The following is a 121,896-nucleotide window of genomic DNA, read 5'->3' as shown; positions in this document are numbered from 1 at the left end:
AAATTTGCTAGTTGTTCAAGACATTTTATAGATAAAAGGACAAGTAGCGTATAGTTTTATAAATATGTGCATGCTTTTCTCCTTCGAGAAAACAGCTGATTCAAGGGGACATGGCGGATTTTAAAACACTTCTGCACTAGAAGCCGAAAGGATACTCTTGTGTATCCTCTGCTGAAGTAGGTAATCGAGGAGGTGAGCAGACTCCTCTGTTCACCTACTAACTATTAAATTGAGGAGAGGATGTACTCTTTTCCCATGAGAATCTCCCTATGGCTTTCCCTCAGCTGGAAAATTAACCACCATTTCTACCAGGTGGAGTTGCATTCTCTGTCAAACATGCAACCAATCACAGCACACAAACAATTAATTCAAACCGGCCAATAACCTCACATTTCCAAATCACATGATTAACATAATTCACTGTAAGTCGCTCTGGATAAGAGCGTCTGCTAAATGACTAAAATGTAAAATGTAAAATGTAGAAATTGGACTATCATTTCTAACAGCGGAGGCTGGTGGTAGGACCAATAGGAGGACGAGCTCATTGTAATAGCTAGAATGGTATATTGGAACGGAGTCAAACGTGGTTTCCATACGTTTGATGTATTTGATACCGTTCCATTTATACCATTCCAGCTATTACAATGAGCCTGTCCTCCTATAGCTCCTCCCACCAGCCTCCACTGATTTCTAATATATAATAAATAATATATGCCATTTAGCAGACCAATTTATCCTAAGTGACTTACAGTCATGAGTGCATACATTTTTAGATATGGTTGGCCCCATGAAGCGAACCCACTATCCTGGCATTGCAAGTGCGATGCTCTACCAACTGAGCTACGGAGGATCACATTACTGTACTGTAGGCCCTAAATATTTTCTCAAACAGAGATTGTCTATTCCCATCTTGTGGCAAAGGATTTGTTTTAACATCTAAGCAAGGACTGGAGGACTGAACTGTGTTTGCTATATTGGATATATTACTACAGGGGACATTATTCAACATAGGCCTATAATCACAAACAGACTTCTTGTAAGTTGATATTTATAGGGGCTTTAATGGCCAATTCTGGCTTAAAAATGAAAGACATAGCTACATTCTTAAAAAAGAAAAGACACATGCATACATTGTCTATATTTATATTTTATAATTCAATGCAACCTCAAGATACAGCCAGCAACAGACCCAAGTGGGCAGACCCCCCTGCACTTCACCATACATTGGCGTGCTCCACTGCATGCGCTGCGCAGTTTACCGCGTAATTGTTTGCCTAGTAACAATCCGTAGAACAGAAAAAGACCATCGAAAACGATGGTCTTACAACATCCAAGCCGTTCCTGAATATCATTCCGCCAAGTACTACATTGATGAGGATCGTTGTAGAAACCTAAATAGACATCACATTACGATATTATTTATGTATATATAAAAAATATGTTTCAAAGGAATGCATGAATATAATTATTATCCTAGTATAGTGCAAAAGTGTATATATATCAGGCTGGTTCTCGACGACCGGAAGTCACAGAGGTACCATTTCCTGTCTGTGCTAGTTGGTTAGTTTAAATGGGATGCTTTTTTCCCCAATTACTTTCCTTGAAATATACTGTATATTTTGCTTTGCTTGCTCATTTTGGGATGATGAAGTCGTTAACTAGCGAATGCGTTCATAAAAAGTTAAAAATATATTTATTTTGTCCGCATACTAGCTAGACGGGGATGCAAGGGGTTAGCGCGAGCGGTTTCTTTCTCTTTGGGAAGCTAGCTAGCCTGGTTACTAAACCACAGAGTTTGTCTTTGAATAAACCATCTAATATGGTCGCTTTCTAAGTTGTATTTAATGTGTGTAGTTTATAGCAGTAATTATGTGAGGATTATCCGCGTTAGATATAGCCATATCTTACTGTTGATCTATTTATTTTGTATTTCATTCTACCACTTGCATGCTAGCTAGCATGCTATTGATTATGTCATCTTTGTGCGTCTGACTTGAACCAGAGGCATGATGCTAGTATGTTATGCTAGCTAATTGAATGCTAGATCGCTGTGGTGGAATCATATACATTTGGGTAAATTCAATTAAATCGTACGCGTTTGCTCACTGACCATAGTACTGGTAATGGGCATAAGGAGAATACATTTGTAATTTTATGAGTTTACAAAGACTGCGCGGTTCCTTGCTGTCATACAGTAGAGAGTTTGCCTGACAGATAATTCTTGACACGTTCAATTCAGACTTGTTTTGTATGTTAGTTACTGCAAATCAAATGTCGTATCGTTACTGATTTCTTCCATATTCTCACACGCAGCGCACATTCATTCTCTGTGAGATAGGCGCAGACTCGTGTCTGCTCTACCCCATCGTAACCCTGTCTCTCCCGGCGGGAACCATGGCCTTCGTGCCGACCCCCAGCCCAACGGTGGTGGACCAGACCACACTCATGAAGAAGTACCTGCAGTTCGTGGCAGCACTCACGGACAACAACACCCGTAAGTGAATGAGAAACTGATAATTTAGTGTGCCGTAGTCTGAGAGTCAGCATGAGCCTGAGAATTCTCCTGTGCCCAGAAACATAATTTTTGCTTGATTTGATGTATACTGTGCCGCTATTGGATGAGTTGTGGGCATAGTTATTCAGTAATCTATGGAAGGTGTGGTTTAGGTATAATCTCTACAGCAGGGGCAATGTGATGAGAGCGATATGCTTTAGTCCAGAATTAGGTACAGTGTATTTGTGATGGTGAGTGACTGAGTGAGTGCGAGTGTGTCTGATAAATGTACCTTAAAACAATCTGGGCGCTGAAAGTAAAACTGATAAGATCTGAGTGTCCCTGTCTGCTAAGAGATGAGAAGGATATGGTGACTCAATGTGTCATATGAACTGTTTAATATTTTTACTGTATCCTCCAACACTCAGCTGATGAAACAAAGTTGAAGATGATGCAGGAGGTCAGCGAGAACTTTGAGGTGAGTTTATACCATAGAAATAGAATAACAAGAATGGGTATACCCATTATGTCTGTGTTTCTACTACAGCTGCACGTTCCAACACTGTTCACGTATATCCTCTCCATAATGAAAACTGGTCTTATGTTAGTGTTGACGTCTTATTCTTTTTCAGAATGTGACATCATCACCACAGTACTCCACCTTCCTGGAACACATCATCCCTCGCTTCCTTACCTTCCTCCAGGACGGAGAGGTGCAGTTCCTGCAGGAGAAGCCCACACAGGTAAGAGGACATAAAATATTGAAATTATTTAATTTGCTTAGGGACAGATACAATTTAAACATGCAGGCATTGAATGCACAAGAATCAGATTCACCTTGTATTACTCTAAAACAGCAACTGAGGAAGCTGGTGCTGGAGATCATCCACCGGATCCCTACTAATGAACACCTGAGACCTCACACCAAGAACATTCTGTCTGTCATGTTTCGCTTCCTGGAGGTAAGCTGTCACCCACGTCTATGATTGACATGATTTACGTTGCATATCATCTTTTCAGCAGAGGCGATGTGATGAGAGCGATATGCTTTAGTCCAGAATAAGGTACAGTGTATTTGTGATGGTGAGTGACTGAGTGAGTGCGAGTGTGTCTGATAAATGTACCTTAAAACAATCTGGGCGCTGAAAGTAAAACTGATAAGATCTGAGAACGCCTGTTTGCTGAGAGATGGGAACTGTGTGGTGGTGAAATGTGCCATAGGAACCACTAGATTTCTGAAACTATCAGAAAGGTATTGTCCACCACACACATGCCCTGAGTGTACAAAACATTAGGAACACCTTCCTAATATTGAGTTGCACCCCCTTTTGCCCTCAGAACAACCTCAATTCGTCGGGGCATGGACTCTACAAGGTGTCAAAAGCATTCCACAGGGATGCTGGCCCATGTTGACGCCAATGCTTCCCACGGTTGTGTCAAGTTAGCTGGATGTCCTTTGGGTGGTGGACCATTCTTGACACATACGGGGAACTGTTGAGCGTGAAAAACCCAGCAACGTTTCAGTTCTTGACACACTCAAACTGGTGCGCCTGGCACCTACTACCATACCCCGTTCAGAGGAACTTAAATAACCCGTCTCCTCCCGTTCATCTACATTGATTGAAGTGGATTTAACAAGTGACATCAATAAGAGATCATAGCTTTCACCTGGATTCACCTGGTCAGTCTATGTCATGGAAGGTGTTCTTAATGTTTTGTACACTCAGTGTATTTAGTCCAGTAAGTAATTCTGTCCCTAACCAGAACGGATTGACTGAGTGTTTGCGTTGCATTGCTCGTTGTTTGTTTTCAGATTGAGAGCGAGGAGAACGTGCTGATATGCCTGCGGATCATCATTGAACTGCACAAGCAGTTCCGTCCACAGATCTCTCAAGAGGTGAGAACTAAGACCTTACTATTCTCCAATCTCACTTTGTTGATGATGAACAGAAGACCTGCCTCCAGCGTCTTGCCATGGCTCTATCTCAATTCCTCTTTCCATGATTCCTCGCATCTCCTTGTCTTCTTAACCGTATTGGATCAGACCTTTTCCAATGTGTTTTGAGAATAAAGCAAGGAAAAAGGATGTGAGGAATCAAGCAAAGATGAATTGAAATGGAGCCCATGTCTTGATGCTGAACAGTGCTCCTCTGATCAAGGTATTAACTGTCTTCTGTAATCCTTTATTCAGATTCATCACTTTCTGGACTTTGTGAAGCAGATCTATAAGGAGCTGCCTAAAGTAGTGGTAAGACAACAGAACAGCAGGTGGATTATTGAGCTGTGTGGGAGCTGGGAAATGTTTGGGTCTCTGAGGATGTATGAATTATGTTTTCACTCCTCACTTTTGCTCTCTTCTTCCCTCTTGTCTTTTCTCCCTGTCTCTGTATCTCTGTTCTTGTCCCCGCTCTCTCTCCCTCTCTCAGGCTCGGTACTTTGAGAACCCCCAGGTGATAGCTGAGAACACAGTGCCTTCTCCTGAGATGGTGGGCATGATCACCTCGGTGTTGGTGAAGACCGCCCCCGAGAGGGAGGACAGTGAAACACGCACAGTGAGTAGACCTGTCCTAGATACTTCCATAATCTCTCTGTAACTCCTCTTATTACCACTTGGTGGTGTAGAAGCACTGGCAAAGCATCTCAGACCAGGGCTCGTTTTCCCAGGTAGGAATGTAAGGCAGAGAGCTGATGTGATTCATCATAGAAATATACTGTGCAGAACAGACATGATTCTATCTGAATGTTCCTGAATATAGGAAGGCATTGCCCTTGCCTGACTGTCTTCTCCTGTTTGTTTGTTTCTCCAGCACACCATCATCCCCCGGGGGTCCCTGTCCCTGAAGGTGCTGGCTGAGCTGCCTATCATAGTGGTGCTCATGTACCAGCTGTACAAACTGAACATCCATAACGTGGTGTCTGAGTTTGTCCCCCTCATCATGAACACTATCATGCTGCAGGTTTCTCCTCAGGCCAGGTAAGACGTCTGTGTGTGTGCGTTTGAGTTTGTGTGTTGATTCCCTCCTGTAGACAATCAAAATGGCTATTTTTTCTAAACAACCACAATAAATGGTATTAAAGCATAAATCATTATTACATGTACAGTGAAATAGTTTGCTGTGTGTGTGTGTGTGTATATATGTTATTCTAAACCCTAACATTGAACTTTCAGGCAACACAAGCTGTATAACAAGGAGCTGTACGCTGACTTTATCGCTGCTCAGATCAAGACCCTGTCCTTCCTGGCCTACATCATCCGCATCTACCAGGTACATATACCCATGTTGTGCTTTTCTGTCCATGTGCCTGTGTTTCAATTTCTCATTTCGTTTTCTGTCTTGTATTGTATTTACCTGGCACACAGGATCATTAATGAAATGTAGAACAACTAAGTTTTCATGAAATCACATTTTCGAAACTATATTTCAATATTGTGTGTGTGTCTCCCTCTGACCAGGACCTGGTAGGGAAGTACTCCCAGCAGATGGTGAAGGGCATGTTGCAGCTGCTGACCAACTGTCCCTCTGAGACGGCCCATCTACGCAAGGAACTGCTCATCGCTGCCAAACACATCCTCACCACAGACCTGCGCAGCCGTACGCATTGACACACTGATGGACACATACAGGCATGCACATACGAATGCAAACTCACTCAGACTAATTCTGACACTTTATTTTCATTCTGTGTTGCAGAGTTCATCCCTTGCATGGACAAACTTTTTGACGAGTCCATACTGATCGGGTCTGGCTACACGGCCCGGGAGACTCTGAGGTAAGACCTTCCTCCTCTCGTCATCCTCCTCCCTGTGCTGCCAACCTGCCCCTCTCATCAAAACACCAGCCTTCATCTTTCATTAGTCGTCATGTGAAACAAGCCGTAGCTATCAGACCTGGCACATCTCTCTTGATGGTGGAGTATATTAAAGGAAATGGGTGTCTTCAAATGCTCTTAAAAGCTCAGGTACCCTCAATGCACTGATTTTATAAGTCACTCTGGATAAAAGCCTTTAGTGTCTGCTAAATGACTGAGATGTTACGTAAAATGTAAAAACCTTCCATTTGATAGTTGTGAACTCTTCTATCCTCTCTTCTGTCACCAGACCACTGGCCTACATGGTTGTTAGTGATCTAACTGTTAACCCTTTATCCCCTCCAGACAATGTAATGGAAATGTAACCTTCCGTTTGATAGTGGTAAACTTTTGCAACTCCCTAACCTCTCCCATCCCCTCTCTCCCCCAGACCCCTGGCCTACAGCACGCTGGCAGACCTGGTGCACCACGTGCGTCAGAACCTGCCTCTCACAGACCTGTCTCTGGCCGTGCAACTGTTTGCCAAGAACATAGACGACGAGTCTCTCCCCAGCAGTATTCAGACCATGTCCTGCAAACTGCTGCTTAACCTGGTCGACTGCATCCGCTCCAAGAGTGAACAGGAGAACGGCAACGGACGGGACATACTGATGAGAATGCTGGAAGTAAGTCAAGCGAGATGGGAAAGGACAGGCTGAATTATAAGAAAAGGGCAATGTTGTGCCCAATCACAAATCGACCCTGCGCCTCTATACTACCTCTAGGTTCCCCATGTAAGAAGATTAGTTCCTTTTATGATTATCAAGACATTGACTTCAATAAATCTTCAATCTCTCTAATTCTTCTTCAAGGTGTTTGTGCTGAAGTTCCACACCATCGCTCGCTACCAGCTCGCCACCATCTTCAAGAAGTGCAAGCCCCAGTCAGAGATTGGTGTGGTCGAACCTCAAGGGGTGCTACCTGGGGTCCCCACAACTCCTGCCCTCCCAGCCACGCCTGTCCTCCCTGCCCTGCCTCCCCTTGCGCCCCCCAACCCCGTCACCCCCGCCCCTCCCGCCCCCGCCACCTCCTTCGACCGGCTGGGGGAGAAGGAGGACAAGCAGACATTCCAGGTGTCGGACTGTCGCAGCCTGGTGAAGACGCTGGTCTGTGGGGTGAAGACCATCACCTGGGGAATCACCTCCTGCAAGGCTCCTGGAGGTGAGAGGAGCCAGAAAAATGGCCCTTATGTTACACAGAGGAGAAATTGACACTTTTGAGTTACGCTGTCAAGATTCACCCTGTTTTTTCCATTGGTTTACATCCACACGTCTACTTCATTTTAATGAAAAGATAACTCAGGATAAACTAACCTCACGGATTGCTTATGACTCCTGTTGTGTGTGTTGCAGAGGCCCAGTTCATTCCTAACAAGCAGCTTCAGCCCAAGGAGACTCAGATCTACATTAAGCTGGTGAAATACGCCATGCAGGCCTTGGACATATACCAGGTATGACTGCCAGTGTACCAGTAGGGCTTTGTCTTATGGAGAAATGATTATATAGTCATTAGCCATACATTATACATGTATACATTACACTGTGTATAAGAGAGCTCCACTGCCCTCTTAGCTAGCTACAGATTGGTCAGGATATAACCAAATAGAAAACTCTGGGTCATACCAATATATATTGTACATGTGTATACCCAATGTAGAAACTCCGGGTTGTACCACTATCAAGTCCAGGGTGTAACAAGAGCCATACAGTGTATATACATGTGAATATCAGCGCCCCATCCGTCCTCGGCTAGATGCAGATTAAGCAGGGTTACCGTAATAACCATAATATAACAGCACCCCATCCCCCTCTCGCGGCTAGGTACAGGGTACAGATTGATCAGGTTTACCGTAATAACATAGTATAACAGCTCCCCATCCCCCTCTCCTGGCTAGGTACAGATTGCCAACAACCAGCAGACGTACATCAGGGTGGCCAACTGTCAGACGGTGCGTATGAAGGAGGAGAAGGAGGTGCTGGAGCACTTTGCTGGGGTCTTCACCATGATGAACCCCCTCACTTTCAAGGAGATCTTCCAGACCACCGTCCCCTACATGGTGGAGAGGATCTCCAAGAACTACGCCCTGCAGGTAACCACACTCTCTGTGGCTGCGTCCAAAATGGCACCTTGTTCGCTATGTAGTGCATTACTTTTGTCCAGGGCCCTAAGAGCAATTTCAGATCTGGGTTTAACGTAACATTTCGGGCAGGTTGCCTGGACCCATATTAAGCCTAGTCCTAGACTAAAGATAACTTTTAATTAAGAATATATATTTTTTTAAAGGCTTGGTTTTGTTTGTGGACTAATGGGTAAACCCTCCCCATCTCCTTTCTCCAGATTGTGGCTAACTCGTTCCTTGCCAACCTGTCTACGTCAGTCCTGTTTGCCACCATCCTAGTGGAATACCTTCTGGAGAGACTACCTGAGATGGGCTCCAACGTAGAGCTGTCCAACCTTTACCTCAAGCTATTCAAACTGGTCTTCGGATCTGTCTCACTGTTTGCTGCTGAGAACGAACAGATGCTCAAGGTTAGGGTGATGTTTATTTTCATAAACCGTGTTGCATAGTTTCGATGCCTCTTCGTCTTGTAAACCCTGTCCCAAATTGACAATGGTTTTTGAGATAACTATCCTGACTGAATTTAAATGCGGAGGAACCAACATTAGTCTTGTCTGAAGGCTAAATTGTGATGTTCACCATACTTTCAAAACCAAATGTATTGATGTCAAACACCAAAATCATGTCTCTTCTATCCCCCAGCCTCACCTCCACAAGATAGTGAACAGCTCCATGGAACTCGCCCAGTCTGCTAAGGAACCATACAACTACTTCCTGCTTCTCAGGGCTCTCTTCCGTTCCATTGGTGGAGGCAGCCATGACCTGCTCTACCAGGAGTTCCTGCCCCTCCTACCCAACCTGCTGCAGGGTAGGTTGCGCCACACACAAAAAGGAAATATTGTTTTGTAGCTTTTTAAGGTTTGTAGCATGTCCCTTCATATGCACTGATCTGAAGACACAGGATAGATGGGTAAAAAAAAAACATGGTGGATGCCAACCAGGAATTTGCTTTACAGCACGTCTTCAGTCCTCTCTCCTCACTTTCCCCTTCACTCTCCTTCCCTTCTACCTCCACCAGGCCTCAACATGCTCCAGAGTGGTCTCCACAAGCAGCACATGAAGGATCTGTTTGTGGAGCTGTGTCTGACCGTGCCTGTGAGGCTGAGCTCCCTGCTGCCCTACCTGCCCATGCTGATGGACCCGCTGGTCTCTGCCCTGAATGGCTCCCAGACGCTTGTCAGCCAGGGCCTCCGCACCCTGGAGCTCTGTGTGGACAACCTGCAGCCAGACTTCCTCTACGATCATATACAGCCCGTCAGAGCAGAGCTTATGCAGGTGAGGACGCCTGCACAGATGCAGGCACAAATGCAAGCAAACACAACAGAAGCGTGCACACACATCATACACACACAATCCCACCCCCATCCCAACCCCCACATTCAATTTAGACACACATCCAAGTCTCTGCTCTCACTTACTAACCTTTGACCCCTCATTCCCCCTTCTCCAGGCATTGTGGCGGACGCTGCGTAACCCAGCGGAGACCATCAGCCACGTGGCGTACAGAGTGCTGGGGAAGTTTGGCGGCAGCAACAGGAAGATGCTGAAGGAATCCCAGAGACTGCAGTACGTGGTGACTGAGGTCCAGGGACCCAGCATCAAGGCAGAGTTCACTGACTGCAAGGCTTCTATACAGCTGCCCATGGAGAAGGTATGTCACTAGTCGGCCATTACGGGTGTGAATGGGGGATTGGTGTGGTAGCCATTTTGGATCAAAATGGTGGTTAAGGCATTCGATTGTACTGTGATGGGCATTAAGTCACAGTAGCAGGGTATTGTAGTATGTTCTCAAAGCAAAACTCTAGTGAGGAACATTTTAAAATCTAGACAAGAGACCACTTCAAAACCACTCTAAATTAATTCCACTTATCCACCCCTTTTCTACTTTTCTATTTCAATGTGATTACAAAGCAGAGACAGTAGCTAGAGAACAGTGGAAGTAGCGAGAATAAGGGTGATCGTTCCTCTGAGGGGTAATGAACCCTTGTCAGAGTTGAGCTTCTCTCTGTGAAAGAAGACGGTCTTCCCCATGTAATTAAAGACCTCATTGGGCCTTACGAGCTCCTCATCTCTGCTCCAGGCCTGAATAATCAATCTACAGAACACTGGATGACGACCGCACTATTTACTTTCTAATGACTCTTTATCTCTGTCTGCTAATAGTGAAAACACACACATGCACACTGTCATTTCTGTAATTGAGTTGACGCTCCAAAGATGGATGCCACAGATGGCGTTCTCTCTCTCGTGCTCTCTCTCTGGAAGTACGTAGCTTAATGGTATTTGCATCATGTGTCTTATCCTGACATTTGTTTGGATGGTAATCCTCTATCTCTGGTTCGTTCAGCCATACCTATGGGGGAAATTAATGGGGTTTTGGGATAAACGGCAAAAATAAGGTCTGATGTTAACACAGGCTTAGGAGATCTTATACGTTTTGTTCTATGAGATATCAGTCAGTTAACATTACCTTTTATGAATTATGCCTATGTGCTTGTTTTGATTACATATATGCTCAAATTCACAGTGACGTTGGCTGATGAAGATTATCTCATATAAATAAAAAAATGTGTACGTCTCCTAAGCCTGTTTACCACAAACCTTATTTTCGGCGTTTATCCAAATAAACTCCCAAAGAGCCATGGTGGAGTTAGTGCCTTCAAAAAAACCATTACTTAATACTCTCTATTCTCCCTCATTTCTCCCTCTATCCCCTTCTTTTCCTGCTCTCTCTTTTCCCACCCTCTCCCCTGCCCTCTTTGTCTCTGCTGGCCCCCTCCCCTTCCTCCTCCTTTTGAAGTGAGACACTCAGTCTATTTAAAGCCTCTGAGTCTCTCTTTATTCAAAACGCTTTCTAATGTCTTTATCTTTATATCTATGTACTTTGTTGAGATGGGATGAGTGCATGTCAGCCAGTAGCAGTGTAGCCCTAATGTGCTGACAGGGCTAAGCTAGTAGAATTCAATTATGCACTCTCCTCCTCTTCTCCTTCCTTTTCCACCAGACAGACCAGCCCTCTCGCTCTTTCTTTCTCTCTCCTCTCTCTGAGTGGCGTTAATTAGTTTATCTTCTGCCTCTTTAAGTGTCCAGCCGCATTGGCTTGTCAGCTCATAATCTGGCAGTTGAACTGGCCTCTGCTCAGCCCGGGCCCCGCACCGTGTTTAGAGGTTCTCTCTCCATGACAGGTTATGCAAAGCGCCGGTTTCAGTCATGAGTTAAACACACTGCCTGAGTGCAGCAGGGTAGTTATTCTACACAGGGTACAGGGCTCCAGACTGCGACCATTTTGTTGCATTTTGTGACCCTTTTACTTGTCTGTGCGAGTTAGTGTTAGATAAAATGCTAAAATTCTCCCAGACGTGACTCATTTATGTGTACAGTGAATATATGCAAATAAATATATCTCTCACTAATTGATTGTACAATGTACACACAAATGTTATGATTTAAGTTTGTGTGTGTGATATGGGAGTTGAATACATTTATTTCGACATTATAAAGAAAACCTTTTATAAACAAAATCAACACTGCCATGTTGATCTGAGCCTTGCTGTTGGAAAACCACATTAGCGTCCTACTTTCGGCTGTCGCAGATGCACCTCCCCTGACCTCGATCCTCGACTTTCGTCTAAGGTTGGTTGCTTTAGCCTTACCATTTTTAAATGCACCAAATATATGCGGTGCTGCTCGTGGCAATGTTAGCTCGCTGAATTTGACTTGATAATTTAAAGGTAATCTCAATGTGACCCGCCAGATTCAGACGCTTGAAAACCCCATTAGAAAAGCTTGAAAACACCATTCAATTTTTTATTTTAGTTAGTTTGGAGCCAAAGTTAATAGTTTCAGTATAGGTTTTATGTTTTCAAATGGGTTTGTTCAGTCTTTTATTTCAGTTTACTAAAGTGTTTTTTTTCTTTATTTAGTTTGTGTTTATTATAATAACCTTGGCTCAAAGCACACTATTTTACAATCAAGTTATCTGATATGGCTTTGAAATGCGGAGTGCATGGGAAATTGCGTATCGGCCATCGCAAGTGCACTAGGGCTCATTGCAAAGTTTATTTTAGGACATTACATTTACTGTTCGATTAATACGTGCCTACTAGAAGTAGGTGTTATATTTAGAGTTAGTGATCTACAGTCGTGGTCAAAAGTTTTGAGATTGTCACAAGTATTGGTCTTCACAAAGTTCTCTGCTTCAGTGTTATGAGATATTTTTGTCAGATGTTACTATGGTATACTGAAGTATAATTACAAGCATTCCATAAGTGTCAAAGGCTTTTATTGACAATTACATTAAGTTTATGCAAAGAGTCAATATTTGCAGTGTTGACCCTTCTTTTTCAAGACCTCTGCAATCCGCCCTGGCATGCTGTCAATTAACTTCTGGGCCACATCCTGACTGATGGCAGCCCATTCTTGCATAGTCAATGCTTGGAGTTGGTCAGAATTTGTGGGTTTTTGTTTGTCCACCCGCCTCTTGAGGATCGACCACAAGTTCTCAATGGGATTAAGGTCTGGGGAGTTTCCTGGCCATGGACCCAAGATGTCGATGTTTTGTTCCCCGAGCCACTTAGTTATGGCAAGGTGCTCCATCATGCTGGAAAAGGCATGGGTCGTCACCAAACTGTTCTTGGATGGTTGGGAGAAGTTGTTCTCGGAGGATGTGTTGGTACCATTCTTTATTCATGGCTGTGTTCTTAGGCAACATTTTGAGTGAGCCCACTCCCTTGGCTGAGAAGCAACCCCACACATGAATGGTCTCTGGATGCTTTACTGTTGGCATGACACAGGACTGATGGTAGTGCTCACCTTGTCTTCTCCGGACAAGGTTTTTTCCGGATGCCCCAAACAATCGTAAAGGGGATTCATCAGAGAAAATGACTTTACCCCAGTCCTCAGCAGTCCAATCCCTGTACCTTTTGCAGAATATCAGTCTGTCCCTGATGTTTTTCCTGGAGAGAAGTGGCTTCCTCGCTGCCCTTCTTGACACCAGGCCATCCTCCAAACGCCTTCGCCTCACTGTGCGTGCAGATGCACTCACACCTGCCTGCTGCCATTTCTGAGCAAGCGCTGCACTGGTGGTGCACCGATCCCGCAGCTGAATCAACTTTAGGAGACGGTCCTGGCGCTTGCTGGACTTTCTTGGGCACCCTGAAGCCTTCTTCACAACAATTGAACCTCTCTCCTTGAAGTTCTTGATGATCTGATAAATGGTTGATTTAGGTGCAATCTTACTAGCAGCAATATCCTTCCCTGTGAAGCCCTTTTTGTGCAAAGCAATGATGACGGCACGTGTTTCCTTGCAGGTAACCATGGTTAACAGAGGAAGAACAATGATTTCAAGCACCACCCTCCTTTTAAAGCTTCCAGTCTGTTATTCTAACTCAAATCAGCATGACAGTGATCTCCAGCCTTGTCCTCGTCAACACTCTCACCTTTGTAAACGAGAGAATCACTGACATGATGGCAGCTGGTCCTTTTGTGGCAGGGCTGAAATGCAGTGGAAATGTTTTTTTTGGGATGGCAAAGAGGGACTTTGCAATTCATCTGATCACTCTTCATGACATTCTGGAGTATATGCAAATTGCCATAATCAAAACTGAGGCAGCAGACTTTGTGTAAATCAGTATTTGTGTCATTCTCAAAACTTTTGACCACTACTGTAGATCATGTGTTTTGAGTTTCCCCTTCCTCTGGGTGAATTATCACCTATTTAATTAGGCCTATACAGTATATAATACTGTATTAGTGCACATAAAGATTAAGGCAAAAAAATCTGAAGTCTTGAGCCCTATTTTGACAGTAAAATATAACAAAAATAATCTCTGGATATACCAAAAACAATGACTGGATTAGGTTGCATATCAAAATATTTTGAATCATTCATTCCTGCTTTGACATGGTATTCAATAAATACAATTGTTACATCTAACATCTCAGTAGTAGATTACCCTTCTTAATAAGGCATTGTGAATGATTTTATATCACTTTATAAGATGACTGAAATGGATTCTATTGACGCAGATTATATAGTTAGTGCCACCAGGGGAAACGTTAGTCTCGAGGCCTGGGGTATTTATTGCTCTACACTGATTATTTTTCACATTAAAAACGACCCTTTGAACCAAGTTAACAACTTAATATAATCCATTTAAAGTGTAGTGCTGAGTGATTAACTGAAATGTTAGTTATATTTCGGTTTTTAAACAACTAATTGATGAACATCTGTTCAATTATTTGAATTCCATTTCCTTCTGGGTTTTTCTGTAAACTCAGTGCGCACATTGCGTAGTTTCTCTAGAGATAAATCAGATCAGCCTGAACTGTGCGATGTACTAGGGAGTTGAAGTTTTCAACAGGACAAAATGCTACGTAGTTTAGTGCAGAAAACCTGGGTATTAACTACAATGACCATAATCCGATGCGTGCCGGTCTTTCTTTTACGCCTGTAATGTTAGTGTCAGGCAGACACTGAGAGAACAGACAGAAGAATGCTCAATCTGAAAAGACATGATCTAAGTGGTTGTTATTCAGCAGTCACAAAGGTATGCCTTATTTACTTTGAATAACTATTAAAATAGTGATTTTTGTCAAGACAGCAGAGGCAGCAGCTCTATGGAGATGAGATTATGACTTGGAATGAAATAATAATGTCATTAAATATACACAACAACTGAAATATTATATTAAAATAGACCCTAAGTAATGTGAATAAATGATGGTTAATAAGTGATAAGCAGTAATGGGCAGTCACTACCATCATGGGACTTTTATTAATTGTTTAATCTGTTTTACAGCATTCAGCCCACAGTGCATTTAATGTAAAAAAACAAACAATCGAAAACTGGATTTTTAAAAAAATAATCAAACCGAAACTGAACCGACCTCAAAAAGCACTAATCGCTCAGCACTAGTGTTGAACATTTACATTTGTTTTTACTGCGTGCCATGTGACCTTTAAGTCGACAAGAACCAGCTCTTTCATCTTATAATGAATCCACCATGGTCAATTAAATTATTTACTGTAGGATCTTGTTTTGAAGTCTTGTCTGTATGGATGTTGGAAGGTAAATGTCTCTCTCTGACTCTGTGTGTTTCCCCTGCAGGCTATAGAGACAGCTCTGGATTGTCTGAAGAGCGCCAACACAGAGCCGTACTACAGACGGCAGGCCTGGGAGGTCATCAAGTGTTTCCTGGTCGCCATGACCAGCCTGGACGACAACAAACACGCCCTGTACCAGCTACTGGCTCACCCCAAGTAAGACTATACACACACACACACACTACTTAACCCCATATGACTTCAGGTCTTTCCCTCTGCCTTAATTCATCTCCATATATCCCCCTCTCTCCATCCCTCCCTTCCACTTTCCCCCTCCCCTCTCATAATATCTTCCATCACGTGTTAAGCTGTCTCATCAGCGCTGTCTGAAGTGTTACAGCTGCTGATTACTGATAGATGCTTAGGCAGAGAGATGGGGAGGGAAGAGAGATGGAGGGGAGAGTGGGTCGCATTACTATCATTGATCCCCGACCAGGGGCTAATTGACTTTCCCCTCTCTGTTTACACTCCTCCCTACACACACACACACACACACACACACACACAGTCCCCCCCCCACCTCTGTCAGATGTCTTGATTCATGACGTCCGTTCTCTCTCTCTCTTGCTCCCTCCATTCTCTCGGTCTTGCCGGTTGGTCACCGTGAAAAGGTCCTTTCAGTGAAAAGCATCAGAGCTTTTCTTAATATCACCAAATGCCAAGAAGTGAGAATGGAGCTCCATCGGAGTGGCAGGGGCTGTAAATGAACGGAAATTGATCTGGCAGTCCGTCTAACTGCCCCCCGCCACTCAATCCCTCCCTCCTCCTCTTCTCCCCTCTCGGCCTCTCCCTCTCCTAAAGCAAAAGTATTTTAAAAGGCGGTAATGAATTGGAGCAATCCATCAGGGGTAGCCATGGCATCTGGCATTATAAAACACAAGCTCAAGCATGGAGAAAACGGCCTCTCAATCAAACCAAACTGTCCCCTTCAGCAGGGCTAAATAACACAGCCTTGGGAGCGAGTCGGGGGGGCAGATACCAACCAGTCAGGCACAAAGACTGTCTGTCGGTCCTCAGGGTTATTAGGCACTGGCAGAGACAACAGATTATTCACCCAGAGACATTTACCACAGAATAAAAACATGCTGTGACAGGCCGTGTAAATGATGAATTACAGTTTTAATGACATATGATGCAGTGTTTCCCATATATGCATTTAGCAGCTGCGCACCGCTGTTGCTAAATCGTGGCTGCCACTAACTCTGCCCTCCGCTGCTGAAAAAAATCCTAGGGGAAACACTGATGAAAATGTTCATATTTGAGTGTTTTGTCGTTTGCTTTTGTCTATTGAATGTCCTATGGCGGCATGTTAATTTAGTGTGTGGTTTGCGGTTTGTGTGTGTCCAGTTTCACAGAGAAGTGGATCCCTAGTGTGATCATCTCCCACCGCTACAAGGCCCAGGACACGCCGGCCCGCAGGACATTTGAACAGGCACTGACCGGGGCATTCATGTCTGCTGTCATTAAGGACCTCCGCCCCAGCGCTCTGCCCTTCGTGGCCAGCCTCATCAGACACTACACCATGGTGGCTGTCGCTCAGCAGTGTGGTGAGAGAATGCATCTTTCGCTCTCTGCTATCGCCCTGTGTTTTTGTCCCACTTGGACTTCGGACTTGACCGTCTCTCCACCTTTCTCTTCTTTTCTCTCATTTGGCTGGATGCTCTCCAGCTCTTTGTCTCTCTCCTTTGGTATCTCATTCTCACACCTTTTTCTATTCTCCTCCTTTTCTATGCTCCTCATGGTTGTTGTGTTTTTGTCCCCCCCCCCAGGTCCATTCTTGCTGCAGTGCTACCAGTTAGGCAGCCAGCCCAACACAGCAATGTTCCACAGTGAGGAGAATGGTTCTAAGGGCATGGATCCGCTGGTTCTGATCGACGCTATCGCCATCTGCATGGCCTACGAGGAAAAGGAGCTGTGTAAAATAGGAGAGGTGGCTCTGGCTGTTATCTTCGACGTAGCCTCCATCATCCTGGGGTCCAAGGAGAGGGTGAGCGAGAGAGCGGGCTTGGGGGTTTACCAGTTGGATTGCATCACTTTTTAATGCGTGTTGGTGTTGATTTATAAAATGAATATGTTTTGAATAGGATGTGAAGTATTGATTGTAAGTGTTTTCAATTTTGTCTGTGAAAAGAAGTGCTTGCTATTAGCTCATTCTGCTAATCTTTCTATTCCCCCTCATCTCCCCCCTCTCCCTTCTTCCCTTCTTGTCTCCATCCCCAGGCGTGCCAGCTGCCTCTGTTCTCCTACATCGTGGAGCGTCTGTGTGCGTGCTGCTATGAGCAGGCCTGGTACGCCAAGCTGGGCGGGGTTGTGTCCATTAAGTTCCTGATGGAGAGACTACCTCTCATCTGGGTCTTGCAGAACCAACTCACCTTCCTCAAGGCTCTGCTCTTCGTCATGATGGACCTCACTGGAGAGGTACGGTTATTTGTGGTAACTAACTGTTGCAGACACTAGTCTGACTTGTGTTGACACACAGACTTTAACTATACAGGGTTAAAATAATCAAATCAAATGTTATTTGCTATTGCAAGATGGCCCCTGCCCCCTAAAGACTTTTCTTTAGATTTTTAAGGCGGGGGGGTAAAAACAATAGTTGAATATGTAAAGTTTCACCTCTAGGTGTCTAATGGTGCAGTAGCCATGGCTAAGACCACTCTGGAGCAGCTCCTGGTGCGTTGTGCCACCCCTCTGAAGGACGAGGAGAAGACTGAGGAGCTGTTGGCTGCTCAGGACAAGTCCTTCCACATGGTCACCCATGATCTGGTGAGAGAGGTCACCTCCCCCAACTCCACAGTCAGGAAGCAGGCCATGCACTCCCTGCAGGTGCTAGCCCAGGTCACCGGGAAGAGTGTCACCATCATCATGGAGCCACACAAAGAGGTGGGTCTGAGACGCTGTACCAGAGTTTTGTGGCACATAGAAATTGAACGGGTAATGCAGGATTTTTCATAGCATACTTGGTGACTGCTAGGCAGTGGTAGATCTGGTCATTGCGCTACACATTCTACAGATATTAGAAAGAAAATCTTAGTGATCATTACCAACTGGCCATATGAGAATGGAATCACAGATGCAATTTAAAATACACTACACACACTAACCTTGTGTGTAACCCCCCCGACTGTAACCAGTTATAACCCCTCCCACCCACAGGTGTTACAGGACATGATCCCCCCTAAGAAACACCTGCTGCGCCACCAGCCGGCCAACGCCCAAATCGGCCTGATGGAGGGCAATACATTCTGCACCACCCTGCAGCCACGCCTCTTCACCATGGACCTCAATGTCATGGAGCACAAGGTCTTCTACACAGAGGTGAGATGTCAAGGAATAGTTTATCACAAAGTAAAACGTTTTTCATAGGTTTTGTTTTCATACCTTAAAAGTGGTCTAGTCCATAATTGTCACAAACTGGTGAATTTTTTTTGCCCTATAGAGTTCACAATGTATTGAGTTGACTCTGTATTTTGATCCTCCATTGATCCGTATTGATTCCATTCCTCTTTCTCCAGCTGTTGAACCTGTGTGAGGCTGAGGACGCTGCTCTGATGAAACTGCCCTGCTATAAGAGCCTGCCCTCTCTGGTGCCCCTGCGCATCGCTGCCCTCAGTGAGTACATGATAGGAGTCGTAGTCCTTACTTCACTGAAGGACTACAAATAATTCAGCCATTCAACATGTAGAACAAACACCTACATCACAATCAACTTTGTTCTTAATCTACTATTCTACAACAACATCTCAAAACAAATGTGTTAATCCAACATTTTGTCTTTTATCAATCAGAAATAAATCAGTAAATTGACCATTGTTGTTCCCTGTCTGTCTGCATAGATGCCCTGGCAGCGTGTAACTACCTGCCCCAGTCCAGAGAGAAGATCATTGCTGCCCTGTTCAAAGCCCTCAACTCCACCAACTCTGAACTGCAGGAGGCAGGAGAGGCCTGTATGAGGAAGGTTAGTAAATTACACACCTCCCAGGTAGCCTAGCGGTTAAGAGTGTTGGGCCAGTAACTGAAAGGTCGCTGGTTCAAATCCCTAAGCCGGCAAGGTGGGGAAAACTGCCGTTCTGCCCTTGAGCAAGGCACTTAACCCCAACAACTGCTCCCGGGCCGACGTCGATTAAGGCAGCCCCCCGTACCTCTCTGATTCAGAGGAGTTGTGTTAAATGCAGAGGACACATTTGGGTTGAATGCATTCAGTTGTACAACTGACTAGGTATCGCCCTTTCCTTTCCCTTCTCTTCTTTCTCCCTTTCTTCTCTTGTCTTTTATCCTCTCACCTCATTTATTCATCCCTTTCCTATTTCTCTTCTTTGATCCCCTCATTGCACACCTTTTCTCTTTCCCTCCATCTCATCAATGATCTTGTACGTCTTCTACATTTGCCTCTTCCTCAATGCAACACTGACATCCAGCCTTCCTACCCTCAATCTACCTATCAACACCTTCATCCATCCATCCATCCATAATTTCTCCCTCCATTCTCTTCTCTCCTGCTCTCATTCTCGTCTCCTCTCATCCTGTCTTCCCTGGCCTAACACTAACGAGTGTTGCCAGGGAGCGGTCGATACAGGATGGAGTGTTTGTTCTGAGCAAAGAGAGGAGAATTAATGTGGCTGCCATGCATCATCCCTGTGCGTGTGTGTGACTGGCCCTGGCCTTATTGTTGTGGCCTTTCTCTCATGCACTGGATCATCCAGAGCTGTTTTACAGGGCTCTTGGGTTGAGAGATAATATACGTCGGTGAAAATAAACCATGATTCGTGCTGAAAATGTCTTGAATTGAAAAATTATTATGCTTAAAGAAATGTTTTATCTTTGTTCTGTCTCCCAGTTCCTGGAAGGGGCCACCATCGAGGTGGACCAGATCCATACTCACATGCGCCCTCTATTGATGATGCTGGGGGACTACCGCAGTCTGACCCTCAACGTGGTCAACCGCCTCACCTCGGTCACACGCCTCTTCCCCAACTCCTTCAACGACAAGTTCTGTGACCAGATGATGGTAAAGAAGGAAGGCTGCTGAGTTTGGGCTAAACATTTTTTTGAAGTCTCTATTAACTCGTCATGGTAGTAGTCACTGTTTGAATAAATGAATTACTATATATCTGATTAATCTCTTTCTCTCTCTCAGCAACACCTGAGGAAGTGGATGGAGGTGGTGGTGATAACCCACAAGGGAGGCCAGCGCAGCGATGGCAGTGTGAGTATGAACACATAGGAAGAGGCCTTAACACACACCCTGACAGCTCCTCAGTGAGGCCTGCTGTAGATGAGAAGTGAGTGGCCATATTACAATCAATGATTAATTAGGCGCCAACCAGAGAGCAGAGCCAGCAGCTCAGCCAGCATCTCTCCGCTCGTTATCTCTGACAGATAACCTTGTAAAGGGGAAGAAGAGGTGACGCGGGGGGGAGAGATGCACCGTCCACCGTCAGCCCCCTCACCCTCTGCAGAAATAGCATCCATTATTTCCTGCTTTTCTTTTCTCTTCCTCTCTCTGCGTTACCGCTGGTAATGAGATGTAAATTGGCCCTCTGTTCGCCTGCCACTGCTCTTCTCTTTGAAGGCTGCCACTGACAATGAGGCCGGGCCACCAGGTCAACCACACAGGAGAACAGGGAGAGAGGCGACAGGGATGAGGAGGAAGAGGACGTAGGGAGGGATGAGGGGAAAGAGGGATGACGAGGAGAGTGAGGGGGATGAGGAGGGACAGAGAGGTAGATACTGAATGGAGGGATAAGGAAGGAAGCACAATTATACCAGTTTGTTTAACCAATTTTCCTGTTTTTTTCCCCCCATGTTTATTCTAAAAATGTTTGAGATCTCTCAGATCTTTGCCACAGTCTGAATATTTGCTCACAGTCAGTCATTCCACTCCATGCCATCCTTCATGCTCCCCCCACACACACACACACACACACACACACTGCTTTGCTGACTCTTTCCATTCTCTCCCATTCCGTTCCGGCACAGCCTGCATTGGAGGGCGTTGAGGTGAGACTGGGTCCAATGTTGCCCCACCCCCCTATAGTTGAACTGTTGTGGTGATGGTAGTGCTGGTGGATTGTATTGTCTGTGTTGTGTTTGGTTGCTGAACCTTAACCTAACCTTACCTGGTGCTATACCCTATCAAAATGTTCTGTGACATTTTAAACCAACTCAGTTTATCCCCCCATTTCATTTTAACATCCTATAAAAGTCACTAATAGTAAAGTCATAGAAATCAATCATCATAGAAGTCATCAAGTTGTAGATGGTACTCTCAAACCCGCTTGTCTATATTCCAAAACAACCAATCACCACTCCGCTACTAGTGACATCACTTCCTCATCCCCTGAGCTGTTTTACCTTAGAAACGCCCTGTCGCGCAGTTCCAAATCGACCCCTAGCCCCTACTCCCTAGGTATTCGTGGAGATCTAGCCAAAAATATCTCAAAAAGTGTCTAGGGATTAGGCCGGACTAAGGGGTCCATTTGGTATTGGGCTAGTGTATCTCAACAGTTACTGCAAAATCAAGATGTCTGTCCAAGACGTGGGTAAAGATTTCTTAATACTAACTCTATTTTATTTGCTCACCTCCACCTTCCCTCTTGTCCTCTCCCTCCCCCTCTCTAGGAGATGAAGATATGTTCGGCTATTATCAACCTGTTCCACCTGATCCCAGCAGCTCCTCAGACTTTGGTCAAACCTCTGCTGGAGGTGGTCATGAAGACAGAGCGTGCCATGCTCATAGAGGTACTAGGCACCTCAATTATCTCCATCCCTCCACTCCCCTCTGTCTTTTTCTCTCCCTCCTCTAATCTCCTCATCCCACCTCTCCATCTACCTCTGAATTATAGTTCCCCTACACTTCCTTTTCAGTCTCTCCGTCTATTTTTTTTATATTGTCAACCCATCAGTGTGTGTCATGGACATGGTTAACTGATTGCCCCCCCTCTTCCAGGCTGGCAGTCCATTCAGGGAGCCCCTGATCAAGTTCCTGACGCGTCACCCGTCCCAGACCGTAGAGCTGTTCATGATGGAGGCCACACTCAATGACCCACAATGGAGCCGCATGTTCATGGTGAGACAAATGCCCTCCTGCCAAGAGCCTCGGGCACATTACGTCTCACTACCGAGTTTTAACTGTGTCAAGAGGAATCCCTGTGTGTTGCCAAATACAAGTGCAGTTTTGGCTGCTAACATTTTGCTCTGGTTGTTCTCATTCAGCTGGTTTGCTCTATGGATCTCTAAGAAATTCATTCCATATTTCCCATTCTCTTAATCCCCTTTCCACTATTGTGCTCCAGAGTTTCCTGAAGCATAAAGAAGCCAAGCCCCTGAGGGACGTGCTGGCCTCCAACCCGAGCCGCTTCGCCCCCCTGCTGGTCCCTGCTGGTACCGCAGCCACCGCTAGACCTGGGTCCCCCTCCACGAACACAGCCAGGCTTGACTTGCAGTTCCAGGCCATCAAGGTGAGGGAGGATGCTCACGGATGCACAGCTATGGACACACGCGTGCACTCCATTACACACACACACACACACACACACACACTGAAGCACACACACACACACTACACACATGCACCCTCCCTTACATTTACATTTACCCCATGACACTTAATGCAAATCTACCGCTGACAGGCTAGTTTCCGCCATATTGCTTACACCTATCAAAGATTTTCCAACAGAGTTTGTTATACCTTCTCACACCTTCGAGTCTACCACTTTCTCTCCTCTTCTCAGATCATCAGTATCATAGTGAAGAACGAGGAGGGCTGGTTGGCGGGGCAGCACTCTCTTGTCAGCCAGCTCAGACGGGTCTGGGTCAGCGAGGCCTTCCAGGAACGACACCGCAAAGACAACATGGCCGCCATCAACTGGAAGGAGCCCAAGCTGCTGGCCTACTGCCTGCTCAGCTACTGCAAGTATGTACCACACACACACCATGATAGTGTTGGCTTACTGCCTGCTCAGCTGCTGCAAATATGCATCAGTTGCACTACCACTTGTCAATACTTCTTAGCTCAAGAGGCTTGAGAGAGATGTATCCTTGACTGTGCAACCTCGATCTTTCATGTAAATCTTCAAAGACATTGATGTATGACTTATACAAAAGTCTGAAAGGATTTGTACTGAGCACTCACCCTCTCTCCTTGTCCCTCCTCCCCTCCAGACGTAACTTCAATGAGATTGAGCTGCTGTTCCAGCTGCTGAGGGCGTTTACGGGTCGTTTCCTGTGCAACATGACCTTCCTAAAGGACTATATGGAGGAGGAGATCCCTAAGAACTACAGCATCGCTCACAAACGAGCCCTCTTCTTCCGCTTCGTAGAGTTCAACGACCCACACTTCAACGACGAGCTCAAAGCCAAGGTAACCAACCCATCTCTCTCTCTCTCTCTCACACACACACACACACACACACACACACACACACACACACACACACACACACACACACACACATACACACACACACACACACACACACACACAGATATGGATGTATGGGAACACAGCATCCCCTGAAATGTATTCACACACACAAAGATATGTCGAAAGACCGTTATATTAAAAACACAAAATCGGTAAATAAATGGCAATATTCTTCACAAACTCGTAAGTGACTGTTCCCTGCTGAACTGCAGCATTTTGATTTCAACGGTGCAGCGCCAGTTTACCCCCTGATGAATTCTGCTGCTCATATAGTCATCCTCTTAATTGTTCTCCTCTTGCGAAGAGCAGATGCTGTCCGTGTGTGTGTGATAGTGCTTGATTGTGTGTTCTTGTATGAGTTAGAGATGGGACGATAACCCGAAGAATTATCAACACTGACCATAACGATGACTTATCGCAGGCATTTTGCTGATATCGTTCATTACAACAAGTAGCCTATACTAGAGAAATGTGTTTGAAATGAAACAAGTTTGCTAATATGGATGATTGTTAATGGTACAATTGCTATCTAGTAGGAGTAGTTGAAAGGATAATAAAAAAAACTGATGCACATTGTTAAAATTATCTCCCGAGTGGCGCAGTGGTCTAAGGCACTGCATCGCAGTGCAAGCTGTGCCACTAGAGATCCTGGTTCGAATCCAGGCTCTGTCGTAGCCGGCCGCGACCGGGAGACCCATGGGGCGGCGCGCAATTGGCCCAGCGTCGTCCAGGGTAGGGGAGGGAATGGCCGGCAGGGATGTAGCTCAGTTGATAGAGCATGGCGTTTGCAACGCCAGGGTTGTGGGTTTGATTCCCACAGGGGGTATGAAAAAAAAATAATGTATGCACTAACTGTAAGTCGCTCTGGATAAGAGCGTCTGCTAAATGACTAAAATGTAAATGTAAATGTTAAAATGTATCGTTCTATTTGTCGTTATTTAATTTATGGCTCTACTGTGTGTGCCCATATGTGCATTACCTCCACTGACATTTTAAATATTAGTCTTAAGCATTTGGCACCCTATTCCCTTTATAGCACAATAATTTTAAACAGGGCCCATAGGGCTCTGGTCAAAAGTAGTGCACTTTATAGGGAATAGGGTGCTATTTGGGGTACAGAAACAGAGGCCTATTCACATATGGTGAAATAATAGGCCCAATGTTACTAACAAAGGGGTGTTCTTTGTAGTAGCCCTCCTCCCAAGAGATGTTTTCCCCCTAGCCTAACATCTGGGCGATTTTAACATAATGCATATTTCTCTCTCGCCCGCTCTCTCTGGTTCAGCCACAGGCACTTCCTCTGCTGTAATAGATAATGCTAATGCCTCCGCTAGACACACACACACACACACACGCTGTAGAAGGAGGACACTAATCATCTAATGGCACTAAAGTAATGTTGGGCGACGTCTGTATGATTGATATCACAGAAACTCTAAATTAATGGGAACATATGAGACCAAATAAGAGTGCGTCGCGCTATGCATTTCCTCTCCCTCTTATCTGTGCCTGTTCGTGTGTGTGTGTGTGTGTGTGTGTGTGTGTGTGTGTGTGTGTGTGTGTGTGTGTGTGTGTGTGTGTGTGTGTGTGTGTGTGTGTGTGTGTGTGTGTGTGTGTGTGTGTGTGTGTGTGTGTGTGTGTGTGTGTGTGTGTGTGTGTGTGTGTGTGTGTGTGTGTGTGTGTGTGTGTTAATGGCAGTGTTAGAGCATATGCTGCCACATGATGCTTCTATTAAAATATGTCCTGCCTAGAGGATGATGTATAGTGTGGAGACTAGTTCATTAGGGGAGAGTACCTATAAATGCACTCATTAGCTCCGTTATTCTGCTACTGACTGCTTAATCATTCCTTTGTCTTGAATGTCTACCATTGATATATGCTCTTTTTTATTGATTTATTTTGTATATGCTCATGTTACTGTGAGGAGTTTACATTAGTAAGTTGAGAGAGATTTGACTAAGTCGCTGTGGATCAGTGTCTGCTAAATGTAAACAACGTGGAATTTTATTTGACTGACATTCCTGCCCTTTTATCTCGTCTTTAGACCTTTTAAAAAAGACTACACCCATTAGTGAAGTTAGAGAAGAGAAGTTATCAGGTGTGTATCTGTTATTACAACCTGTCTCTTCCTGTCCCAGGTGTTGCAGCACATCCTGAACCCAGCGTTCCTGTACAGCTTTGAGAAGGGGGAGGGGGAGCAGCTTCTGGGACCGCCCAATCCTGAGGGAGACAACTCGGAGAGCATCACCAGTGTCTTCATCACCAAGGTTAAAAAACAAACAAACCAACGCCTCGCCCTCAAGACTCTTCATGGATGGCCTATCCTTTCTCTACACCCCTGTCCTTCTCTCCTCTTTTCATCCCTTTCTCCCTCTTAATTTGTTACATCCATCTCTACCTCTTTTTCCTTTTATTCTGATCCTCTTCTCCCTCTCTCCTCTCATCCCTATCTTCCCTTGCCCATCTTGCCCCCTCTTCCTGCTCTCATCCTATTGTCCTCTCTCCTCTCTTCCCTTGCCCATCTTGCCCCCTCTTCCTGCTCTCATCCTATTGTCCTCTCTCATCACTCTGTCCATCCATCAGAGCAGTGTGTAATGTCCTGGCCTGCCTGGCAGTACTGTCACCGTGGCAACAGTAAAGGTCACTGTTTTGTTTGTCTTGAACACGATCTAATCATCGTCTCTGACTCACTATCTGACTAACACCAGACCTAGTATGGATCTGATCATCTGGTTGGGTTTTAAACTCATTTCCTCTCGCCTCCTTTCTACATGACAAATTATGCATTTTAAGTCTTTGGAAAATGCCACTGCCAAAAACAACTATTCCCCCACCCTCCCCAAATCGAATTATATTGTATTTATTTATTGAATTATATAAATTGCTTTGTTTAAAAAGACCTATAGAATGTACATCAAATGTGATGACAAGGTATTGATGCTCTTCTCCTTGCCCTTCTCTCTGTGGAAAGAAATGTATTGAAGAACAAGTAATATAATACATCCATCTCTCCCCTATAGGTCCTGGATCCAGAAAAGCAGGCAGACTTACTAGATTCCCTCCGTATCTACCTGCTCCAGTTCTCTACTCTCCTGGTGGAGCACGCCCCCCACCACATCCACGACAACAACAAGTCCCGCAACAGCAAGCTGCGGCGCCTCATGACCTTCGCCTGGCCGTGCCTGCTGCCCAAGGCCTGTGTTGACCCTGCCTGCAAGTACAGCGGCCACCTGCTCCTGGCACACATCATCGCCAAGTTCGCCATCCACAAGAAGATCGTACTGCAGGTTACTTTCCTTTTTTAAAATATAGTCTGCATTTTCTGTGAAATAGCTTGAAATTATTATATTGTGGCAGGCTGTTGCCATTGATCAACTCTTTTGTCTTGTCCACATTGATGTGGAGGGCACTTGACCAGCATCATTCTTGGAGGTTGCTGGTCTGTTTTTAGGCTACATAATTCAATTTAGAAAGGATATCCGCTCACAGATTTATGCCCCCAAAAGTAACGTTTTACGTTTGGCATGGATCATATTTCTTCCACTTGTGCGTGTATCTAGGTGTTCCACAGCCTGCTGAAGGCCCACACCATGGAGGCCAGGGCTATAGTCCGCCAGGCTATGGCCATCCTGACCCCGGCCGTGCCAGCCCGCATGGAGGACGGACACCAGATGCTGACCCACTGGACACGCAAGATCATCGTGGAGGAGGGACACACCGTCCCTCAACTGGTCCATATACTGCACCTTATCGTCCAGCACTTCAGAGTGAGTGACACACACACGCGCACACACATATACACACACATACATGGATGCAGGAAGACACACGCAGTTAGACACACGCACACACATTCTAGCACGCAGGGTGGATTTGTCTGTATAATTATACTTTATAAAACCACTAATTCTATGGGTCTTGTACTTCCTATACCCTTCATCATTATGATCCCAGCCAGTAGATAGCTGTTTAGAACTAAACTGACGCCCGGTGAAGTTCATTCTAGATTGCTCTGTGACACACTGCTCTCTGACCGAGACCACTCATCTCATCATCATTACCCTGGAGAGATGAGTCTGTCATGATGGACATGTGTGTGTGTAGAGAGTTAAGTGTGTATGTCTCCATCTCTGACAATGTAGATGGCACTCATCTCACACTCTCTTTGCAGTGTGTGTGTGTGTGTGTTTCCATGTAGACAGGGCTTAGCTGTGCTTTCTGTCTGGGGTTGAGAAGTCCCTGTCAGCCATCAGAGATAATCACTCCATCTGAACCGCTCTAATCATCTCTGACAATGCTGACAGCACTCCAATAGGATAGCAGTGTCATAGAAGCACTCTTTTCAGAGTATTTGTGTATGTTTGTCTCTGTGCGCTTGACCCTTTGGGGTTTGATTGTGTGAGTGGGCATTCTGGCTAAGTATAGGACTAATAAGTGTGTGGGCCTTAAATCAGTGGTGTCTAGAGCATACCTGTGTAGCCTAGATGAACACACACAAGGTATTTCCCCTGTCCCGCCGTTTTCTCCCACGTGGTGTCTAACCACGTACCCCCTTCCTCCTTGTCCCCAGGTGTACTACCCGGTGCGTCACCACCTGGTGCAGCACATGATCAGTGCCATGCAGCGTCTGGGCTTCACCCCCAGTGTGACTATTGAACAGAGGAAGCTGGCTGTGGACCTGGCCGAGGTCGTCATCAAGTGGGAACTACAGAGGATCAAAGACGCACTGGTACACACGCGCACACACATTTTATGACATTAATAATTATTTGTTTGAGGAAAGAACACGTTAATTGTTTCTCATATGGTACTCTTCATTTTACAACTGTAGAAAGTTGATTTTGGTGGTATTTGATTCCTTTTTCTTAGCCGGAGGTGGAGGGGGCCGACCCAGGTGGGAGTGGTGAGGGGACCAGTGCAGGGGGTACCGGGGGGGTAAAAAGAGGCCTCTCCATGGACTCTGCTGCCGGACAGGACGTGAAGAGGTTCCGTACTGCCACCGGAGCTGTCGCCGCGGTAACACCGCCCAGCACAAGTGTACGTATCAGGAGGGAATATATTATTTTCTCTGGTCACTTGGTCAGGAAAACCGAATGGGTCTATGTAACAGCTCCACAGTGCCTTCTGATTGGCTAGGTTAAATTTGCGTGTGTTTGTTTGGGCTCACCCTGTCCCCTGTGTGTGTGTAGGTGTTTGGCCGCAGTACATCCATGCCGGTAACAGAGACCCTCCTCACCAAGCCAGTGGAGAAACAACACACAGACACCGTGGTCAACTTCCTCATCCGCATCGCATGCCAGGTAAAACACTCCTTTCTCATGATCACAGGTACCCCCCGGTCACTGCATCACAGTCAGCATGCCTTGGTAGCAGCAGCAGATGTTCAGCCCTGGACTTTCATTGAGGGACATGTCCTTGGTTCTGGATCTGTGGGCTTTACCTGAAATAGAACCGGGAAAGAATGTCACCTTCTCCTCTGGGCACCATTGTACATCCTTGCCATGTGAATGTGCTTCGTTTTACTTAGGTTACTTGCATTACAACTGTCTGACACTGAAACAGCTGCTGCTTTTACTCCGTTTTGTTTCACAAGACCTGTGGATTAATTAACCTTTGTCTATTTTCAATGGAAGATGATAATGATAATTGTTTTTCTTGGGGAACATAACAATGTCGCTCAAACAGAAGGGGAACTAACAAAATCACTGACAACAAACAAAGTGGGGTTTTAGGAGGGGTTCTGAAAGACACTGAAAGTTGATTAGCAACAACAACTGGGACCTAAAAGACACCCACAGTGAGCGCCTACTAAATTTCCCCACTACGAGGCAAACAAAAGAAAAAGCTACACTAAACTTAAAGACAGGAAGCATTGTCTTTCTAGAAATCAAATAGGGACAGCCAACCAAAGGTGTTGACCCTCCACATCTCTCAAGGCAACTGGAGGGCTGGGCCAGCCGCTCTTAATTAGCACCTTCCCATTAACAAGATGGCAACCAGCACAGGTGCAACACATACTGACTAACAAGGTGACACCAATCGGTGCGCCCTACATGCTAACGTGCTAAAGTCTAACCTCTAAACATAAATGGAAAAACCTGTAACATGATGATGATTATGATGTCTCCTCCCTCCCTCCAGGTCAATGACAGTGCCAATGTGGCGGGGTCTCCAGGTGAGCTCCTGTCCCGTCGCTGTGTCAGCCTGATGAAGACTGCCCTCCGCCCTGACATGTGGCCCAGAGCTGAGCTCAAACTACAGTGGTTTGACAAACTCCTCATGACTGTGGTAAGGCTTCACAGAAATCTCAGCTTCTAGCATTCTAGTTGTTTATTTTGTGTTCACATTGAGGTTTTGCTTACTTCTGGGCAAAATTGCTTTATCATGCCTCTAGAAATGATTTGTAAATCTCACATCAACTTACAACATACAACCATCAACTCAAATCCACCATGTATAGCTGTGTTTTCAATGAGTGAGTAACTGAAGTATGTTCTTGCAGAGTTTCCTCCTGGGATTTGGCCTTCAGTCAGTTGTTTTCCTCAGCTCCTAAGTTTCAGTCTGTCTTCCTATTTTAATTCCTTTGTCCCTTATCAGTTCCCTGTCATTATTTAGTCATTATTTGAAGCCGCAGCCTCACTCAGTGTAGGAGAGATAACTAAAGTAAATCCACCCGGACTGCCTTGACTGTCCTCCCCTCCTCCACCCTATTCATAAGCTTCCTAGGACAAGGTTATCTGAGTGCAACCCCAAATGTCTGACAATGATTGTTTTTCTCTCTGTGGATCACTGCAGCCCCCCCTCAAACCGAGCCCCAACCTTACCTGGGGGGGCTGAACAGTACATGCCCAGCAGTCTTATCCAGACCAACGCTTTAAATCAGATTACCTTTTATCTCATTGTACTGCCATGTCAGTCATTAAAGTTACAGCGGGAGAGGGCATAACACACACACACACACACACACACACACACACCTGTCTGAAACACACCAGAGACTAGGCGTTATTCTGTTCCTACAGCACTGAATCAAAACCTTTTAACTTAGACCAGAGCCTTATCAACCGAGCCACCTTGTTCATTATTACACATTAGACCAAATGGTCCGCTCCAAATCCTCTATCTATCTCCATCTTCTCTCCTCCCTCTCGCTCTACTAAATAGAGAGTGAAATTGACAGCACTCCAAAAGGATAATCTTAGATAATTGATGTATTACCCTGCACTCACATTATTTTTCTCTCCACCTCCAGGAGCAGCCGGCCCAGGCTAACTTCTCTAACATCTGTACTGGTCTGGAGATCCTGTGCTTCTTGCTGACGGTGCTCCAGTCCCCAGCCATCCTAACCCACTTCAAGCCCCTCCAGAGGGGCATCGCTGCCTGCATGACCTGCGGCAACACCAAGGTCCTGCGGGCCGTCCACTCTTTGCTCTCCAGACTCATGAGCGTCTTCCCCACCGAGCCCAGTGAGTCCCAGCTGTATTAGTAGATCCCAGACTGGTGTCTGCTGTGACATACTTTTAGGAGTTCTCCTGTGACCCGTTGACTCAGAAAGAATCAGCTGCTGACACGCTATTGGGGGAACTGCCTTTTGAGTCGATAAGCCAAACTTCATTCTACTATGATCAAATGTGTTACCTTTTCCTCTCCCAGGCACGTCAACTGTAGCGTCTAAGTATGAGGAGTTGGAGTGTCTGTATGCAGCGGTGGGGAAAGTCATCTACGAGGGCCTCACCAACTATGAGAAGGCCACCAGCAGTGCTAACTCAACACAGCTGTTTGGTAAGACACCTACCAGTACCAATGCGCACTCTCTGTTACTTTCTCTGTCGGCCTCTTTCTCCCTTGCACTCAATCATTCCTGCTCGTTCGCTCTCTCTCAGGCGCGCCTGCACACACTATCTCTCTATCCAGCAATTAGAGGTGTAGGTGTGTTTTAAATCTAAGGCAATGGTCTGTGCAGGGTGGGTTAACAGCTCGTCTGGTTAAATGAACGGTGCAGCACAGGTCAGTCAGTCTGTAGGGGTAAAGACCGATTTTTCTCTTTCACTACTTCTAATATCAGTTTTATACCAGATGTCAGAAGTTTTTCTGAAAAGCTTATTTTTAATGCATGAGAATAAAGTCTCAATTTACACGGAGGTGGCATTATTTATTTAAGTAAGTGGCACAAAGTGACAAATGGCTATTGGAGAACACTCTAAAGGTAACGCTATTTGATACCTTTTCCCGAAATGGCAACAGTGGTCAATAACTGCCTTCATACCCTGTCCTCTCCTTGAGGGGTTGTGTTACACACACACACACACCGCTGGTATGATGCATGTCTCGCCGACGGTGACATTTTAACATTCGTCTCCCCTCCACAGGAGACCGATGATTTTTCTCCACTCTGTAAATTGGTTAGATTTCCTCCAAAAACGACCTTGTAGTGTGTGTGTGGGAGATGGTGACATTGTCTCAAATGTATTTTTCTCTCTCTCTCTTTTTTTTTTCTTTCTCTCTCTCTCTCCCAGGTACGTTGATGATTCTGAAGTCTGCCTGTAGTTACAACTCCAGCTACATCGACAGGCTCATCTCTGTGTTCATGCGCTCGCTGCAGAAGATGGTCCGAGAACACCTCAGTCCCCAGCAGGCCACCCCCGGGCCCACCGAGGCCAGCACAGGTTGGGAATACACAAACAAACAGACTCACACGCATTCAGAGACACACACACACACACACACACACACACACACGCACATACAGGTTTCCAGACTCACTTTTTCCCCTGGTGGAACTGGTGCTACTTAGTTTTTCAGTTGGTGGCACCAGCCCATCATTTGGTCACACCTACATTTTGCCGTAATCCTCTTATAAAGTTATTCACGGTGCAAAAAAATATGTTCCATCTAACATGTCCAACCTAAAGCAGTGATTGTCATGGATTTGTTGGTTGACAATTAGGCTATTGTTGCTATACACTGAGTGTACAAAACATTAGGAACACCTGCTCTTTCCATGAGACTGACCAGGTGAAAGCTATGATCCCTTATTGATGTCACTTGTTAAATCCACTTCAATCAGTGTAGATGAAGTAGAGGAGACGGGTTCAATAAGGATTTTTAAGCCTAGAGAACATTTGAGACATGGATTCTGTGTGTGCTATTCAGAGGTTGAATGGGCAAGACAAAATATTTAAGTGCCTTCGAACGGGGTATGGTACTAGGAGCCAGGCACACCGGTTTGAGTGTGTCAAGAACTGCAATGCTGCTGGGTTTTTCACGAATTGAGGCTGTTCTGAGGGCAAAAAGGAGTGCGCATCTCAATATTAGGAAGGTGTTCCTAATGTTCTGTACACTGAGTTTATTTTACAGTCAAAATAGGGCTGAATTTTTTTTCTTCTCAATAGATTCATTTGCCTACATATTTTTTGTCCACTAATATCACATGCTGTAGGCCAGGGTTCTCCAACTGGCAGCCCGCGGGTGATTTTATTTATATTTGGACATAAAATACTAAAAACACCAGCAAATCAGCTCCAAGTGGTTTTAATTTAGGAAATTCCCACGCATAATAGAGACACAGTGCCTTCAGAAAGTATTCACACCCCTTGACTTTTTCCACATTTTTTTGTTACACAGTGGGATTTAATTGGGCCTCCCGAGTGGCGCAGCGGTCACTATAGATCCGGGTTCAATCCCGGGCTGTGTCGCAACCGGGAGACCCATGAGGTGGCGCACAATTGGCACAGCGTCGTCTGGGTTAGGGGAGGGTTTGGCCGGCTGGGATGTCCTTGTCCCATCGCACTCTAGCGACTCCTTGTGCCGGGCGCATGCACGCTGACTTCGGTTGTCAGCTGTATGGTGTTTCCTCCGACACATTGGTGCGGCTGGCTTCCGGGTTAAGCGAGCAGTGTGTCAAGAAGCAGTGCGGCTTGGCGGGGTCGTGTTTCGGGGGACGCATGGCTCTCGACCTTTGCCTCTACCGAGTCCATACGGGAGTTGCAGTGATGGGACAAGACCGTAACTACCCATTGGATATATCAAAATTGGGGAGAAAAAGGGGTGACAAGTACCCCCCCAAAAAATGTATTTAATTGTCATTGTCTGTCAACGATCTACACAAAGTACCCTGTAATGTCAAAGTGGAAGAAAAATTCTAACATTTTGAAAATAAAAATATGGGTAAAAAACACTAATATATCCTTGATTAGATAAGTATTCAAACCACTGAGTCAATACATGTTAGAATCACCTTTGGCAGCGATTACAGCTGTGGGTCTTTCTGGGTAAGCCTCCAAGAGCTTTGCACACCTGGATTGTACAATATTTGCACATTATTCTTTTTAAAACTCTTCAAGCTCTGTCAAGTTGGTTGTTGATCATTGCTAGACAGCCATTTTCAAGTCTTGCCATAGATTTTCAAGCCGATTTACGTCAAAACTGTAACTAGGCCACTCCGGAACATTCAATGTCGTCTTGTTAAGCAGACTGAACTAGGTTTTCCTTTAGGATTTTGCCTGTGCTTAGCTCTATTCTGTGTCTTTTTTTTATCATGAACTCCCTAGTCCTTGCCGATGACAAGCATACCCTTAGCATGATGGAGCCAACACCATGCTTGAAAATATGAAGTGGTACTCAGTGATGTGTTGTTGGATTTGCCCCAAACATAATGCTTTGTATTCAGGACATAAAGTTAATTTCATTGCCACTTTTTCTGGCAGTTTTACTTTAGTGCCTTGTTGCAAACAGGATGCATGTTTTGGAATATTTGTATTCTGTACAGGCTTCCTCTTTTTCACTCTTGTCAATTAGGTTAGCATTGTGGAGTAACTACAATGTTGTTGATCCATCCTCAGTTCTCCTTTCACAGCCATTCAACTCTGTAACTGTTTTTTAAAGTCATCATTGGCCTCATGGTAAAATCCCTGAGCGGTTTCCTTCCTCTCTGGAAACTGAGTTAGGAAGGACGCCTGTATCTTTGTAGTGACTGGGTGTATTGATACCATCCATAACATTACCATGCTCAAAATGATATTCAATGTCTGCTTTTTTATTTTTACCCATCTACTAATAGATTCCCTTTGCGAGACATTGGAAAACCTCCCTGGGCGTTGTGGTTGAATCTGTTTGAAATTCACTGCTCAACTGAGGGTACAGAGATGAGGTAGTCATTCAAAAATCATGTTAAACATTATTGCACATAGTGAGTCCATGCAACTTATTATGTGACTTGTTAAGCATATTTTTACTCCTGAACTTATTTAGGCTTGCCATAACAAAGGGGTTGAACACTTATTGACTCAAGACATCTCAGCTTTTCATTTTTAATTAATTTGTAGAAATTTCAAAAAACATAATTCCACTTTGAAATTATGGGGTATTGTGTGTAGGCCATTGACAAAAAAATCTACTTTTAATCCATTTTAAATTCACTCGAACCAGGGTTTGGAACCAACAATTATTTTCAAATCATTTTGTTCTGAACAGAAACATATTTTTTTCTCGTTCCGTTCCACTGTTCTGAACCAAAAAAATACAAAAAGTAACTGTTTATCGTTCCTTTTTAAACTTCTGACATTAAATTACTTCACAAATGGATAAAGTAGCTTGCTAAGGAGTGGGCAAGCTATGTACATGCATTGGACGGACAAGTCTAGTGTAGGGTGCGACATTTGACTGAAATTTAGCATGTGAGGAGAGCGCTGGGCATGAAGTGCTGGGCGTCTTGTTGTTATGACATGCATTATCTGAATTAGGCCAGATAATTATACCTACGGAGGAGCGGCTTCTAAGAAGGAACTTTGAATGTTTTTGAACTTTTTGGCTTAGTGTTGGACCAGAGCTAGCCCTTGATCATGACTCTCAGTTCCGTTAAATTACACAATGCTGTCTAGAGTTTTTGAGAGCTAGACCAGAGCTAGCTAACAAGCTTGTGTGTACAGAGCGGCAGCAGATTTTAAATATAAACTTGTGTTCTGAATCACGCCAGTAAACTTGTCTTGCCTTTTTGTACTTAATAAATCCAATGTGAAACGTGATTACTATAGTATCCTTAACTAGCATTGAAAAAGTGAATCCATTCTTCTCTAATTAAAAATCGCTCTCCCTAATTTCTGAATCTCGCCTGTAACTTCAGTAGCTAGTGTAGACTATGCATGCTTCGGAAGGGCAGGTAGTCTACACACACACTGGCAAAGATTTTCAGCTGGCAGGCATGCAGACGATGGAATACGTTTCTGAGTGACCGTAAGGGCTTTGAATAGGCACTTTCTTGTGGGACATTTATTTTCTTTTTTTCTGAACGTAAAATAACATGAACTGGTTCCCATGCTTTTAAAATAACTTATTTTCGGGAACAGTGTAGATAACTTTCGTTCTACTTCTGTTCCTCGGAAAAGTACATAATTTTTCGGTTCTTTTCCCTGAACCGGTTCCAACCCCTGGCTGTAACACAACAACATGTGGAAAAAGAAAGGGGTGTGTGAACTTTCTGAAGGCACTTTATATGTGATCTATACAAATGTAAGCAGGTTTGAAATGATGTTTTAGCCAAATATTCTATCTGTTTTGACTTCTTGCGTTCAATTTTCAGTCCACAAATTATTTGCTATTACGTTTCGGTCCCCTGATCATCCTCTCCAGAAAAAGTTGTCCCGCGGCTGAATCTAGATGATGATCCCTGCTGTAGGCTAATTCATTTTGGACTAATTCACCTCTTAAGGAAGTGGAAATTCAAACACATTAGCTAGATTACTAAATAAATATAATATGGCTGCTAGTTAGCTGTGTAATTGATTTAATATTAATTGTCTCAACAACAAAAAAACGTTGTCTACCCAATGACTTATATAGGCCTACGGGTATGCACTGACTCACCACGAAACACTGCGGTATGCACTCGCTCGCGCTCTCTATCTTGAAGCCGTAACCTACCAGAAACGTTTGTTTTAAACCGGTGCCAATCACTCAATATTGAGAAATAAATGTTATACCTACAGCAAGCTGTGATCCTCTATCCAACAGAAACAACAGTATGTGCTTTCAAACAATGTTTTCCCCGCTATTACAGTTTGAAATGTTGCGCAATCAGAACACATCTTTCTCTCCCTCTAGAGCGCACAGGAGGGAGAGGGAGTGAGAGTGGCTCGCTCATCACAGCAGCCGCCAGCGAAACAGGTACAGGGGCAGATCAGACCCGTTCATTGTAGGAATCAGGATAACGCATTTTACTGTTTGACCAAATCAGGATTTTGAAAAATAGGGAGTTTTGAATGAGATGACCAGCTAGAATTTGCAGCTTGCACCGATGCGACCATTTCAACATTTAACTGGCATAGCCAAGTTAAAGGGACTTTAAATGGGTCACACTCTGGAACCTTAACACACGCATACACACCTATTACCTTGGACCTCCCACATACTCAGGCCCACCAAACACAGTTCTCCCAGTAGATGTGTTACCTAGCCCCAGCAGCCCAGGTTGGATGGCATCAGGTTACTTCTAACACTGCCCGGCTCTCTGCTCCATTTCCTCCAGTCATCGGCCATTAGTGCTCTCCCAGTTCTATAATACAGTCTTCCTAAATTAGACTTTATCAAACGGGTGAAATTTCAGCTGGCTGACCTTAGCACCCCCTGCAACCAGTTGGAATTTCCCTAATCTGTGTGATACTGAGATGAGAGGGTGTAGCAGTCAAATCACAATGTGTGTGTTCCGGGCACCTCCAGAAACCCCTCAGGACCCAGATCTCAGATATCCCCGTATCTCGGGTCTGTTTGGCCTATACAGAAGCCCCTGTATCAGTGTGAATGGCTGTAAGGTCCGGAAGATCCCCTGGGCTGATAGAGGTCTCACTGGGAATGTACTACGGCTCTGATTCCCTTCCTGGGTTGTAGATGCAGTGAGATGCCTCTGGCTGAGACAAAGAGCCTTTTACCTTGCACTGTTTCTCCAAAGGTTAGGTGGTCCTCCTGTTTAGTGTAGTACGTTTTCTGCAAGTTAAGTCTTGCGGCATTAGTGTGGCCAATGGGTGCTGCTGCAGTGAGACTGCATTTAGTGTTTACTGTTGGCCATAGCTAATGAGCCCAATCCAAGCACCTCTATCCCTGCTCTTCCAAAGCCTGGTAATGATATTGAGATGCTATCAGGCCTTTAAATGGCTCTCAAATGACCTGTATGTTCACTGTCAAGGAACACAAACACACTCCGTTACACTCACTGTGTAGTGAATGCAGTTAAGTGAATTTACATTGTATGTCTTGACCTAACCTTTCCCCACAGTGACTAGCGAACTAGTGATGCTGTCTCTGGACCTGGTGAAGACGCGTCTGTCCGTCATGACCTCTAACCTCTCCCTACAGTGACCAGTGAGTTGGTGATGCTGTCTCGGGACCTGGTGAAGACACGTCTGTCCGTCATGACCTCTAACCTCTAACTTCTCCCTACAGTGACTAGCGAACTAGTGATGCTATCTCTGGACCTGGTGAAGAGTCGTCTGTCCGTCATGTCCATTGAGATGAGGAAGAACTTCATCCAAGTCATCCTCACGTCGCTCATCGAGAAGTCTCCCGACGCCAAGATCCTCCGCGCCATCGTCAAGATCGTGGAGGAGTGGGTGAAGAACAACTCCCCCATGGCAGCAAACCAGGTGAGAGGACCATTTTTCATCACGTTTCCCTGTTGGCCATTTAGCAAACACTGTGGACATACGCTGCTAATGATCTGTGTAAGAACAACTAGCCAGCAAAGCAATCTGGGAACCAGGAAACACAAACCTACACAGGTGTCTTTGCTCTGAGTCCAGCAGAGGGACAGAATGAGGAGGGAGCGAGAACCAAAGGTTCTTCACACTCCCCCCTTCAGATGTACTAAAGATAAATGAACTGAATCAATCTGCTCTCTCTCCTCCATGTCTCTCGCTCCCTCCATCCCTCTCTCCATCCACAGATGCCCAATCTTCGTGAGAAGTCCATTCTGCTGGTGAAGATGATGACCTATATTGAGAAGCGTTTCCCTGATGACCTTGAGTTAAACGCCCAGTTCCTGGACCTCGTTAATTACGTCTACAGGTAATTACCCCCATTAATCACCTGGACGAGTATGCAGGGCAAATATACTGAGCGCTGCTACGCTTCTTCATCCATCGAGGCGGAGGAGAAGAGGAGGGGATGGGCGTAGAGAGAAGGAAGGGGGGGGCAGGGAGAGAGGGGTGTATGCCAGGTCACCGCCACAAACCATTCATCCATTGAGCGGGAGATGGAGGGATGGGAGTGGGGTGGAGAGAGCAAGGGAGTATGCCACCAAACCACCACCACTCTATCTATTGAGAGGGAGGAAGAGAAAGAGAGGTGGGGATAGGTTAGACAGAATGATGGGGGTTGGGTTTGAGAGTCTTCCAGTGACAGGACACATGGTGTGAGGGAGAGATGGGAGGGTGGCTGAGGGGTGAGAAGGGAGTCAGAGAGGTGAGGCAGCCAAGCGAAAGGTGACGGACTCCTCAGCCCACTGCTATTCATCCTGGCTGGCCCTCTAACCACACACAAACACCACTCCCCCGTCCCTCTCCTCCAGTCCTCAGAACTTGCCCCATCCCTTTTCCCATTCTGCCTGTTCACAGACGATCGGCTCTGTAAGTCACATAACTTTGAACAAGCTGTAAAACTATGATTGACTCATCACCGTCCACATCACATAAAGATAACAGAAGGACATAGCATCTGCTCCACGACGATGTCTCTGAATAAGTAGCTGGTTTAGTAGCTTTAGTATAATACACTTACTGCTGAGACATTACTCCTCCTCTCTTTTAAATACTCTAGAGGCCCGTTCACCAGGGCTGTGGGATGTTAACCGTTTTACTATTCCGCTAGGATTATCATTAAAGATAAATGCTCCATTTTTAAACATTTAGTTAAAGTAACCGTCTGCATCCTCCACTGTTTCACTCCAATGACCTTCATTGCTTCTTGTCCTCCACTCATTACCATGATGCTTTTAGCTACTTTGGTATCTTAATTCTTATGAAGGAGCTTGCTCCGAAACGCATTAGCATGAGTTACTGTATAGGAGAATTAAGTTGCAGTCGTCAACCTTTTTTCATTAGATATAAAGAATGGTGACACAAATACATTTCAACCCTCTTTGTACAAACAGGGACGAGAGTCTCTCAGGAAGTGACATCACGTCGAAGTTGGAGCCGGCCTTCCTGTCTGGGCTACGTTGCGCCCAGCCTCTGATCAGGGCTAAGTTCTTTGAGGTGTTTGACCTCTCCATGAAGAGACGTGTCTACGAGAGGCTTCTCTACATCTGCTGCTCTCAGAACTGGGAGGCAATGAGCAGCCACTTCTGGATCAAACAATGCATAGAGGTATGGAGACGTGCTAGGACGAGGGGTCGAATCATGACTATTTTGGATGTCAGTTGAGACATTTGAGATTTCGAGAGCTTGGGACTATAAGGTTATCTGCATTTTTTTCAAAATTGAGTTGACATAGCTTTGTTCTTTTCAATGTTCTCTACCTATGTTTTCAATGTACTCCAAATACCCCCAATTCATGTTAAGGTCAAAAGAATACAATAAAAAAAATTGCTCACACCATTTAAAGCAATGAGGTTTCGGAACTTTAAAGCCAATTATCTCAATCATCTTTTTGCAGATAGAACCTTGTAGTCCCAAACTCTCCATTTTTTTTGCAGTCCTTTGAAAAGAGGTTGCTGATTTGAGCTTTGAAATCTAACTATGTCCTGTTTTAGCACAAATAATTATTTGATACTGTGGTATGTGATTTAGCTTGTCCGTGATGCCTTTTTGTGAAGTGTCTACATAATGCTTCAGACCCCCTAGAAACTGTTAACCTGGCTTTCTGTGATCTCTTTTCTGTGTGACTCTCTGCCTCTGTGTTAGCTGCTGCTGGCAGTGTGTGAGCGTAACAGCATCATCGGGACCAGCTGCCAGGGCTCCATGCTCCCATCCATCACCAACGTCATCAATCTGGCCGACAGCCACGACCGCGCCGCCTTCGCCATGGCAACCCACATCAAGCAGGAGCCCCGAGAGAGGGAGAACAGCGAGACCAAGGAGGAGGTGAGGACGCCACGCATCAGGAGTCAGAGGGTCACACGGACACATACACACACACACACTGAGACATGTTGACACACACACAAAGACCCATTATCCCATCATGTGTATTTGTTATAGGAGAGGAATAACATCTCTATTTCTCCCTATTTGTTAACCTGTAGTTTCTGCTGCAACAAACTGTTCCCCACAGATGCAGTATTTATATAACAGTCAATATTTTCAGTTTACCTTTCCTCTCCCATCTCATCATGATGTTCATCTCTCCAAGGGGAAAGACTAAGTGCTTTTGCATATATTACAATAAATGACTAAATGCATCTCCCTCTCTCCTCTTCTTCCCTTTCCTTTCCTCGATCTCCTCCACTCCTTCTACTCTCTCCCCCATCCTTTCCTCTCCCTCCCCCCTCTCTCTCCTCCAGGATGTGGAGATAGACATAGAGCTAGCCCCAGGGGACCAGACAGCCATCCCCAAGACCAAGGAGCAGGCAGAGAAAGACACAGGCAACCAGCTGCACATGCTCACCAACCGCCACGACAAGTTCCTCGATTCCCTTAGAGAGGTCAAGGTGAGTTATGACACCAACCCTCGCCCTTTTGGTTAAAATCTTATTATTTTCCTCTGCAACCCTCCCCGCCCTCACTGTCAAGTTCATCAACGCTTTTAGCACTTAAGACTTTGGCTTTGAGCACACATTCTACATTTGATAGATTATATGGATGAAGCTTAAGGAAATATATTTGGAATGTCATAAATTGACCCTTGAACCTTAATCCTTCAGGTTGTTCTGCAGGAAAGTACCACAAAATATCCTGTGGAATTTCCTGCGTAACTTTTCTGTGGGATTTTTGCTGAAGGATTCCTGTAGGGATGTTTTGTAAAGGCGAGACGTTAACCCCTTATTGTCATTGTGTCAGATGCTGACCTGTGGTTGTTGTCATTGTGTGTGTCAGACGGGGGCGCTGCTGAACGCCCTGGTCCAGCTGTGTCACATCTCCACCCCGCTGGCTGAGAAGACCTGGGTACAGCTGTTCCCTCGCCTCTGGAAGATCCTGTCTGACCGGCAGCAACATGTAAGTACTGCCAGGTCAATGAGCAGTAACATGTCTTGTACTTCCAGGTCAAAAAGTTGGCACTAGATGGCCAGGCTACAATGTATGGTAAATGCAGTGTGCTCACAACTGTATTGGGGCCTGTTCAAAAGGGGGCAACATTCCAGAACGTTTAGGCTGAAGGAATCATGTCAGCTCCATAGAAATAGAATGAATATTGTAATAGTAATTATTTTCCAATGTCTATTCATGGTGTTTCTATCTGAAACGTTGAGATTAGCTATTTATACCTTCTATACAAGTTTACAGGTCAAAACCCTGGTTGTCATGCCGTGATAGAGGTCAAAGGCTATGGCATGACTCATTGTCTGTGTCATCATTATTCACCTGGACAGGGCCGACACGGGTCACAGGCTCTGCTCTGACCTGACTGGTCAGCACCACACTCACACACAGACCCTCTGAGACACACATACTGAGACCAACGCACACCTCAGCTCAGTGACGTTGGTTAGCAGACAGTCAGCCTGACCTTGACTCTCCCATTTCTACCTTAAAACATGCAATTTCCTCTTAATGAGGAACCATTCATTTATGCAAAATATGGAAGAAGAAAACACATACTGAGTTTAATGAACCAGATGGCTCCAGTATTAAGAGGCCCATTTAAGGGCTCCTGATTTGAAGTGATTGAGCTATTAACTTTCTGAGACGCTGGAAATAGAACTAGACGTCTTTTAATGATGTTTGTCACTCAAAGACGGACGTGGATAAATACTTAAATAGGTTGCATATTTATGCTGATAATTATCTGGTTATAAATATCTTAATTTGGTTTTAGGGTACTGACTGCTGGAGGAAAAATCTATTCAAGGCATTTAAATAGAGTGATTATTTTTGCTGAGGCTGTCTCTTAGATGATTATGCTGTGGTAGCTAATATGGTGGCTTCCAATTAGTTCTAGCTTGGTTTCAGTTGTGCATCATATTGCATGCTTTTGGCCATAGAAACACATTCTGTCTGTCCTCTTAACCTTAACTCTCCTTTCATCTCTCTCCACTTTCTTCTCTCCCAAACCTCCCTCTCCTCCCGCGTCACCTCCCTCCCCCTCTCCTCCCAGGCCCTGTCAGGTGAGATGAGTCCTTTCCTGTGCAGTGGGAGCCACCAGGCTCAGAGGGACTGCCAGCCCAGTGCCCTCAACTGCTTTGTGGAGGCCATGTCCCAGTGTGTTCCCCCTATCCCCATCAGGCCCTGTGTGTTGAAGTACCTGGGGAAGACTCACAATCTGTGGCTGCGCTCCACTCTGATGCTGGAACAGCAGGCCTTTGAGAAGGGCCTCAGCCTGCACAGCAAGCCCAAGCAGAGCACCACCGAGTTCCACGAACAGGAGAGCATCACTCCACCACAACAGGTACGGGTTTACAGACGACATCTTGTTCACTTTCAGTTCTATTAGATGAGTACATAGTGGATAACAGTGAGCTTGTTAACTTTTCTTCAGACATTGCCTTTGTACTTACTGTACAGTCCATTCATTAAATAGGTATGGCTGCTTGACAGGCACTGCATCCTAACTAGGAATGTAACGATTCCAGTTCAACTGTTTAAGATGTGTGTGCATCGGTCCACAGGACTCCAAACCGATCCAAATGTAGCGTGAATCAGTCAGAAAATGTATTCAAACATTATGAACTGCCGGTTCACTAACCTTTCACCATTAAAATGCTTGTAAGATGACTTGTGCAATAGTCAATCATAGGCTTTATTAGTTGGGAGACAACCCAACGGTGCCCACTGTAAACTCTTGTTGCGCATACTAGAAAGCACAACTTTGGGTATATCGTTGATTTAAGGTTATAGGGAAACTGACACTATCAGGACTACTTAAAAAAAAAAAAATCAACAGTCAAGTCTCCATTGAATGGGTTGATTTTAATCAAGTTACTACAATTTAGGCGATACATTTTGAATTTCAACAGTATCCCCCTTCAACATTCCAAACTGAACTTTACCTGCTGTGATCTTTGTGGCATAACAATGCAGCTGATTGACTGAAGATTATACCTACAGTAACATTATATATGCTTCTTTTGATTGATTGATTTGTTTTCTTAACATTAAGGAGTGGATGATTTTCTTGTTGTTGCTATGTATAAAAGAAACTGCAACCAATTAAACAACCTAGGTGTATTCATTAGTCGCACACTGTAGCGAAACGCTTTGCACAGTTTAACATGTCAACCTTCCAAACTGACCTTTGTCTGCCCTGACCTTTGTTGCATAAGAATGCAGGTGATTATCTAAGAATGAAACCTGCAGTGACATTATGCTGGAAAGAACATTAGATTGATTCATGATGATATTTGCCCAATATTTAGTAGGGGAGGGGAAAAAATTGACTTGAAATATGCACATTTTCATAAAGAACAACATGTATTTCAATTATTTTAGCTTTATGGTATGAGAATCGGTTTAACTTGAAGGTTAGTGTTAGACGTAGCTCTGTCATTTTATAGCATGACCAGATAGTATAAACTGGCAACCATTCCCATAGACACTTCCTTCTATTTATGCTTGTGCTACATTTTAGATTCTATTTTTATTCCATCAAGCTTCTATTTTGATTACTTTATTACTTAGTTTTTTATACTCTTATTGTTGTCGCATATCGAGATGTGAACCTGCAAGTAAGCATTTCATTGTACTGTTTACAACATGTATCCTGTGCATATGACAAATAAATTTGACTTGACACAGATCAGAGAAGTCAGCTCAGACCGATCCAGCTCAGAGAGGCCCAGCTCCTGAGCGCCATCAGCAGCAGCTTTTCATTTGGAATGGAAAATGAATGTCTTCATGCAACAACTGTTAGTGCATCAAATCCAATTGTATTGAACCGAATTGCATCGATTTATTCCTCTTATCAAACCGAATCACGCCGAATCGTTTCAAACTAAAACATATCGTTCCTGTATCGGAGCCCATGTATCTAGATGTGTGTCGAATCGTCTTTGAAAGGGAAGATGCACACCTCTGATCCTAACTCTTTGTGTGGTCCAATAGGAGATCCTGGACTCCCTGGCAGAGCTGTACTCTCTACTGCAGGAGGAGGATATGTGGGCGGGGCTGTGGCAGAAACGCTGCAAGTTCCCAGAGACTTCCACGGCTATCGCCTACGAGCAGCACGGCTTCTTCGAACAGGTGAGGCTTTGTTGGCTAATTTTATAGTGTTGAAAACATTGTACAATTATTTAGACTGCAAAGCCTACAGCTGGGTAGGTAGCTTTGCACGAGCCTTGGCTTGTGTGAGCGGGAACAGCTCATAGGTTCTTGCTCCTATCTCCTGTTTATGTAGCGTGAGGCAGCTTGATTTACAATACCCCCTGGACAGGGCGCTAGTCTATTGCAAGGCCTTGCCCCCAGTCTATCTCCTTAATGCCGAGTGCTAGGCAGACACGCACCGGGTCCCATCTTTACAGTATTTGGTATGACTCGGCTTCTAATCTCAGGGCGGACACTTAATCCACAAGTCCATGGAGTTGGTCACAGCTGAGTAGTACTGACTATTTACTATTTTTACTATTTTACCTTCAACAGGCCCAGGAGAGCTATGAGAAGGCCATGGAAAAAGCCAGGAAGGAACACGAGAGGAGCAACGCCTCTCCTGCCATCCTACCTGAGTACCAGCTCTGGGAGGACCACTGGATACGGTAAATAACTGATGTATTTCAAATCAAATCAAATCAAATTTTATTGGTCACATGCGCCGAATACAACAGGTGCAGACATTACAGTGAAATGCTTACTTACAGCCCTTAACCAACAGTGCATTTATTTTAAACAAAAAAGTAAGAGTAAAACAACAAAAAAGTGTTGAGAAAAAAAGAGCAGAAGTAAAAATAAAGTGACAGTAGGGAGGCTATATATACAATAGAATAAAGTGACAGTAGGGAGGCTATATATACAGGGGGGTACCGTTGCATAGTCAATGTGCGGGGGCACCGGCTAGTTGAGGTAGTTGAGGTAATATGTACATGTGGGTAGAGTTAAAGTGACTATGCATAAATACTTAACAGAGTAGCAGCAGCGTAAAAAGTATGGGGTGGGGGGCAGTGCAAATAGTCCGGGTAGCCATGATTAGCTGTTCAGGAGTCTTATGGCTTGGGGGTAGAAGCTGTTGAGAAGTCTTTTGGACCTAGACTTGGCACTCCGGTACCGCTTGCCGTGCGGTAGCAGAGAGAACAGTCTATGACTAGGGTGACTGGAGTCTTTGACAATTTTGAGGGCCTTCCTCTGACACCGCCTGGTATAGAGGTCCTGGATGGCAGGGAGCTTTGCCCCTGTGATGTACTGGGCCGTACGCACTACCCTCTGTAGTGCCTTGCGGTCAGAGGCCAAGCAGTTGCCATACCAGGCGGTGATGCAACCAGTCAGGATGCTCTCGATGGTGCAGCTGTAGAATTTTTTGAGGATCTGAGGACCCATGCCAAATCTTTTTAGTCTCCTGAGGGGGAATAGGCTTTTACTGGTGTAGTTGGTACTTTATGCTAGGTGTAATAACTACATAATTACTGTCATAACTATGTAGTTGCTATGTAATATCTGTATTTTCCATGTAATTAATGGTGTATAAAGTAACATTCAGTGTAACTACATGTTCCTTCCATGACAGACTGACCAGGTGAATCCAGGTGAAAGCTATGATCCCTTATTGATGGCACTTGTTAAATCCACTTCAATCAGTGTAGATGAAGGGCAGGAGACAGGTTCAAGAAGGATTTTTAAGCCTTGAGACATGGAATGTGTACAGTACCAGTCAACTTTGGACATACCAATTCATTCAAGGGTTTATCTTTGTTTTTACAATTTTCTACATTGTAGAATAATAGTGAAGACATCAAAACTATGAAATAACACATATGGATTCATGTAGTAACCAAAAAAGTGTTAAACAAATCAAAATATATGCTTTTCCAACTGTCTTGAAGGAGTTCCCACATACGCTGAGCACTTGTTGGCTGCTTTTCCTTCACTCTGCGGTCTAACTCATCCCAAACCATCTCAATTGGGTTGAGGTCGGGAGATTGTGGAGGCCAGGTCATCTGATGCAGCACTCCATCACTCTTCTTATTGGTCAAATGTTGGGTCATTGTCCTGTTGAAAAACAAATGATAGTCCCGCTAAGCACAAACAAGATGGGATGGCGTATCACTGCAGAATGCTGTGGTAGCCATGCTGGTTAAGTGTGCCTTGAATTCTAAATAAGTCACAGTGTCACCAGCAAAGCACCCCCACACATCACACCTCCTCCTCCATGCTTCACGGTGGGAACCACACAAGCGCAAATCATCCGTTCACCTAATCTGCGTCTCACAAAGACACGGCGGTTGGAACCAAAACTCTCCAATTTGGACTCCAGACCAAAGGACAGATTTCCACCAGTCTAATGTCCGTTGTTTGTGTTTCTTGGCCCAAGCAAGCCTCTTCTTCTTATTGGTGTCCTTTTTAGTAGTGGTTTCTTGCCTCAATTTGACCATGAAGGCCTGATTCACGCAGTCTCCTCTGAACAGTTGATGTTGAGATGTGTCGGTTACTTGAACTCTGTGAAGCATTTATTTGGGCTGCAATTTCTGTGGCTGGTAACGCTAATTAACTTATCCTCTGTAGCAGAGGTAACTCTGGGTCTTCCTTTCCTGTGGCGGTCCTCATGAGAGCCAGTTTCATCATAGTGCTTGATGGTTTTTGCGACTGCACTTGAAACTTTCAAAGTTCTTGACATTTTCCAGATTGACTGACCTTCACGTCTTAAAGAATGATGGACTATCGTTTCTCTTTGCTTATTTGAGCTGTTCTTGCCATAATATGGACTTACCCCTATTTGGTAAAAGACCATCTTCTGTATACCCTCCATACCTTGTCACAACACAACTGATTGGCTCAAACGCATTAAGGAGGAAATAAAATCCACAAATTTAACTTTTAACAAGGCACACCTGTTAATTTAAATGCATTCCAGATGACTACCTCATGAAGCTGGTTGAGAGAATGCCAAGAGTGTGCAAAGCTGTCATTAAGGCAAAGGGTGGCTACTTTGAAGAATCTCAAATATAAAATATATTTTGATTTAACACTTTTTTGGTTACTACATGATTCCATATGTGTTATTTCATAGTTTTGATGTCTTCATCATTATTCTACAATGTAGAAAATAGTAAAAATAAAGAAAAACCCTTGAATGAGTAGGTGTTCTAAAACATTTGACTGGTACTGTATCTGTGCCATTCAGACGGTGAATTGGCAAGACAAAAGATTTAAGTGCCTTTGAACGGGGTATAGTAGTAGGTGCCAGGCGCTCCGGTTTGAGTGTGTCAAGAACTGCAACGCTGCTGGGTTTTTCTCGCTCAACAGTTTCCCGTGTGTATCAAGAATGGTCCACCACCCAAAGGACATCCAGCCAACTTGACACAACTGTGGGAAGTATTGGTGTCAACATGGGCCAGCATCCCTTTGGACACGTTCAACATCTTGTAGAGTCCATTCCCTGACGAAATGAGGCTGTTCTGAGGGCAACAGAGGGTGCAACTCAATATTAAGAAGGTGTTCGTTATGGTTTGTACACTCAGTGTATATTGTTCATCTTGATATAAACTCTCCTTCCTGTCTCTGCAGCTGTTCTAAAGAGTTGAACCAGTGGGAGCCTCTGACAGAGTACGGTCAGTCGAAAGGCAACAGCAACCCCTACCTTGTACTGGAGTGCGCCTGGAGGGTCTCCAACTGGGGCGCCATGAAGGAAGCACTGGTACAGGTAGGGGATGCCCAACACACACACACACACACACACACACACACACACACACACACTGACACAGCTATACACAGAGACCACACACGCACGTAGACACACACTCGGCTGAGGTCTGGTTCCCAACTCCAGAACAGCTTGTAAAGCTGTGGAAATGTAGTTTGGCAGTCGTTAGGGAGGTTAATTTATCAGTCTCGTGTTATCTAAAGCAGAGTAGAGGGAACATAATAGTAGCTGACACATAACAAATACTCCTGCCTTGCTTTCTGCTCAGAGATCTGGAAACGAGCCACTGTCCTGAGGTGACATCTCATTAAACTGTCCAGCAAAACCTTTAACTAGCAACCTCTTACGTTCATTCTCTCTTATCTCTCTGTCTCTCTCGGCATGGGAAACATATGTTTACATTGCCAAAGCAAATGGAATAGACCATAAACAAAAGGGAAATAAACAAAGGAAACTTTAGTAAACATTACACTTACAAATATTTGTAAAATAATTTAGACATTTCAAATGTTATATTATTGGCTATGTACAGTGTTGGAACAATGTGCAAGTATTTGAAGCATTAAAGGGAAAATAAATATAGATTGTAAATACAATGTTTGTGCTCCACTGGTTGCCTTTTTCTCTTCTCCCTCCTCTCTCTCTTTCTCTCTCTCGCATTCCTCCATGGTTTTGCATAGATCTAATATTTACGTGTCTGTGCGTGATTAATTGGCTCAAAATCTGTTGTTTAGTGATTTGTTACTTGGCAGTGGTAGAAGACTGAGTAGAGCAGGCTGCTGCTGTTGTGGTGAGGCTCCGTCTGTCTGTCTGAATGGCCCAGCTTTCAATTAAACAGCCTCTGATAAGGCCACCACTGTCTACGGGAGATTCATCACATATCCCCTCGTCTGTGATAAGTGCATTTTGACCGATCGCTGTATTTCTCTCCCCCATCAACACACAGACAGAGAGAGGGACACACACCTAATCATGTTGCACAGGTTTGACTGCGCAGAAGGCAGGCTCCCCCTGGGCTATCGTTAGTGTTGTGGTTAATGCACTCAGTGGTCCGATCAATATAGTCTCTGCTCACCTCCGTGTCAGGCTGATTATTCATTAACCACTAAGGCCTTTAAAAATGATGAGGAGAATGAATAGAACAGGTGGTGTATTGTGTTCTGTTAGTGCTGCTTTGTGACAGTGGCATGAAGTAATTCACTTTAGAGAGGCAAACCAAAGAATTGCAGTCCAAATTCTGATAGCTGTAACACCTCAGTCACACATACTGACAAATGCACACTTGTTACTTTCTCATATGCACCTGTGTATAACCTTATGTTTGTATAGATAAGTAACTAACGTGTGTGTAACCTGTGTCTGTAAACTTTCTGTCTGTAAGGTGGAGCTGAGCTGTCCTAAGGAGATGGCGTGGAAGGTGAACATGCACCGTGGTTACCTGGCTATCTGCCACCCAGAGGAGCAGCAGCTCAACTTCATAGAACGGCTAGTGGAGATGGCCTCCAGTCTGGCCATACGGGAGTGGAGGAGACTGCCTCACATCGTGTCCCACGTACACACACCACTGCTTCAGGTAAGAGATGGGGGTGAGGCAGACACACACACAAGCACCACCTGAAATTGTTTGAAATCTCAATCAAGATGCAATAAAAGTCTGGAACACATTTATTTTGATCACTGTATTGCCAGATGAAGAGTCGATCAGTGATCCCAGCCAATTTACTGGGGAAAGACACTGATAATCTGTTTTTCTGGGAATGAAGAGGGGGGAAAACACTTCCCTGAAAGTCCAAATAAAAACCAGAGGGAGGGCGATAATGGACTGAGACAGACTATGAGAAGGAGGAAAAGAAAGAAAGAGGAGAGGGAGTGAGAGGAAAAGAAAAATGGAGACAGTGGCGAGACAAAGAGGCAGTAACTTTAGACTGTCCGTAATTGCTTTCCCCCCCATCAGATAGTGTTTGATTAAATACCTGCTCCAAAATTACATTTGCATGATGAATGGCCACTCCAAAATGAAGGTTATAAATGTGCCATCAGCTGATATTAACAGATAATTGTGAGAATATTGTACTGCCCAATTTATTTAGTTTCTGGTGATTTGATTCGGGAAGTCCACTGACCGATTTAGGCCATTTCTCTTTTGAAGGCAGCTATTTGAATTGAGTACCGCTACATTCATTTATGTGTGGTCCCATTCATTATAAAAGCAGAGGAAAACAACTTTTCTTTCCTGCTTAGTGAACTCTGCAGTCGTAAATCTCTGTTTCAGTATGATACACTTAAAGCCCAGAGAGCCTCTAAAACAAAGGCTTTCTGCAGGTAAATAACTAGGATCAAACTGCATTCGGAATCAAGCCATCATCAAAATACAGGACTTTCCAATTACTTTAGATCAATGAATTCACACCAGCTATATTGATCGGTGGCTTTAGTATTACTATTGTTTGATGAAAATGATTGATCATCATTCGGGTGTAGATACTTGCAGCTCGATAGCATTTCATATTCCGGTTTAGACCCTTCAGAATGGAGAGATATTTTGGTCTTTTTTATGTCTGAAAGAAGTGATTAGCCATTAAAGTAATATGATTTTCTGGCCCTGCCACCAGCCCTAACCTTAATATGACAGTCCCTAAAGGTAAATCGTTTATATGACACTCTGATCCATCTATCAGGTGTTGGCTTCTCGGACCTCATTTCAGAGAAGGTTTTTCCAATAGTCATCATAAGCCTGTAATACAGTGGGCTAATGGCTTTGGAATTGGCCTGGACACCCTGCCTTTTCTAATGTCATAGAGAAATAACAGAAACCCCGCCAAGTCTCATCCCTTTTTTTATTCATCTCCATCCCTCCCTCTTCTGTACCATTGTCTTCTCTTTCTCTGTTTACCCCTTCTCTCTTTTTCCCTTTCCCAACCATTTCCTGTCACCACTGTTCTCCACCCTCACATTCTTTCTTCTTCTCCACCCCTTCTCTCTCCCCATTCCTCCATTTTCTCAAAACCCTCAAACTTTCCCACCCCCCTCCTACCCATCCAGGCTGCCCAGCAGATCATCGAGCTCCAAGAGGCGGCCCAGATCAACGCTGGACTTCAGCCAGCCAACCTGGGCCGTAACACCAGTCTCCACGACATGAAGACTGTGGTGAAGACCTGGAGGAACAGGCTGCCCATCGTCTCTGACGACCTCTCCCACTGGAGCAGCATCTTCATGTGGAGGCAGCACCACTACCAGGGTAGGAGACACACCTATCGGTACTCAGGATGGGGGCGTCTCTAAAAGTCCACAGTGAGCTGAACCCCTCACGCTCTCTCTACCTTCCCAAATGTCAGCTCTCTAAATGACTTGTTTACTCTGCTCGACACACACACACACACACACACACACACACACACACACACCGAGAGGGGGAGGGAAATAGAGATACAGAGGAAGAGAGACACAGAGACAGTGAGTGGGAAGGAGTATAGGAGAGGGGTAGAGGGGGGAAAAAAAGGAATGCAGAGAGACTGCAAAGGGACTGCATGACAGCACAGCCTGAGTTGGAGGGAGGGAAAGAGCCAGAGATGAGGAGCGATGAAACTGAGGCAAAGAGGGGGAGGAAGGAGGTTTGGATATGAAGAGGACAAGAGGAAGGAAAGAACTGTACAAAAAACAGAAAAGAGAAGGGGAAAGGGGAAGGTTGGAACAAATTCAAGGTAGAAGATGAGAATAGATGAAAAGAAAGAATAAATAGAGGAAGAGTTGAGTGAATGAAAAATCTGGTCTCCCATTGTTGTCTCAGTGTCCTCTACAACATGGCACACACTGAACATGCACACTGTGGTGCCAGGCATTGTCCTGCAGTGACTTTGAAACCATTCAGTCTCAGCATCCTGAAAAATATGTTGTCTGAGGCAGCTTTAGTTCTGCTATGAAACTACTACAGTTATGGTGACTGGTGCAACACTGGTGTAACTACAAAAACCGAGAGAACATGAGACACAACTTTGTATTTGATTGATGCTTTCATCCAAATTAACTTTGTTACATAGTCAATCTCAAGAATATCTAGCTCCCTCTCCTCTCCACACTGACTGGACTGTAGTGACATCTTGTCCTCCTCCTTCCTATCCCAGCCATTGTGACGGCGTATGAGACCAACACGCAGCACGACCCCAACACCAGCAATGCCATGCTGGGGGTCCACGCCTCCGCCTCTGCCATCATCCAATATGGCAAGATAGGACGCAAACAGGTACCAAGCTCACTGTCTGATCAATCACTATTTGCCAAGATTACACGTTTACCAGGGTTGAATTTAATTTCAGTTGTCAATTCTGGAAATTAAATTATTAGAGAATTGAAAATTAAATCACACATTATTTTCTGAGGATTTTCCAATTTATGAATTGAATTGTTTTCAACTCTGTGGTCCTGTGTGGCTCAGTTGGTAGAGCATGGTGCTTGCAATGCCAAGGATTGTGGGTTCGATTCCTACAGGGGCCACCTATACAAAACAATTATGCATGCATGAGCTTTGGATAAGTGTCTGCTAAATGCCTTCAGAAAGTATTCACACCCCTTTACTTTTTCCACATTTTGTTGTTACAGCCTGAATTTAGAGATTTGGTGTCATAGATCTACACACAGTACCCCATAATGTCAAAGTAGAATTTTGCTTTTAGATTTTGTTTTACAAATTAATTAAAAATGAAAAGCTGAAATGTCTTGAGTTAATAAGTATTCAACCCCTTTGTTATGGCAAGCCTAAATAAGTTCAGGAGTTAAAATTGTTGTGGACAATTAACGCTCAGTTTCAGTTGCGCACGGCATTGCAGTACGACGTACTGCTAGCAGCATTTTAGCCAAAGACTTATGTGCTGTCTAGTCTGTGTATTATAATTGTGCAATGAGCATAACAATACTTTATATATGGAATTGGGATATCGTTCTCATTCTGAGAAATACTCATCTTTTTATCCAGGTAGGCCACTTGATTTCAATATCTAAACAAAGTGAACAGGCTATGTTGTTCGAACAGATGAAGACTGACAAGGGTGTATTCATAACAGTTCAACTGTTCTACATTGTTAGCAAGCAAAGTTGGCTAGACTTTAAATATACATTTTAGCTGGCTGCTCACTAGCGTGTGGGCTTGTGCTTGAGAGATCGTTTGAGACCTGTATTAATTCTGGTCATTATTGGTGGATGTGCATGGTTCTGGTTAAATTTGTAACAAAATGTTATAGACAGACTTGAAAGACGTGATTATTGCAAAAGAAAGCAGGTTAAACTATTTCGATAAAGTATTTAAATTATTAGTGGGTCTTATGGTTGTGGAACGCTTATATTTAGCCTAGGTACAATTTTCGAAGCCCTGAATTCATTATATTATTCCTGACTCTTTGAAATGTGGTGTAGTGACCTTTTTTAATTGTGCAATAAAGTTTATTCAGAGAAAGCGTTTTAAAAAATCGAGAAACACAATGTAGAAAACATTAAGAACACCTTACCGAATATTTAGTTGCACCCTCTTTTGCCCTCAGAACAGCCTCAATTTGTAGGGACATGGACTCTACAAGGTGTCAAAAGCGTTCCACAGGGATGCTGGCCCATGTTGACTCCAATGCTTCCCACAGTTGTGTCAAGTTGGCTGGATGTCCTTTGGGTGGTGGACCATTCTTGTAACTGTTTAGCGTGAAAAACCCAGCAGCGTTGCAGTTCTTGACATACTCAAACCGGTGCGCCTGGCATCTACTGCCATACCCCGTTCGATGGCGCTTAAATCTTTTGTCTTGCCGATTCAACCTCTGAATGGCACACACACAATCCATGTCTCAGTTGTCTCTAGGCTTCAAAATCCTTCTTGAACCTGTCTCCTCCGCTTCATCTACACTGATTTGAAGTGGATTTAACAAGTGAGATCAATAAGGGATCATAGCTTTCACCAGGTCAGTCTGTCATGGAAAGAGCAGGTGTTCCTAATGTTTTGTATACATTGTATATCGTGAATCGCCCATACGTTTTGAAAAAAACGAGCTACTCTGTTAATTATTTATGCATAGTCACTTTAACTCTACCCACATGTACATATTACTTCAACTACCTCAACTAGCCGGTGCCCCCGCACATTGACTCTGCACCGGTACCTCCCTGTTATTTTATTTTACTTCTGCTCTTTTTTTCTCAACATTTTTTGTTGTTGTTTTATTTTACTTTTTTATTAAAAATAAATGCTGTTTAAGGGCTGTAAGTAAGCATTTCACTGTAATGTCTGCACCTGTTGTATTCGGCGCATGTGGCCAATAAAATTTGATTTGATTAAATCACAAGGCCAACCACAAGTTGCTAACTAAGATGACATTGAATGTTCCTGAGTGGCCTAGTTACAGTTTTAACTTAAAGCACCTCGAAAATCTATGGCAAGACTTGAAAATGGCTGTCTAGCAATGATCAACAACCAACTTGACAGAGCTTCAAGAATTGTAAAAAGAATAATGGGCAAATATTGTACAATCCAGGTGTGCAAATCTCTTATAGGCTTACCCAGAAAGACTCACAGCTTTTAATCGCTGCCAAAGTTGATTCTAACATGAATTGACTCGGGGTTGAATACTTATCTAATCAAGATAATCAATGTTCAACATTTTCTTCTGCTTTGACATTGGAGTATTTTGTGTAGATTGATGACCAAAAATTACAATGAAATCTATTTTAATCCCACTTTGTAACACTGTGGAAAAAGTCAAGGGGTGTCCATACTTACTGAAGGCACTGTATAATATTTTTTTTATTATTATTACTTTTTAATATGTTAACCTGTGTGCGTTTCCACTCAGGGTCTGGTGAATGTGTCTCTGGACATCCTGAGTCGTATCCACACCATCCCCACGGTGCCCATCATAGACTGCTTCCAGAAGATCCGCCAGCAGGTCAAATGTTACTTGCAGCTGGCTGGGGTCATGGGCAAGAACGAGTGTATGCAGGTGAGGAAGTTGTCATTTGTAGCTCAGTTGGTAGAGCATGGTGCTTGCAACGCCAGTGTAGAGGGTTCAATTCCCGGGACCACCTGTTTGTACATGTATGCATGACTGTAAGTGGCTTTGGATAAATGCATCTGCTAAATGGAATATATTATTACATTATATTAAGTATTTTTTTGTGATGATGATAATAGCACTCTGACTTGAGGAAAGTTATGATTAAGACATTTTGTAAAATCTGGTAAATGTTCTCCTGTCTGAAGTTATTTCACCATTAAAAACCCCATTGAAGACTTCACTTCAATGCCTTTGAAATACATGATCTTAAATGATGAAATAACACTTTCTATTGAAATTCCCTTTCTAAATAGTAGCTGAATATATTTGGTGAACAAAGTTGTTTTCATCTCCCCCTGCAGGGTCTGGAGGTGATCGAGTCGACCAACCTGAAGTACTTCACCAAGGAGATGACAGCTGAGTTCTACGCTCTCAAAGGCATGTTCCTGGCCCAGATCAACAAGTATGTGCTCATCTAGACACTACTACAAGTGATTGCTGAGTATGAGTATCAGAATTAGCTCTTGAGGTTGACTTGGTGACGGACTCACTCTTCAGGTTGACTTGGTGACAGACTCAGGTTATAATCTCAGACACTTATTTCTACCCGTGTCATCAACACACGCCCGTGTCTACACTACGTTCTCACTGCAGGGGGTGCCTGTAGAGCACACACACCTCTGTTCCCTTCCCCAATCACACACGCACACAGACACGCACGCACACAAATAAACATGCACGCACACACGACACACACACAACCCTCTCTATGCCCTTCCCCAATCACAAACCCACGCACACCCCTCTTTCCCCCTCACCCTTCAGCGCCCACTCTCATCAGCCCTGACATGATGACGGTGCCCCGCGGGGGTGAAAGAAAAATGGGGGATAGCTTATTAAATATCCACGCCCGAATAATTAACTCGCTGGCAATTTACTGGAATCTCTGGTATCAGCAGAACTTAGCCTAACCTCAGCAGTAGGGACCTAATGCAGTCATTACGAACACACACGCACAAATACACACACTCTGCGGGAGTATGAACAGCGTGGTTCGGGCCTGGGATAGACGGTAGGAGCCTTCAGTTAAGTGGTGTGTCTGTGTGTGACTTGACACTCGGCTTGGCGTCTCTCCCCCTCTCCTCCCCTCTACCCCTCTCTCGCCCCGCTCCACTCCTGCTGAGGAGAAACTGTTTATGTACTTTGACACCGCCAATGTGACGAGCACATAAAGTATGACTGTTGGGGCCTGGCTTAGACTCCCACAGCAATCAGCCTCCATGTTCCTTTATCGCAACGCCAAATAGGTTGTTATAATAACCCATTATAATTGATTGGCCCGTGAGCCATTTTAAAGTAGGTGTGCTTACTCCTTGCTGTTTGAGGTTTGAAACCTCGCCCAAAATTGTGGTTTGATTAAGTCCTGTTGAGCTCTTGTTCTGTTGACAGACAAGTGTGTCTTTATTTTGACTGAGGGGCAGAGGTTTATTTTTTTATGGGGTACCTTGCCCCTTATTCCTTAAAGAAATCCTGAATGGGTTGTACAATTATTAGAATGGTTTATGGCTTAGGGGGGAGGAGGATGTATTGAAGCAGCTGATGGCTGTACATATTTTTCACCGTCAGCATAAACAACAGTCAAACGTAGGTCTCTGCCAGATTCCACCCTGTCTCCCTCTCTCTCTTTTCTTGGTATTTAAGCTATAAACTTGAGCTGAACACTTGAGCTTTGAGTTCAAGATTCTGGAAGCAGGATAAAGAGCCTTGTCAATGAGGGGAAGTTGAAAAATGATGGATATTGATATACATATTAGAAAGATCATCATTTTAACGCTCTATCCTCCCCCTCTCTGCCGTACTCTTCCCTTTCCCAATCCCCATTTCTCGCCATCCTTCATCCCCCTTCTCTCTCAACATACTCTCCGCTCTATCCTCCCTTCTCTCTCTTCCTCTCCATATCCCATCCATGTATCTCTTTCTCCTTATCTTCCCATTTCCCCCTTCCTCCCCACTCCTTTATCCTCCCTCTCCATTCCCCCTTACTCTCTCTCCCCCACTCTCTTCATTACTCCACCCCTCCTTCAGGTCAGAGGAGGCCAACAAGGCGTTCTCGGCAGCGGTCCAAATGCATGATGTCCTGGTGAAGGCTTGGGCCATGTGGGGGGACTACCTGGAGAACATCTTCGTTAAGGAGCGCCAGCTGCACCTTGGCGTCTCCGCCCTCACCTGCTACCTGCACGCCTGCCGACATCAGAACGAGAGCAAGTCACGCAAGTACCTGGCCAAGGTGGGTTAGAGATGGAGTTCTCCTCTCTACTGCTCGTGTGTTCCAAGCACATAGATGAGCTAGAGTTATATGCGTCATGAGGGACAGCTACGAATTTAGTAACCTTCCAGCTTCTATGAAGGACATGGCTCTAGCATGCCATCATTTGGCGTAAGCAACTGCTAATATTATGGATCACAAATGGTGAAAAGGATAGAGGTGCGTTTATTTGCTTGCCTTGCAACTTCACCTGTGAAGGTCTCACACACGGATGAACAGAAAAGCACTTGTGAAGTTAAACCCACAAATGGTTTTCAGTGTGTAGGAGTTCTATTCATTAGACATAATTTAGACTCCACTGGGGTGTAACTAGGTTCTCCATTCCCAAGATAAATCGAAATGGAGTATTTACAGAAAGCACTTTCTCTTTCTGTTTGAGTGGAGCGCTCATGTCAAAGAAACACCCTCTATTCTTCACCACCAATCACTACTATAGTCTCATTTTCTCTAGGGAAGGGATTATCAACTAGATTCAGTCTCGGGAAGGTTTATTCTTGAGTGGATGGTCAGGGGGCCGAACAACTCTACCGGTCTAAAGTTTTAGAACACCTACTCAATCAGCTTCATGGGGTAGTCACCTGGAATGCATTTCAATTAACAGGTGTGCCTTGTTAAAAGTTAATTTGTGGAATTTCTTTCCTTAATGCGTTTGAGCCAATCAGTTGTGTTGTGACAAGGTAGGGAGGATATACAGAAGATAGCCCTATTTGGTAAAAGACCAAGTCCATATTATGGCAAGAACAGCTCAAATAAGCAAAGAGAAACGACAGTCCATCATTACTTTAAGACATGAAGGTCAGTCAATAGGGAACATTTCAAGAACTTTGAACGTTTCTTCAAGTGCAGTTGCAAAAACCATCAAGCGCCATGATGAAACTGGCTCTCATGAGGACCGCCACAGGAATGGAAGACCCAGTGTTATCTCTGCTGCAGAGGATACGTTCATTAGAGTTACCAGCCTTAGAAATTGCAGCCCAAATAAATGCTTCACAGAGTTCAAGTAACAGACACATCTCAACATCAACTGTTCAGAGGACACTGTGTGAATCAGGTCTTCATGGTCGAATTGCTGCAAAGAAACCACTACTAACGGACACCAATAAGAAGAAGAGACCTGCTTGGGCCAAGAAACACGAGCAATGGACATTAGACCGGTGGAAATTTGTCCTTTGGTCTGGAGTCCAAATTTGAGATTTTTGGTTCCAACCGTGGTGTGGGTGAATGGATGATCTCTGCATGTGTATTTCCCACCGTAAAGCATGGAGGAGGAGGTGTTATGGTGTGGGGGTGCTTTGCTGGTGACACTGTGATTTTATTTAGAATTCAAGGCACACTTAACCAGCATGGCTACCACAGCATTCTGTAGCGATACGCCATCCCATCTGGTTTGGCCTTAGTGGGACCTGTAGTGTATCTACAAATATTTTGTAGACTGCAAATTGACCACAAGAAGCCAAAACATATATAATATTTGACTAAAACATAATCATTTCAAACCTTGCTTGTTGGTGTATGATCACATATCTCTATTATGCATGGGAATACTTTGGAACAGATTTACAAAATTAATGTATTATTAATATTGTGTGTGTGTGTATACACTGAACAAAAATATATACGCAACATGCAACAATTTCAAAGATTTTACTGAGTTACAGTTCATATAAGGAAATCAGTCATTTGAAATGAATTAATTAGGCCCTAATCTATGGATTTCACATGACTGGGAATGGTCACAGATACCAAAAAAAAAAAGAGAGCCGTGGATCGGAAAACCAGTCAGTATATGCTGTGAACATAATTTGCCTCATGCAGCGCGACACATCTCCTTCGCGTACAGTTGATCAGGCTGTGGAATGTTGTCCCACTCTTCTTCAATGGCTGTGCAAAGTTTCTGGATATTGGCGGGAACTGGAACACGCTGTCGTACACTTCTACAATCCAGAGCATCCCAAACATGCTCAATGGGTAACATGTCTGAGTATGCAAGCCATGGAAGAACTGGGACATTTTCAGCTTTCAGGTATTGTGTACAGATCCTTGTGACATGGAGCCATGCATTATCATGCTGAAACATGAGGTGATGGCGGCGGATGAATGGCACGGCAATGGGCCTCAGGATCTCATCACGATATCTCTGTGCAATCAAATTGCCATCTAAAAAATGCAATTGTGTTTGTTATCTGTAGCTTATGCCTGCCCATACCATAACCTCACCGCTACCATGGGGCACTCTGTTCACAACTGCAGTCAGGTCAAGACCCTGGTGAGGACGACGAGCACGCGGATGAGCTTGCCTGAGACGGTTTCTGACAGTTTGTGCAGAAATTATTCGGTTGTGCAAACACAGTTTCATCAGACGATCCCGCAGGTGAAGATGCCGGATGTGGAGTTCCTGGGCTGGCAAGGTTACACGTGGTCTGCAGCTGTGAGGCCGGATGGACGTACTTCCAAGTTCTCTAAAACGACGATGGAGAGGTGGCTTATGTTAGAGAAATTAACATTAAATTCTCTGGCAACAGCTCTGGTGGACATTCCTGTAGTCATCATGCCAATTGCACACTCCCTCAACTTGAGACATTTGTGGCGTTTTGTGAGACAACTGCACATTTTAGTGGCCTTTTATTGTCCCCAGCACAAGGTGCACCCTGTGTAATGATCATGCTGTTTAATCAGCTTCTTGATATGCCACACCTGTCAGGTGGATGGATTATCTTGGCAAAGGAGAAATTCTCTCTAACAGGGATGTAAACAAATTTGTGCACAACAACCCGCTCCTGCAGGTTCATGCTCTACAACATTCGGAGAGTACGACCCTGCCTTACACAGGAAGCGGCACAGGTCCTAATCCAGGCACTTGTCATCTCCCGTCTGGACTACTGCAACTCGCTGTTGGCTGGCCTCCCTGCCTGTGCCATTAAACCCCTACAACTCATCCAGAATGCCGCAGCCCGTCTGGTGTTCAACCTTCCCAAGTTCTCTCACGTCACCCCCCTCCTCCGCACACTCCACTGGCTTCCAGTTGAAGCTCGCATCCGCTACAAGACCATGGTGCTTGCCTATGGAGCAGTGAGGGGAACGGCACCTCTGTACCTTCAGGCTCTGATCAGTCCCTACACCCAAACGAGGGCATTGCGTTCATCCACCTCCGGCCTGCTGGCTCCCCTTCCTCTGCGGAAGCATAGCTCCCGCTCAGCCCAGTCAAAACTGTTCGCTGCTCTGGCACCCCAATGGTGGAACAAGCTCCCTCACGACGCCAGGACAGCGGAGTCACTCACCACCTTCCGGAGACATTTGAAACCCCACCTCTTTAAGGAATACCTGGGATAGGATAAAGTAATCCTTCTAACCCCCCAAATTGTAAAGTGGTTATCCCACTGGCTATAGGGTGAACGCACCAATTTGTGAGTCGCTCTGGCTAAGAGCGTCTGCTAAATGACGTTAATGTGCCCTTGAGCAAGGCACTTAACCCTAATTGCTCCTGTAAGTCGCTCTGGATAAGAGCGTCTGCTAAATGACTAAAATGTAAATGTAAATGTAAATTGAGAGATTATTATTTTTTATTTTTTTTTGTGCAAATAGTCCACGTAGCCAATTGATTAGTTGTTCAGCAGTCTTATGGCGTGGGGTTAGAAGCTGTTAAAGGAGCCTTTTGGACCTAGAGTTGGCGTTCCGGTACCTCTTGCCATGCGGTAGCAGAGAGAACAGTCTATTACTTGGGTGGCTGGAGTCTGACTATTTTGGGGAGGCTTTCCTCTGACACCGCCTAGTATAGAGGTCCTGGCTGGCAGGAAGCTTGGCTCCAGTGATATACTGGGCCGTACTCACTACCCTCTGTAGCGTGTTATGGTGGGATGCCGAACAGTTGCAATACCAGGCGGTGATGCAACTGGTCAGGATGCTCTCGATGGTGCAGCTTTATAACTTTTTTGAGGATGCACATGCCAAATCTTTTCAGTCTCCTGAGGGGGAATAGGCTTTGTCCTGCTCTCTTCACAAATGTCTTGGTGTGTTTGGACCATTATAGTTTGTTGATGTGGACACCAAGGAACTTGAAGATCTTGACCCACTCCACTACAGCCCCGTCGATGTGAGTGGGGGCGTGTTCTGTCCTCCTTTTCCTGTAGTCCACGATCAGCTCCTTTGTCTTGCTCACGTTGAGGGAGAGGTTGTTGTCCTGGCACCACACTGCCTGGTCTCTGACCTCCTATAGGCTGTCTCATCGTTGTCTGTGATCAGGGCTACCACCGTTGTGTCGTCAACAAACTTAATGAATGTGTTGGAGTCGTGGGTGAACAGGGAGTACAGGAGGGGACTAAGCACACACCCCTGAGGGGCCCCTGTGTTGAGGATCAGCGTGTCAGATGTTGGTGCCTACCCTTTTATATGTTGCGTTTTTATATTTTTGTTCTATGTATGTGTGTGTGTGTATATATATGTGTAGACACACAGTGTAGAAAACATTAAGGACACCTGCTCTTTCCATGACATAGACTGACCAGGTGAATCCAGGTGAAAGCTATGATCCCTCATCGATCTCACTTGTTAAATCCACTTCAATCAGTGTAGATGAAGGGGAGGAGACAGGTTAAAGAAGGATTTTTAAGCCTTGAGACAATTGAGACATGGATTGTGTATGTGTGCTATACAGAGGGTGAATGGGCTAGACAAAATATTTAAGTGCCTTTGGTCAGGGTATGGTAGTAGGTGCCAGGCTCACTGATTTTTGTCGAGGACTGCAATGCTGCTGGGTTTTGCACACTCCACTTGACACTACTGTGGGAACCATTGGAGTCAACATGGGCCAGCATCACTGTGGAACACTTTTTACACATTGTAGAGTTCATGAATTGAGGCTGTTCTGAGGGCAAAGGGGGTGGGGGGGTGCTACTCAATATTAGGAAGGTGTCCTTAATGTTTTTATATATATATATATATATATATCACAGTTGAAGTCGGAGGTTTACGTACACTTAGGTTGGAGTCATTAAAACTAGTTTTTCAACCACTCCACAAATGTCTTGTTAACAAACTATAGTTTTGGCAAGTCGGTTGGGACATCTACTTTGTGCATGACACAAGTAATTTTCCCAACAATTGTTTACAGACAGATTATTTCACTTATAATTCACTGTATCACAGTGGGTCAGAAGTTTACATACACTAAGTTGACTGTGCCTTTAAACAGCTTGGAAAATTCCAGAAAATGATGTCATGGCTTTAGAAGCTTCTGATAGGCTAATTGACATCATTTGTGTCAATTGAAGGTGTACCTGTGGATGTATTTCAAGGCCTACCTTCAAACTCAGTGCCTCTTTGCTTGACATCATGGGAAAATCAAAAGAAATCAGCAAAGACCTCAGAAATAAAATTGTAGACCTCCACAAGTCTGGTTGATCCTTGGGAGCAATTTCCAAACGCCTGAAGGTACCACGTTAATCTGTACAAACAATAGTACGCAAGTATAAACACCATGGGACCACGCAGCTGTCATACTGCTCAGGAAGGAGACGTGTTCTGTCTCCTAGAGATGAACGTACTTCGGTGCGAAAAGTGCAAATCAATCCCAGAACAACAGCAAAGGACCTTGTGAAGATGCTGGAGGAAACGGGTACAAAATTATCTATACCCACAGTAAAACAAGTCCTATATCGACATAACCTGAAAGGCCGCTCAGCAAGGAAGAAGCCACTGCTCCAAAACCGCCATAAAAAAGCCAGACTACGGTTTGCAACTGCACATGGGGACAAAGATCGTACTTTTTGGAGAAATGTCCTCTGGTCTGATGAAACAAAAATAGAACTGTTTGGCCATAATGACCATCGTTATGTTTGGAGGAAAAAGGGGGTGCTTGCAAGCCGAAGAACACCATCCCAACCGTGAAGCACGGGGGTGGCAGCATCATGCGCATATATTGAAGCAACATCTCAAGACATCAGTCAGGAAGTTAAAGCTGGGTCGCAAATGGGTCTTCAACTGTGTGTGTGCGTGTGTATATACACACACACACACACAGTGTGGGAGAAAAAGTATTTGATCCCCTGCTGATTTTGTACGTTTGCCCACTGACAAAGAAATGATCAGTCTATAATTTTAATGGTAGGTTTACTTGAACAGTGAGACAGAATAACAACAAAAAAATCCAGAAAAACGAATGTCAAATCTTATAAATTGATTTGCATTTTAATGAGGGAAATAAGTATTTGACCCCCTCTCAATCAGAAAGATTTCTGGCTCCCAGGTGTCTTTTATACAGGTAACGAGCTGAGATTAGGAGCACGCTCTTAAAGGGAGTGCTCCTAATCTCAGCTTGTTACCTGTATAAAAGACACCTGTCCACAGAAGCAATCAATCAGATTCCAAACTCTCCACCATGGCCAAGACCAAAGAGCTCTCCAAGGATGTCAGGGACAGGATTGTAGACCTACACAACGCTGGAATGGGCTACAAGACCATCGCCAAGCAGCTTGGTGAGAAGGTGACAACAGTTGGTGCGATTATTCACAAATGGAAGAAACACAACTGTCAATCTCCCTCGGCCTGGGGCTCCATGCAAGATCTCACCTCGTGGAGTTGCAATGATCATGAGAACGGTGAGGAATCAGCCCAGAACTACACGGGAGGATTTTGTCAATGATCTCAAGGCAGCTGGGACCATAGTCACCAAGAAAACAATTGTTAACACACTACGCCGTGAAGGACTGAAATCCCCCTGAGGTCCCCCTGCTCAAGAAAGAACATATACAGGCCCGTCTGAAGTTTGCCAATGAATATCTGAATGATTCAGAGGAGAACTGGGTGAAAGTGTTGTGGTCAGATGAGACCAAAATGGAGCTCTTTGGCATCAACTCAACTCGCTGTGTTTGGAGGAGGAGGAATGCTGCCTATGACCCCAAGAACACCATCCCCACCGTCAAACATGGAGGTGGAAACATTATGCTTTGGGGGTGTTTTTCTGCTTAGGGGACAGGACAACTTCACCGCATCAAAGGGATGATGGACAGGGCCATGTACCGTCAAATCTTGGGTGAGAACCTCCTTCCCTCAGCCAGGGCATTGAAAATGGGTCGTGGATGGGTATTCCAGCACGACAATGACCCAAAACACATGGCCAAGGCAACAAAGGAGTGGCTAAAGAAGAAGCACATTAAGGTCCTGGAGTGGCCTAGCCAGTCTCCAGACCTTAATCCCATAGAAAATCTGTGGAGGGAGCTGAAGGTCGAGTTGCCAAACGTCAGCCTGGAAACCTTAATGACTTGGAGAAGATCTGCAAAGAGGAGTGGGACCAAATCCCTCCTGAGATGTGTGCAAACCTGGTGGCCAACTAAAAGAAACGTCTGACCTCTGTGATTGCCAACAAGGGTTTTGCCACCAAGTACTATGTCATGTTTTGCAAAGGGGTCAATTACTTATTTCCCTCATTTAAAATGCAAATCAATTTATACCATTTTTGACATGCGGTTTTCTGGATTTTTTTGTTTTCTGTCTCTCACTGTTCAAATAAACCTACCATTAAAATTATAGACTGATCATGTCTTTGTCAGTGGGCAAACGTACAAAATCAGCAGGGGATCAAATACTTAATTCCCTCACTGTATGTGTATGTGTATGTATGTATGTATGTATGTATGTGTGTGTGTGTATATGTGTATGTGTATATATATATATATATATATATATATATATATATATATATATATATATATATATATATATATATATATATACACACACACACACAGTGGGGAAAAAAGTATTTAGTCAGCCACCAATTGTGCAAGTTCTCCCACTTAAAAAGATGAGAGAGGCCTGTAATTTTCATCATAGGTACACGTCAACTATGACAGACAAAATGAGAGAAAAAAATCCAGAAAATCACATTGTAGGATTTTTAATGAATTTATTTGCAAATTATGGTGGAAAATAAGTATTTGGTCAATAACAAAAGTTTATCAATACTTTGTTATATACCCTTTGTTGGCAATGACACAGGTCAAATGTTTTCTGTAAGTCTTCACAATGTTTTCACACACTGTTGCTGGTATTTTGGCCCATTCCTCCATGCAGATCTCCTCTAGAGCAGTGATGTTTTGGGGCTGTCGCTGGGCAACACGGACTTTCAACTCCATACAAAGATTTTCTATGGGGTTGAGATCTGGAGACTGGCTAGGCCACTCCAGGACCTTGAAATGCTTCTTACGATGCCACTCCTTCATTGCCCGGGCGGTGTGTTTGGGATCATTGTCATGCTGAAAGACCCAGCCACGTTTCATCTTCAATGCCCTTGCTGATGGAAGGAGGTTTTTACTCATAATCTCACGATACATGGCCCCATTCATTCTTTCCTTTACACGGATCAGTCGTCCTGGTCCCTTTGCAGAAAAACAACCCCAAAGCATGATGTTTCCACCCCCATTCTTCACAGTAGGTATGGTGTTGTTTGGATGCAACTCAGCATTCTTTGTCCTCCAATTTGTCCTCCATTCTTTGTCTTTTATACTGATAACAAGTTCAAACAGGTGCCATTAATACAGGTAACGAGTGGAGGACAGAGGAGCCTCTTAAAGAAGAAGTTACAGGTCTGTGAGAGCCAGAAATCTTGCTTGTTTGTAGGTGACCAAATACTTATTTTCCACCATAATTTGCAAATATATTCATAAAAAATCCTACAATGTGATTTTCTGGATTTTTTTTCTTAATTTGTCTGTCATAGTTGACGTGTACCTATGATGAAAATTACAGGCCTCATCTTTTTAAGTGGGAGAACTTGCACAATTGGTGGCTGACTAAATATTTTTTTCCCCCACTGAATGAATGAAATAATCTTATTAAATACTTTTTTCTTTACATAGTTGAATGTGCTGACAACAAAATCACGCAAAAATTATCAATGGAAATCAAATTGATCAACCCATGGAGGTCTGGATTTGGAGTCTCCCTCAAAATTAAAGTGGAAAACCACACTACAGGCTGATCCAACTTTGATGTAATGTCCTTAAAACAAGTCAAAATGAGGCTCAGTAGTGTGTGTGGCCTCCACGTGCATGTATGACCTCCCTACAACGCCTGGGCATGCTCCTGATGAGGTGGCAGATGGTCTCCTGAGGGATCTCCTCCCAGACCTAGACTAAAGCATCCGCCAACTCCTGGACAGTCTGTGGTGCAACGTGGCGTTGGTGGATGAAGCGAGACATGATGTCCCAGATGTGCTCAATTGGATTCAGGTCTGGGGAACGGGCGGGCCAGTCCATAGCATCAATGCCTTCCTCTTGCAGGAACACTCCAGCCACATGAGGTCTAGCATTGTCTTGCATTAGGAGGAACCCAGGGCCAACCGCACCAGCATATGGTCTCACAAGGGGTCTGAGGATCTCATCTCGGTACCTAATGGCAGTCAGGCTACCTCTGGCGAGCACATGGAGGGCTGTGCGGCTCCCCAAAGAAATGCCACCCCACACCATGACTGACCCACCGCCAAACCGGTCATGCTGGAGGATGTTGCAGGCAGCAGAACGTTCTCCACGGCGTCTCCAGACTCTGTCACATCTGTCACATAATATAATATAATATAATAATATAATATGCCATTTAGCAGACACTTTTATCCAAAGCGACTTACAGTCATGCGTGCATACATTTTTTTTTATTTTTTTATTTTTTTTTTTGTACGTGTGGTCCCGGGGATCGAACCCACTACCTTGGCGTTACAAGCGCCGTGCTCTACCAGCTGAGCTACAGAGGACCACAATGTGAACCTGCTTTCATCTGTGAAGAGCACAGGGCCACAGTGGCGAATTTGCCAATCTTGGTGTTCTCTGGCAAATGCCAAACGTTCTGCACGGTGTTGGGCTGTAAGCACAACCCCCACCTGTGGACGTCGGGCCCTCATAGCACCACTTGTGTGGGTTGTAGACTCCGTCTCATGCTACCACTAGAGTGAAAGCACCGCCAGCATTCAAAAGTGACCAAAACATCAGCCAGGAAGCATAGGAACTGAGAAGTGGTCTGTGGTCACCACCTGCAGGTCACTTGATGTCATCCTACGGTTGTTGAGTGACATTCGAATGAGTTGGCGGTCATCCCGGTCAGTAGAGTCGTTTTCGCCCTCTGCCGGTCTGTAGCTTTGTTGTCCCCAATGTCTGCTGCTTGACCTTGTTCTTATGAACCACCGTCTTTGGAATTGTAAGGATGGAAGCAACCTGACGCTCACTGTATCCCTCTGCCAGTAAAGACAGAATTGAACCCTTCTTTTCCTCACTCAAAACTTTCCTTTTCAACTCTTTTGGCATGGTCAATAGTTATTTTTTGATTAATATTACTTTTGAGGTACTATTAGCACTGTTTTTGCCATCCAGCTGGTCCTATTGCAAGGGGATAGTGATGACCACAGCAGTGGTTTTTATACTTTTCCTTGTTAAATAAGATTTGGTTCAGGTGATCACCTAATTCAGTTGAATGAGGTGTGCTTGTGTTGGAATTCAACAGACACTGGAATGGAATGGCTGTCATACATGTAGAGATGCTGATTTAAGAAAAATTTGCAGTGGTCTCTTAATTTTTTCCAGAGCTAAAATATATATATATATTTTTTTTGCTCAGAAAACTTGGGGGGCCAAATAAAAATCGGCCACGGAAAAAATTGGTACGCTAGTTGGGGAACTCTGCTTTAGAGGGTCAATCTCATGCTGCACTCTATAATGGCTTTATACAGTTCCCTAGTTCACCATCCACCCCAATCCCCCACCAGCCGCCCCTTGTCTTTCTACAGCGACGTGAGGTTGCTACACTTTCTTTGTCTCCTGCCACAATTACACCAGGAAGTGGCAGTATGAATGGGATCCTATGATGGCCCCTGGGGTTAATAGATGAATGGCTCCCCTTTCACTCCAATCTAACCAGCCCCTGTTACCATGCTTAGACTGATCCTTACTAACAACCAGAACAGACCACACCGCCCAGCCTCAGCTCCAGACTGACCCTCACCAACAACCAGACCAGACCAAACAGTAGTACACACTGATCCTTTGATGCTCTCTCTGGAGGTCATGGCCTAGCTGACTGTGGTACCTGACACAGCGATAGACAGTTGTAGCTAATAGTCCTACAGCAAAGCTATTGCAGGGGGTGTTGAATCTTCTGCTCTCTGTGTTGTAGAAATATATCCAAAGAAGATACTGTAGTTCGATCCTTATTGTGTGATGGTGGACATTGGACAACAGCATAGAATACACTAAATGGGTAATAGGGTGTCATTAAGATGAAGATCCCCTGACCCTGTTTCACTTATTGTAAAAATGAGAAACAGGACAACGGTCTCTCCAGTATTAGCTGTGAATATTGGCCGTCACACAAATACTATAATCAGCTCTTACAGAAATAATCAGGGCCATTAGCTTCCATTTCCTCTGGGCTAGTGTTTCCGGGGGGAGGACATTAAACCGTGCACTTACACACAAAGAGATAAGGGGGGGTGGGGGTCTGTTGCCCTTGGTATTGTATGGAGGGAGGAGATGGCTGGCCGGGGCTTGGTAACTGGGGCTTGGTAACTGGGTCTGTGTCCCAAATGGCTCCCTATGTAGTGCACAACTTTTTGTCAAATGTAATGCACTATGTAGGGAATAGGGTTCCATTTGGGATGCACCCTGGGTCTGGTCCTGGCAGCGTTTAGAGCCTGATGGATGAGCAGAGATGATCAGTAATTATACACAAGCTGTGTGGCCTGGCCGGCTGGCTGAGAGGGGGTGGAGGGTTAATGTCTCCATCAACAGCCCCCCCCCAGGAGGGAGTTCACCTGCTCTGTGACCAACTCCTCCCCCTCTCAAAGTGGCTAGAGCTTGCCAGGAAAGCAACCTCCCTCTATCCCTCTCACTGTTCATGTGTGCCACTGATCTGAGCTCCAGAGATGGATGGTCTGGTGATGATATTACAGGCAATTAAGCCCTTTAGTCACCATTGAAATGTTGATGTAATTTGTGTCCGTACTGCCTGAGCTCGCCAGCAACCTCCCTCTAACGGTGTCACTGTTCTCTCTTCCCCCTCTCTCTCCTGCCCTCCTCTATCCCCAGGTGCTGTGGCTGCTGAGCTTTGATGACAAGAACACCCTGGCGGATGCTGTGGACAAGTACTGCATCGGGGTGCCACCCATCCAGTGGTTGGCATGGATACCACAGCTCCTGACCTGCCTGGTTGGGTCAGAGGGCAAACCCCTGCTCAACCTCATCAGCCAGGTACAGTGGCTTGCAAAATTATTCACCCCCCTTGGCATTTTTCCTATTTTGTTGTCTTTGTCTGATTTCTGGGGGGGTTGTATCATTTGATTTACACAACATGCCTACCACTTTGAAGAGGCAAAATATTTTTGATTGTGAAACAAACAAGAAAACAGAAAGAAAACTTGAGCGTGCAATTACAGCTGCAATTGTCTTGGGATATGTTTCTATAAGCTTGGCACATCAAGCCACTGGGATTTTTGCCCATTCTTCAAGGCAAAACTGCTCCAGCTCCTTCAAGTTGGATGGGTTCCGCTGGTGTACAGCAATCTTTAAGTCATACCACAGATTCTCAATTGGATTGAGGTCTGGGCTTTGACTAGGCCATTCCAAGACATTTAAATGTTTCCCCTTAAACCACTCAAGTATTGCTTTAGCAGTATGCTTAGTGTCATTGTCCTGCTGGAAGGTGAACCTTCAAGAATTTCCCTGTATTTAGCGCCATCCATCATTCCTTCAATTTTGACCAGTTTTCCAGCCCCTGCCAATTGGAAAAACATCCCCACAGCATGATGCTGCCACCACCATGCTTCACTGTGGGTATGGTGTTCTCGGGGTGATGAGAGGTGTTGGGTTTGCGCCAGACATAGCGTTGTCCTTGATGGCCAAAAAGCTTAGTTTCATCTGACCAGAGTACCTTCTTCCATATGTTTGGGGTGTCTCCCACATGCCTTTTGGCAAACACCCAAACATGTTTGCTTATTTTTTTCTTTAAGCAATGGCTTTTTTCTGGCCACTCTTCCGTAAAGCCCAGCTCTGTGGAGTGTACGGCTTAAAGTGGTGCTATGGACAGATACACCAATCTCCGCTGTGGAGCTTTGCAACTCCTTCAGGGTTATCTTTGGTCTCTTTGTTGCCTCTCTGATTAATGCCCTCCTTGCCTGGTCTGTGAGTTTTGGTGGACGGCCCTCTCTTGGCAGGTTTGTTGTGGTGCTATATTTTTTTTATAACCCAACCCTGATCTGTACTTCTCCACAACTTTGTCCCTGACCAAAAATCTAGAAAATCACATTGTATGATTTTTAAGTAATTAATTAGCATTTTATTGCATGACATAAGTATTTGATACATCACAAAAGCAGAACTTTTATATTTGGTACAGAAACCTTTGTTTGCAATTACAGAGATCATACGTTTCCTGTAGGTCTTGACCAGGTTTGCACACACTGCAGCAGGGATTTTGGCCCACTCGTCCATACAGACCTTCTCCAGATCCTTCAGGTTTCAGGGCTGTCGCTGGGCAATACAGACTTTCAGCTCCCTCCAAAGATTTTCTATTGGGTTCAGGTCTGGAGACTGGCTAGGCCACTCCAGGACCTTGAGATGCTTCTTACAGAGCCACTCCATAGTTGCCCTGGCTGTGTGTTTCGGGTGGTTGTCATGCTGGAAGACCCAGCCACGACCCATCTTCAATGCTCTTACTGAGGGAAGGAGGTTGTTGGTCAAGATCTCGTGATACATGGCCCCATCCATCCTCCCCTCAATACGGTGCAGTCGTCCTGTCCCCTTTGCAGAAAAGCATCCCCAAAGAATGATGTTTCCACCTCCATGCTTCATGGTTGGGATGGTGTTCTTGGGGTAGTACTCATCCTTCTTCTTCCTCCAAACATGGCGAGTGGAGTTTAGACCAAAAAGCTCTATTTTTGTCTCATCAGACCACATGACCTTCTCCCATTCCAGATGGTCATTGGCAAACTTCAGACGGGCCTGGACATGCGCTGGCTTGAGCAGGGGGACCTTGCGTGCGCTGCAGGATTTTAATCCACGACGGCGTAGTGTTACACTAATGGTTTTCTTTGAGACTGTGGTCCCAGCTCTCTTCAGGTCATTGACCAGGTCCTGCCGTGTAGTTCTGGGCTGATCCCTCACCTTCCTCATGATCATTGATGACCCACGAGGTGAGATCTTGCATGTAGCCCCAGACCGAGGCTGATTGACCGTCATCTTGAACTTCTTCCATTTTCTAATAATTGCGCCAACAGTTGTTGCCTTCTCACCAAGCTGCTTGCCTATTGTCCTGTAGCCCATCCCAGCCTTGTGCAGGTCTACAATTTTATCCCTGATGTCCTTACACAGCTCTCTGGTCTTGGCCATTGTGGAGAGGTTGGAGTCTGTTTGATTGAGTGTGTGGACAGGTGTCTTTTATACAGGTAACGAGTTCAAACAGGTGCAGTTAATACAGGTAATGAGTGGAGAACAGGAGGGCTTCTTAAAGAAAAACTAACAGGTCTGTGAGAGCCGGAATTCTTACTGGTTGGTAGGTGATCAAATACTTATGTCATGCAATAAAATGCTAAATAAGTACTTAAAAATCATACAATGTGATTTTCTGGATTTTTGTTTTAGATTCCGTCTCTCACAGTTGAAGTGTACCTATGATAAAAATTACAGACCTCTACATGCTTTGTAAGTAGGAAAACCTGCAAAATCGGCAGTGTATCAAATACTTGTTCTCCCCACTGTATATATACTGAGATCATGTGACACTTAGATTGCACACAGGTGGACTTTATTTAACTAATTATGTGACTTCTGAAGGAATTGGTTGCACCAGATCTTATTTAGGGACTTCATAGCAAAGGGGGTTAATACATATGCACGCACCACTTTTCCGTATTTTTAAAAAAAAATTAGAATTTCACTTCACCAATTTGGACTATTTTGTGTATGTCCATTACATGAAATCCAAATTACAGGTTGTAATGCAACAAAATAGGAAAAACGCCAAGGGGCAGAGATCCTATTCAATTAAGTTCTAATATGTGATTCTATGCCAGTACCCACCTCACGTCCATCGAATAAGCCCATCTGTCTACAGCACTGCCCGTTAAAGTTCTTCAGTAGAAAAAAGGAAGGGAAGCGTTGCTACTCTATAGTAGGCCTTTGTAGCTTTTTGGCAAAGGGGTTAATTGGTTCTAAAAAAGCACCAAGGCACTCTTCTTCATATTTTAATTATATAATAAATGCCATGGTCCTCCTTGTTTTTATTTTATGTTTCTCAACTTTTTTGTACCAGGGACGGACAAGCTAAGGATCTTTCTGTACCACAAGCACTCAGCCCTCCTATCCTCATCTCTCCTAAATGTGATTCCCCCCCGTGTGCGTGTGTGTGCATTATTGTGCAGGCACGTCAGCCTAATCGAGATGGATTAACAGCACTCAGTGCCAGAGTGGCCTCTCTCCAGCACTTCATATTTATCAAATTAACCATTCAGATTCCTCTCCTCTCATTGTATTGGCCTTTTTCAATTATTTACAGAAGGAATGAATATTAAGTTCATATCAAACGCGTTCGCAGTGCAGGAACAGAGCTGACAAATAAAGTAAGGGACTAATTTGCTTTCCGTTAATGGAGTATTATTTCTGAGCAATTGAAAGAGATGGGAACTTCAAAGAGTATTTGGCTACGTCAAACACCCCTCATCCACCCGGTAGAGCGGGAAATGGGAGAGAAGAGGGAGAGAAGGGAGAGCGATGGTGAGAGAAAGGTTTAAGGAGAATCTCTCATGTGAAGTCAAGCCCACATCAAGTGCTTAATGGAATAGAAATTTGCCTTGTTTAGTTATTCAATCAGGGTTTCTCAACCTTTTTTTTAGCCAATGCCCCCTTTGCCTATTAAATGAATGGCGAGATATCAAGGAGAGGTTTATGAATGGCTTTTGGGGTTTGGTATTTGGGGAATGAATGGGTGAGGCATTTTATCGCCCTTCTGTCTTCCTCCTCGCCATATGATGAGTGAAGGGTAAAAGGTTGACTGTGTCTGTCTGTAAAAGAGAAAAGCAGGAAAGCACCATTTAATGGATGGGAGCCTTTATCTTAGCGATGCTGAATCATTTAGTGTTGTGGGCGGCGGCCGCACGGCGGGATGTTTTGAAAACGGACAGTGAAATATTAATGAAGGTTAACCCTGAGGGGTAGAGGAGAGATGAATCACAGCGTTAAGTCCTACAGAGAATCGAACACCCCTCCTCCTTACCCCCCCCCTCCAAAATATAACATCCTTCATCTCCCATTAAGAGCATGATCTCTCCTTATACTCCTCCTTTCTCTCCTGCTGCCTCATCTTTGATGCCCTGCTAAGCTGCCACTTATATCTCCATCCCTCCACCCCCTCCTTCTCTCCATCCTCCCCTCCATCACCCAGCACAGCCCTCCCTCTGTACTGTTAATGCAAGGCTGAGCCAGGGTTAGAGAGGTGTCTCTTTACGCCTACAGGCTACTCCTCACCCCTCTGTCAGCAGGGTAGGGGAACAGGGGTGTAGGGTGTCTGTCTAATGGGGCCAGAGAGGAGCTGTGGTCTGGGCTCAACCACCTTGTTGTCTCTGTCTCTCTGTCATCAAGGCCTCACTGTCACTGTGCATAACTCCTGTGTTTCCAGTAGAGTTGATCTCCCTTCTATCTGCCTCATAGTGAGAGGTGCTGAGCTCACACCTATGGCTGTCTATCTGTCACCCTCTTACATCCATCCTGTCTATTCCCTGGAGTACTTGTTGTGCCAAATCGTGTTCGGTTTTCTGAGGAGTCTTGATGACGTCTGTAGAAATGTAGATTATGGAGTGTATAGTTAGTTTGCGGAAAAATGTAATGACACTGAACTTCGGTCAGTCTCTGGCAGTGTAGGCCAAGGCAACCCTCTAAATTTAGCCACAGATCTGTTGGAACCTGAAATACCCTCCAGGGTTTCATATCATAACTCCATCTCCATTACACATTACAGAGCTGCTTGCAGGGTATCAATGTTTGATATTCTTTGGGATTCTCTGCAGCGTACACTCCTCTCCTCTGTGCAGTGTGATTCCTGAGGGTAGCTTCTTCTTTGAATGGTAGTCTGACTGTGACCCCCTCTCTTGTCTTATCTGCTAGGTGGGACGAGTGTACCCACAGGCAGTCTACTTCCCCATCCGCACCCTCTACCTGACGCTCAAGATAGAGCAGAGGGAACGCTACAAGAGCGGTAAGTCATGTGTGCGTGCGGTTTTCACCACGGTTTGAACATGTTATGTCCCCTTTGGACACGAAGGGTATGACTATGTTTGAAAGCGGCGCTACTGTTGAGGAGGGTATTTATGTATTCACCTTGTAGATACAGGAGTGTTCGAGCTCACTGTCTTCTTAAAAGAAAAGCCATTATCTAACAAAGGTATGACTTTGTTTTTGCAGTGCTTTTTAGAACTCATCAATGTCTCTGTGTCTGTCTTCACCTCTATCACCTTTTCTTCTCTTATCTACTCTCTATCCTTCCTTTTCTCTCTACTCATCTTTCTCACATCGCTACCCATCAATTCCCTCTCCACTGTCTTCACACCCCTTTTCTTTTCTCCCCTCGTTTTTCTCTCTCCCCACCTCTTCCACCTCTACTCTCTAGACTCGGGCCAGCAGCAGCCCAGTTCTGTGGGGGCCCAGACCCACTCGGCATCTGACCCGGGCCCCATCAGGGCCACGGCCCCTATGTGGCGCTGCAGCAGGATCATGCACATGCAGAGAGAGCTGCACCCCACCCTGCTCTCCTCTCTGGAGGGCATTGTGGACCAGATGGTCTGGTTCAGGGAGAACTGGCATGAAGAGGTGAGGCAGGGGCACCTGGTCTCCTGGGATGGTGGGGAGGGGGTGGAGAGGTGTGTGTGTGTGTGTGTGTGTGAGAGAGAGAGAGAGCCACAAAGTAACCCTGGCATGGCATAGCCATAGTCCGTTGCCATAGTCCGTTGCTCCTCTCTACCTGAGTAGTCTGAAGCTCTGTTGAAGGAAGAGCTCTGTCATGTTTCTGACTTGATGAAGATGAGCGGTGAGCTTACAGAACCTCCAACACGGTGAGCTTACAGGTTTGGAAAATGGAAATTACTGTCAGTGAATGCAACATTTACACAGAGGTTAAACTTTTTTTGTTGCATATTTTCTGAAACACTTTCTGCAACCTCCTCTGGAATCACTCACTCATCTATAACACTATATCCTACCCCTGTGTAGAAATGTCAGTCAAGGTGTCAATAAACTGGGAGAGAGCTGACATAACACAAGCTTCCAAATGGAACTCGGCGGTGCTGCAAAGTGCTTTAGCCATGCTGGGTGGAAGAGGGGGGGTAGTGTGTGCACTCGAGGGGCTCACAGAAGCAGCTGTGGGCTCAGCGCTGCAGTCCGTTCCATTGGTTAGACCGGGACAGAGGAACACTGTTTGGTTAGACCGGGACAGAGGAACACTGTTAATACCCCCCGTGGGAACAACCTCACCTGGATGCACCTGCCTGGGGAGAGGAGTTTGCAGTGGGGGGAACTATTGGAAAGGGAGGGTGGGTTGGCGGATTAGGGGAGTATGGTGAGACTGTGGGGCAGCATAGCTTGCTCACTTTCTTAGCATTCTGAGGGTCACAAACAGTGTAATATACATTTTCATGATCAATATCTTCCTCCCTCGCTTTTCCCCTTACCCCCCCCCTTACCCTCCCCCCCAGGTCCTGAGACAGCTCCAGCAGGGTCTGTTTAAGTGCTACTCTGTGGCATTCGAGAAGAGCGGTGCTGTGTCGGACGCCAAGATCACACCGCACACGCTGAACTTTGTCAAGAAGCTGGTGAGCACGTTTGGCGTGGGGCTGGAGAACGTCTCCAATGTTTCCACCATGTTCTCCAGCGCGGCGTCCGAATCGCTCGCTCGCCGAGCCCAGGCCACCGCTCAGGACCCAGTCTTCCAGAAGATGAAGGGACAGTTCACCACAGGTACGCTCTGCTCTAACCTCCATCTAGTTTATTGTCGGTTCTGCTATGTTCATTATTAATTTCCCTGTTGTTGATGTACTCTTTTTGGGGGGGGGTAGAAATATAACTCACTTTTGGAATCTGACCAAAAGTGTAGACCCATAGGAGTCATGGGGTAAATCTCAAATCACACCCTATTCCTTATGCAGTGCTCTGCGTCATTCCAGCCGTAGCCAGACGTAGCCAATCTGTGTGCATCAGCAGGCAAGGGTTATTTTTCACCAGGCAGAAACAGAACAGTGGTGTTCCGGAACGTAATTGGAGCTTCTGAACCAGATGATTTGATTTAATGGAGGGCTGACGTGTGTATGTCCACGTGTGTGCCAGTGTGTGTGTGTGTTTGCTGGGCTGTTTTGGGGTGTTGATTACACAGGCATTACACAGCTCTGCTAATCCAACCCACTGACTTGCCCTCCAGGCCTGTTTAGCGATCATTTGGGTACATACAGGCACAGCATGTGGAGAAGAACAAAACAGTGCTTACTGGTACTGGAGCTCCAAGGAGAGTTGCATTTGAACTGAAGGGTGTTTAATAGCTGTAAGAGAAACTGTTGACTGTTGATCAACTGCAGACATCTTGTATTATTGTGGCCTTTGTATTTGACCTCAGCAACTGTTGTAACTAAAATCATCAGCCTACCACATGCTGCTTTCATAACAATACCTTGGGAACAGTTATGCGGAAGTTAAATTGAATCATGAAGTGATCCGTTTATCTTTCGTATGGATGTGTTTGTGCATGTTAGTCAGCGACCCATGAGACCCTCATCCTCCTGAGTATTTATTTATATTCTACTCAGGAATGCAACAGACAGACAGGTGCAGACTGGCCCTCGTAGAGACATTTCTAAAAACCGAATTCTTCTATTTTGGAAATGAACAGCCAGGCTTAACCACAGTTCAGTTTTCTGGCCACTGGTTTAAACTAGGAATGTCTGCTTCAACCTCCAACTCCTTCCCTGTGTCCACATAACTCTCTCTCCTCTCCTCTGGCTCTCTTCTCAACGCTGTATGACTGAGTACACACACAGAGCTGCCCATTCCCTGTCCTCCTACACACACAGGCACTCCTCACCTCTCCTCCCTCTGTTCCCCCTCTTTTACACTTCTGTTTTCCCCTCCACCAGACTGGAGAGAGGCTAGCTGAGCTAATGTGTCTGGCTACGGTACTGCATGTTGACTGGGCAGTGAGAGTGAGAGAGGGCCAGAGAATGGCGAGCGAGAGAATGAAAGCTAATTGAGGAATGGCGTGGGAGAAATGAGGAACACTAGAGCCTGTGAGAGAATGAGTGAGATGGAAACCGACAGAGGGAGAGAAGGGGAGCGTGTGGCATTCATGTTACCAGATGTGTGGGTACTGGGTGCCAGCTGTGTTTGCTCGGCCAGGCATCACCGGAGCTCCGGCTCACAGGGTGCCTGCCTGGCGACCAGCCGTCGCTCTCCAGCTGTGCCCACGCCAACCGAGCTCTGCGGAGAAGCCCGACAAGCCTCCGGAGCAGAACAAACAGGGTTTACAGCCCCGCATTTCTGCTGCTGCCGAGCAGCCAACCACGTTACCCTGGGTTTGTGGGCCGGAAAATCTGCGTTTTTATGCACACACACAACATTTGTCAGAAGGGACTGGGAGGAGAGGGGGGAGGCATTCAAATCCAATTATGGGGAATGCTCTTTGCACAAGTTATTGTTTTATAACTGGATCCACTCCAAAGCTCTCTGCTTGTCAGAAGAACCCTGGAAAAAATGTTTTTTATAACTTCACTGTTCAGAGCAGCCATCATCACATGTTTTCAGATGGAATATTTTCACCTGTCTTTGTCGGACTTTCAAAAACTACAGTACATTGGCCACATGGCATGTAAACGCTCTTTTGGGTTTTTCAAACAATTTTCACACATTGAAATAAACTGTTCTTTAAAAATTACATTTTACTTGGCTATGAGAAACATGCTGAAAGGATTTTCTCTGATGGGTTGTGCACATCAACATACATGAATCAGTCTCTGTGCACTGAATCTACCTGACTCTCAGCACATGTTCTATTTTTATCAATAACAAATATAGCAGTTCAACACACAATCACCCCAGTAGCCTTCTGCACCACTGCTGTTGTTGTGTAAGACTGATTGGCTCTGAGGTCCAGCCAGCCAACCAGTGGCCATCCAGCTGTTACATCTATAGCTGAACAAACCACTGAGTTTAACTCACCTAAGACTTACTGCTGCTGCGAGAAAATAGTCTAGGGGCTATTTATAGAGACGGACCACCGAACACTGTGGTTCTCTGGTCATGAGGGAGAGGGGGGGTGGAGAGCAGATAGAGAGGGGTCTGAGAGCGCGCAGAGAGGGGTCTGAGAGCGCGCAGAGAGGGGTCTGAGAGCGAGGCCGAAAGAGGGAGAGGGCAGTGAAAGAGGGAGAGGGCAGTGAAAGAGGGAGAGTTACATGCCTCCTAGTGTTCCAGTCTCAGGTCAGGGAGCAGGTATTTGTAGCTGTTTTTAGGAGACTATGGATCAGAGAACAGGGGGCTTGTTGTTCACAGCAGCATGAGATGACTGATCAGCGGTCAGAGAAAAAAGGAGCTAAAATAGCCCCCCTCCTTACTTCTGCTCTGACTCAGTTTCCACTATATGGCCAAGCTCCAATGTCAAAATTGGTTATATTTTCAGCTGTCCTCTTATTTCCTGTTTCCTCTTCTTACGTACCTTTTACATCACAGAATAATCCAGACAGTAATGAAAATGATCTCGTTAAAAAAAGACAGCCACAGTTCATGTATTCTATTTGTAGGTTATATATACTTTTATGCCGCTGAATCATTGGCAATTCAACAAGACTAGCCTAATTCTAATTCAGTCTCCCCTAGGCTAGCAAACAGCAGGCAGGTAAAATGGATGCCATGAAGGAACATTGGATTTAAAAAAAAAGGTTTATTTAGAGTGTAAGAGTTCACTCAGAAGGGGTTTGAAATGGCAAGGCCTTTCATTCTCTGATACACTTTCATGGTTTCATTACAACAAGCAGAGCACAACAGCCTTGTGATAATGGAGCAGGTTTCTACCTGCTTGATAAAGATGTCCTGGGGGCATCACCGTGGCTCCCTTTCTGCTTGCACCTTTTGTTATATCATTCCCTCCCAAGAATATGCACAATGTCAGTTGTGACTTGAATATGAAATGTAACTCCTTTTCTTGTGAGAGGGACTTGTGATTATATCAGTAGACTAGCTCCATGGGGGACTGGGTGGAAAACGTACAGCACTTTGGTTGATATGGCAACAAAGAGCTTGTTTCTGCCTCTTACTCATTGGTTATTTTCAGTCTCAGCTTTGCTCTCATTGGTCATTTCTCTTATTACCTCAGAGGACCGCTGTGGTCCTCTGTAGCTCAATTGGTAGAGCATGGCGCTTGTAACGCCAGGGTAGTGGGTTCGATCCCCGGGACCACCCATACGTAAAAATGTATGCGCACATGTCGCTTTGGATAAAAGCGTCTGCTAAATGGCTTATTATTATTATATCCATCCATAGAAACCTAACCATTTTGTTTTCTCTTTGACCCTTAATAGACAATAAACCATTTGAACCCAAACTTTGAGTTTCATGGTTGTCAGTATAGGCTTTGTTGGCTTCCTTCGAACAGGTCGTCTAACTCCACTTAATAGCCTCATATTGGTTATCAACCCCTTTCTGTCTCTCTGTCCCCATGCAGACTTTGACTTCAGCGTGCCTGGCTCCATGAAGCTCCACAACCTGATCTCCAAGCTGAAGAAGTGGATCAAGATCCTGGAGGCCAAGACCAAGCAGCTGCCCAAGTTCTTCCTGATCGAGGAGAAGTGCCGCTTCCTCAGCAACTTCTCAGCCCAGACCGCCGAGGTGGAGATCCCTGGGGAGTTCCTCATGCCCAAACCCACGCACTATTACATCAAGATCGCACGGTGAGGAGGATACACGTATGGAGAGCACACACACAAGTCTTGTTACGCTGCCATTACCTCCAGGTAGTAACAGCGTGTGTGTGTCTGTTTCCTCCAGGTAGTTAACAGCGTGTGTGTGTTTCCTCCAGGTTCATGCCCAGAGTGGAGATAGTCCAGAAACACAACACAGCAGCACGGCGTCTCTACATCAGAGGTCACAACGGGAAGATCTACCCCTACCTGGTGATGAACGATGCCTGTCTGACTGAGTCCCGCAGGGAGGAGAGGGTCCTACAGCTACTGAGGCTGCTCAACCCCTGTCTGGAGAAGAGGAAGGAGACCACCAAGAGACACCTCTTCTTTACTGGTATGACACACACTGGGCTAGCTCTCTTTGTCTGTCTATCTAGCGCTCCCTCTCTTCCCACTGTCTCTAGTCTCTCATAGACCACTAAGACACCTATTATTCCTGAGGCAACACACTGGGCTATTGCTTTACGTTTGTCTGTCTCTCTTTCCCTTTTCTCTCTGTCTGACTCTACTCTTTCATATATCACTCTATAGCTCTGTCTGGGCTATCTGTTTCTCTCTCATTTTCCCTCCTGTCAAGTCAGTCTTTTGACAGGCAGTCTAAAATCTCCTCTCTCTGTGTATCTTGGGCTCTGAACCCAGGAATAGAGAATTCAATGAGAGAGTAGAAATGTCAAGTGTAGCTCAGTCTAAACTGTTTTTCCAAGGGCATGTCTATATAGTCCGATAAGGCAGGCGGTTGATGTTTAAATCCTAGCAACCTCTTTAACTGTACTGTATATGCGGCTTTCTTTAAAGAAAAATATGGCAAAGGAGAGGAGAAAGGAATGAGAGAAATTAAATTGAGGGGAATTGTCGACGTGTCAGGGCAGAGAGTCAGTCAGTCAGTGAGTGAATGAAATAAGATGCAATGTTATGCACATGGGAGGCTGGCTGGGAGATTGAATCTGAATTGCCTTTCTGTGATTGATTTATCAGTATTGTGGTGAACCACTTCCAGGGCAGAGGTCAAGGGCATCCTCATGGGGGGCTACATTGTTCTGGTCTAACGACCAAAAGAAGTGCATTTCAAAATAGAATAAAAGAGGGCTCATGTCTTTCCTATGATCTGCTCTGATGTAAAGAGATGGGCTATACATTAGATAGATTGGATAGAGATTAGAGAGAGATGGGATATACACTGACTGTAAAAAAACATTAGGGAGTTGCACCCCCCCCTTTTGCCTTCAGAACAGCCTCAATTCATCGGGGCATGGACTCTACAAGGTGTTCGAAAGCGTTCCGCAGGGATGCTGGCCCATGTTGACTCCAATGCTTCCCACAGTTGTGTCAAGTTGGCTGGATGTCCTTTGGGTGGTGGACCATTCTTGATACACACGGGAAACTGTTGAGCGTGAAAAACCCAGCAGCGTTGCAGTTCTTGACACACTCAAACTGGTGCGCCTGGCACGTACTACCATACCCCGTTCAAAGGCACTTAACTCTTTTGTTTTGCCCATTCACCCTCTGAATGCCACACATACACAATCCATGTCTCAATTGTCTCTAGGCTTAAAAATCATTCTTGAACCTGTCTCCTCCCCTTCATCTACACTGATTGAAGTGTATTTAACAAGTGACATCAATAAGGGATCATAGCTTTCACCTGGATTCACCCGGTCAGTCCATGTCATGGAAAGAGCAGGTGTTCTAAATGTTTTGTATACTCAGTGTAGATTACATTTACATTTTAGTCATTTAGCAGACGCTCTTATCCAGAGCGACTTACAGTTAGTGAGTGCATACATATTTTTTTATATTTTTTTTATACTGGAATCGAACCCACAACCCTGGCGTTGCAAATGCCATGCTCTACCAACTGAGCTACATCCCTGCCGGCCATTCCCTCCCCTACCCTGGACGACACTGGGCCAATTGTGCGCCGCCCCATGGGTCTCCCGGTCGCGGCCGGCTACGACAGAGCCTGGATTCGAACCAGGATCTCTAGTGGCACAGCTAGCACTGCGATGCAGTGCCTTAGACCACTGCGCCACTCGGGAGGACAGATTAGATATAGATTAGAGAGCGATGGGATATAGATTGGAGAGAGATGGGGATGAAAGCATTGACAGAAGCATACTGATGAGCATGTCATTGTGATGTGCGTCCCTCAGTTACATGACCTGGTATCTGTGGAGACCAGAGGAAGGTGAGGGGTCAGAATGTCACCCAGGGAAAATTGGCCTGTGACATCGCTATGTACTCAGACTGATTACTACCCTGTTGGCATCCTCCTCTCGCTTTCTCTTTCTCTCTCTTCTTTATACAATATCTTTGTATATACAATTTCCTTTCCTGTCCTCACCAAGAGTTGTCCTTCCACCCAGATGTTTGCCCACTCTCCCTCTCAGCGACTGATTGGGTTGTTTTTAAGAGGGAATATGGACTTCTGTGGTCCCTCTACTCATTCCCTCTAAGTAAAATGGTAGTGTTCAGTTGGTGGTTTGCCATGTTATGTAAATGTTTACATGGCTCTGATTATATGCCAGGTGCTGTCCTCTTTGAACCTCTTCAACTCTAGTGTTACATTTGGCCCACAGGAGCACTAAACCTCTTGTATTGTATTGAGAAATCTTAGGTTAGGCTAGATATGTAGACCGGTTGTGCAATGTTAGGTGTAATAGTTTACTTTACACAGTGTATTAAAATGAAGATGGCTTGTTTTGCCTTGGAAAATGTAGGTGTAGATGTTTAGTATTGCAATGTTGTTGTATTGAGGTGGCTTACTCTACCGCCCTTCTCTCTCTCCCTCCCTCCCTCCCTCCCTCGTCCTCCAAGGTTAGGTTGTATACAGTGTATTGAGGTGTGTAATCAGTTTACCATGTTATTAAATTGTGCTCACTCTCTCCCCCTTCCTCCCTCCATCCTATCTCTCCAGTCCCCAGGGTGGTAGCTGTGTCTCCTCAGATGCGTCTGGTAGAGGACAACCCATCGTCTCTGTCTCTGGTGGAGATCTATAAACAACGCTGTGCCAAGAAAGGCATTGAGCACGACAACCCCATCTCACGCTACTATGACCGTCTAGCTACTGTACAGGCTAGAGGCACACAGGCCAGCCACCAGGTACTGGAACATAAACATGGACACACACAAACACACTGGTGCACACACAACGACCGCCTGGCTATAGTACAGTCCAGGGGCACACTGGCCAGCCACCAGGTACTTACTGGAACACACACTCCTACTCTAAACCCCTGTCCCCACCAGGTGCTGCGTGACATTCTGAAGGAGGTTCAGGGGAACATGGTACCTCGCAGCATGCTGAGGGAGTGGGCGTTACACACCTTCCCCAACGCTACAGACTACTGGACCTTCAGAAAGATGTTCACCATCCAGCTGTCTCTCATCGGCCTGGCTGAATTCATGTTACACCTCAACCGCCTCAACCCTGAGATGCTGCAGATAGCACAGGTAGGGGGAGAGAGAGAGGGACGCCCATGCACGCACACACCTGGACATACACACACACACAGAGACGCGTGCATGCACACACACACACACTCTAGGGCTGAGCGATATGGTCAAAATATACACTGCTCAAAAAAATAAAGGGAACACTTAAACAACACAATTAATTCCAAGTCAATCACACTTCTGTGAAATCAAACTGTCCACTTAGGAAGCAACACTGAATGACAATACATTTCACATGCTGTTGTGCAAATGGAATAGACAACAGACCACTTCTCAGTTCCTATGCTTCCTGGCTGATGTTTTGGTCACTTTTAAATGCTGTCGGTGCTTTCACTCTAGTGGTAGCATGAGATGGAGTCTACAACCCACACAAGTGGCTCAGGTAGTGCAGCTCATCCAGGATGGCACATCAATGCGAGCTGTGGCAAGAAGGTTTGCTGTGTCTGTCAGCGTAGTGTCCAGAGCATGGAGGCGCTACCAGGAGACAGGCCAGTACATCAGGAGACGTGGAGGAGGCCGTAGGAGGGCAACAACCCAGCAGCAGGACCGCTACCTCCGCCTTTGTGCAAGGAGGAGCACTGCCAGAGCCCTGCAAAATGACCTCCAGCAGGCCACAAATGTGCATGTCTGCTCAAACAGACTCCATGAGGGTGGTATGAGGGTCCGACGTCCACAGGTGGGGGTTGTGCTTACAGCCCAACACCGTGCAGGACGTTTGGCATTTGCCAGAGAACACCAAGATTGGCAAATTCGCCACTGGCGCCCTGTGCTCTTCACAGATGAAAGCAGGTTCACACTGAGCACATGTGACAGACGTGACAGAGTCTGGAGACGCCGTGGAGAACGTTCTGCTGCCTGCAACATCCTCCAGCATGACCGGTTTGGCGGTGGGTCAGTCATGGTGTGGGGTGGCATTTCTTTGGGGGGCAGCACAGACGGGTTGTTCGCACCTCCATGTGCTCGCCAGAGGTAGCCTGACTGCCATTAGGTACCGAGATGAGATCCTCAGACCCCTTGTGAGACCATATGCTGGTGCGGTTGGCCCTGGGTTCCTCCTAATGCAAGACAATGCTAGACCTCATGTGGCTGGAGTGTGTCAGCAGTTCCTGCAAGAGGAAGGCATTGATGCTATGGACTGGCCCGCCCGTTCCCCAGACCTGAATCCAATTGAGCACATCTGGGACATCATGTCTCGCTCCATCCACCAACGCCACGTTGCACCACAGACTGTCCAGGAGTTGGCGGATGCTTTAGTCCAGGTCTGGGAGGAGATCCCTCAGGAGACCATCCGCCACCTCATCAGGAGCATGCCCAGGCGTTGTAGGGAGGCCATACAGGCACGTGGAGGCCACACACACTACTGAGTCTCATTTTGACTTGTTTTAAGGACATTACATCAAAGTTGGATCAGCCTGTAGTGTGGTTTTCCACTTTAGTTTTGAGGGTGACTCCAAATCCAGACCTCCATGGGTTGATAAATTTGATTTCCATTGATAATTTTTGTGTGATTTTGTTGTCAGCACATTCAACTATGTAAAGAAAAAAGTATTTAATAAGATGATTTCATTCATTCAGATCTAGGATGTGTGTTCCCTTTAAGTGTTCCCTTTATTTTTTGAGCAGTGTAATATCACTATGTATTTTATATGGTAAGGTTTTTGAATAATAAAAGTTCTAAATATGCTTTATGGGTAGTTCATGACCCCAGGGTGTCAACACCCTGGGGTCATGATAAGTGATTCCAATTGGGCTTTATCCATTGTGATCTGATTTGTTCAAGCCAACTTCAAACAACAATAATTTATCCATTTCTGCATTTCCTGCATTTTTGTTATCATTTCCACACTGTGCCACTCCGGGCTGCATGATATGGGCAAAAAACCTAGGCCTAATTAATTGGTGAACTGTTGAAATCATGGAAATAGAATGATTATTCTAATTCTATAGTTGGAATATAGTAGGCAGCACCTTGAATACATTGTTTGACATGACAATGAATGAATAAGCCAGGGAGGAATTATTGACAGGGTAGGAAACAAAGTGTTGGTCAGTGTTTCCAGGGGACCCTAATTAGATGTTACATTATATGTTTTCTTAACTCATGTAGCTAGCTAACATGTATTCATGCTTTGCCTAGTCCTCTCTGTTTTAGAAGATACCGTGATAGAGCAACTGCTCTCTCCTTGAGTGACGGGGGGCAGGGCTTGGCATGCAGCAGGAGATGGAGAAAAACTACTCGAGTAGCAAACGGCGTTAACTAATTTATAAAAATGGACATTACATTCGCCGGAGTTGCGTATCACTTTTAACAAACCAAACATTGAAATACCGTTATAGAAGGTAAAGTAAAAACCGAAACTGGTCCGTGCATTAATCCCGGTATGTAGTACAATATGGTTTACCACCTAACACTAACACACACAGATAAACGCATACTCACACTCATAAACGCGTGCACACACACACACACACACACCGCCTCTGCACCTAACCCAGCCAAGGACACATGGCTAAGGGAATTTGAAGCAGTCTGTCAAAGAAAGAGGATTCATGTCAAGGAGACTAATTCAATATGGAGATGTTCCTCCTAGACCCCTAGATTCATTAGAGATGAGCATCACTGACTGGTAATATGCATTACTTCCTCCCCTCTATGACATCAATGCAGCCCTGTCAGTCAGTGAGCCTCTATGGGACGATGCTGTTTTGACAGTCAGTCTTATTCCGACTCTTTGCTCTGCTATCAGAGACCATTCAATATAAAGAGCCAGAGAGTGTGTGTGTGTGTGTGTGTCGCACCAGATCAGTTGGATATATACGTGTGCGCGCTCCTTTCGGAGGGCAGAGAGTATATCTCTGAAAGTCATTATTAAAGATGATTGTGTGGAACAGACGGACAGCCTCCTCCTTTCCTCTCTCCTCCTCTATGATCCTAATCTGTCTCTTCTGACAGGCGTTCCACTGGGCAGCTAAGCAGACGCATTAAGCCCCCTCTCTGCCTGTTACACGCCATAGATCCCATTAGACACAGGCAGGATTACACACACACGGGCGCATGCATGCACACATGCACGCACACACTCACATGAAGGACATTACTGACACGCGTAACCCCTAGCCTCGCCCCAATAAACACCCAAATAACCCCATATGTTACCCCTAGAATAGTAAACTTTTCTAAAATAGTGCATTGAGAGGGTTTGGCCTCTGCATTGTATGCCCCCATCCTCAGAGAATGTATCTTATGTCACCTCCCTCGTATTGTGTTGACTCAGTCTATTCATACAGTGTCACAATGGAGTAGCAGTCACCTGTTAATGTGTTATTATTCAGGACACTGCCTCAGTCCGGAGCCAGAGGAGTTTCTCTCTGAGCCTGAGCTTATCTGAGCCTCCTGGGGTCTAGCATCTAACCCTGTTGGCTCAAGGCCGTATCTTTGAGAGACTGAAAAAAACTCAAATGAAATGCTATTGCCATAAAGCTGTCATAAGCACACTTACTTTCTCCCATAAACAGCTTATCTTCCCAGAATGCTCTCTGCTCTTCATACATCATATTGGTCCCTCTTTACACAAACGCAGGCTTAAAGACAAAGTCCTGCTGTATATGCTTAACTCACCAGGGACAGAGAAAGGGGGATAGAGGGATTATGGATGTGCTTGGGGTGATATGTTGACGTTTTATGGTGCTCTGTCTATGGCAGATCAATAAAATCAGCCATTTTGTAGTTAAATAAATACACACACACACACTCTTTACTTGAAGGCAGCTGTATCCTGTCCATTGGTTCTATACAGGAGTAACTGGTCCATAGAGAATACCTCAGGAGAATGTTTATAGATGACTTGTCTTAGTGATCAGACACGGTGGAATCCTGACTGGAATACACAGTGCATTCGGAAAGTATTCAGACCCCTTTACTTTTTCCTCATTTTGTTACGTTACAGCCTTATTCTAAAATGGATTAAATAATTTTTCCCCCTCACATTACCCCATAATGACAAAGCAAAAACAGGTTTTTAGAAAATGTAGCACATTTATTACAAATAAATTGAAATATCACATTTACATAAGTATTCAGACCCTTTACTCAGTACTTTGTTGACGCACCTTTGGCAGCGATTACAGCCTCGAGTCTTCTTGGATTGACGCTACAAGCTTGGCACACCTGTATTTGGGGAGTTTCTCCCATTCTTCTCTGCAGATCCTCTCAAGCTCTGTCAGGTTGGATGGGGAGCGTCACTGCACAGCTATTTTCAGGTCTCTCCAGAGATGTTCGATCGGGTTCAAGTCAGGGCTCTGGCTGGGCCACTCAAGGACATTCAGAGACTTGTCCCGAAGCCACTCCTGCGTTGTCTTGGCTGTGTGCTTAGGGTCGTTGTCCTGTTGGAAGGTGAACCTTCGCCCCTGTCTGAGGTCCTGAGCGCTCTGGAGCAGGTTTTCATCAAGGATCTCTCTGTACTTTGCTCCGTTCATCTTTCCCTCGATCCTGATTAGGCTCCCAGTCCCTGCCACTGAAAAACATCCCCAAAGCATGATGCTGCCACCACCATGCTTCACCGTAGGGATGGTGCCAGGTTTCCTCCAGACGTGATGCTTGGCATTCAGGCATTCAAGCATTCAATTTCGAGTCTCATAGCAAAGGTTCTGAATACTTATGTGAATACGTTGGTTTTTTTGCCAAAAAAATCTAAAAACCTGTTTTTGCTTTGTCATTATGGGGTATAGTTGTAGATTGTTGAGAACTGTTTTAATACATTTTAGAATAAGGCTGTAACGTAACAAAATGTGGAAACAGTCAAGGGGTTTGAATACTTTCCACATGCACTGTATGAGGGAATATCAGGAAGGGCAGACACACACTGATCACACACAGACCTGATCCTAACCGTTATACTCCTCTCCTCCAACAGGACACGGGGAAGCTGAACGTGTCGTACTTCCGCTTCGACATCAACGATGCCACGGGTGACCTGGACGCCAACCGGCCCGTGCCCTTCCGTCTGACGCCCAACATCTCAGAGTTCCTGACCACCATCGGCGTCTCCGGCCCCCTCACCGCCTCCATGATCGCTGTGGCACGCTGCTTTGCTCAACCCAACTTCAAGGTAGGCCCAACAACAAGCACACCTGTAGCACAACAGCAAATTACCTTCATGGTTTGTTAGCTATGTTGATTGGACAAAAATAATGAATCACAGTTTAAATTGAAGCCATGGTAGGAGAGAATTCTCCTTTACAGCAGTAGACCACTGCTGTGCACCATGTAGAACTCACTGGTAGAACCATACCCTTTAATTAAGTTTAAAGTGTGAGCAGACTCATTTCTCAATTCTTGTCTTAATTTAGACACTATAATTCTTGATGGATGTTATTCTGTGTGGGTGTTTTACACCCCACAAATGTAAACTTGGAGGGAAATTCACTGAGGCGTATCAAAACAAAAACAATGGCCTCTCAGCCTCAGTCCCAGCTGTGGCAGGAGGAGGCTTGTATATCTATGTTGGTCCCGTAATGATAGGGCAGCAGGCAGCTATATATCTATATATAGCCCAGCTCCATCCTGTAGCTAAAGCCGGAGAGGAGAGGGGCTGCTTCCTTAAGGAGGTGAAGAAACTGGGGTGTTGAAGACCGAGGGACTTTCGGATGGAGGGAGTGCAGAGATGCACGCACATACACACACGGGACAGACCGAGCTAGAGACGTATCCCAGAGGCCACTGCTTTCTTTGGGGGGTGGAGAGGTGGTTATACACGCTTCCTGGGAGAGGAGACGGGTTGTTCTGACAATCAGGCCCTCAACACACCATAAAGTGGGCACACCGAGTGGAGAGGACAGAGTGTACCCAGCTAGGTGGTTAGCTAGTGTTAGTGTTGTGGCTTCTGTATAGTTTATATGGCTGCTGTGTATAGCCCTGTTAGTATGTGATGTTCTCACAGTATCTCATGATTCCTGAATTAGCACAAATTAATAGTTAGGTTCCTCAGTCAATGTTCCCATAAATAGTCTTACTAGAGTGCAAGATGCATTTTGCAGCTCCCCATCATTCTCTGTTCTCTCCTCTCCTTCTCCCCTCTACCCCACTAGGTGGACGGCATCCTGAAGGCGGTGCTCCGTGACGAGATCATCGCGTGGCACAAGAAGACCCAGGAGGACACGTCCATGCCCCTGTCCCCGGCAGGTCAGCCTGAGAACATGGACTCCCAGCAGCTAGTGTCCTTGGTGCAGAAGGCTGTGACGGCCATCATGACCAGGCTCCACAACCTGGCCCAGTTCGAGGGAGGGGAGTCAAAGGTCAACACCCTGGTGGCTGCTGCCAACAGCCTGGACAACCTCTGTCGCATGGACCCTGCCTGGCACCCCTGGCTATAAGGGGGAGAGGAGATGCCTGGCAGCCCTGGTTGTGAGGGGGAGAAGAGAGGGGGGAACGATGAAGAAGAGGATGGACATGATAAAACCTATGAAAATAGGTTTTCTTGGCCATGAGGGTATTCTAATGCACATTATAAACTGGGTGGTTCAAGCACTGAATGCTGATTGGCTGACAGCTGTGGTATATCAGACTGTATACCACGGGTATGACAAAACATTTATTTTTACTGCTCTAATTACGTTGGTAACCAGTTTATAATAGCAATAAGGCACCTCAGGGGTTTGTGGTATATGCCCAGTATACCACGGCTAAGGGCATAAGAACTGCCATAGCAGTGTTATATTGGCCATATACCACACCCCCTCTGGCCTTATTGCTTAATTGTGCTGCTCACACAACCATAAGATGTCATCATTGGCCACTGAAGAGCGTGACAGGCGGCCTTCACTATTGAGCCACAGAAAAGAGGAAATCACACAATGTAAACTGGAACTGAAGAAAATGCTTTTGTCATGTATAAATTGTTCTGTCAGGTATTATTTTTGAGGAGGGCTTCCTGGTCTCAAGTTGAAAGGATGCAGCGATTTACTGTAGCAAGCAAACAAAGCAAGAGAACAATGTAGCGCCGTTGAGTGCTGCAGAACCAGTCAGGTACCCATGTTATCAGGAAATAGCCTGGTAAAACCAGTCTGGACGCGTTCAGTCTTGTTTAACCAGGCTAATCAGGAAACTCACTGATGGAGAAACTAATTAAGGCACTCGAACCAAACGTAGTCTGCCACGTTTATTCTGCATCGCCTCTCTCTGTACTTGACTTACTGTTTGTTGTGTTTATCATCCCTCCATGAAAATGGAACAGTGGAGGGAGTATTGGAGAAAGTACAGTACTGTGTTTTATAATGCTCATTTTGTGTAGAGGTCATGATATGATTTTCAGTTCACTTGGTAATAGTCTCATCGAGTCTTTTCTAAGTTTACAAGTTGACTCCAGTGAATCAACAACGCAATGTTAAAAATATTGTAAGTCCTTCTTTTTGAGTTTGTATCATTATTATTTAAATACCAAATTATGTGTAGGACATTTTTATATATATCCCAAAAAAATGTAGAATATAATACTCTTGTGAATAATTATGCTGTATCATTCCTTTTCACTGCCTGGAGTGTGTGTACTGTACAATGTCTGAGCTACTCAAAAGCCATTTTGACTTTAGGTTTTGGTCTATTGCAGCTGTCATAGGTCTAGATAAGGATATTTACTTTTTTTTTGAAGACTAATGAATTCCCTTTAGCACAACTGTCTTGCACTCAAGCGTTCAGGTTCAAGACTCGCACTGTACTCCGTAAGCAGTATCTATACATACAGCATGTATGTAGTAGCCTATATGGGCTACACTGACCTGTTTTTGTATGCATTATCCCCCATTTTGTAAAGGTACAGTGCTTTTGGGACAACTGAAGGATTGTTACCTCCTGCCTTGTAAATATGCATTTTGTTTTATTAAAATGCTCTTTTAAATAATTATGTCAATTTTCTGCATACACTTGTTTGTGTGTCGCCACTCAATTTCACAGTAAAGAGAGAGATGAGTCCTGGATTTGAATTACATATAAACTCAGACAGTGCATCTCATACCCATTCAGTTACAATACAGAGTTGATGAAGAAATTACACCATGTCTTACATTGCAGTCGCTACCTCTCACATTGCACACATTATCATGCATGGCACAAAGTGAGATAAATCAATCGTGCCACACTTGGACAATAATGTTTTTTATATTCTAAATAACTGAAAATGAAAAGAAAAGCACTACATTTAGCTGGTCTGCAGTTTCAAGTAAAGCCCTGTTAACATTTTGGCTGAGGGCTATGTGGAGGCAGAATAACCTTGAGTTTGTCTTTTCATTTTGTCCTCAGGGCCTGGCCCCCATCTCCCTGCCGTGGAAGTCCAGGGGAAGACTACCGAGGTGGAGTCAGCCTCGGCCTCCTCTCACATGGTGACTGATTTATCCATGTCAGTATATCTCGGTGTGCTCTGGCCTCCGTTGAGTTACACTGTCAACCTGCTCTCCACACTCCTAAACCATATCTTTAATACTGTAAATGTCTCTCTCTCCCTCTTTCTCTCGCTTAATCTCACTATATGTCTCTCTCGGTCATCCAACTTCTCTCTGTTGCAGCTCTTTCCCTCGCTCTCTCTCTCTTGCAGCTCACTGTCCCCATTTATCATGTCAGTCAGACTACCTACCTGACTGTTCCTGTTCCTGCATTTAACAATGCTACTTTATGGCAATTGGTTTGGCAGGTTAACAACAAGTGGGCCTGAAGCAAGAACAGACTGCAACCCAGGCAACCATCACATCACATGGGGCCTCGCCAGAAGACCATCAAAATCGAAACCAAATATGACATCTGAAGCTAAGTATACCACCATGTACTGTATCTCCATATATCGCATTTGATATCCCTTTCCAATGGCACGTAACACTTAACAAACATCTAGGACACCCACAATCTGTTTTTTTCTCTAAACAATAGCATTTGAACTTGTGGGTGTCCTTACTGTCCTTTGTAGTTAAGGCATCCATTTCACGCCTCAGGTGTCTCTTCTGATATGAGGCTGGCAGTGAGATATGAAATTCAACAGCGCACACACATCACAACAGAGAGATGTGTTGTATCCTGCTGCCTGTGTGCTGTGTCCTGGCTTGTGTCCCGGCTGGCCTAGGTGTCTGCTGATGTCTAGACTGATATCTGGGAAGAGGATGTGATTGATGCAGACCTGTGGGATTGAAGTGGGGAAGGAAGAAGGGGGAGGAAACGTGGTTTCTGGCACTTCCTGGGACTCTAAGGACACAGTGGAATGGAACCTGTCAGGAAGAGGGATCAGAATTCCCTCTGGAAATAGAACATCACAAATATGACGATGGATGGATAAAAAAGAAAGAAAATAAAAAGTTTTGTGCGTTGTTAGATTATCTATTAGAGCATTTTAACGTGTATATCATGTATATAAAATTGTATAATATTGCAAGTCAACATGTATTGTAATAGTACAGCATTCTCACCCTTTATAGTTCACAGCATACTTACATTTACACTACCAGTTAAAAGTTTGGACACACCTACTCATTCAAGGGTTGTTCTTTATGTTTTACTATTTGTTATATTGTAGAATAATAGTGACATCAAAACTATGAAATACCACTCCAGTGTTCTCTTTCACTGAACGCTCAGGACAGGACCGGACTATAAAGGGGTTTTGGACACTTTGTTGTTTTGTGTGTGTTATAACGGCTTTGTAGATGCTTTTTAACTGATGATATACATTTATAACTGATAGCATAGGCCTACATACACTACCATCAAAAGTTTGGACACACCTACTCATTCACATAAAAAAATAAAAAACTATTTTCTACATTTTAGAATAATAGTGAAGACATCAAAACTATGAAATAACACATATGGAATCATGTAGTAACCATAAAAGTGTTAAATCAAAATATATTTTATATTTGAGATTCTTCAAAGTAGCCACCCTTTGCCTTGATGACAGCTTTGCACACTCTTGGCATTCTCTCAACCAGCTTCATGAGGTAGTCACCTGGAATGCATTTCAATTAACAGGTGTGCTTTCTTAAAAGTTAATTTGTGGATTTTATTTCCTCAATGCGTTTGAGCCAATCAGTTGTGTTGTGACAAGGTAGGGAGGGTATACAGAAGGTAGCCTTATTTGGTAAAAAAAAAAACAAGTCCAGCTCAAATAAGCAAAGAGAAATGACAGTCCTTCATTACTTTAAGACATGAAGGTCAGTCAATAGGGAACATTTCAAGAACTTTGAAAGTTCCATCAAGCGCTATGATGAAACTGGCTCTCATGAGGACTGCCACAGGAATGGAAGACCCAGAGTTACCTCTGCTGCAGAGGATAAGTTCATTAGAGTTCAAGTCACAGACCCATCAACTGTTCAGAGGGGACTGTGTGAATCAGGCCTTCATAGTCTAATTGCTGCAAAGAAACCACGACTAAAGGACACCAATAAGAAGAAGAGACCTGCTTGGACCAAGAAACACGAGCAATGGACATTCGACCGGTGGAAATGTGTCCTTTGGTCTGGAGTCCAAATTGGAGATTTTTGGTTACAACCGCTGTGTCTTTGTGAGACGCGGTGTGGGTGAACGGATGATCTCCGCATGTGTAGTTCCCACCGTAAAGCATGGAGGAGGAGGTGTTATGGTGTGGGGGTGCTTTGCTGATGACACTGTCTGTGATTTATTTAGAATTCAAGGCACACTTAGCCAGCATGGCTACCACAGCATTCTGCAGCGATACGCCATCCCATCTGGTTTGCGCTTAGTGGGACCATCATTTGCTATTCAACAGGACAATGACCCAACACACCTCCAGGCTGTGTAAGGGCTATTTTCCCAAGAAGGAGAGTGATGGAGTGCTGCATCAGATGACCTTGGCCTCCACAATCCCCCGACCTCAACCCAATTGAGATGGTTTGGGATGAGTCGGACCACAGAGTGAAGGAAAAGCAGCCAACAAGTGCTCAGCGTATGTGGGAACTCCTTCAAAGCTATCATCAAAGCAAAGGGTGGCGATTTGAAAAATCTCAAATATATTTTGATTTGTTTAACACTTTTTTGGTTACTACATGATTCCATATGTGTTATTTCATAGTTTTGATGTCTTCACTATTATTCTACAATGTAGAAAATAGTTTAAAAAAAGAAAAACCCTTGAATGAGTAGGTGTGTCTTAATCTTTGACTGGTACTGTACATTTGTCATTTAGCAGACCAGAGTGACTTGTTAGCATGCTAACAGATACCCATAGACTTCCAGTCATTGTGCTAACGCTAGTTAGCATTGGCTCAGGAAACTACCTCTAACTTCTTTCATACTGGACACAGAGAAATAAAAATGGTATCCACAAGTTCATCTGACTTATACCGAAGTGTCCGTTTTAAGGTAACTAGGTGAGACTCACATTTTCAGACACTTTACCTCAATAAAGCAGCTATAACTAAAGTCAGTGCTAGTAAGAAAAGACAAGTGCAAGAAAGGCAAGGTTGTTATTTTTTGAGTTCACAGCATTCATAACTAGAATAAATTATTGGGCCACTTACTATCTCTGATTCTCTGCTCAGTTGCTGAGCTGTGATGCTAATCATACAAGTGAACAATAAAGTGAACACATTGAGGCGGCAGGTACGCTAGCGGTTAAGAGCGTTGGGCCAGTAACCGAAAGCTCGCTGGTTCGAATCCCCGAGCTGGCAAGGTGGACATCGATTAATGCAGCCCCCCACCCCTCTCTGATTCAGAGGGTTAAATATGGAAGACTAATTTTGGTTGAATGCATTAAGTTGTGCAACTGACTAGGTATCCCCTTTCCCTAAAAACAACAGGCCACAGCTCTATAGATGCAGCAGGTACACTACATGACCAAAAGTATGTGTCGAACATCTCATTCCAAAATCATGGGCATTAATATGGAGTTGGTCCCCCCTTTGCTGATATAACAGCCTCCACTCTTCTGGGAAGGCTTTCCACTAGATGTTGGAACATTGCTGCGGGGATTTGCTTCCATTCAGCCACGAGCATTAGTGAGGTCCAACACTGATGTTGGGTGATTAGGCCTGGCTCACAGTCGGCGTACCAATTCATCCCAAATGTGTTCGATAGAGTTGAGGTCAAGTCTCTGTGCATGCCAGTCAAGTTCGTCCACACCGATCTCGGCAAACCATTTCTGTATGGACCTCGCTTTGTGCACGGTGGTATTGTTATGCTACAACAGGAAAGGGCCTTACCCAAACTGTTGCCACAATGTTGGAAGCACAGAATCGTCTAGAAAGTCATTGTATGATCTAGTTTTAAGATTTCCCTTCATTGGAACTAAGGGGGCCTTGCCCAAACCATGAAAAACAGCCCCAGACCATTATTCCTCCTCCACCAAACTTTACAGTTGGCATTATGCATTGGGGCAGGTAGCGTTCTTCTGGCATCTGCCAAACCCAGATTTGTCCGTCGGACTGCCAGATAGTGAAGCGTGATTCATCACTCCATTGAACGCGTTTCCACTGCTCCAAGGTCCAATGGCGGTGAGCTTTACACCACTCCAGCTGACGCTTCGCATTGCGCATGGTGGTCTTAGGCTTGTGTGTGGCTGCACGGCCATGGAAACCCATTTCATGAAGCTCCTGACGAACAGTTCTTGTGCTGACGTTGCTTCCAGAGGTAGTGTAGAATTCTGTAGTGAGGGTTGCAACCGAGGACAGACTATCTTTACAAGCTACGCGCTTCAGCACTCGGCGGTCACATTCTGTGAGCTTGTGTGGCCTACCACTTCGCGACTGAGCTGTTGTTGCTTCTAGATGTTTCCACTTCACAATAACAGCACTTACAGTTGACCGGGGCAGCTCTAGCATTGCAGAAATTTGACGAACTGACTTGTTGGAAAGGTTGCATCCTATGCAGTGCCAGGTTGAAAGTCACTGAACTCTTCAATTGCCAATGTTTGTCTATGGAGATTGCATGGCTGTGTGCTCGATTTTATACACCTGTCAGCAACGGGCATGGCTGAAGTAGCAGAATCCACTCATTTGATTGGGTGTCCACATACTTTTGTGTAAGTATTCACCCCCCTTGGCATTTTACCTATTTTGTTGCCTTACAACCTGGAATTAAAATGGATTTTTTGGGGGTTTGTATCATTTGATTTACAACATGCCTACCACTTTGAAGATTCAAAATAACAATTTTTTATTGTGAAATAAGACAAGAAAACAGAAAATTTGAGCGTGCATAACTATTCACCCCCCCAAAGTCAATACTTTGTAGAGCCATCTTTTGCAGCAATTATAGCTGCAAGTCTCTTGGGGTATGTCTCTATAAGCTTGGCACATCCAGCCACTGGGATTTTTGCACATTCTTCAAGGCAAAACCTGCTCCAGCTCCTTCAAGTTGGATGGGTTCCGCTGGTGTACAGCAATCTTTAAGTCATACCACAGATTCTCAATTGGATTGAGGTCTGGGCTTTTACTAGGCCATTCCAAGATATTTAAATGTTTCCCCTTAATCCACTCAAGTGTTGCTTTAGCAGTATGCTTAGGGTCATTGTCCTGCTGGAAGGTGAACCTCCGTCCCAGTCTCAAATCTCTGGAAGACTGAAACTGGTGTCTCTCAAGGATTTCCCTGTATTTAGCACCATCCATCATTCCTTCAATTCTGACCAGTTTCCCAGTCCCTGCCGATGAAAAACATCCCCACAGCATGATGTTGCCACCAACATGCTTCACTGTGGGGATGGTGTTCTCGTGGTGATGAGAGGTGTTGGGTTTGCGCCAGACATAGCGTTTTCCTTGATGGCCAAAAAGCTCAGTTTTAGTCTCATATGACCAGAGTACCTTCTTCCATATGTTTGGGGTGTCTCCCACATGCCTTTTGGCAAACACCAAACGTGTTTGCTTATTTTTTTCTTTAAGCAATGGCTTTTTTCTGGCCACTCTACCGTGAAGCCCAGCTCTGTGGAGTGTACGCCTTAAAGTGGTGCTATGGACAGATACGCCAATCTCCGCTGTGGATCTTTGCAGCTCCTTCAGGGTTATCTTTGGTCTTTTTGTTGCCTCTCTGATTAATGCCCTCCTTGCCTGGACTGTGAGTTTTGGTGGGTGGCCCTCTCTTGGCAGGTTTGTTGTGGTGCCATATTCTTTTCATTTTTGAATAATGGATTTAATGGTGCTCCGTGGGATGTTCAAAGTTTCAGATATTTTTATATAGCCCAACCCTGACAACTTTGTCCCTGACCTGTTTGGAGGGCTCCTTGGTCTTCATGGTGCCGTTTGCTCGGTGGTGCCCCTTGCTTAGTGGTGTTGCAGACTCTGGGGCCTTTCAGAACAGGTGTGTGTGTGCATATATACTGAGATCATGTGACAGATCATGTGAAACTTAGATTGCACACAGGTGGACATTATTTAACTAATTATGTGACTTCTGAAAGTAATTGGTTGCACCAGATATTATTTAGGGGCTTCATAGCAAAGGGGGTGAATACATATGCACGCACCACTTTTCCGTTATTTATTCTTTATAATTTTTTTCATTCACTTCACCAATTTTGACTATTTTGTGTATTGCCATTACATGAAATCCAAATAAAAATCCATTGAAATTACAGGTTGTAATGCAACAAAATAGGAAAAACACCAAGGGGGAATGAATACTTTTGCAAGGCACTGTATATGGCCTGCAGTATATCTGTCTAGTGACAAGGGAAACAACATCATCCTAATCCGTTTGGATTACTCTACTGTAATACATAATTCAAGATCAGGATGTTTTCGCCTGTCATACAGCAGGCCTATGGTTTGATATAGGTCTGAGGGATTTATTACATCAGCGTCCCAAAGGTACCCTATTCCTTATTTAGTGCACTACTTTTGAGCAGGGCCCATAAGGCTACTGATCCCCTCCCCACTATATAGGGAATAGGGTGCCATTTGGGTGGTATCCTACATGTTTTACTTTTATGTAAACAAACAACATTAATCCAGACATCAGTTTATATCACAATAGCATTTTATTCTTTAAATGCCTGTTTTCATCTGAGGTAGATTTGATTCCTGTTCTCCGACAGAACACCATTAACACAGCTAATGGAATTCATTAAACATATCTCCCATGATCCTTCAGGCTATTAGAATTTCACTGTGTCGGAAACGTCATTTCATCGCACGGTTGTTGAAACCAAGGTTGAAGAATGAATTACATTGTCTGCGTAAAAAATGGGTCAGTGCTGATGATGATTTTAAATGTCTATTTCTATTTCATTTAATTCAGTTTGTGAGCAGATATTTTCAGTCTTCTGGGAAGAAAATCACATCAACTGTAGTCATTCATATGGTAATTCACTGACATATTTTCAGGATCCATTCAGTACATTGCTGTAAAGCTTATGCTTACTGACTGTTTCAGCATCCAGTCCCTTGTTCCAAAGTCTGCACACTGTTAGTAACAGTTCATTAATATTATTTTGGAGTTGGGCTGGAGAATGAGTGGTATTTTACAGTATACCTTATCACAGCTATTGCTGTAGTTTCTTTGTAAGTTAATAATAAAATAATATGCCATTTAGCAGACGCTTTTATCCAAAGCGACTTAGTCATGCGTGCATACATTTTTTTTTTGTGTATGGGTGGTCCCGGGGATCGAACCCACTACCTTGGCGTTACAAGCGCCGTGCTCTACCAGCTGAGCTACAGAGGACCACCAAGTTAAAGGTCATGAACATTCAAAATCATGGATGATATAAAACATTTGATATTTGGATGAAACCAGATGAAAGTATGATGACCAAAGTATGAAAAATGACTTTTGCTTCTACATTGATAAAGTTTGATCATAAAGTTAGTGATCCCCTATCCCATGTCAAACGCTTGGATTCAGGAGGTGGGATTATTAAGGGTATAGGGTGGCATCACTCATTTTAATACAATAATGGTAACATGATATTTATTCTCTTACCTAATTTAAATAAGGTACCGCCTTGTAACCAACATCAGAGAAGGTGTGTTTGCGGAGGGGTGTAGTTTAAATAGCTATACCTAGTAAGCCAAGTGTTGGTCATATCGATACCAAAATCATAATTACATCTAAAATGTCACAACGGAGGAATGCAAAGAAAACTGTTAAATAATTCAACCAATTAACAGGCTAATTAGTGGACCCCATTACCCTGTAGTAATTACCAACTGCTCTAATGTTCATACTGACCTTGGTCACATGCACACATACACAAACACACAAGTGTACACACTGATACAGATAGAGATATTTTGACATGAATTTGTGTGGACTTTATTAACCTTGTATAGAAAGAGAACTACATGATTCATTAATCAGAGCCCTTCAGCAGTCATTAAAATGTGTAGACTAAAAAAGGAAAGAGGGAGGAGAGAGTTTGTGGATGAAGTCAATGAAACATAGTGGGGAAAAAAAGTATTTAGTCAGCCACCAATTGTGCAAGTTCTCCCACTTAAAAAAATGTGCTGTCCACAACCTCAAACAGTCACACTCCAAACTCCACTATGGCCAAGACCAAAGAGCTGTCAAAGGACACCAGAAACAAAATTGTAGACCTGCACCAGGCTGGGAAGACGGAATCTGCAATAGGTAAGCAGCTTGGTTTTAAGAAATCAACTGTGGGAGCAAATATTAGGAAATGGAAGACATACAAGACCACTGATAATCTCCCTCGATCTGGGGCTCCACGCAAGATATCACCCCGTGGGGTCAAAATGATCACAAGAACGGTGAGCAAAAATCCTAGAACCACACGGGGGGACCTAGTGAATGACCTGTAGAGAGCTGGGACCAAAGTAACAAAGTCTACCATCAGTAACACACTACGCCGCCAGGGACTCAAATCCTGCAGTGCCAGACGTGTCCCCCTGCTTAAGCCAGTACATGTCCAGGCCCGTCTGAAGTTTGCTAGAGTGCATTTGGATGATCCAGAAGAGGATTGGGAGAATGTCATATGGTCAGATGAAACCAAAATATAACTTTTTGGTAAAAACTCAACTCGTCATGTTTGGAGGACAAAGAATGCTGAGTTGCATCCAAAGAACACCATACCTACTGTGAAGCATGGGGGTGGAAACATCATGCTTTGGGGCTGTTTTTCTGCAAAGGGACCAGGATGACTGATCCGTGTAAAGGAAAGAATGAATGGGGCCATGTATCGTGAGATTTTGAGTGAAAACCTCCTTCCATCAGCAAGGGCATTGAAGATGAAACGTAGCTGGGTTTTTCAGCATGACAATGATCCCAAACACACCGCCCGGGCAACGAAGGAGTGGCTTCGTAAGAAGCATTTCAAGGTCCTGGAGCGGCCTAGCCAGTCTCCAGATCTCAACCCCATAGAAAATCTTTGGAGGGAGTTGAAAGTCTGTGTTGCCCAGCGACAGCCCCAAAACATCACTGCTCTAGAGGAGATCTGCATGGAGGAATGGGCCAAAATACCAGCAACAGTGTGTGAAAACCTTGTGAAGACTTACAGAAAACGTTTGACCTGTGTCATTGCCAACAAAGGGTATATAACAAAGTATTGAGAAACTTTTGTTATTGACCAAATACTTATTTTCCACCATAATTTGCAAATAAATTCATTAAAAATCCAACAATGTGATTTTCTGGATTTTTTTTCTCATTTTGTCTGTCATAGTTGACGTGTACTTATGATAAATTACAGGCCTCTCTCATTTTTTTAAGTGGGAGAACTTGCACAATTGGTGGCTGACTAAATTCATTTTTTCCCCACTGTACACTTCCCTTGACTTTTTCCACATTTTGTTGTTACAGCCTGAATTTAAAATTGATTAAATTGAGATTGTGTCACTGGCCTTCACACAATACCCCATAATGTCAAAGTGGAATTATGTTTTTAGAAATTTGTACAAATTAATTAAAAATGATAAGCTGAAATGTCTTGAGTAAATAAGTATTCAACGCCTTTTGTTATGGCAAGCCTAAATAAGTTCAAGATTAAACATTTGCTTAACAAGTCATGTAAGTTGCATGGATTCACTCTGTGCAATAGTGTTTAAAAAATTTTTTTTTTAAAGACTACCTCATCTCTGTACACCACACATACAAATATCTGTAAGGTCCCTTTGTCGAGCAGCGAATTTCAAACACAGATTCAACCACAAAGACCAGGGAGGTTTTCTTGTTCTTTGTGGTTTTCCTTTGCCTTGCAAAGGGCACCTATTGGTAGATGGGTAAACAGACATTAAACTATCCCTTTGAGTATGGTGAAGTTATTAATTACACTTTGGGTGGTGTATCAATACACCCAGTCACTACAAAGACACAGGCGTCCTTCCTAACTCAGTTGCCGTAGAGGAAGGAAACCGCTCCGGGATTTCACCATGAGGCCAATGATGACTTTAAAACAGAGTTTAATGGCGGTGATAGGAGAACTGAGGATGGATCAACAACATTGTAGTTACTCCACAATACTAACCTTAATGACAGAGTGAAAAGAAGGAAGCCTGTACAGAATAAAATATTCCAAAACATGCATCCTGTTTGCAATAAGGCACTAAAGTAAAACTGCCAAAAATGTGGCAAAGAAATGTTATGTCCTGATACAAAGTGTTATGTGATGTTTGGGGCAAACACAACACATCAATCATATTTTCAAGCATGGTGGTGGCTGCATCATGTTATGGGTATGCTTGTCATCGGCAAGGACTAGGGAGTGTTTTAGGATAAAAAGAAACAGAATAGCGCTAAGCACAATCTTTTTTTTATAACCCAACTCTGATCTGTTATTCTCCACAACTTTGTCCCTGACCTGTTTGGAGAGCTCCTTGGTCTTCATGGTGCTGCTTGCTTGGTGGTGCCCCTTGCTTAGTGGTGTTGCAGACTCTGGGGCCTTTCAGAACAGGTGTATATATACTGAGATCATGTGACACTTAGATTGCACACAGGTGGACTTTATTTAACTAATTATGTGACTTCTGGAGGTAATTGGTTGCACCAGATCTTATTTAGGGGCTTCATAGCAAAGGGGGTGAATACATATGCACGCACCACTTTAATATAATTTCTTTTTTAGACTTTTTTGAAAGAAGTTATTTTTTTCATTTCACGTCACCAATTTGGACTATTTTGTGTATGTCCATTACATGAAATCAAAATCAAAATCCATTTAAATTACAGGTTGCAATGCAACAAAATAGGAAAAACACCAAGGGGGATGAATACTTTTGCAAGGCACTAAGTCAAGGCGAGCTCATGAATATAAGCTCCCCGACAACTTTTCTAACTTCCAGGTAGTTAGCCAATTTTTAGCATTTCTATCCCCAAAAACATTATGGGTGATCTTTCAGTCACTCAAAAGGCTATTTTACATGGGAATCAGAATGACTGTTCAGGACCTTTTTTAACAATTTTGAAAGGGATATAAAAAGCTCTTCCAGAAGGCTTTCCCATCAAGGACGTAACAATACTGTAACAAGATAAAGAGCCAGTAACTGTGAGAGAATTCAGTTGGATTGTATCTTGTTCAGTGTTAATGCCCAGGCATCATGGCTCTCTCCTCCTCCTGTCCTCCCTCAGCAGTACTGCCTGGCTCCAAAAAGCTCAACATCCTGAACTAATTATTGACTCTCCTAACAATGTCCCAATCCTCTGGCAGACGAGGCAGGAAGGAGACCAGCTCAGCCCTGTTTGACAGCCTCTTTCCCTCCTTCCTCCACTCTCCTCTCTTCTCCTCTCCTCATCCCTCTTTCTCCCAGACGTGTGATTTCATTTGTTTGGTAATATCAGGATTGGCATGTTCAGCCCAGCCTCACTCCAAAGTGAAATTGGACAGGGGCATTGGAGCCTCACTATGTAAAACTGTCTCACCTTGACAGCTGCTTGAGCGGGCAGAGGATTGCTACTGTGGAGAGGAGCACCTGAACATGGAGGCCGACACCAATTTACCGCCGTTCTTTACTCAGGGGTGTGCTGTGTCAAGACGCGCGGCACTATGAAGACGGAGGTTCTGTAAATGGGGACAAAGAACCAGGTGCAATGTTCCGTACTGTATCCCTGAAACTTCTGGAGCTAATCCAATCCATCCATTGTGTATCCCTGTAACTTCTGGAGCTAATCCAATCCATCCATTCTGTATCCCTGTAACTTCTGGAGCTAATCCAATCCATCCATTCTACCTTCCATATGAGAGTCTGTCAAGTCATATTATCTCCTGATGAGATTTATTGTACGTTGTCATACTCTTGTTTATACATATTCTCAATATACATGTACATATTGTGATGTGTGTGCTATCATTACCCCAATGTCTCCCAACATGTATTGCTCAATAGAGCATGACAAATATTTCCGCAACTTTTGAGCACTCTAAAGTTAAATGTTTCCATGACAACCTGCTTATTGAGTCATGGCAACCTGCCATGGTGATGCTGAGCTAGATGCACAGGCAGTGCTTTCTAGGTATTCTCAGAGTAACACCTTGGCAACTGACAATCCGGTTCACAATCACAACCAGCATATACCTGCTACTAGAGCAGCTACATGTCAGGTTTGTCAGCCTAGCAGAGTAGACGGAAAGCCAAACCAGTGAACCATATCATACTGAAGTTTGAGTTCCACACCTTTCCCCACTTTCTAAAAGTGGAGAGCTCTTTGACTAAAGAAGTGCTGAGACAACAACGAGAGATGATAATCAACTTATTGTAGTTTGCCCTGAACTTTCCAAAGCCCAGAGGCAAATGGACATTAGGGGTGTTGATTCACTTTGTCAGTGTCAAGCATGGTGTCAAGCTCTCTGTCGGCTCTGATCAGTCACACTGCTTTGACTGACAGTGATCTATTCCATGTGAAATTAGGAGAATGGAAGTGTTGAGCTTACTACTGTTTCAGAGAACATCGCTTTCAGCAAAGAGGAATTAAAGATAATGAAATCAAACAGTAGAATTAAATGTTACTCAATATCCAGTACAATTACTCATCCAAACAATTTGTCATCAAATAGGCCTAACTGTAAAATGTGAAAAAGAGGATTCTTCCAAACTTCTGAAATACCATTAAATAGTAATTCCATTACAACGCTGTTTGGTGAAAATACCCTTGACAAAAGAAAACGGGGCATAACAAATGCACACACAATAACCACCACACAGAAAAGACAGTTCAGTCTGTGTTTTACATTCACTGTGTGTAGCGAGGGTAGCCTATTCACCAGTCAAGCTGTCCTCCGTAACAGGTTCTCTCCTCTCCTCTTTCTGACAATGCTACTCAGGAACACAGAGACAGACAGGCGGGGAGAGAAGAGACTGAAGAGGGGAGAAGACGAGGAAAGCAGGCAGGTAGACACATAGGAAGACTCTCAATTGCATACTCATCACGTCCTCTCTCCTCGCCTCCTTCTCAAAACCCATTGGAAGAGAAAGCCAGAGGTCCTTCCCCTCTAACCTCCAATGGGTTTTGAGAAGGAGGCGAGGAGAGAGGACGCGAGGAGTATGCAATTGAGTCTCCCATAGACAGCGAGGCAAGAGGAGGGGAGATGGGAGGAGAAGAGAGGAATGCAGGCAGTTATGCGAGGGAAGCACAAAGACAGGGATGCAAAGAGACGGAAGAAGAGCCAGGTAGGCAGGCAGGCAGGCAAGCAGGCTGGGAGAGAGAAGACAGACAGGAGGAAAGTGGATCTCAGGCCAGACTCATTTCCACCTCCAGTGGAGGGTGACCGCCTATTTAGCCTGTCTGTGAGGAGGCCAGACCTCAGGCTCGATAACAGATCACAGCCCATCAGGCAGAGGAGCGAGCTCAGATCAAACTGATTGGCAAGGAGTGAGGTTGGAGGTTTGAGACACGTCTCCCTATTTCCATCTCCATATAATTATCTATGTCGGCACCGCCAAAGTAGTTCCTCCACTACCTAGTTTTTTTCTCCTATAAGCACACTGTACCTACAGGGTGATAATGTATCTCAGTTAAGGTGAGATGCTGTGAAGCAGATCCCCACATCTACATTCTCACAATCTACCACACTTGGATAATATGGCCGGGAGGGATCATCATTTAACTCAACTAAAATCACTATCAATATCTTAACTTTATCTGGCAGGATGAGAGAGAGAGAGAGGGGGGGAGAGAAAGGGAGAAGAGAAGGACGGAGAGAAAAGAAAACGAGAGAGAAGAGAAGGAGTGAGAGAGGAGAATGTGATGTAGTAGCTGCCTGGGTGCGGTTGGGTTCTCTGGGACACGCAGGGTGCGTAAACCACGTTCAAGTGCAGCAACGTCTCTCTAGTAAATATTTACTAGTTCCAGTGCCTTCAGAAAGTATTCACACGCCTTGACTTCTTCCATGTTTTGTTGTGTATTGTGCAGATTTTAAAATGGATTAAAATTGAGATTTTGTGTCACTGGCCTACACACAATTACCCCATAATTATTTTTTTAAAACAAATTAATAAGAAATGAAAAGCTGAAATGTTATGGCAAGCCTAAATAAGTTCAGGAGTAAACATTTGCTTAACAAGTCATAATAAGTTGCATGGACTCACTCTATGTGCAATAATAGTGTTTAACATGATTTTTGAATGACTACCTCATATCTGTACCCCACACATACAGTTACCTGTAAGGTCCCTCAATCGAGCAGTGAATTTCAAACATAGATTCGACCACCAAGACCAGGGAGGTTTTCCAATGCCTCGCAAAGAAGGGCACCTATTGGTAGATGGGTAAAAAATGTAAAAGCAGACATTGAATATCCTTTCACTACAAAGATACAGGCATCCTTCCTAACTCAGTTGCTGGAGAGGAAGGAAACCGTTCAGGGATTTCACCATGAGGCCAATGGTGACTTTAAAACAGTTTGAGTTTAATGGCTGTGACAGGAGAAGATCAACAACATTGTAGTTACTCCACAATACTAACCTAAATGACAGGGTGAAAAGGAGGAAGCCTGTACAGAATACAAAATATTCCTAAACATGCATCCTGTTTGCAATAAGGCACTAAAGTAAAACTGCAAAAAATGTGGCAAAGAAATGTTATGTCCTGAATACAAAGTGTTATGTTTGGGGCAAATCCACACAACACATCACTGAGTACCACTCTTCATATTTTCAAGCATGGTGGTGGCTGCATCATGCTATGGGTATGCTTGTCATCGGCAAGGACTAGGGAGTGTTTTAGGATAAAAAGAAACAGAATAGAGCTAAGCACTTGCAAAATCCTAGAGGAAACCCTGGTTCAGTCTGCTTTCCAACAGACACTGGGAGACAAATTCATCTTTCAGCAGGACAATAACCTAAAACACAAGCCCAAATATACACTGGAGTTGCTTACCAAGATGACATTGAATGTTCCTGAGTGGCCTAGTTACAGTTTTGATGTAAATCGGCTTGAGAATCTATGGCAAGACTTGAAATCGGCTGTCTAGAAATGATCAACAACCAACTTGACAGAGCTTGAAGAATTGTAAAAAGAATAATGTGCAAATATTGTACAATTCAGGTGTGCAAAGCTCTAAGAGACTTACCCAGAAAGACTCACAGCTGTAATAAATTAACTTTGTCATTATGGGGTATTGTGTCTACATGGGTGGGGAAAAAACAACAATTTAATCAGAGAGAGAGAGACCTACCTATCTACATGAGTTATATGCTCACCCTGGTTAGTTCTTTGTTTGATTACCATAAAAAAAGCATCATACTAAATCATAAAAGCCCTTACCCCTGTCTGGAAAACCCATTCGGTACCATCACTAATGTACATAAACTAATGAGTATAATATCCCTCTCTGCACCACCATGAAAACATTTAAACCTAGTTTACAAAATGAGGAAATTCTCTAGCATCTATTCCATTATTACAGTTTACTGTGTGTTATGTATATCCGCTGCTGCAAATTGGATTCACAAACACAACATGTAGGCTAATGGGTTGAGGAATCACCATGGGAGCTTTCATAAATATGTTGTCTAGAAATCAAATGTATGGAATTTACATCTCTAAATGTGTTTTGAAGGTTAGAAATAGTTGGTATTGCAGCTAATCCTTATTGTAGACTATACATGTAGAAGATGATTTCTAGGCCTAGAATTATCTGCAAGATGATAAATCTCACATTTGTTCTGGATTAGGCCTAAACTACTTTGTTGTGCTTTGTTTCTCTGAGTTGGTAAATTAAAAGTACATTTATTCAAGCCAGACAGTCCTAGCACAACCTTGCAGTTCAGTATTCTAAAAAAGTTGATGAAAATAAACTATGCTTTAGTTTAATCGCCGAGGCGCCCTACACTTCTTTCTCCTCACCCAATCTAAAACAGAAATGTATTGCGTCTCCTATTTTCCCCTCTACAGGCTAATGTAATGTCACAGCTAATATAATCTCCGTTGACATGACAGACACAATTTATTTCCCAACACGCTCAAAGAGAGTGAGAGAGAAAGAGAGACTCACTCCTGCTGCCTCAGCTAGTCGTATCCCACCTGGGTGAAAGCCATCAGCGGAAGGAGATCTTGTTCCAACTAGCACACGGTGCTCTGCGCTGAGCTCATTTAGACACTGTTATCCAGCTTGTCTCTCTATGGTACCGGTAATGGAGGAACAGGATGAGACCAGATTAGACCCATCACTACTGTTGTGACTATTATGGCACTTTGGTTTAGGCCAGCACCAGAATTCTATCTACTCATGTATTCATTATGGTCATTTATCATCTATCATTACTACAGTAGTATTACCTAGTTATAGATTACATTTATTAATATATAATATCAGTTATCTATTAGGTATATCTATTTATTGTAATTAGATTAGGTTTGTCTGAGACTTTAGCTTTGTTGGCTTAGTTTTTTCCAAGTATTTCATTATTGGCAGAAGTTGAACTCTGTAAGTGCTTTGGGAAGTCAACAGTTGAAGTTCAGAGAGTGAGAAGGTTCAGTGGGTTCACTGATATAAATAAGAAAAACCATCCAGAACCTTGTCATTAGCGTTGACCTGCCGTATAATTATGACTCTGCAAACTATCTGTTGAGTTGTAGGAAATAGAATAAAAAGCATTATGGCAGCTGAATGCCCTCCCCTGTTGGCAGATGAAGAGTCACAGAGACAGTGGAAGAGACCCAGGGATAAGCAGGCAGGAGAGACATTTTTAAGAAAATGCCACTAATACAGTATGACTCAAATTAAATGTAGTAAAGGGCATCACATCACCTCAGATCCTTTACGCTCTGGTGGGTTTGGACAACCTCAAAGCTTGTCTAGCCCTGCAGATGTCAGGTTATCTCTGCTCTGGAACAACAGGAGGCTCTTTGAAAACTAGCTGGACAAATAGTTGAAAATAGCAACATTTGTGGGGATTGAGGAGGAGAGAGGGACAGGATGCGACCGGAAGAGAGAGACCGAGAGAGTCTAGTTGAAGCAAGTGTTAAGAGGCGACAGACAGCCTGCGGAGAGAAGTCGATAGGGGATACATATCTCAGAGGACTCAATTACATCTGCAAACATCTGCTTCCAATCTCATCAGAGCTGGGGCCAGACTAGGGACAGCAGCACCAGACGGCTGCTAACATGTTGTACATGGGCGGACACAAGATAGGATCTGAAGTGCACTACTTTTGACCCTATAACACCCTATTTCCAATAAAGTGCACTACTTTTGACTGGAGCAACACACTCTTAGAAAGGGTTCCAAAAGGGTTCTTCGGCTGTCCTCATAGGATAACCCTTTTTGGTTCCAGGTAGAACTCTTTTGGGTTCCATGTATAACCCTCTGGGGAAAGAGTTCTCCTATGGGGACAGCCGGAGAACCTTTTTAGGTTCTAGATTGCACCTTTTTTTCTAAGAGTGTGTTGGATAAAAACAGTTCGTGGATTAGGATGAGAATAAAACATGTTTATTTCTGGAAAGACTGCTTATATCATGTGAAACTACCATAACATTTGAATATCAGTAATATAATGGATAAGGAATGTTCTCCAAGCACGCGTTTCGTTCCACCTCAAAAGCAAGAAATAGTATTTTGACAACGACTATCTCAGGGTGTTTCACATATAATCCTCCTTAAAAGAACCGATCCCAGTCCTCTCTTTAAAGTGAACTCTGGGGTAAAAAAAAAAGCTAAAGAACTCAGTTCTCTTTGTATTCACAGTGCCTTTGCCTTTGAATGAGGACTTAACTCTTTTGCCAGTTCACTTCACCTATTTTGTGATCCGAGTTCTCTTTGCATTCACATTGCTATGTTTAGAAAGGAATTAAGATCTTTTCCCAACATTTACTAAATGTGCAGGACAAGCCATTCCATCAGAATGTGTTATTGGACGGCTAGATATACCTACTTACATTTTAATAGCTAATATATTGCATTTAGTTAAGATTGGACAATAATTGTAATCAGAAGATACTATTAACATATAAATATTATTGGTAACAGAATAAATAGCAGAAGAATAACTGCAGATTAAATAATGCTGTAATTGAAAATTGTACACCCAATGTACAATCGGCTACTGACCCTTTAAGAGCTAGAATACAGTGAGGGAATAAAGTATTTGATCCCCTGCTGATTTTGTACGTTTGCCCACTGACAAAGACATGATTAGTCTATAATTTTAATGGTAGGTTTATTTGAACAGTGAGAGACAGAATAACAACAAAAAAATCCAGAGAAACGCATGTCAAAAATTTTATAAATTGATTTGCATTTTAATGAGGGAAATAAGTATTTGACCCCCTCTCAATCCGAAAGATTTCTGGCTCCCAGGTGTCTTTTCTACAGGTAACGAGCTGAGATTAGGAGCACACTCTTAAAGGGAGTGCTCCTAATCTCAGTTTGTTACCTGTATAAAAGACACCTGTCCACAGAAGCAATCAATCAATCAGATTCCAAACTCTCCACCATGGCCAAGACCAAAGAGCTCTCCAAGGATGTCAGGGACAAGATTGTAGACCTACACAAGGCTGGAATGGGCTACAAGACCATCACCAAGCAGCTTGGTGAGAAGGTGACAACAGTTGGTGCGATTATTCGCAAATGGAAGAAACGCAATAGAACTGTCAATCTCCCTCGGCCTGGGGCTCCATGCAAGATCTCACCTCGTGGAGTTGCAATGATCATGAGAACGGTGAGGAATCAGCCCAGAACTACACGGGAGGATCTTGTCAATGATCTCAAGGCAGCTGGGACCATAGTCACCAAGAAAACAATTGGTAACACACTACGCGGTGAAGGACTGAAATCTTGCAGCGCCCGTAAGGTCCCCCTGCTCAAGAAAGCACATATACAGGCCCGTCTGAAGTTTGCCAATGAACATCTGAATGATTCAGAGGAGAACTGGGTGAAAGTGTTGTGGTCAGATGAGACCAAAATCGAGCTCTTTGGCATCAACTCAACTCGCCGTGTTTGGAGGAGGAGGAATGCTGCCTATGACCCCAAGAACACCATCCCCACCGTCAAACATGGAGGTGGAAACATTATCCTTTGGGGGTGTTTTTCTGCTAAGGGGACAGGACAACTTCACCGCATCAAAGGGACGATGGACAGGGCCATGTACCGTCAAATCTTGGGTGAGAACCTCCTTCCCTCAGCCAGCGCATTGAAAATGGGTCGTGGATTGGTATTCCAGCATGACAATGACCCAAAACACACGGCCAAGGCAATAAAGGAGTGGCTCAAGAAGAAGCCAATTAAGGTCCTGGAGTGGCCTAGCCACTCAATTTATAACATTTTTGACATGCGTTTTTCAGGATTTTTTTGTTGTTATTCTGTCTCTCACTGTTCAAATAAACCTACCATTAAAATTATAGACTGATCATGTCTTTGTCAGTTGGCAAACGTTCAAAATCAGCAGGGGATCAAATACTTTTTTCCCTCACTGTAGATGTTGTACTATATGTTGTGATTCTCACAAAATATGCTGTTGTCTTCTCACACTATTCAAACCCCACAATCGAATAAACAGCTTATGAAGCTATCTTAGCCTATAGATCACATATTGCAAACAAATAACAAAAACAAAACAAAAAATTCCTCACGTTTTACTTTGTGCATCCTTGACAATCCCTAATCAATATCCAAAACCAACACACGTTTTTTTCTGCAAACCTGGGGTGTAATCATTAGCCAAACAGTCAACTAAAACTAGAGTTTCTATTGAACAAGTTCAGTTACATTCCACCCTGTGTCGTTCTGTCTGCCTCCGTAAAAAAAAAAATATTTAGCCACATAATTTGGTGTAATGAATACGCCCCTACAAATCATCTTCTCTCTTTTGTGGCACCAATGTGAGGGGTTATGGCAGGGGAAACAGTGTTGCAGTAATCTAGTGTGTGTGTGCAGGAATAATGACAAGTGAACCTGGGGAGCTTTGTGTTCATATTGCCCTTAAAAAGTGAACCGGACTTCGGAATTCAAGCGAACCGAACTCAGACCAGCTTTCGAGATGATCTCAGTTCACACTGCACAAAAAATAAAGCGAACGTCACTGAGTTCACAAAAATTGACTGAAAGGGACCAAGTGTCAAAACACCCTCAGATTGTTCTGAACTCGTTTCTGTTGTTAGAAACATAGTTGAAATATAATTTGATATCTGAGAAATTAAGCTAATTGATTGCATCCAAATTGGCCATTTTTAATTTATATAATATTCAAGCTTTGTTCTAACAATAAGTTCAACATGAGGAATCCAAAGGAATGGTCAACAGCCATCCACGGAACCCCACGCCAACCCCACCCCAACAAGGAGTATATAGTATCAGTTCTCTGTGTCTGACAAGTAGTATGGACCTGCGGCTCGGAGTATTGTTTCTTTATCCTATGTAATGTATTCCCAGTATTTGGTGATGTTCCCCCCCCCTTGTTCAGATAAATTAGTCATTGAAGTTGTTAGGGTTATGTTCCATCCTACATCTTGATATTACCAGATAATTTAGTAATTTGGGTGAACTATCCCTTTAATATTTAAGGAGGTGGGAATCTTCAAACTTTCTGTTCACCTAATAGCAGGAACAGCACCATCTAGTGGTCAGAGCCTGGTAATATCAGGATGTAGGATGTTACCTGTGTAACTAAAGGCGGCAAAACTCTTCACCTTTACTCCACACAGAAACGCATACAAGGCTCTCCGTTCTTCCTCCCATTGGCAAATCTGACCATAACACTATCCTCCTGATTCCTAAAACAGGAAGTACCAGTGACGCGCTCAATACGAAAGTGGTCCTATGAAGCGGATGCTAAGCTACAGGACTGTTTCACTAGCACAGACTGGAATATGTTCCGGGATTCATCCGATGGCATTGAGGAGTTTACCACATCAGTCACCGGCTTCATTAATAAGTGCATGGACAATGTCGTCCCTACATTGACTGTACGTACATATCCCAACCAGAAGCCATGGATTATAGGCAACATCCGCACTGAGCTAAAGGTTGGATCTTCCGCTTTCAAGGAGCGGGACACTAATCCGGACCCTTATAAGAAATCCCGCTATGACCTCCGATGAGCCATCAAACAGGCAAAGCGTCAATACAGGACTAAGATCAAATCTTACTACGTCAGCTCTGATGCTCGTTGGATGTGGCAGGGCTTGCAAACTATCACGGATTACAAAGGGAAACCCAGCCATGAGCTTCCCATTGACACAAGCCTACCAGATGAGCGAAATGCCTGCTTCGAGGCAAGTAACACTGAACCATGCATGAAAGCACCAGCTGTTCCGGACGACTGTGGGATCTAGCTCTCCGTAGCCGATGTGAGTAAGACATTTAAACAGTTTAACATTCGCAAGGCCGCGGGGCCAGAAGGAATATCAGGACCCGTACTCAGACCATGCGCTGACGTTTCAACCTCTCCCTGACCCAGTCTGTAATGCCTACATGTTTCAAGCAGACCATCATAGTCACTGTGCCCAAGAATGCCAAGGTAACCTTTCTAAATGACTATCGCTCCGTAACACTCACATCTGTAGCCATGAAATGCTTTGAAAGGCTGGTCAAGGCTCACACTAACACCATCATCTCAGACACCCTGGACCCACTCCAATTTGCATAATACCCCAACAGATCCACAGATGACGCAATCTCTATTGCACTCCACACTGCCTTCTTCCACCTGGATAAGAGGAACACCTATGTGAGAATGTTATTCATTGACTACAGCTTAGCATTCAACACCATAGTGCCCTCCAAGCTCATCACTAAGCTCAGGACATGGGGACTGAACCCCTCCCTTTGCAATTGGATCCTGGACTTCCTGACGAGCCACCCCCAGATGGTGATGGTAGTCAACAACACATCCACCACGCTGACCCTCAACACGAGGGTGCCTCAGGGGTGTGTGCTTAGTCTCCTCCTGTACTCCCTGTTCACCCACGACTGCGTGGCTGCGCATGACTCCAACACCATCATTATGTTTGCTGACGATGGTGGTAGGCCTAATCACCAACGACGATGAGACAGCCTATAGGGAGGAGGTTAGTGGCCTGGCAGTGAGGTGCCAGGACAACAACCTTTCCCTCAACGTCAGCAAGACAAAGGAGCTGATCATGGACTACAGGAAACAAAGGGCCGAGCACGCCCCCATCCACGTCAACAGGGCTGTAGTGGAGCGTGTCGAGAGCTGTTCCTCAGTGTCCACATCACTAAGAAGTTAACATGGTCCACATACACCAACACAGTCATGAAGAATGCCCAACAATGCCTCTTCCTCCCTCAGGAGGCTGAAATTATTTGGCATGGGCCCTCAGATCCTCAATAAGTTCTACAGCTGCACCATTGAGAGCATCTTGACTGGCTGCATCACCGCTTGGTATGCAACTGCTTGGCATACGACCGCAGAGGCGCTACAGAGGGTAGTGCGTACGGCACAGTACATCACTGGGGCCGACCTCCCTGCCATCCAGGATCTCTATACCAGGCGGTGTCAGAGAAAGGCAAAAGAAAATGTCAAAGACTCCAGCCACCCAAGTCAGACTGTTCTCTCTGGTATCGCACGGCAAGCTGTACCAATGCACCAAGTATGGAACCAACAGGACCCTGAACAGCTTCTACCCCCAAGCCATAAGACTGCTAAATAGTTAACCAAATAGCTACCCGGACTATCTGCATTGAACACCCTTTGCACAATCTCTTTTGACTCATCACATGCAGTGTACGCTGCTGCAACTGCTTATTATCTATCCTAGTCACTTTACCCCTACCTATATGTACATATCTACCACAATTATCTTGTACCCCTGCACATCGACTTTGTACTGGTACCCTGTGTATATAGCCAAGTGATCATTACTCATTGTGTATTTATTCCTTGTGTCATTATCTTTCTATTATTTTTCTATTTTTCTCTCTGCATTGTTGGGAATTGCCCGTAAGTAAGAATGTCACTGTTAGGCTATTCCTGTTGATTACGAAGCAAGTGACAAATAACATTTGATACAATTTTTTTATTTGACATAAATCTTACAACTTCAGTGACTAATTTCTATGAACGGGGGGGATCACCTAATTAACTGAGAATACATTACATAGTATGAAGAAACAATACTCTGCGCTGATGCTGTATATTTGTTGTTGGGTTGGGATTGGCGTGGGTGGTCTGTGGGTGGCTTTTGACCATTTCTTTAGATTCCTCATCTTACTCATTGTTATAAAGTTTGGTCCAAATCAGATGTAAGGTACTATATTTATTGAATATTATATGATTCCTTTAAATTAAAATGACCAATTTGGGTACAATCAATGAGCTTAATTTCTCAGCGATCATATTATATTTCAACAAAATAATGTTGAAGAAATGCTAATCTTATATGTTTCTAACTATAGAAACGATTTCAGAACAATCTGAGATTGTGGGTGTCATGGCTTGCTGAAATGACGTGTGAGAATACACACCCAGACAGTATATGTGATGATGAGCACCCTTCATAGGCTTACACTGTAATTTCAGGGTTAGAGGGTTTCGCAGATGGAAAAAAAACACCCTTCTCCTATTTTATACATAGATTATAACCTGTCGTCTCTTGAATGCATTCTCTCTCTGGGCGAGCAGCAGCAATATAAATATAGCAGTATGATTAATATTCTAAACGCCGTTACTGTATCCTCTCTGCAGCTACTGTAACCTTGTAGCCTCGCCTTACCAGATTCCTCATACAGACAACACTGAATAATTTAGCTGTTGATTGGAAAATATATTGGAGAGGCTGGAGCAGGATGATAGTGGTTGTAATTTGGGGAGCTGATGCACATTGAGGAGCAAGCTAATGCAGATGTCATTGTGAACGGACACAGAGATAAACATGGGTAGTGTTCAGTAGGGAGAAAACTGTTTTAATACAAAATGAAACTGGGAGGCACTACCTGAATTGTCCCCAAAAAAATTTTTGCCCCCTTTTCGGTTGTGTGCCCTTCTGAACATGACCCAGTTTCCGCTTTTTCATCTTTAATATATTAGCAATTCAATCCTTTAAACTCTTATTCATTACACTTTGATAGTATGCTGATCAGTCTTTGATTTTGAATGCGCCCTACTCCCCCTCATAAATAGCATAGTGTACTATCAGAGTGTGCCAGTTCAGATTACTTGCAGTATTCTGCCTTGTCCTTGTCTGGTTCACCTCAGTGTGCCCTGCTCGACTGACCCCTACTGCTGCTTGGAATGCATTTTCATTCTCATTACATCAATTTCCTCTGGACTCCTTGAGAGCTTCCAGAGGGCTGCCATCCACTGAATAGGTCTGTACTGTACTGAACTGTACTGTGGTAGATGAAATGGGTCTGTGTCTGTGTGTGCGTGTGTGTCTGCGTGTGTGTGTCCTCGCAGAACAGGTCAATGTCACTGGATCATTAGAAATAACATTCTTATCTACCAGGTTTTGCAGCTACACTTGACAAGGGGGACTATTGTCAAATTAATCAAGGTGTACAGTGCATGTTGGAACAAATAACCCCATTACTTCCCAGAGTGATTGCGAGATTGCGCTGTGAGAAGCTACTGTATTAATAATTAAAAACAGTGATGCTGTTGTCAAAGTTCATAAATCAAATCTCACAGCCAGGACGAGAAGGACAACGATGGAAAGAGCTCTCCTGTGAATTGTATACCCTTCACAACAGTATCTTGTTGGGTAGTGTGAATTACAGAGAAGTTACAATGTGACCTTTCAGTTTGTGATGTTAACTATTTTCAGTTACAAATCCTATTTTTGGATGAGTACTTAGTCGCCAGTGCCACATATGATTGTAGAAATGCCAGGCGTAATCTGGTTCAGACTATGAAATCCAAGGGGCAAACAGTCTCAGGTAACACATGACCTCTTCTACCTCTCTTGTAACAAATACAGTATGTCCTTTCCTACAATTTTGGCAAAAATATATTACTTAACCTCTACGGGATCGGTGTCCCATATACGGGACGGTTGAGCTAACGTGCACTAATGTGATTAGCATGACTGTTGTAAGTAACAGCAAACTTTCCAGGACATAGACATGTCTTATATGGGCAGAAAGCTTAACTTCTTGTTAATCTAACTGCACTGTCCAATTTACAGTAGCTATTACAGTGAAAAAATACCATGCTATTGTTTGAGGAGAGTGCACAACAACAAAAAACGTATCACTGGTTTGATACATTCACCTCGGAAGGTAAATAATGTACTTACATTCAGTAATCTTGCTCTGATTTGTCATCCTAAGGGTCCAGAGATAAACTGTAGCATAGTTTTTTTTGGGATAAAATCAATTTTTATATTCAAATGTGGGAACTGGGTCCTACAGTTTGAACCTCTGCTGTCTCTGGCTCCACACCCACCCCACCCGGCCATTAGCAGAAGCTAATGATCCATCATGTATGACATTCCTGTGAGTGTGTAAACTTACATTTTGTATTACCATATCATTTTTGTATTTTCTCTATAGTTATGTACTTAAATGTATCAATTGACCAATTCGGCACATTTGGGCAGACTTGAAACAAAATAGTCCAGTATTGAAATGCTTCACTGGATCAATCTGAAATGTGCACACACTGCTGCCATCTAGTGGCCAAAATCTAAATTGTGCCTAAACTGCAATATTATATTGTGGCCTTTCTCTTGCATTTCAAAGATGATGGAAAAAATAAATAAATAGAAAATGAAGTTTTTTTGTTTGTATTATCTTTTACCAGATCTAATGTCTTATATTCTCCTACATTAATTTCACATTTCCACAAACTTCAAAGTGTTTCCTTTCAAATGGTATCAAGAATATGCATGTCCTTGCTTCAGGTACTGAGCTACAGGCCGTTAGATTTGGGTATGTCATTTTAGGCGAAAATTAAAAAAAAGGGTCCGATCCTTTACTAAATTAGACATAGTTATGCTAATGTTCCATACAATTTAGAGATGAGAATTTCTGGTTTTCCTAAGGAACCCTATAATAACAAACATTTATATTTGTAGAAACCAAATGAACTTGCCACACCTCAACCAATCTAGTAAATAAATGTGCAGCTTGTAAGTGGGTGTGGAGAGAGAAAAAGTGTGTGCGTGTGTGACCCTCTGTGAGTGTATATATCCACTGTACTCAGGACACTATGGGACCCCAGTGATAGATTGTTGACAACCTGCAGTAATTACTGATCTAGGATCAGATAGCTACAGGGAGCATGTTCAGCAGAGATAGATGAAACCCAAGATTGTTTTCAATCTACTGGCTCATCACTAATAATACAGTGTCCCTGTTGATCAGTGCACAACTCTGTTCAAACCCAGGATAGATAATTGAGCTCAGTCTACTTTGGGCGCATAGCTTATTTGAAAGGAGAGATCCACCATAAGTAACCTGCTGCTGGTGACTTTCAAGTCCTGTTATCGCTGTGCCAAGTCACATCTTTTATATATGACAGCAATGAGCAATGGTATCTTTGTGAATAAATGTAAATAGTGTGAATTTTAATGCAAATAATTGATTGGGTGTTTGTGTATCTCTGTGGGTGACTGTCTGTATTTCAAAATGGAAACAAATCATTCCCTTTCATATGATTGAATGACTCATTTATATGTTGTGAATGGGGGTATTTTGTTTCGTATTCATTAGTGATTCAATTGACATAGGAAATCAAAACGATAATTCATGAGCAGTTGATGTTTTTGAATTAGCAGCTTTTATTGCTGCAGCTGCTTGTCCTCTTAGACCATGTCATGTGTTTGCTAGAGCAGTGTTTCCCAATCCTAGTCCTGGGGACCCGAAAGGTGCAGATTTGAGTTTTTTCCCTTGCACTACACACCTCATTCAAATACTGTAATCAAAGGCTTGATGATTAGTTGATTATTTGAATCAGGTGTGTAGTGCTAGGGTATAAACAAAAATGTGCCCCCTTTGGGGTCCCCAGGACTAGGATTGGGAAACGCTGTGCTAGAGCCATCCAACTGAGCTGTTAGCCAACCTGAACATGACTTCATCCAAAGGTCTCACATATCCTTTGGCTGTTTTCCCCTCACACTGTCATCTTTGGTTAGCTCAAAGCAAGACGGATAATATTCTGTCTATTCTATTCCATCCCTCATTGAATTGGATCAAACCTAGCTAAACTTGCTCAAAAATACTGTAGTTTAGTTTAAATCAGCAGTGTACCTTTGAACTTCATAATAATAATGACTTAAAAGTGCTTCAGACAGGGCCTAAATATACTTGCACTTTAAAGAGCTATTAATGGTGATTACTTTCTACCACAGCATCCTATTATACCTCATTGCCTGTCATAGGCCTGCATGAGAACAGTGCTCCAGATGTATTTTAAACATGTCTGAGGCCCTGATAGTTATTTCTGTTGCAGTGTGTCAGTCAGTCACCTCAGAGGCTGCAGTCTATCCCAGTTTCCATAACAAACCTCCAATCAGCCATTAATTACTGGCTGTGGACCCCAGGTGAGTCCACTCCCATCCAATCAATGACTCTAATTAATCAATTTAGAACCCAGGACTTGTGGGTAATCAGCTGAGTACTGCAGCCCCTCAACTGATGTTGTTCTGTACATCTGTCTCTGTTCTAGGGGAAAGCTGCTGTGCATCGCTGATAGGATAGGCTGAACGGATAAGTGGCAAGTCTCTCTTTTTAGGGGTCAATTCCAATTTAATTTGAAATTCCAATTCAATTCTTGAATTAACTCATGAAGTGGAAAATTTACATTAAATGAAATTCTAATTAAAGAAATAGTCAAGCTATTGAATTGGAATTAGACTGTTTGAACTTTTTGAATTGGAATTGCATAAGACTTGTAAAAACATTTAATCATTGAATTCTAGGCCTACCACCATCGTCAGCAAACGTAATTCCAAGATAATGGAATTAATGCACATAGTATCAAAAATGTACTGTATGATTTGTTTGTAATCATTTCTACCTGTCTCCCTATTTCCAGTATAGCTAGGCTGTCTGAACAGTGAGTTGATCAGCCTGAAAGCTAAATTCTAATTGGAATTTGTGGAATTGTTGAGGGTAATATTGAATTGGGAATTGAATTCTTGGAATTTGCAGAACATTGGAATTCAGAGGAATTGAATTATCGCTGAATAATCACTGAATTCAAAGACTGACCTGGAATTTTAATTGAATGAAATGGAAATTACAGGAAGAGAGAATTGACCCCAACCATGATGGGGAGAGTTTAGTTTTGTGAGACACATTATCGTTTTGTCTCTGTAGATGCTCAGTGACAACTTGTGAATGTCACCGCTTTAGCATTATGTTTAGAAAGCCCCAGGTTAGAAACACTCTGCTGGCGAGGGAGCAGAGGTGTTGGAGAGAGATGCTAAAATGGAAGAAGTGAGACAAATGCTTGTTAAATACCCCTCTGGCTCATTAGCTGCAGCATCAGTTGTATAGTTAGTTACATGTTACATTTACAGTACCTGTAGAATAAGCATCTCTACCTGTACAAAAGATAACAAAAGACGACAACGTTAAGGGAAGATATAGGGGTAGAGCATTGCGCTTGCAACGCCAGGGTTGTGGGTTCGATTCCCACAGGGGGCCAGGGGGGCCAGTATGAAAATGTATGCACTCACTAACTGTAAGTCGATCTGGATAAGAGCGTCTGCTAAATGACTAATATGTAAATACACTGCTCCAAAAAATAAAGGGAACACTTAAACAACACAATGTAACTCCAAGTCAATCACACTTCTGTGAAATCAAACTGTCCACTTAGGAAGCAACACTGATTGACAATAAATTTCACATGCTGTTGTGCAAATGGAATAAACAACAGGTGGAAATTATAGGCAATTAGCAAGACACCCCCAATAAAGAAGTGGTTCAGCAGGTGGTG

General features: G+C 44.2%; 1 protein-coding gene across 4 annotated transcripts; it reads left to right on the top strand.

Moving 5' to 3' along the window:
• The first annotated feature begins 1,519 nt into the window (after positions 1 to 1,519).
• On the top strand, positions 1,520 to 91,255 carry LOC121547516 (transformation/transcription domain-associated protein). Of its 4 annotated transcripts, XM_045209775.1 has the most exons (73): positions 1,520 to 1,560; positions 2,314 to 2,494; positions 2,923 to 2,972; positions 3,127 to 3,237; positions 3,352 to 3,456; positions 4,308 to 4,391; positions 4,686 to 4,742; positions 4,921 to 5,046; positions 5,302 to 5,468; positions 5,664 to 5,760; positions 5,949 to 6,087; positions 6,187 to 6,265; positions 6,735 to 6,969; positions 7,156 to 7,504; positions 7,696 to 7,793; positions 8,238 to 8,432; positions 8,681 to 8,872; positions 9,105 to 9,270; positions 9,481 to 9,737; positions 9,913 to 10,113; positions 15,572 to 15,723; positions 16,915 to 17,114; positions 17,337 to 17,554; positions 17,788 to 17,985; positions 18,190 to 18,450; positions 18,724 to 18,885; positions 19,083 to 19,179; positions 19,404 to 19,525; positions 20,405 to 20,575; positions 20,705 to 20,773; positions 21,547 to 21,567; positions 22,189 to 22,308; positions 22,517 to 22,636; positions 22,863 to 23,027; positions 23,301 to 23,482; positions 23,731 to 23,929; positions 26,131 to 26,259; positions 27,013 to 27,279; positions 27,553 to 27,759; positions 28,563 to 28,721; positions 28,862 to 29,029; positions 29,182 to 29,292; positions 30,134 to 30,280; positions 31,245 to 31,458; positions 31,646 to 31,774; positions 32,509 to 32,658; positions 37,091 to 37,153; positions 38,426 to 38,625; positions 38,925 to 39,046; positions 40,131 to 40,344; positions 40,882 to 41,061; positions 41,481 to 41,627; positions 42,013 to 42,132; positions 43,232 to 43,522; positions 45,175 to 45,312; positions 45,709 to 45,821; positions 48,781 to 48,916; positions 50,301 to 50,492; positions 51,962 to 52,157; positions 53,041 to 53,159; positions 55,744 to 55,890; positions 56,307 to 56,407; positions 58,030 to 58,231; positions 70,336 to 70,497; positions 75,403 to 75,493; positions 75,905 to 76,104; positions 76,986 to 77,247; positions 80,990 to 81,215; positions 81,344 to 81,561; positions 84,142 to 84,326; positions 84,474 to 84,677; positions 89,594 to 89,788; positions 90,768 to 91,255. In XM_045209775.1, exons 2-73 carry the CDS (start codon positions 2,395 to 2,397, stop codon positions 91,050 to 91,052), a joined length of 11,655 nt encoding a protein of 3,884 aa, XP_045065710.1. In that variant the 5' UTR covers positions 1,520 to 1,560; positions 2,314 to 2,394; the 3' UTR covers positions 91,053 to 91,255. The 4 variants fall into 4 exon arrangements, with proteins under 4 accessions (XP_045065710.1, XP_045065711.1, XP_041714773.2 ...); XM_045209776.1 differs by lacking the exon at positions 21,547 to 21,567; XM_041858839.2 differs by lacking the exon at positions 37,091 to 37,153.
• Positions 91,256 to 121,896: the final 30,641 nt, after the last annotated feature.

This window comes from Coregonus clupeaformis, chromosome 31, assembly GCF_020615455.1.
Source record: "Coregonus clupeaformis isolate EN_2021a chromosome 31, ASM2061545v1, whole genome shotgun sequence".
Classification (NCBI taxonomy): domain Eukaryota; kingdom Metazoa; phylum Chordata; class Actinopteri; order Salmoniformes; family Salmonidae; genus Coregonus; species Coregonus clupeaformis.
This window is presented reverse-complemented; position numbering and strand designations above follow the sequence as displayed.

What these genes read in the sequence shown, in the direction of transcription:
- LOC121547516 (XM_045209775.1), top strand. Translation starts at nt 2,395, where the DNA reads ATGGCCTTCGTGCCGACCCCCAGCCCAACGGTGGTGGACCAGACCACA. An exon ending in AGGAGCTGCCTAAAGTAGTG is followed by an intron (nt 4,743 to 4,920) that starts GTAAGACAACAG and finishes TCCCTCTCTCAG; the next exon opens with GCTCGGTACTTTGAGAACCC. An exon ending in GCAAGATAGGACGCAAACAG is followed by an intron (nt 53,160 to 55,743) that starts GTACCAAGCTCA and finishes GTTTCCACTCAG; the next exon opens with GGTCTGGTGAATGTGTCTCT.